Genomic DNA, 116,649 nt, shown 5'->3' with positions numbered 1-116,649 from the left:
TGGAGCATAAGGTGGCAGAATGTGTACTGTAATGAAATCCAGTTTTCCAGTTAAAGGTAAAAGGTTAAAGGTCAGTAGCATATGGAGCACTTGAATCTTAGCAGTTTGCTTGATTCAGGTGTGTCAGTGTGTTACATTTTTGATCATCCTAATTATTCAATGTTTATATGTGAATTTCATTGATTATCATCCACTTCCAGTCATATATAATGAGTACATTTTGGGAGAATACCTTCAAAGATGTTGAGGATGAAGGAATGTTTGTCACAAATGTTCACATGTATGGAATTAAAGCCACAACAACCTCCAGCTTGATGAGGAACACGATCTTAAAATGTCATTGATCAGCAAAGCAATTAAAGAAGTCAACTATCCGGTCTTGGTCTATATGCGTGGTTGTGATAACTGTGTAAAACCTGTTTTAGCCCAGTCTGTATTTATAACGACAACATTTAACTTCCAACCACTATGCACTATGCATATAGTGCTGTCAGTTGTGCATTGGCATAGTCTAGGCCTACATGTACTCAGTATGACTGAGGAAAAATTAAATTGAGAAACTAAAAAGATGAGAGCATTGTATTGAGTAATGAAATAAAATAGAATAGAGTTTTAAATAGTTATAGATGCAGTGGAAACTATCTGCATACTACTAAAAGGAATATAACTCCAATGTTAGTCCAATTACAGCACACATTTACCTAACCCTAACCCTTGAACTAATTTGCTAGTATTTTTACTATATATATATATATAAATAATAAATAATCCTCAATGTAAATATATATTTACAAAGTTCCAAATGACTCTCAATCAGTGTTTTTAAACAAACTAACTATAACTTAAAGAGTAGCCTATAGCATCAAAACAAAGACAAAGAATAACAGTTGATTGGAAGTGAATAGCACAGTAAATGCATATTGATTCAGTACAGTGAAAATAGAAGATTCAATAATTCAGTAAATGTTATTTTTAGACTTAAAAATTTTTGAATAATAAAAAAAAAAAAATCAAGTGCTTTCATAGAGAAAACAACACACGTCCCAAAGAATCTAACGTTACAAGCTTGGGCCGAAGAAGACTGACAACAGCAGAAATATGAGGAAGAACAGAAATATGCTGCTTGAAATGAGTGGCTTTTTTTGGTCATGTGCACTAAAAACAAAACAAAGGATATCCATCGCTAGGTGGAGCTATAAGGTAAAGTGTGGCCTTTGCGATAGAGAGGCGCAAAGCGGCGGCGCTCCAGCTCGACTCTAGCCCAGCCCCCCACACGACTAACCGGCCTGGCTCAACTCAACAAGGGGAGGGAAGCACTGCTGCTGCCGAAGCTCTTGCTGCTGATATTTTACCTACATCGCAATAAAAAAACAGTCCCTGGACAGTTTTCTCGGCGTCTTTTTGGGATGTGGCTGCTGGACTTGCTAGGTCGTTAGGAAGCGGTTTAGTAACGGTCGCCGATAGTGCTAGCTAAAGATAGCCAGGCACAAAGGCGTAAGCCGTAATGTTAGCTAACGTTAACTAGCTTGCTAACAACAACCGGCGAGGACGAGCACATCCCTGCGCAGCCAGACCCGGGTCACTCTCCAGACGCGCTCCGCGGGACATTTTGTGGTAGCTATTATCTATAGCATAGACCAAGTGCTTGTAATAGCAACATTACTCATAACTATGATAAATCAAACAACATTTGTCTATAGCTGGGCAGCTGGCTGCATGTTTTCCAGCTAGCAACAGCAGGGCATCGGTCTGATTCAGGGATGGTGGTGGTAGCAAAATAGGCTAACGTTACTCACTGAGTGTGAAGTGAGTGCAAGTGAGGAAACACTTCAACCAAGTGGGAGTTCTCGGTTTTGTTTATGTTAATTATAACTCCGGGGGTGGACAACGCGACAAATCTGATACCCCGTGACTACAACTGAACTGAAATCGGAAATATATCTGATTGCGGGGATTAATTTTTGTGTCTCTAACTGGATTTCGGCCTCCTATTTTGGATCGTCGTGGGAACAGAAGTGTTTCGACATTGAGCGTGTTTTCGGCCTCATTCAGCAGTGATTTCCCTCTTCCTCTCCCTCAACCCCCGCAGCAACCTTCCCCTGCTTCACCCTCCGATGCGGAGATTTGAGTAGCACCGGCAACCAAATCCCCCACGGCGGCCGGACATGCTGAAGTGTATCCCCTTGTGGCGCTGTAACCGCCACGTCGAGTCGGTGGACAAGCGACATTGCAATTTACAGACCGTCCCCGACGAGATATTCCGCTACAGTCGCAGCCTGGAAGAGCTTCTCCTCGATGCCAACCAGCTCAAAGAATTGCCTAAGGTATGCAGGGTTGAAAGCCCACAACATGTCTCCACTGTGTCCATCACGAATGCTTCTTATTCCTATGACTGCTGGTGACAATATGTGGGTGTTCAATGAATGGTGATAGGCTGGGTTTATTTTCACTCTTGTTGGGCGCAAGTGATTTACTGTCTGTAAACATTTCAGTTTCACATTGCACTCGCCTCTACTTGCACATGGCTTGTCTTTACCTCTTTGAAAAGCAAAGGTCACTGACAGGTGACATGAGCAGTAAAATGGCATGCAATGCATCTGCCCGGTTCCTTCCTTGAAAAACGTGTGTGTTGCAACTGTTATTATGCAAGCTCTTTTTTTTAATGCTGTTTTTACACATAGATTGACAAGGAATTCCAAGGGTGTTGAGCTTTTAGTTAAGTAGAATGAAGGAAAAGAGAGTCTGGAGAAAAGTGGTCTGGTGTGATGGATGCTTTCTAGTTGAGAGGCATGCAGAGGATTCTCCTGCTGCAGAGGGGGCGTGCTGCATGTTCAGAGGGACGCAACCGGGCCAAAAGAGTTGGCATGGCATGCACCATGTTGCCTGTAGTAATGGCAGAAGTGGCCAGTGGGATTGGACACGGAGTGGGAAGGCATGCGTGGAATGAGTTGTCACACTGCCCCCACCCACTCTCCTACTATTTGGAATATGACAAAAGCTCTGTTTGCATGCCCAAAGGGATTATTTCAAGGGGAGCAGGATCGCCATTTGTCCTTTTTCCTCCGGCTCCCCAGAACAGTGGAGTGAAACACTCACTTGACTTTCCCCTCATTATACGGTTCTGGTCATTGTTCTGTCTTGGGACAAGGCGCTGGGCTGCGGTTGTGATGGAGCTGGGAGTTCATATGAATGCACTGTTCAGAAAAAGACAGTGACAGTCTCTCAGACTTCATGGCCTAGCTTAGTGGTGAAAGGGACAAGTAGCACATTCACTAATGAAGATTGTTAACAAGTCAGGGTCAACAGAGGTTGAAGTTTTGGCATAGCACTCCAATGTTACCTTCTGAGAGTCATAAACAATGGAACTTTTTCATGTTTGTCTTTTGATACACACGGTGCAGTATTGCAGTAATCATTTTTTCAATTAGCCACATTATTTTCAGCACACCATATTCAGTGGTTTGGGAGTACGGCTCATACTCAAAACAAACCACAAACAATATTTATTACTTTAGAGAACCCAAGCTAACGAAGCCCTGATACTCAAAAGTCAACCAGAATAGCTTCATGTTGTAGAACAATCCTAATTTTCATTGACTTGTAGTGTTAGAGTGTTACGCATAAGAGCACTTATATTATATCAACCCCCCCTGTTGACTTGATAAAAGATGGCCTTGTGCATGATGGCTCAGGGGACAGACTTGGCTTCAGGCTTCAATTTTTTGGCACAGATGGATGGAGAGATGGTGAGGAGGGGGTTGTTGGGAGAAGAGCAACTCAACAAAACACATAGACATGCAGTTGTTGAATAGGCTATTTAATCCGTCCTCAGTGTAGTTAGTGGGATGGTTTGTTTTTTCCTAGCACAAAAACTGGGGCCTGCCTGGCTGCAGACTGACAGTGCATTACCTCCACCTAGTTCACCCGAGTCAGATATCCACACTGTACCTGGTGCCGGGCCCCTGAAAGGCTGAATGAAGGACACACTCAAACACTCGGGCATAGGCCGCTAACCGACACAGACAGTCCCTCTATGTGGTACTGGCTTTAACCAGGAGACATAAATGCGTGTTGACATACCGGCTCGAGTGCTTGTCTGTGAATGCGTTGCGTGCAGACACAAAGCATATGGGCCCTCTCAGGTCCTCAGTACCACGAGGGCTTCAGAGAGGGAACACTGTGAGAGGAGAGGTCAGACCCATACAGGGTTGAGAACAGGGGCAGTGAGTGTATGAGGAATGGTGCTACCGTAATTAATCTACAAATGTGTGAGGGTCTGAATGCCTTTATATACATTTTCCGTGCTCCTTCCCTGTCACAGTTAGACCTGTGCGCATATAAGCATGAGTTAAGTCTGTGGACTTTCTTGTAAGTCTTGGGTAATTTTTAGATTGAGTTTCACATCCATTTTCGCTCATCAGTTCAGCTTGTTTTTCTTTCATGATCCAGCCTATCGTGACAAGCTGTATGGACGAATCATGGCACGGGTGTTGCTGCACCACCATGTACAGCATATGCCACAGAGAATAATCGGCTCAGAGGCAACACCTTCTCAAAGTGTCGCTCCTTTATGGGCTGTAGGGTGTCACGGGGACACAGTCACAGGCATACAGACCAGTCAAACGAGGTTGGTTTAGCTCTTGTAAATGTACATTATTCAGTGTAATAGCATTATGAAACCAATAAAATAAACATGGACATGTTCAAAATAGGGCCATTGAAAGATTTTAAATGCAAGGAACAGGTAGCATAACCCTTGGTGAACTTAAAGCATTTATTAGGAGTGTGGATGATGAATCTGTATGGATTTTGGCAATGGTTTGATTAAATTGTTCCAGGACTGTGTCACTGTTTCTTCTCGCTCTATCTCCCCTTCTCCCCCCTCTTCTCTATCTCTCTTCCTCTTACTTTTTCTGATGTCTGTTATTACAGAATGTGTTTTTCTGACTAAATGTGCTGCACTCTTTCCGAAGAAAACATCCACAATCTCAATGGGACTGAGCTGGATAAATCAAGGCTAAATAAATAATAAATAAAAAGGCTATCATGACGTGTAGTGCTCGTCAGCGTGGTGTTGGGGGAGGGTGGGTGCTAGATCGTCTTGGTAGGGGTTTAACATTGTGAACAGATGGAGATTTAGATGTCCTGACAGTTTCTTAAGTTTGCTGTGACTCACCCCCTCTCCACTGCCCACCTGGCAATCTTAGATTATGCTTGCTGTAGTAATGACGTCTCTGCCACCTTCAGATCATTCTTAGGTTTGTATGATCGAAAACGAGAGTCTGTGCAGGACTAGTCTTTACTATTTTTGCTTGGCTCAGGACCTGGCTGTTAGTATAATCACTGCCTAGATGAGATCTTGTATTAATTAGGCCAGTTGTCAAAATGTGTGACTTATCTCTATGGAATGAGTCTAGAGAACCTGTTAAGAGAGCAACTGGTCAGGAATTCCCCTCACACCCTTATAGCCTGAGCTCTTGAGCCACTGCTCTATTGTCTCATGGTACAACTCCTAATCTCAGATGGTCCTTAATGGGTCATTTGTTTTGTTGTTAAGGAGGTTTCTTTTGTGAGTTTTGTGTGAAGTAGCCATGCCAATAATTGAAATACTGCAGCAGGAATGGAGAAAGCATTTCTTACATCCCTATTTTATTCCTCATGTGAAGTGAAGCTTTTACCCAACTCGTTCTGTAAATGACTGAAGGATTGCTCATGATGGTCTGGTTTAAAAACCGCATGCCTCATCATCCATATTCCCTCTCATTGTTACAAAAAGAGTGTTTTATGTTTTCAGTAGGGGAGGTTGCAGGCAGCACAGTGCTTTAAATTGCTTAGTGCTGCTCAGACAACCTAGTCTTGCCTCAAAGATCGGGTTGAGGAAGAGGGAATTATCTTTTTTGCCATCCTAAAGTCCCATGACAGGTTACAAAGTAGTCCATTCACCCGGTCTGACTGCCCCCTCTCATATCCAATATCATGGCTCTTTGTGTTTCCTCTGTGTGCTTTGCAACGGCCCCGACAAGGCTTACATTAAGGCTGAAAACACATCGTTACTCAAATGGTCATTTTTCAGGATTGATAGAGGTCAGTCACACCTGCTGAAAAGAACAGGAGAGGGTCCCTTTTTGGAGGATCCAGGTCACCTGCAGCTATATATAGTAGTACACTTGCCAAAACAACACCTGTAAAGCAGGTACATAGCCTAGTATATAGGCCTGTACTCATTCTTCTCATGGCTTTTCCATTGTTCAAATAGGGAACAAATCCCTGGTGGGTGTGTCTCCACTGGATGTATGAAGCATTGTCTACTCTGCAAAACAGGTTTTATGCATGTCGCTCCCAGTATTATTACCTAATAGGACCTTCCAGGTAGACTTGGTATCCTACACTACTGATTTACTGCCTCAGCACTCGCTACAGGCCAAAATCTGAAGAGCTCAGCATCTAGTGATTGGGCTGTTGGGATATCTGTCACTGCTGTCAGTGAATGTGTCTCTGAGTGACTGATCGTTCTTTGCGATGCCATGAGGTTCCCAGCTTATGTTTTTATCCTTGGTTGAACAGCCTGCTAATTGGAAACCAGGTTTTGTGTTAAATTGGAAAAGTAGCTGTTTAGATATTTTGTAGTTTAAAAGAAGAGGAAGTATGAGTGCATGATAAATAGGAAGTATGAGTGCGCAATCTGTTTAATCCTCAGCTGTCACCAGTCCCCTCTGTGTGTGTTAGCGGGTCTGTGGCCCAGGGGCAGATTAGGGCTTCACCCGGCCGTGAAAACGCTCCTTAGCCCCCCACTTTTGACCCTCTCTCATACAGGCCAGTGCGTTTCAGAGAATGCTTCCTCTGGGATCTGCTTTTCTGCCATTTGGGTCTCTTTTGGAGCACATAAATGCACTGATAAAAATCTGAGTGCTTTTCTCTCAAGTCTCTTGTGTATGTTCAGCCTTGGGTCAAATGAAACTTTAAATTTAGGCCCCCTTCACTCAGCTCTTGCTGAATGCCCTATTATTGGAACCATTGTTTCGGAAAAGTGGAACTGGTCTTTTTTTGTTTTAATTTTGTGCAGCTTTGTTTCGCAAGTCATTATTATTATCTTAGAGGGAAGATTGGGAAATGGCTCAGTCTGATCCAGTATGAATGGTGCTCCGCTCATCTATCTTTACTAATGGAGGTGTGAGAATTCTTGTTAATATTTCAGGAGCTTCCGCCTGGCTGGGCTTTGCAGCCAAAAGTTCAACGTTAACTTAGAGAAGTTTTGTTTAATAATCTAGGACATGTACTCTGTGTCCTTAAATGTGCTATTGAGGTTTGCAAGACACCCCCCCCCCCCTCCAGACAGTAAACTCTACAGGAGAGCCCAGGTCTCTCTTCCCCAGCGACTGGCTGAACTAGGCTAGGACCAGTGATAAATTACACCTGCCACTGGCCCCTCTGCGGTTAACCACATTCGTTCCTCTGGCTCTTTCTCTCTCTTCCGCTCTCCTCTTTCCTGCTTTGGTATGGCAGCATTCGCAATGTCTAAATTATTATACAATAAAACATCATTTGTTATATGAATGTTGGATTTGTTTTTTCTTGTCTTAGGCCAGACTATAAGATTTCCTCTGTCTCTCAGTGTAATTGACCCTCCCCCCACCCTGAGCTGCACAGGCCACATCCATAAGAAAAAAACAAAAGAAGAGGTTTTGTCATTAGGCCCCCATACAGGACTGTGCTGAATCACAGCGCCTGGAAAGTGAGAGGGATCCAGAGCAGATGAGGCCGTGAAGAAATAGCAGTGTGAGAGATTTGAGGTTCTTTTTGATGCAAGAGCACATTCAGCAGGTTTCTTTGTCTGAGCTGATGACCAGCTGGTCTCACATCCTGCCCCACCCCCCTCTGGCGATGAGGAGGGTTAAAGGGAGGTGTGTGTGGGGGGGATTTTATTCCGGAGATGGATTAACAGGAGAAGGGGGGCTCTGGCACCCACACTGGAGGAAGTGATCCTGGGTCTCTGTGAGCAGAGCAGGGAGCAGCGCTGAGCTCCACTGATCCCCAATCCTCTGGGACTCTGATGCACGGGTCATCCATCCATGAACACAGGAGGTTGGGCTGACAGAGTGTCAGGTGCGAAAGAAGCAGTCAGAGAAATGGTCACAGAGCTAACAGCCGGCCCCTGGGGAGACACCAGCAGTCTGTAGATGGATCTTCTCCTTCACTCTGTCTGACATGGAAGCACATGCAAACACACGCAGATACACCGTCTCCCCTTCCCTTCTTTCACTTTGAGAAGGTCATGTGTTCTGCCTGGGAAATAGTGACGATGCTGCCATCAACAGCAGCAGACTAACTGTTTAAGGGCAATGCCAAGCCTAACACTGATCTTTACACTCATGCCGCGGTGTCTCACCACTCTCCCATGCACTCTGGCCTCGGTCGCCAGCCTCAAAGGTAAACAAGGAGGCCAGTGAATAATTGATGGCTGCGGTGGTGGCAGCTGTTTGCGATAGGGGAGAGTCTGCGGCTGTGCTGCATGCACTGCTGGAGCGCTGCGATAGGACGGGAGTTCTGTTTGCTTCAAGCATTAAGTACACATAGACAAGATGTGCAATGTGACGCCATTTTCTCTGTCCAGCTTTATTTATGTCTCATAATTCATCCTCTCTCTCTAGCCAGAACAGGTAAAGGGAACAGGCCTGTCTGTATCAGGTGGCTGGGGGTGGCACACTTAAATCCCTATTACAAAACACACATAAACAACATGCAACACAGGAAGGAAACTTTGTTTTTTTTTATCAAATGGCCACAGTTGCTGGTGGATTCCAAAGTTTAGCTTTCGCTGTTTTACCAGCCAAATAATTTTTTCCCCAAGGGTGCCAAGAAGCAAATTCAGCTCAGTCAGTGAGGGATGAGACACTTAGCTTATCTAGATCTGTGAGTTATCAGACATCATCACAGTTTACAGCAGTTGAGAAAAGAATTTTCTACAGATCATGTCTGTCCTTTATTGGGCGGCCGTGGTAATAAAAAGAAGTAAAAGTTCTGTTACTGTGAAAAATTAACTTTAATTACGAATCTCCACACCTTAGCTGCAAACCTTTACACTCCCACAACTGTCTTGTATTCATTGAGAACTATACTTCATCGCCACAAATGAACAGTGGTACTGCACAGAATCTCTAGTTGTTTGAGTAGAAAAGGATCTCCAAACAATAGTTGCTACCTGTCAAAGTGACTGGTAAAGCAGACTAACTTTTCAACTACTTGTAATTTACTAGCTGGTGGCAATTTCCCATCCTGCAAGCATGACAGTGTGAGGTCATCATGTGCCAGTTGTTTTATCCTGCTCAAGTAAACAGTTTTTCTGAGGCATTTGCACATGTTGACAGGTTATGCTGAAGCCACAGACTCAAAAGAAGAGACTGCTGCCAGTGAACCTGTGAGGTTGGAAGTGGTTAAATTCAGCAGTGACATTTCTTTGGGATAGGATGCTGGTTCTGGACCTTTTCATCTTCCAGGAGCTCAGGAACTACACTCGTGGTCACACAAATGGCCCTTTGAGGCCAATCTGTGAGGGCGCTGATATCCCTGTGGGGGAATAGGTCGCCCAGGATGGCACTAAAACCAACCACAAACAAATGCTGCCCTTTATCTGCTGGCCACACACAGTCATTGAAGGCCTCTATCTCTCACTCTGAAACCTGACACCTCTGCATCCTCAGGCTTGTGTGCTCTGCTGCTCTAGTGGCTCTAGATTTCAGGATACCAGCATGAGTCTCTGTCCTGTTATCATCTGCTCTCTTATCGCCATCCTACTTGTTATATACAATGCTAGATTCTTCCTGGATTTTACAAAAACAAGCGGTGTTCTACCACTTAACATTTCCTATTTGAATGCGTATTCAGCCGCAGTAGTAGAAAGTGAAATTTAACCGCTTAGTAATCAGTTCATCCGTACAACAGCTACCAGAACAAAGCGACTCTGGTTTTATATAGTGGTCCAGAACGAGAGGCCAGTTTTAGAATGACTTCTTTCTGTCTGGGCCTGTCCCAGTGGCAGAGCTGCTACGGGACACACACAAAGCGCTGGTTTGTTTTCCTGTGGGGCCGCTCAGTCAGTCAGCGTCTAGGTTTGGGCCGGGCTGATTTGTTGACGCCCGTGTTTTTCTTGTTGATTCCTTTTTGTTGGGAGCGTCTCTGCTAGCAGGAAGTGGGAATAATCAAGTGAGCCGTGGAATGCACTGTTTTTGTGAGTCCATCTCCACACTGGGCGCTGTTTGCAGAGCACAGGGGAACGCAAGCCCAAGCATAAAAACAGGAGCTTTGTGTGCGACAAAAATCGCCATATGTTTCATTGTTACTTTGTCACAACTCATGAGCTGCCGTTTACTCCAGCAGGCCCCTCCTAGTACAGCAATGTTTCTAATTTGGTTCCCTGCTCCTCCCTCTCTCCCGCATACACACTCATACACACACGCTCTCTTAACTCTCTTAACTCATAGGGTATCTGATAAGTGACAGAAAGCACCTTGTTTCTCTGTAATCCCTACAAGCTGTGGCACCAACCTGTGAAGCAATGTGGAGCCCTGAGTCAAGATAAAGTGCAATAATACACTGGCTGCAGCAGTGTTTACTACTATGATGACAGTGTCTACACCACTTTAATGCTCTTTACTTGACTCTCTATCTCACTGCCAGCCATCTACAGGGCTCCAGAGTGTAACCATTTGGTTGCATTTTGCAACTCTTTTTCCACTAGAGACACAGAATTTTTTCCCCACCCAGCCAAGTCTCTGAAATTTTGTTTCGTAATTTTCCCTAAGAAAAATACTATTTCTGATAAAGGGTAGTCTATTTCTGAATAGCAGAGCTGTTTTAGCTCCATTGAGAACTGCTGTGTGTGACCTGAATGGACACCAAGTAAAACTGTTATAATAATCTATATCAGCCAAGACTTTAAAAGATTTAAAAAGCATCATAATCAGCCACAGATGATATGGAGAGCTTGGCTTTGGATATGTTGAGAAATGTTTCCTGAAACTGAGAGAGCTGTGCAGGTATTTGTCCAATCATCCAGTCCATTACTGAATCAGTTTCTGATTTGGTGTGTGCACATATTGATCTGCTGATTACAAACAAATGTACTATGCAGTAACAGGGCCCTATATCAGAGGTCAGTGTTGTGAGACTCCTGTACACTAATGTTGTGAGATCATTGATCACTAATGTAAAACAGTCAATTATTCAAATTTACAGTTGCCCCATTGCATACTTTTCTTCCCTATTAATTACACTATTGTAGAGATTTGCCCTACCATTAGCCAGTGTCAGCTGGTTTGTTTGTGTGTGAAATAGGTATTCAGGTCTGTCATAGGGTAGGCTCTGCTTTGGTTGTCTGGGATAGGCTTTCTGGTTAAAAGGAAATGCAAATTCACTTGTGAGATAGTTTTAAAATCTTCAGCACTGACTAATGGCAAACCAAAATCTGGTGTGAATAGATTTGCCTAATATTGCCTTCTTTACCTATTATCTACGTACGTTTATCCAATCGATACAGCACAGTGACATTCTAGGCATGAAAGTATTAATTTCAACCGGCAACTTACAATACACAACATATGAATTGCTGTGTGAAGCAGTCTCCAGTCTAAAATATTGGTGCTGCAGGTGCCACCAACTAAAAATGTTAGTGCCTCCCATGGAAAAAGTCTGGAACCCTGATCTGGTTCTGGGACCATCCTTTTTAAGCAGTCAGTCATATCCCGTTCAGATGTGAGGCACTTCTAGAATTCAACAATGCCAAATGGTCTTGGTTGGCTGATTGGTCAGTGAGCAAACACAATAGAGAGCAGGTTGAATGTGTTGGTTGTGGTTGTGCCACATGACCAATTTTGGCCTTCTAATAGAGGTGCTGATGGGTGAACGTTCTGTGTGTGTGTGAGAGAGAGAGAGTGGATGAGAGAGGTCAATAGAAAGCACAGCGGGGGTCTTTGGAGACAACGAAAGCAGTGTGCACGCATGTATGTGTCATGCACATGCCACTGATGAATAACATGCGGTGACAAACGAGGCAGTAACAGGTCTGTAGATGAGGCCTTGTTCTCTTGTTGTCACACAAGGAGACGGCACTCATGCATGTCCAATATGGGCCTTTGTGTGTGTGTGTGTGTGTGTGTGTGTGCATGTCAGCGGGCCTGTCAGCAGGCCCCCAAGCACATCTTTTCATCTTCAGTGCAGCAAGAATGCTATGATTGTCTGCTCATTTTTTTGTGAATATGTTTTGGTCCCAGCAGTTAACCCTTTCCTGTGCTGTTTCTCCTGTTGGTGTCTTAGAGTTGAACTTGACACGTAAAATAGTTGAACTCGGTCAGAAAAGGACAGCCAAAGCTGACGTTTGATTCAGCAAGTGTTGATTGCAAGGGCATTGTGTTTAGTAAAAGGTCAGTTATTTTAGCAATTGCGGCAATTCCCAATGCAACACTTAATGTTCATTCTTTTTGTTTTCCTCTCCCACCAGTCAGCTTTCTAATTATATTTTTTCCAACACGGTTTCGTGAGAGATCAGTTAAATTTCCCAAAACAATATTTAGGCTGCTAGAGCTTTAGAGAGAATCTAAAGCCTTTGAGCTTATGAGAGCGCTCCACTGTGCTTTGTAGTCTTGAATAACAAAGTGCTTGAATTATTTTACTCCAGTTTTGATACATTTAATATGATAAGTGGTGTTTCAAGCAATTTTGACCGAACTTTCCTTAATAATGGTTTGTTAAAGACTCAAACATTTGGGAAAATGTGACAGCCTTGGTCTGTCGTGTGTAATTAACTCGGCATAGTTTTGTTTGCACTGCAGCACGTGACATCCGAGGAAATGCAGGCATGCCTGGAATCTCCAGGAGTTCGCCCTGCCCTCTGGAAGCCGCCCTCTCTCTCTCACACACACTCACACTCACACACACACTCACACAGACTTGCACTTACTCACTCACATTCCTGTTGGTAAAGCCCACACGCAGAACCTATACTTACACAAACAGAGAAGCATGCATGCATCCACTTAGACGCACCTTTCTTCAGAGTTGAATTTTCCATCTAATCAAACTTGACCTCGGTCTCCCCTTGTTTAAAATGAACCTGCTCTCATTCTAATAGTATTTTAATTAAGCCAGCCCGTGTTCTCCGGGGGGCTTTAACACAAATGGGAGTGCTGGTTAAGGAGCCAAGCTGGAAGAATGTAGGAGACACTTTGATAGCACTGTTCAAAGAGCTGCATGTTTAAAGGGCCTGTTTGATAATTAGCTGCCTTTTTTTTTGTTTTTGTTTTTGTTTTTTTGTCCGTTGAGACCCCAGGTGTGATTAGGCGAACCAACTGAAATACCTTGCACCTTGACTGACACAATGGCAACACAAAGTGTAGAGTGAGAAGGGCACACAAAATTGCAATATTCTATGGTGTGTTTACAGATTAGGAAAGAGAGTTTCAATTAGTGTCTACTAAAATAGAAGGAGGAGTGCACCCTCTTCTTGAAACTGTTTTGAATTACCGAGACCTGTCCTCGCTATCATCATCTCTTCTCTGTCCACTCTTCTTGCTTTTCCTCTTCCCTCTCCTGTCCTCTTCATCCTCTTTGTCCTCTTGTCTTTATTTGCCCTGGAGGGAGAGGTCGGTTGGATTGGATCAGGGTGGATGCTGGGAGACAAGGAGCTAAGGCCAGGATGCATTCAATGCACTGAATGCATTACCCTCTGACGGAAGTTCATGTCAAATGAGAGAATCCGTTACTGCTGCGTCATTGTGTTGCAGATGCATTGAGTTGTGATGAAGGTGATGCATGTGTGTACTTGTATATAATGCATGTGTAGACTAAAACGCATGCTGTTATAATGAAAACATCTAGTGAATCAGAATTGCAAGTTGTAATACTACAATCGATAGCCATTTCTAATCAGTTTCATCGTAATACGTACGAGCCGACGAGATCCTAACGCAGAACTGAACACAAATGCATTGCCGATTAAGTGTGATCCTAATTTAAGGAGCCCTGGCAGCCTCTGCAGCTACCTGCCCTAACCTGCCAAAACCATCAGCGCTGTGTGTATCTGTCAATGACTTGGCTGATACTTCTGAACTCTTGCTTTACCCCATCGCCTCACATACCCTCTGCTGGCTGTTGTGATACTTTGGTACGCCCAGAGACATCAGCTAAGCTTCTCACCATTTCTTACCAGGGAATGTCAGAGGAACAATGTTTACCTTTCTTTTTTATTTTCCTAATATCCATAACTGACCAAGCTAGATGATAAGCTAGATCCCACTTGACATGAATCACTTCTTCTACATAGTAATTTTGTGCGGGCAGGCAGTCGTCCGTTGCAGGCCGCAGGAGGAATGCGGCGATAGGCTGCAGAGGTGGCGTAGTTGCAGGCCAGTCAGGCCAGGGAACAGTGTGTGCGGCAGTCGCTGCAGCTCAGCAGCACAGGGATGTGTCAGGTGAGGTCAAAGACAAGCCAGTGAGAGTATATACCATGTTTGGTTGGACTCGGTATCACCTCATGTGTGGACAGTTCATTGCACTACACATGAAACCTGACATGCTGACAAAGGCACTAACCGAACTATCTGTGCTCCAGAGTCGAGTGCGACTCGGGTGTGCATCGGATTCCCCCATCGTTCGTGGCATTTAATGGAGTGTATTTTTAGAGCTGCTGTCACAAACCAGGTTGCATGACATCGCGCATGTAGAAAAAAAGTGCTTCAGACAGCCTTGGAGGGATAGCTGGGATCAGTATGTGCTTGCCTCTCTCTTCCTGCGGGCTTAGGGCTGGTGTTTTGGTCGTCCCTGCCGTTGATCCTCTCTGGAGTCGTGTGGAGACGACTCTGTAATTATGCTGTCTCCATGACATATTAATGGGGTTTGGCTTGTAATCCTGAGTAACGGCATCTGTGTTGTCTTCTGTGTTGCATTTAACATAAGTGTATACTCTGCTAAGTGTTGAGCACTCGCCTGCCCATGATTTAAAAGAATGGATCCACAACACAGAAAATGAAGATCAGCGATACAGAAAGCCAGATTATATTCATTGTAATGGCTCTGCCATTTGTGATGATGATACAATGCAGATGTTCACATAGTGGGCGTATTTTATTCTTAAGCAGATAATGTATCTCCACAGAGCGAGGCTTAGTTTAAAGGAACACTTTGCCGATTTTCAACCATATCTCTATCTATCTGAAATCGGGATATAGTGTGAAAAACAACAACAGGTTTTTTTAATGTTCTCTGTGTCTCTGGGGCGCAGCTTCAAAATCTGTTGTACTTCCGCGAACTAGTGACGTCATTGGTTCTCGGAAGAACGACAGATTTTGAAGCTGCGCCGGCTCGCATGGCTGTTATTCGAACTACAGATTGTACTTACTCATTTTTGTATGCCCGCATCCACGGACAGTCGGATCGAGAGCAGGCAAAACTGAGTTTCTGCCGGCAAATGAACGGGGAGCTCTCGGTGCAGGCAACATGGAGGGAAGGTAAACATTGTTCATTTGCATATACTACCGACATTGTAATGATACAAAGCTGGTTGAAAATCTGCAAAGTGTTCCTTTAAGTTTTCAGTTCATAGTCAGTCAAGCGTCACTGTGGAGGTTTCTGCACCCTGGCTTCCTCGTTGAACAAACGCTGGTCTCCAGGGTGATGGTTCTCCCAGGGCCAGTGGTTTGCCTGATGCGGGGGTGCGTTTATCCAGGGTTGTCAGGGAGAGACACCAAACGGGCTGGTGCTTCCCTGTCACTGCAGACCTGCCTCCTTGTAAGCGCAGAGGCCCTAGCCACTGCCTTTCCAAATCTGATTGCAACACAGAAACCTAGGCCTCTGCCCCAGCCAAAACCTATCCCAGAGGAGCAGAGGGAGACTAGACCTGCTTGTCTCAAAGCCACACTTTGTCCTTGGGCTTTGAAAAAGCTGCAGCAGCAAGGCAGGCACACTTTATGGCAGCACCTAAAGTGGAACAGTGTTTTTCCACAGGGGTTAGAATTCTAGATCAGTGAACTACATAGAGGTGACTTTGTGCTACTCTTGTGGAGAGCTTATTGAAATTAGTGCTGTAGATCCAGCCAGGCTTAGGTGGTTTTCTGAAGATCTTTACTTTCTCACAATCTCAACAGGCCCCATAAATTGAGAAGCTTCCTATATTAAATAACATGATGGCGTGCAGCTCTCCATGTCCTTGGCTTAGGAATTAAAGACAAGCTACATACTGTACATTAAGTAGGTTAACTGAATTAAGTGTATTCTGTTGCCATTTGGTTGCGTGCATGTTAAGTAATTTTCCTCTTACTTTGACCTTTTGACTTATTAAACAGTAAGAGAAAACAAACTCCCTATTTAATCCAGATTTGTAGGCACTAGGCAGAACTGACAGATGTTTGTCAGCTCATGTCCATGCAGCACTCGACTGTCAATCCCATTTGATAGGGTTTCTTTCATGCCAGTCCCATGATTGCGGTCTGAAATTATTTGGGAGTGTCTGGCATCTGTTGATGAGCCCCATTATGAGCTGTTCTGTTGTTGTGTGTTAATTTGTCATGAGACTGTTTAATTTAGGATTGCTAATTCATGAGTGACTGTGGAACATAACTTAAAGTAAATAGCCCAAGCAAATGAATAAATGTGACCACTGGATTACAATGGGAGCATCAAAAACCTTACATTGCTACTTCATACAAATAGTCCAAAGTGTATCATTGTTGCCTGTTAATCCAATGTTGACAAGTCAAGACACCTTCACAGAGACATGATATGAATCTAAAACCCCAGCTGGCAATGTAGGTCAAGATTCACTTTCTCTGGGGTGAACAGAAGGGGCTGTTTGAATCTGTCCTGCCTCTGGCATGTCATGCTGTGATAGCAGCACCAGCCTGGGCATTTTTACATAACCACGCCTAGTGTTTTTTAAAAGGCAATATGATATGGCCTATGTGCTTTCATCAGAATAGAGGAAACCGCTTTCCTGGCACACTTCGTGTTACATATATCATAGTCACAATTAGGAATTGCAACGGTCCTGAATTGGACATCTTAGATTTTTTTCAAACTTTTATCTATCTAAGGAAAAGTTGCCTGAACACGCATGCTCTTTTTCAGCAGTGCCCTGCTTCACCCATTTTCACACATTTCACACTTGGGAGCTACCCAGTAAAACCAGCTGGTTTGTCACAGAGCAGCACCACTGGAGGAATTGGGTTTTGCCTTGCCTTGTTCAAGGACACCTCAACAGTAGTTGATAAGGGAGAAGTTAGTGCTTCTCATTCAACCCTAGGCTACCACTTCCCTTTTTAAAAGTGTTGTTGCTGTGGATCCAGTGTTTCCCACACGTTGTCTGTTTATTTTGGCAGCGCTGGGAGTGGGGGGTTACTAACTACTTGTTATTGATGTTTCATTTAGTGAGCCCAGAAACTCAATATTTTTTCAGGCACTGAAATCTCTCAGTCTAGTATAAGCTAATGGCATTGCAACACTATTACAGTTCTGTGTGATTGTCGAGGCTACGTTTCAAACTGTCTCTCCACTCAGTCTGTCAGCAGAGACAATCCATGACTTGAAGCAGCACAGATGCGCTGCGTCATAGGTGCAATGAATTATGGTCACTGTAGTTCACTAACATGCTTTCCCAGCGTGGCAGCATTGAATCTTGATTGTTTGAAAACTACGTGCTTCATGAATCACAGCACCTGAAATGAATCCAAAACAAAAATGGACTTGGTGGGCTGTTAATTTACCTGGACAGGTCACCCAAATATTAACATTGTATGGGAAACACTGAGATGATGTGAGAAGCCAGGGGACGTCACAGCTGTCCTTTTCACGTCCATTTCAACAGTCACAGAACATTCCTGAGGGAGTGAGACATAGAGAGAGAGAGAGAGAGACCTGTGTGAATCCTGCTGAAAGAGGAAGAATGCTGAGGCCGTTGCTGCAAAACCACTGACGCTCAGCCACATGATCCTGTGAGGGAGGCCGCAACCTGGACACACACAATGAGCCAATTGTACCAAGGCTGCTAATGCACACACAACACACACACACACACACACTTGGCCAGTAACCTTTCTACGTGTGTAATACTCAACATAGACCACAAGTGACAATTTGCATGAAGATGCTCTCCATTTGTGTAAATTGACAAGTGACAAGTACTGATAACATTTTTCATCCACTTGACTGTAATCCACTGTGACTTGTTACAGAACATGAGTAGAAAGAATCTTGAAGTACAGTAAATCAGATTCTACTTTGGGGCTGACCCTCATCTGCTGTCTTGATATGAAAGCATGATGGCAACTTCAGGACTATTACAACCCTCCAATTCTAACTGTAACCATGCCCAGCACCACAGTGAGCACTGTCTTTATTTTGTTGTGGGTCTGTGCATCCATGTCCAGTCTTCCACAGAGCCTGTCAGATTCCTCTGTGCAGAGTCGAGCGGTTACAGAGCCAAAGTGCTCTTCTTAATGGTGCTACTCTTTTTGATCACAGTATGTGTTGACAGAGTACTGTCCAGACAGGAAAGGACTTGCATTAAACAGCCTGGGCTGTGCAGTGCCAGCGGGCCTGGTTGCAGCGATGGTACCCTGCAGCACCGCTACAATGCAGGACAAACAGGGAGCAGGCAGCAGGCAGGCAGGCAGGCGGACGCATACCGGATCCAGCCCATCCAGGAAAGAGCCAAACGTCCTCTGTGGACTATAAACAATAGGGCTTCTGGCTTTGTGTCATGTTTGTGGGAACACAGAAAGAGAATGAGAGAGTGTGTGACGAAGTCAGGGAGAGGGGTGGAGGTAGGGGGGGGCTCCCCGTCCGCAGTTTTTGATCTCCCTGTATACTCATTCATTCCTGCTGTGTGAGAGCATAGTTGGAGAATCACAGGTCATTAGTTGAACTAAAGTGCAAGGTCTGAATGGGACTGGACCACCACCAGGTTGAAAACAGTTTTGATGGGCCAGCAGTGGGACAGGATGCCCCCAACAATGCAATCTAGCTGGTCCATTGATGGTAATCGGCAAATATGTGTTGCACACAAAACATAGTATTAGGAATGTCCCTACGCTTGTGTTCATTTTGTTGTCATGGTTTGCTTAGTTACTCTCCCAGACAACTGCATGTTAATTTACATGCAGTGTTAGTGTGTGTGATGCCACACCCTTTTGGGCTGAGGCCTTCAGATTTGTCTCATCGGTAGAGGAACTGCCCAACATGGCCGTTCCCTCTAGCAGTCACTGGCAGATTCATGGAGAACACATGGAGAACACAAGCATGCAGAAGGCAGGCGCAAGAGCTCCTGAAACATCAAGTTCAAGACCGCCAACCTGGCTGCTGCTTTGAATTTGGTTTGGAATGCAAATCTGCTCTTGGACTCATATTGCTAGCTCTTAGTCTTCTGTGTGTGTGTGTGTGTGTGTGTGTGTTAACTAAGGTGTGGACGTGGTGTCCCAGACCTGGCTGTATGAGCTTCTCTCTGTTACGGTGACGGTTTTAGTAACCAAAGCAGTGATTAGCCCCCCAATACAGCAACACTGGAGGGATTACGTGTCTATTTTTAAAATGCTGACTGGAAATCGCTTTACCGCACCAAGCAATTGCCATTCTCGGTCACAGACGTTTTGGTTGTGCCACATCCACTCTTTGTCATGCTCTCAATGTTAAATGAAAGCATCAAGAGACGGGAACTAAACAGCATGTTCTGCATTATTTAGTTCTCTCTAGGGTTGTCGCAATTCCAAAATTTTTGGACCTTGATACAATACCAGTAAAAATGTCAATATTCTATACTATTTTCAATACCACGGCAAAAAAATAAATAACACACCATAGGCACACAAAATAGGATAGCATTTTTTTAATGAACTATAACTATTGCTCTTCTTTATGATAACAAAACTTTAACAGCTAAATAACAGCTTTGAAAATAGTTTCAACGTAATTTGAGACAGTGAAAAAGAATATAGAACATATATTAAAGGTAGAAGTACAACAAAAGTGCTATCAACTCTGTATTCCTCTTTAAAATCACTGTCAGGGTGAGGAAATGGCTCAGAATAGGCGCAGAAACACACTTTGCTGGAGAGCCCCGAGTGTCTGTGTATGCAGCAATATCCATTAGTGTAAGTTATACAGTTTTTAATTTCTTTGCAATTGCAAGATTCTTTGAAAGGGGTAGTAGCTTATCAATGTGATCCTCTGTCAGCCTTGACCTGCTGGTCTGCTGGTCGCGGAGGCTTCGCCGCACATGCCATCACGCCTGACAAAATTATCCAACGTGACGCTAAAGACAGCACAGCATCTTAAAACAGAGTGTGAATGGAAAGAGCGAGTGAGAGGTGAGAGGCAAGAGGCGGGACTGCTCAATGTGTGCTCTCCCCCTCCCTCTCTTTGTGTACGTCTGTGCCTGTGTGTTTCTGAGCATGCTGCTGAACACAGGCTCTTGTTTCCATTCATTTTTTCCTGCCGTTCAGTTTGACAAGTCAACTTGTGGTCCCGTTTTGCGCGAAATATCCTGGCTGGTATCGAATGTTTGGTGCATTGGATGTTGATATAGTTGCAAAAGTCCAGAATCAATGCTTATTGAAAGATCAATAGTTTTGACAGCCCTAGTTCTGTTCCTGCTCTACTGTAAACATCACAGCCGTGCCTCTGCTTGACCTGGAAGAGCTCCACTAGGGCTAAACCCTGGGCACATGTCAGAGGTCAGAGAGCTTTTGATAGGATTGCTAAACCTCGACGTGTCAGAAGCATCAGGCTCGCTGCTCAGTTTCTGCGAGTGAGCCACATGGTAGGAAATCAACGTCAGCCACCAGTTCAATGGTTGTAACTTGGTTATGGCTGTTTAGTTTACCTTCTTTACCAGAAACGTTGTCAGGAAACCAACCAGGACTTTTTTCTATTCTAAAAATCAAAAAACTAGTACATTTTGGAATCCACCAGCCGCTGTGGTCGGTGGATAACAAACTTAGTTTCCTGGTCAGCCAGTAGGAGCGGTCCGTCTCCCAGTCTGGCCGGTAAGCCAAACATGTTGTCTGCCATGTTGTGGAATAGCACAAGCTTAGTGGCTACATGTGTTCTTTTTCTCATGGGGATGTTGTACATCTATATGGTACCAAGCTCCTATGTTAGGTTTAGCCTGTCACAAACTCTCGAAGATACCATTCCTCTCCTTTGTCATGTGCTTCGGCTGCAATTGATGTGCCTGATTTGTGAGTTGGACCAAGTTAGACAAATGTGGACCCATTTGTATTTTATATAAATGTTGTACGATAAGACTCATGGATATGGCTAGCTTCAGATGTGTGTGAGTAGAGCTTAGTTTAGCTTAGTTTTTGAGTGGTTCAGGTTTCAAGTTATGTCTCTGGGTAATAAAGGCTTACATGAATTCAGTTCTGAGTTGTGCGTGTGTCTTGGAGGTACTTTGCAGCTTTGTGTATTTGTCAGCGGAGGAGCCTCTGAGCCAGAGCATGACATCTCCACCTGTTCTGTCTCAATCTGCCTGCCTCAACCCCCTGGAATCAGTCAACACCAGCAGACATTACAGTACTATTGGGTTACTATTTACTTAACCATATACGCTGACATCCTAGACAACTGGCTAATAGGAATCTATGAGCTGATCTTTGTACCTTAGCCTGCAAATTTGCATTAATACAGACAGGATCCATTAAAAATCATAGCATTGGCTATGAATGGAAATGAAAAACTTAGCAGCATCCGCAAAAGGCACAGTGGGAAAAGCCTCTGTTGCCGTTCTTTGGAAAGCATAGCTAACAATGTTGACTTTAGAAAAGCATTTGTCATGTAGTAGCTTAGTAGAACCAGGGTATTGGACTGTACTTAGAGTAGGCAATTTGAGGCGTTTCCTCTGTGTATGGTGGGCTACACTGTCATTGTTTCAGTCTGTTTGCCATTCCTGAGTAGAGGGTCCCTCTTTTCCTGAGGAGCCTATGTTTTCCTCAACGACAGCCCTTAAAGCATCCGCTCCTTTTACCCAGATAAGGATCCTGCAAGGCAGCGAGTGTAAGAGTACACACACAAAAACACAGTCTCACACACACACACACACACACACACACACACACACACATATATTGTTTGTCTTAGATGCACAGCCCCGGGTGGGCAAACCCCTCAGCTCGGACCATCCCTTCATTCCTCACTCCGTCTTTTCTGACTCATCTTCACCAAAGAAAGCAAGGCAGTGCAGACATCACAGTGAAGCATGAGATCTCCAGAGGGCAGACAGAGCAGAGAGAGTGTGCTATTTATGCATGCATTTTTATAGCCATTAGTTGGCTTTAGGCGCTACATGTGTGCATGTGTTTGCCTTTCCTTACAGCCTGGCTGTGACTGTATATTGAATCATAGTCCACGCTCTGATGTGAATGCGGCAGTGTGAATGTAATGTGATCCTGGAGGTAGACAGGAGGGCACAGCAGGATAAAGGGGGGGCTCTGGTTGAGGGCTGGCAGCAGCATAGGGCAGGACACTACCCTGCAAAGCCTACTGTTTTATTAAAGACTGCACAGGCATCAGAACATGCACAAGCACACACACACATGCATAGGGAAAAAACAGTCTGTTCTATTCTCACATTGAGCACGGGGCCTTGCTAGTTGATGAGGCCAAATAGGGAATAGAGATGCTGCTGCTGCTATATAGCTGAGGGCTATGAGTTTGTTACTAGATAGCATCTGATTGTGGAAACACAATAGACTCATCTGCGATATGCAGATGGTACGGCATGTTCTGTAAATGGACAGTACACAGTGCACTCTCTCTCTCTTCCCCTCTCCCTTTCTCTCTTGCTCTTTCTCTCTGAGCTCGAACAATAAGATTCGCTATGTAAACAACACAAATGGGCCAACGTAGAGCCGAGCCAAAAACAATTACCAGCACTCCTGTCTCCTTGCCCCTAGCGAGCTGTTGTGTGTTTGTATTGGTGTGGGAGAACTGCGTTAAGTAGGAAACGGTGCCGGGAGGAGGAGTGGACAGTGAGTCGAGAGAAAGGTATGAAGAATGCAGAGTCAGCATGGCAGACAGCAGGCCGGTGTGGGAGTGTGCTTTTATGTAGCAACCTCTTGCTACTCAGCTGGTCTTTCCCTGAGAGTTAGCATCCTTTTTAGAGCTTGAATGTGTTGTTTTTTTTTATGCTTGCAGCGCAGCATGGTGAGTGGTAGTCAACTGGAGGATCAGGGTTCCTGTGTCTGCAAGCGTCTGCCCTGCGGAAGTGTCCTTGAGCAAGACACTGAATCACTACCATCTTCATGGGTGCTGGTCTGTAGCTGACGATGCACTTTATGTGGAGGGAGGAAAGCAAAAAGAGAATTTCCCTATGGAGATCAAAATAATCACACTATTATTACTGGTGTTATTATTCTAGATGGGTTTTCCAAGCTATCGATTATATGTAAATTTATGTTTTCGATTTATTTCAGGAGCTGTGATGCACTGAGCTGGCATTCAAACTTGGCATCTCTTATCGGTGTAGTTTAGACAAAACAGTTTTAATGCTGTCAAGCACTGAAAGGGAACTGCAACAACCATAACTCATTGCACCAATGACACAACACGTGGTATTAGTCCAGTGAGTGCTCCTTTGAATTGCGCCAACACAAACTGAATGGAGAGACAAAGGTTGAAACATAGCCCAATGGTGGACTTGATGTTATATGTTGAGGACGTAATCTAGTTGTAATCAGCTGTATGAGTTTAATAGTTAGTAATGTTGCAATAGTAAGTTGGGCAATGCTAGCCTTACTAGCTTATAGTTAATAGATTAAGAGACTTGAGTGCCTGAACGAAGACAAGATACTGAGCTTGTGAAATGTGAGGTAGTCAGACAGTCGGACAGTTGGACAGTCGGACAGCTAACACTAGACGAGCTCAGTGCTGCAGTAGAGGTGAAATTCCCTAGAATATCAGGCACGTTGATATGTGGGATCAGCTCTTGCCAGGGCAACTCTACAGAGCCAATGACCTTGTTGTGTGTATTTTCTCTGTTCATAAACCCACCAGAGCAGTGCCTGAGTTTACTCCCTATCCATTACAGTAGAAAATCCTTTACCTAGACCCATTGGGAATAGAATGGAGATAGTTTGAGAGAATGAGGTGTCCTAAATAGGCATTTAGGACACCTAGGGCACTTTCAACTGGCCTGGGTCCAAGCCCCCATGGACAGTAGGCATCTGCCCTGCTGAAGTGTCCGTGAGCAAGACATTGAATCCCTGTAGCTGACTTTGCACCCTGACTCTAAAGTCAAAAGGGAATTTCTACCCCAGGGATCAATAGAGTATCACAAAATATATTAATACAAAGCTTTATTATGTGTGTACAGTACATGCAGACACTTCTGGCTTGTACTGTTTACAGTTGCTCTTGTCAACATTACAAGGAAATCCTTCCTCATTATGCAAATTTGTTATTTACTGTAACTAGGGCAGAATTGGTACCTAAATGTGTCAAGGAACTATGCTTTTTCTTACTTGGTTATCTACAGCTTTTATTTTTTGCTGTCAGAGCAGAGCTTGGCGCCTGCTGTAGGTCCAAAGTGCTTCTGTTGTACTGTAGACCCAGATACTGTATGTCTGGCCTGACTTATGGCTGTGTTTGCTCTCGGTGCAGATCAAAGTGACGGCCGGGACAGGTGGAAGTAGATGGGAGTCAGTCAGGCTGTCAGTCAAACGGGCTTTACCACGCCCTGCTCACTGTGTGGCCTGTTCAGCCTAGGGGCTTGGAGTCGGATAAGGGTAGTCATGGATGAAAGTGCCACTTAAGTGAAACACACACACACACACACATACGCACAAAGTGTTGTTATGAGGGCACACAAAAACACATGGCAGACGTACACACACACACATGCAGGCACACACATCTTTCCGTGTTTATGTGCCCTGTAGTTTGTGTGTGAACATGCATCTGTGAAGTTAACAGAATTTGCTGTGCTATCCTAAATGAAACACACATGACACACTATAAGTGAAATTCAGCAGCGTGTTGCTGGTTTGCCTTTGGATTTGGTTGTTCTTTTCTCTCTCTCACGCTCACGCTCACACACACACACACACACACACACAAACACCCCTGAGCTGCAAGCCACACAGGGAGACTGAGTGGGAGAGGTTGGGTGAGGGCAGAGGAAGTGGAATGGCATTCATGTAGGTTTAGTACAGTAGTGGGTGGGTGGGTGGGTGGGTGGTTGGATGCGTGTGGGTTTTGTGGTTAGGCCAGGCAGACTGTTCCACTCCACACTCAAAACGGTTCACAGTGGTCTGAATCATTTGCTGTATATATTTGGCTTTGATGAAGTTATAAATGACATAATTCATTTGTCGGAGAGAGTCTGTTGAGTGAGACGGGGCTGAAAAACCCCATTAGCGGAGCAAAGTGTCCAGAGGACTGTGGGAATCCATTGTCTACCCTCCATTCTTCATTAATAATCCCCCATCAATCCCTTTCTCTCTGCTCTCTCCTCTTTACCACGCACACACTCTTTTTTTCTCCTCTGTGCTATTCTCCCCACTTTTCTATCCTTCTTAGTCATTCCTGCCTTTTGTTCTCCCTTGCCTCTTGCCTCTTTCAAGTCTTCATCCCACCATTTCCAGCCCTCTCTCCCCTCTCTCTTCTCTGCGGTGCCCTTTCGGACAATGGAGGAATCCCCTGGCTGGGCCGGAGGGAGGCGGGGGAAGCGAGCGCGGGCCTCTGACTGACAGCCCTGTATGGGGCCGGCTGCTTGGCCTTTGTCCTTCTGCCAAGGAAAATGGAGGGAACCCAGAGAGGTGGAGTAGTGGAGAGAGAGCGAGGGAAGGAGGAGGGGAGGAAGACGGGTAGGGGAGTCATTCATGTGCAGAACTTTTGGACTTTGGGTTTCAAACGCTGTGGGGCGGGGGGGAGGGGATGCTTTAGCCAAGCAGCAGAGCAGCTTCGGCCCATGTTGCTCCATTACTGTTGGCCTCTAAATGACTGATGATGTGTTCCTGCTGGTGCCTGTGCTTTTAACTTCACATAGCTTTGCGCTGAAGACATTAAAATGAGGGAGGGGAAGAGGACTGTTTCTTTATGGTGGTGACCTGTGGAGCATCTCTGTTATAGAGGTTTCTCGTGTATTTGGTGCCTCCAGTCCACAGCTGACTCAATGCACTGCTGTACCGAGTTTATACCACAACACTGACTGCAGCTATCTATAGAAATGAGTGTGCAGTAATGAGGTTTGCTATTCAAGTGACCGGCCAAGTTACTCAGTCAACCAAATCCTCTCAGCTTTTTCTTTCCCGGACACTGAAAGAGGCCAGGCCATCACAAAAGCATGTGCTCTCCCCTCCCCTCCCTTTCCCTCGGTTTGAGCCCCTCACCCCATTTGTGTGTGTGTAGTTTGTGTGCATTGTGAGGGCGTTGATATTGGGAAGAGCCGGGACATAAGGAGCATGCTAGCGGGTAGTTTTGGCACGAGATTGGGGGCCGGGAATGTGTGAATAGGGATTTCTCTTCCAGAGGAAAGGACAGAGGAAAAGACAGAAAAATGAGGGAAATCGAGGAACTAGAGGAGAGGTTTAATACTATATAATTTGACTTCCTCTTTGTGGCAAACTTGGAGAAGAGCGTACAGTGGGTCCATTGATCAAATGCCTGTGTAGCAAGCTGAGACTTGACCCCCTGTTCAAGAGATTGGTGCAGCCTTCTCATCTTTTGTTCCACTTGCTTGATGACATTGTTTCTGCACTCATTATGCCAGCTACTCCTCTGCTATCAAAAATAACATTGTTAAGGCTTTGTATGGACTTGCCTCTTTACTTTTGTTTTTCAGACAAAGGATCTGACTTTAGGTTAATGATTTAGGACAAACATGGAGTTGACTGTCTGAGGTTTCTCCACGGTCTCCTGCGCACTAGAGTTGCATGTTGAGTGTGTGCAAGTTTGGATATAGTTTGTGTGTGTGTGTGTGTGGGTGAGTCTGTTCTGTCTGTAGTCTAATGGCATGATTGGAGGGAAGTCGTAAGCTAAATGGAGTCACTTGACTGGAACACTGAAGCCTCTGTGTACATCAGGCTTCAGCTCACTGCACCTACAGTAAAACGTTACTCATACAGAGAACACACAACACACTCACATATGTGAGCACACACACATACTCACTGCATTAGCTTTGCCTCTGGGATAGCTGTAGTCACATTCTAATTGGTTTCCCTGGAGTGACAAGAGGTCCACAAACACAAACATCCCTCTCTCTGAATTTACAGTCTCTTCCAGCACACATAAACACACTCATAAACACATGCTTAAACAAACATGAACCCCTGCTCATACACATAAACACACAAATATGCACATTAACATACCACCACCCCCCAACACACACACACACACTCTCACTCACACACGATGAGTCCTACCACAGTAGCTAAAGTGTTCTAGGCCACCCTAACCAAAGTAAAACTAATCCTTTGTAAACAGTGGTGTGTGTGTGTATACACACGTGTATGCGTGTGCTGACTTCCACCTACAGTACAGGATCTCCTGTCCTGTGACTTATGTTCATCCTGAAAATGCACACGCAACACACACACATACTAGGGCTGAACGATTTTGAAAAAATATATAATTGCGATTATTTTGACTGATATTGCAATTGCGATATGATTTGCGATATTAGAGGGAATGATAATTTTTACATCATTATTCTCATTTTCATTGAAAAACGTATTCAAATGATTATGGTGTGATTTTTTGCGGGGATCTGTACCAAACAAAGATGTTTTCTTAAGTCTGTAGAATATGATGTGTAGGCCAGGACATCTCTGCAGCACGACAATATTTAATTTAAAATGGTATTTTGACACACATTTTGCCTTTAACAAATATTGTGCCTCCTGCGATTTGAAAATTGCAGTAGGCCATATTGCGATTTCGATAAAATTTTGATTAATTGTTCAGCCCTAACACATACACACAAACACACAGCCTAAGGCACATTAACACACACACTCCGTTACAGAGTGGAGTGTAAGCCAAGTAGGACGATGCAGATAAGACAGCATAGCGTTATGACAGTCACTGTAGCGCAACGTATCTCTCTCTGTCTCTGTTGCCCTCTTTTTCACACACACACACACACACACACACACACACACAGCCCTCTGTCACAGGCTGCTCATGGGTGACCAGGTTTCACCCACTGTATCTTAATGGCTGACATCTGAAATACTTCTGTGCACACTAGCTTGAGTAGGCCACATCGTGGACGTTATGCAGACCCAGTCCAGGCCCGTGTGAAATCTTATTATAGTACAACAGAATCTGTGCAGCTGCTTCAGTACTCGCTGCTCATAGTTGTCTTAACCATCAGTAAGGTAGAGTAGCTTCTCTTTTTTCCTTGTACTAAAGTAAAGTACCTTTTTATTTAACCAATCACATACATATTCATTTAATAGCGGCCAGAGTTGTTTTTAGAAGGCAGCAAACTGATCAAACACATGCTGGCTACTTGCCAAAATGGCTAGTGCATTTGACTGACTTGCTGACCACAGCTAGCACTTTGCTGGTGGCTAGTGTTGATTTCAAGTCTTGATTCTTGACTGCTTGTTTTACCTATTGTTGACAGCAAATGTTTTAAAAAGCAGGCCAAGGCAAATCTGACTTTTGAATTGGCTCAAAGACTTTTGAATTGACTCATCCGCCTTCTCTAGGCAAGGGCGACGCTGGAATATAGTGTCCTAGTGTCCTAGTTTGCGAGTGGGCTCTGGTGATTTGTAGGCTATATAATATAAGTGCTCTGAGACCCCACACTGCCCTCTACTGACACTATATTCGTTTTCCCGCCTTCCCCCCTCACTCCTTTCCATTCCACTGTACTTTATCCTCCCCTCCTTTACCTTCACTCCCTTCCCTAACCAAACAACTCTTGCAAAGGCCCTGTTAAAACGTCCCACTCGCAAAGTTGTAAAGGAAATGTAGCACGCCGGTTCTCACCAATGTGTCGGCTCACCCCACAAATGGCTGCACACACACAAGCACATTGCTGTTAGGCTGTTATTGGGACGTAAAGGCTCTCTGAGTGACAGAGCGGACTGCTGTGGGTCGGTAACAGAATGAAGAGGGGGTGGCAGAACACTAAATCCCACTGCTCCCACTTGTTGTTATTCCAATCGACCCATTGACCCGTGCTGCTTAGCTGTAGCACTGTTGTTTCACTGTTGTTTAATTTGAAACTCCGTCTGTTAGAGGGAATCGGCACGGACTTCAGATTCAGTTTTGATTGCTGGAATCGCAATTCACAATTCTCAATGCATTGAAATTTTTTGGTTCAGTTTGATGGACTGTGATTCCAGTATTTTTCCACAGTTTTGACTGTTTGACACCTCAAAGAACATATTTATTACATCCTTGAGAGTTAGTGCCATTATTTCTTGAAAACAATGTTAATAGTAAAAAATATTATTTTGTGAATTCTAAAAATAACCTCCTTAAAGTGTCAATATTTGATTGAAAGAGTTGTCTTCCATCTGAAAGTGTTTCAGAAGGATACATTTAAGAGGAATTTAGGATTAAATTGTTAAGACTTTTTACACAAATCTCTTCAACCAACCCCTGGTGTTTCTAGTTATAGGGCTGGAGTAGAGCTGGTTTGAGACCTGGGTACTGTGATGTTGGATTAGGCCTGTGTCAAGGTTGGTTCATAGAGAAACACCAGAGAGCATGTCTGTGAGCGGCAAGTCTGGAGTGAATGGCCGTCTTTGTGAGTGTTCATAATCGGTCGTTCACAGACCTGATTGCATTACAGTCCAGCCTCCCTCCCATCACTGACCGGCCTCTGGACAGTCTCGAGAGAGGAGAGGAACGCAGCGACACGAAAGCTTTTATTGGATGATTGGTTTGGCCTGGATGGAAGAATCCCCTGAACACACTGGCTTCATATACTTTGGTATTAGAATGGTCGAATCCAGCCTCCCTGTGGAAATTAATTTTGAGTCTAGGCTGTACTGCAGTTGTGCTTTGTCAGCAGCTAACCAAGAACTTGAAGACTGCCCCACCAGCATATGTAGACGATTAAAATAGGGTTTTGAAGTGTGTATCTGTATCTGCAGCATACTTGTACCTTCTTGTGTGTGTGTGTGTGTGTGTGTGTGTGTCCAAGCATCCTCGCCCCAGGAGGCTCCCCCTGTACTGGTGTCACCTGTTCTGCCAGTGAGGCTGCCTCTCCTGCTGGGGGCCGTTTCCCATCTGGGCCTGGCCCGGTCACATGGTCCCCCTCAGCTCCTGTTTCCTGTTCCTGCCATCTGATACCTGTCACCTGCTAGCCAGTGAGCCAGCGTACTCTTTGTCTCTCTCCATCTCTTCTCTCCTCCCATCCTTCTCCCTCTGTTTCACTCTCCATCAGAGTGGGAAACTAACACCAGTCACCAGCCAAATGCAGGGTAAATTTGGCTGTCACTGGTAAGGTTCTCTACACCCATCCACTCTGTCAGGAAACCCTGCCGTTGTCAAGTTGGCCAGTAAAATACTGGAAGTGGCTGATGAATTTTGGGAATGCACCAACCGCTGTAGTCAGTGGACCAAAAAAATAATTTCAAGCCCTTCTCTTTCTCCCACTGCCAGCTGCTAGACCGACACTTGGTGCACCCCACTCCCCATCCAAACACAATACACATAACTAGTTAAGAACAGGAAATATCTGTCACTAAGAAACAGAGCGGAGCTGAGCTGCAGCATTCTTCCCTCTGGCAGCGTAATTGTAGAGCTGTCTCCTAGCTTGTCGTTTTGAGTGTGAAGATGTGTGTGTGTGTACAGGCTTTCCACTGCTGTCAGGCGGGGGGACATTACAGTATACACAGAAGACGGTCTTGTTTTATCTGCTTTGCTAAGTGTTTATACAGCTCCCTGGAGACCGGAGTGTAACAGCGGTACATTTTTGTTACCATGTTCTCGATAAGGAAGAAGCCGCCTGGAAATTTTCTGGATTTTCCAGTTAATTATATCAATCTCTGGGGTTATTGACACACAAGGGTTGTCTTCAACAGAGGGCCTTCCAGACAGTCTGGGGTTTAAGTTGAATTAAGGTTCAGGCTCCAAGCTCTCAGACTTGTGTGCGCCCTACGCTCAGAAAGCATCCCTGAATAATGAATTCCAACAGATTCCTGTCCCAGAAAGCCCAGGTCGGCATGTTCCTGTAGAGTCTGCCATCCTTAGTGTCTGAGAAGCTGACTGGCAGTTGACAGGACAGACAGTGGATCCTCTGTGGGCCGTACAACCAGGGTCTGATTGAGGAGTTAATAACTGCATAGTTTTGGACTGCTACTCTTGTTGTTCCCTGTTCCCCGCCAGCCTGTCTTGTCTGTCCATCTGAGCAGCAGAGGATACACACACACACAAACACAACTACACACACACACACACGGCTCGGCTGGGGGAGGAATGTTTCTGAACGCAATCCCGTCCAACAACCAGGCTCTTGTGAAAGCACTTGGCACGGCCACAGCCGCAGCACTCTGCTCTCCTCTCCTCTCCTATCGAAAGCCACTTTGTTTGGCTGGTGTTGCCATGGTGAGGAGGAGTTTTTGGGAATATGGAGGTGGAATGTTTTCAAAACTGGTTCTGGAGACGAGCCCCTAGCGAATATACAGGGCGTTTTGTGTGTGTAGTTTGTAGTTGCGGTTAAGGCACTTTAACGTTCTATGGCAGGAATGTCCTTCTCGATTTTTAGAAAACTGATACACTTGGAGAGATTTAGACTAATCTTAGAGAAAGTGTATGTGTCTAAGCCTGCGGTCACACTTGCCACTTTAACGATTCTTAAGATTGGATTTTATGAGATCACATTGCTGTATGTCCACATTTGGCCTGGAAATGGCTGTTAAGCTTCTCCTGTGGCGTTATTGAATTCCAGTTGCAGTGCCAGCCTGACCACTTCCATATCTGATTTTGAAGATCTGATAGCAAAACAGGCAAAATCCGATTTTTGTGCGTCCAGACCTGCCACTTAACGCTTCCTGGCATGATGGGATGATAGAAGTCGCATTGAAACGACACGTGAAAGCGTAACCTAAGAAAGCATTTTTATGTTCTGCCCTGATCAACGCGGTGTTGTCTGTCTCCACAGCCTTTCTTCAGACTACTGAACCTCCGGAAGCTTGGCCTGAGCGACAATGAGATCCAGAGACTCCCTCCTGAGGTGGCCAACTTCATGCAGCTGGTGGAACTGGACATCTCCAGAAATGGTAAACACACACATACAAAACAAAACACATACACACATGCAAAAACACAGGTGGTGTGTGGTCCACACTGCAGTTTGTGTCAATTGATATACTATCCCATCATCAGTGCAAGACAGCTGGCATGCCCGGCCATTAACACATACTTATTTTAATTACATGTTGTAAAATAACATTCTCTTTTGTCTATCTTGCCTCTAAAACACATTTTGGAGACAGGAGCATAGCCAAATCAGTTGGAGAATAACCACACTAGCAGCAGTCAGCAGACAAAAAATTAGGTTGTATTCCTTGCCAAGGCATCCAGTCTACGCCAAGTAACAAAAAAACACCCATCCATGAATCTTCATGCCATTGAAATATGCCCTTATAAACAAGCAGAGAAAATTCCCATAAACCAGCCAGAAGTCAATGCCCGATTCTGTCCTCGATCATACATATCACGCAGATTTCAAATGAAACTCGCTGTATTGCTTTCTGCAACTCAGCAGCTGTAACACATACACAAATAGTTTGCCCTCTCAATGTCCTTGTGTGGCGCGCATAGATATCATATATACTGGTACCCAGTGACAGGAAGGGCCTATATGGTAGATAGGAGACATCTGTCCTGCTACAGACTGCATCAAGTGCTGTGAGAACAGTGTGCTCTGGCCTATAAGGGCCTTCCCATCTGTCTGCCTGTCTGCTTGCTCCTGCTGCAGGACAGCACTGAGCCAGATAAGCACAGGCCTCTTGGCTCAGTAGGGATTTCTTAACCTGCACATGCAGGGTTCAGCGCTAAGCGTTTTTTCCACTTTCCTGGTCGTGCCAGTATTTCAGAGTTCTACTTCCCCCTAGTATATTTTCCCTAGGCCAGGCAGGTAAAAAATGTATGAAAATAAACATATTTTCATACATTTTAAGTAATTTAGTACCCGCCGCCATGTCCACTCCACACAACTCTATGACTAATTTTGAGGGGGGAGTCCAATCTGATTGGTCAGAAAAAGCACAACAGAGAGGAGAGTGGCAGACCAGAGAGGCAAAAATAACAGAACTGAGAAATGGTAGCATCTAAACCTGTGTGTGCCAGTTTGTTGGAGACAAAGATAAAAGCACTTTTATAAACTTGGTTTCATCTATTTATCTATCTATCTGTCTATGTATGTCTATCACAAATGGGTTTCCTCATTTTTTTCCCTCCATTTTACCCTTGCTTGATTTATGCCTTAGATGAAGATGATGATGATGGTTGTTGTTGTTGTTGTGGTTATTATTAATATTAGTGGGCCTAGACCTGTAATAAAATTTTGTCTACCATACTTAAGAAAACCAGCCTAATTGACTGAAGCACTTAGATAACAGCTGGATTGTTTTTTAGATGCAGATATGACCATGTTGCTTTGACATGGGATCCCAGGGACTTAATAGAACAAGAGCGATAAATATTTGATTACACTATAAATGTAGCATACTGGAGAAATGGAGCATGTGAAGTTACTACAGTTTCTTTGAGTCTGTCCTCCCCTAGCACACCCTCCTATCTCTCCCTCTCTCTCTTTGACCTTCATTTCTCTCACTTCCCTGCTCCTGGCCATCTGGTTGTGATTACGAGGGAACCTGAAATGATTTGCTCTATAGAATGTGACCCCCCACCCCCACCCCACCCCCACCCCCACCCCCACCCCTCTCCATCTCTGTATCCATGGTGCTGACTCGTGTCTCTCCCCCCCACCTCCACCCCCCCACCTCCTCTCTTCTCCTGCAGACATTCCTGAGATCCCCGAGAGCATTAAGTTTTGCAGGGCTTTGGAGATCGCAGACTTCAGCGGAAACCCCCTCTCCAGGTGAGTGGATTGGAACGGCCCATCTCTCCACTCAGCATCAGTCTAAGAAAATGTTGGGCTTGTCCACATGAGGACACTAGAGGAGATAGAGGCGGGGGGGAGAGATGCAGCACTACTTCGCTAAATTTCACAAAGCATGATAAATATCATTTGTGTGCTCTAATTACTCTGCTCTCCTTTTTATAACGTGCAGTGAATTGTGTTGGAAAGACCGTGTGCATGTATATGTGTGTATATACTGTATGTTTGAACATGTGGGTGGTATATTCTGATTTGTAACTGCAGTGTTTGAAAACGCTCCCTAGCTGAGATGAGATTATGTACAGCACATGAACAAATGCCTGGAGGAGAGCAAGCTTTGTGTGACTGTGCTGCTTCCTGACCAGACGTGGCTCTGTATTAAATGGAAGTGTCACGCTAAGCTAACAAGAGCACCGCTTTTTCCCTATTTAACGTCCTCCTATAGAATAGCGCTGGAACTGTTGGCAGTAGCGTTGATGCTGAATACTTCTACAGATGGAAATTTCTGATCCCATGCTTTGTGTAACGGACCCCTAAGAGCTTTCCTCCGCTCTTTTTCCTCATCCTTCTCCCTTCTCTCTTTCTGCCTCAGATTGCCGGATGGTTTCACTCAACTCCGAGCGCTCGCTCACTTGGCGCTCAACGACGTGTCATTGCAGACGTTGCCCAACGACATCGGAAAGTACGTACACAAGCACATCAGCTCATACAGTACTGAAACATAGTAGGGGTTCGCAATTAAGTGTCTAATCATATCTTGCAATTGTAGTTTCTTCAGTTATAATGGTATTTAATGGTATTATTTGGAGATAGTGATGTTTTTTCATTGTTTACATCTCCAGCTCCAATTTTAGCATCTCTCCACTGGACTGTCATTCAATATGATTCAACATGACAGTGATGTCAGTTACTCAATAAGAGAGCATACGATTTGCTCACTCAAAATAAAAACATTTTAATCAGAAAAAATGAATGCGTCGACTGCAATATCTCTTTAACTGTAGATTAGAAAAATAGCGTAACTGCATTTGTGTAGGCTGTATTTGCAACATTTAGACATGGCTGCACGTTGACATCTGGGAGCTGTTTGATATTTTCGGGAATGTTGATGAACAGACACACATCACACATGTCTGTTAATGCATGTCTATTTGATAATATGAACTATGTTCTTTTTCATTTTTCTTTTGACCAGACAGTATGTTTTTGTTATATAATGCATTGAAATAAAATTTATAAAATCGTGATGGTACAGAATTTCTATTCATTATAATGATTGTTGTCTAAATTAAAAGAATATACCTCATTGAGTATTTTCGTCATTTAAGTTTAAAAAACGATTGGGATTGTAATTTTAGTCACACTTGTGCAGCCCTACAACATAGCCTTTAAACCAAAACATCCCAGTTGTCCATGCTGTCAAACTGAAGGTCTCCCACTCAGTTAGATCCATGATACATGAGTAGACCAAGGAGCGTAATTCTGTTGCCCAGTGGGGTCTGAGGCAGCCGGGCTCTGGGCTCTGGGCCACTGCTGTGCTCAGACAGATGGAGGAGCCCCTCACCATGCCAAGGCAGCCCAGACAAACAGACCTGCCATCTGACTAACCAACCTGCCTGTCCTCCCCCCATCTCTTCCTCCCCCTCCCTCCTCCTCCCCTCTTTTTCTTCACTGTCTTCCTCTTCCCTGCCACTCCTCCGCTTGTAGTCTGGCCAACCTGGTGACGTTGGAGCTCAGGGAGAACCTGCTGAAGTCTCTGCCCACGTAAGTGTCCCCTCCTTCAGGCACACATGAGCCGGGCTCGGCCTCTCGTCGAATTCCCCACTATCTCCATCAAAAAGTGCAAGTGACAGTATGATATGACGACGATCGCTCAAAACATGAAAGAATTCTCACAGTTAGCATACTGGGTGCCGTTGCTATTTGCAGATCAACAGCATGTCTGATCATGAGCAAACAGCCTAAGCCTCTAGCTAGAACCTCCCTGATCTCTGAACACAGCGGTTACGGGAGAGAGAAAGAATCAGGACCGCTTGCCAGCACTAGTCGTTAACTTTAGCAGCGCGGGGTTTGAAAACATTCCTCCCATATGTTAGTACATGTGAATGACTGGTATGTGTTTATCGTATGCAAAGCTACGCTCACATTGTTCTTTCCGGGCGCATATTTGTGTGATTGACTGTCTGTGTGCTGTTCTGTGTGTATATTCAGGTCACTCTCTTTCCTGGTGAAACTGGAACAGCTGGACCTGGGCAGCAATGAACTGGAAGTTTTGGTAAGCCCAAACAACTTTTACCACACAATATAGATAACACTCTCTCCTCCAGTGTTCAGGCCGCACAAAAACACACACTCTCTTGTTTATGCTCTGCCACAAAAAGACATACTTCACGTTTGTGCTGCCAGTGCTGCACACACACACACACACACACACACACACACACAACCACGTTTCACAAATATCCTTGTCTCATTCCCACCACAAAACTTAGGATCCAAACCGCATATTTACCCCACAAACACAACAGAGCCGGTCTGTCAGACCTGGGGCCCTGCATGTACTGCACCCTAGAGTGAGTGCTGGTTTTAGCCTGGGAACGCCCACCTGTCTCAATAGGACAGGGTAAACAATGCCTGGTGACCTGACAAGGGCGGAGGCTGAGCAAACAGTTGACATCATGCTGAAACCTTGCCTGCCTGTCTGCCTGTCATATGCCAACGCTCCACTGACATTCTCCTTAATGTCATTTATCACTCAGAATTCAAATTTGAGCGCATTTTCAAAGACTCTGTTGTTCCTAAAGTTTTGCCAGTGTTGCAAACAAATACATGTTTATTGAATTGATTTTGGAGCTTCCACAAAAGCTTAAGGGACAACAGATTCACACAAAGAGCAGAGCGGCATTTAAAGGTCTTATTCAACTGTTAACTGCAGTCAAAATGATGGAAAATCAGATGATTCAATTTAAATTCAAAACTGAAAATGACAATCCTGCAAGAGTCATACTGAAGACTGCGACTCCAAGGTTCAAAAACTAGAAAAGGCCCAGTTCTACCAAGTGCTGACATGAAACTGATGTGAATGACTGATGCTTATAACCATCCATTTCATCTCGACATACAAGCCTGAGTCAGAGCGAGTCTGTGTTTAGGGCGTATGATTTGTGTTTATGTTTTCTGCGGCCTCAGCCTCTCTTAACGAATCCCAAATGGCGCATGTTTAAGTGCAGTGGATGGTGTGTGTTTGCCTCCACTCACTATTGCGTGCATCGTTGGAAAACACACAGTCCCCCCGGCTTTGTATCACAAACATGAGCAAAAATAACAAACTTGCCCTTTCTCTCTCTCTCTCTCTTTGCGCTCCCTCCTCTTCCTCCCTCTGCTTCATCCCTTCTCTCCCAGCCGGACACCCTGGGTGCCCTCCCCAACCTGAGGGAGCTGTGGCTGGACCGCAACCAGCTGTCCTCATTACCACCAGTGAGTACAGCTTCTTGATCTTCTCCTCATTCTGCCTAGTTTCAAGATAGTGACAGTGATAGTGGAAAATTCCCATGAAACTGCATTGTAAACAAGTGGATTTATCGTCCGCTGGCAGAATTTCTCACTTGTTTTCAGAAAAAAATACCATTTTAATACTGAGGATGTGACTAAATAAGCGTAGGATGAGACCTGGTACGATGTGTTTCAAGATAGTGACACTTTTTCTAGAAAATTCCTATGAAACTGCATTGTAAACAAGTGGAATTATCGTCCGCTGACAGACTTTTTTACTTGTTTCAAGAAATACGACTTTAATACTGAGGATGCGACTAAATGAGGCTAGGATGACACTTGGTAAGGTGGACATTTTTTGCAGTGAGGGTGATATTTGAATAGCATCCATGTGGCTCATCATTAATGCTTGTTGGTGTGTGTGTGTGTGTGTGTGTGTGTAGGAGCTGGGGAACCTCCGGAGGCTGGTGTGTCTGGATGTGTCAGAGAATCGTCTAGAGGAGCTTCCCTCAGAGCTGAACGGCCTCCTGGCTCTCACTGACCTGCTGCTCACACAGAACCTGCTGGAGATCGTCCCAGACAGCATAGGTGACAAATACAAGCGGGAGGAGAGAGAAAAGTTGTCTTACACTCAATAGCTAACTTCCCATCCAAGTATTTCAATTCAAAATTATGATGTATCGAATTACAAAAGCTGGATTGAAACAGCGAATTCAGCAAACAATAACGCAATGTTTCTGTGGCCAGTTGAGGCTGGAATGTTTTTGGGTGATAAAGAAATTATGTGATTAATGGCAATGGACACACATTTGTTAAATAGATAATGATAAAGTGATGTTTATCATCATCTGTCCACCATCACCTCCCAGACATGTCATACGTTCTGTCACTCCTGTTTCTGTGTTTTTGGACAGTATGAAATAAGGCCAACATTAGCTAACAACTTGCCCAATACTAATCAATTCTTGAAAAGCTCCTTCCATTTTCACATTGTTGTGTTTTTATTTGAGAGTTGATGAAGAGCAGCTGATGAAGACTTACCTAATTCCTATTTCACTTTTTGCAAAATTTCAAATGTTTGCTTAAATTCCCTTTACAGTTGGATGGGAACATAGTTAATCTAAATGGAATTTATTGTCCTATTATATTGAGGCCCGACCACCTGACTAGTGTTTCATTGTGTGAATAAAGTGTGTTTTTTAGGTACTTTCCAAAGTTTGCCATCTCATTAGGCTGCACTGTTGATTAAGTAGATCCTGAGCAGACCAAGTGTGTATTGGTGGCACTGGATAGTGTTCTGCTAAACTAGAACAACACTGCCCTCTACTGGGGAAACGATGCCAGTGAGCAGCAGCATAGGCATAAACAGTTGCTCTTTATCTGTTGCTCCTAGGTGAAGACTGTATGGTGTGTTACCTTTGCTAGTGTCTGGCTTGGTGCTGTGGTTTTTAATGGTATTGTGTTTTGTGTCCAGGCTGTCTGAAACAGCTGTCCATCCTGAAGGTGGACCAGAACAGGCTGACCCACCTGACTGATTCTATAGGAGAGTGTGAAAACCTGACAGAACTCGTCCTGACAGAGAACCTTTTACAGGTAGGGAGCTGTGAACCACTTACAACAGCCATATAATGAACCTATGGGAATTAATGCATTACCATTAACATAAAAGTCCCATTAACAACTATTAAGGTCCATTATCGATTTCCCCCTTCATTCATGCCGTGGCTTCTGTCTCCCTCTCTCAAAGTCACTGCCTCGCTCCCTGGGCAAGCTGAAGAAGCTGACCAACCTGAATGTAGACCGCAACCGGTTGGGCAGCGTGCCCAACGAGCTGGGCGGCTGTGCCAGCCTCAATGTTCTCTCATTGAGAGACAACCGGCTGGGCAAACTGCCTGCTGAGCTCGCAGATGCCACTGAGCTCCATGTGCTGGACGTGGCTGGAAACAGGTAACCTCACTAAACACCCTGAACTGTTAATGCACTGCAGCTTCTCAGACTTAAGGTCAAAGCCTTAAAGGGAAAGCTTAGACTAAAATAGAATTTGTGTATTACCAGTGTCCTGCAGAGACATTGTACCTCCAATTTAGCCTTTTTAATGTAATTGAGAGTGAACATTGTCACCTATGTGCAGAAATATTTTCATAACTCTGGCGCCAAGCCATTGAAAATGTATTGTAAAATGTCAAAAATGCATCAGTGTCAATGGGTAATTCAGACAGATTTTGATAATTCCTGAACCAGGTTTCTCCATTATCATGACATTGTTATTCCTGTGAACATACACATTTACCAGTAAGCAGGATCTGATGTTAGGAGTACCTAGAAATGTTTACTAATGACATCACACTATGGAGTCTCTGTTCTCTGAACTCTAATTCTAGGGGAGAGGGTTTTGTGATCATTAATTTAACCATTCACGATCATAGGAATAGCATGTAAATTCTGTTTTACTATATATATTTTTTTTAATCTTTTACCTTCACTGAATAAGCAAGGTTATCTCTCATCTCACCTCACCTCGTCTCCTCTTTTGTCATTCCTCCCCATGTCCAGATTACAAAACCTGCCTTTTGCCCTGGCTAACCTCAACCTGAAGGCCATGTGGCTGGCAGAGAACCAGTCTCAGCCCATGCTCAAGTTCCAGACAGAGGATGATGAGCGGACAGGGGAGAAGGTGTTGACCTGCTACCTGCTGCCTCAGCAACCTTCCCCCAGCCTGGGTGAGAAGCACTTTTTCATAGCAGCATGAGTTTTTCATTGTTTTTCTTGGGGCATCAAGGACATTTCAGCCCTCTTTACCTGTGGGCTGTCCAGTTTCATCACGGTTTATAGCACTAATTTTCTTTTTTTGAGCAATATCTGCCTAATAAAAGAATGTAAAAATTATATTATTTTGAAAATTTAACTATGAATATTCACAATTTTCACACAACTCACTCCAACTCCCTCTTCCCATCTACTTCGTCTACTATACTTTTACTGCTCAACTTAAGATCTTAAGAAAAATCTCCTTTGTTTATTTTTAGGATCTATACTATTTGAAATGTCTACCATACCTTCCAATGGGTAGGACTTTTCAGTAACAAGTAACAAGTAACAACTCCGTCTGACATGGATGATGGCTGATATTTGCAGTTTTACGACGTGTTTTGAAATTGTTTTTAGCTAGCTACCACAAATGTGTCGTGGGACTGAAGCTGTCTATCCAAAGGTATTTCTACTGCTATCACAGCACATTTTGACACCCTCCTCTCCTCCACACTCTCCCTCTTTTTCCACAGAGAACTTGCTACAGAACAGTGTGGATGACAGCTGGACAGACAGCAACCTGAACAGAGTGTCAGTCATCCAGTTCCAGGAAGAGACCAAGGCTGAGGAGGAGGATGACGAGGCCGCCGCAGAGCGCAGGGTGAGGAAACACAACCACGCAGTGTCAGTTTGTGTTCTTTTCGTGTCGTCTTGTTTAGATGTTGTTCCATGTTTTGCCCTGCTACTTTAAAGCTGTAAGGGATATCGATGCTTTTGAAGTCGTTCAAAAGCGTCGATACACCATTATTGTGCTTTGTTTGAGCTACTGAATTGATGTTTTGATCTTGATTGAAGTTTTTTCTGGTTTTCTTTGCCTCAGGGCCTTCAGCGCAGAGCCACACCCCACCCCAGTGAGCTGAAGGTGATGAAGAAGGTGATTGAGGAGAGGAGGAATGAAGCCTACACATCCAAACCTGACGGAGATGCAGAGTCCCCCGACCCACAGGTACAGTACATACAGCGTACTGTATTAGCCGTCATTTGGATGTCCAGTTCTGTCTTATAAATCGAGTTAACTGGTAAAACAGTGAGATCGTATGGTGAATCTGGGGAATCACCTGACACTGGCCAGTAGACAAAAAGCTTCTTTCCCGCCCCGTTTGTCACACTATTAAGCATAGAATGAAACAGAAATGGGATTCCAGTGCTGCGTAATCAACCATTGGTCCTGATTTACTCAAGCTGATGTTGTTGGCTACAGGAGAAGCGGCTCAGTGACCTTTCCAATCAGAGCCATGACTCCCAGGCCTCCAACAGCACGGTGTCGGCCAACTCCCACGAGGAGAGACGGGGTTTGACTGCCACCACGCAGGGGGATGACCTAGTGGACGGCCACTCCCCCCAGGAGGAGGAGGAGCTGGATGAGATGGAGGTGGAGTACATTGAGGTGAATATTCAAAGCATCTTATCCCTAAAAGTATGATTTCCCCTACAGTGTCTCTGATTTTTAATAAGAAAGAAATATGTATATGTTTGGCTACTATTTGTATTCTCCCTCCCCCTCTGTTTATTTAACTACCCTCCCTTCCCCAGCCCACTGTGCACTTTGCGGAGGAGCCCATCATCCGTGGCGGGGATGAGGAGGACGAGGATGACGGGGAGGACGGCGAGAGGAGCGAGGAGGAAGACGAGCGGCCGGCTTTCCCCACGGAGAAGCAGCGTCTGATCAGGAAGGACACGCCGCACTACAAGAAGCACTTCAAGATCACCAAGCTGCCCAAGCCCGAGGCCGTGGCCGCGCTACTGCAGGGCTTCAGTCCTGACGGCCTCAACCCCCCGACCCAGGCCGCTGAGGACGAACAGGAGGACGAGGAAGACGAATGTAATGTCACCCCTCAGCACCATCACAGAATGGAGGCGCCAGAGCTGGAAGACAGCCGGCACCTCCAGGTCAACTCCAGTCAAGTCAAGGTAAAGGAGAAAGCCCGGGGCGGGGAGGATGCAGTTCAGGGATGTGGGAGTAGCTGAGTAGAAGATGTTACATATCAAACATTAGGATATCTTCATTTGCCTAGGTTGTATTTGTGCACAGATAAGTCAAAAACTAGTTTAATGACATAAGTTCATATACACTCCGCTGGTTCAGTGACAATAGGGCCTCTCATTCACTGCATCATTATACCACACATATAGTAGTTTTACATTGGTCTTCCTAGTTGCATTTCATAAAAACTTATGTCACGGGTGCATCATACACCCAGTCAGTTTGTTTAGGATATTTTATCCTTCAAATTCTCTGTCCATGCTATTAGAATATATTTGCAATGGCTTGCTCATTGCCTCTATGCAAACACCTAATCTGCATAGAAGCCCCTTACCACCTTGCAACTTGCATTCAGTTTGGAGTGGGCTGCTAGCACTTGATTGAGAAGGATATGCCGTTGCATGCAGGGTCATTGTGCAAATAAACACGCCTGCCCCTGTGCTAGAAATTGAGGGGGATGTTTTCTCAGGAGTTGACTTTGTGGTTTTACTCTGCTACACACTCACCAATAGACTCGTCTCAGAATAGCTCAATCAAAGCTTGGCTTTCTCCCTGCTCTGTCCCGTGCAAGGACGAGATGTCCTCCGCCAAAGGCCTACAGACACTCAGTTGTCATCATTGACTGTCCTCTTCATGAACCCTACACCACTTGGGTCACATTAGATATGATACAGTAACAACAAAGAGACATTGTGAGAAATGGCAATATGCTAAAAAAGATTCTCATACTTGGAGATAGATCAAAGAAATGTTGTGTTTTGCTGATTAGTGGTGGGATCCAGATAGCCTCTTGCCCTTTCTTAATGTACTGTTAACATGCCAGATATGAATTCTGCGTTTTATGTCAAATGACGATGCCTTACCCTCCCAAGCAGCTGACTTCTAGCCCAGCTCCTCTTGCGCCACCACCTGCCCATTTCAGTTCTACGCTTCTCACCATATCATTTGCTCCTAAATTTAATTGGTTAATAATGAACTTTTCACACACCTGCTTTCATAACTTTGTGCGTGTGTGTTGCGTGTGTATGTATTGAGTGAGTGAAGTCTGCTGAGATATTGTTGTTTATGAGAATGAATCTCCTCATTGATCACCAGTAATCAACAAGCCTCAATGAGATCTTTTTGATTTGTCATGCTAATTGTCTTTTTTTTTTTTTTTAACATTGTGATCAAATCTCAATCCCTGGTCCTACATCAGCCGGGACCCATCAAATCTGCTACTTTATATTTACTGAATGAGATTTGTGTTTGTGTGTATGGGTGTGTGTCTGTCTGTGTGACGGCCCTCAGACCAACCAGAACGTTTATTGGCAGAGTTGGAATGCGGAGATCCAAAGACCCTTATTTTTATATGATATGATATGATAATGATGCAGGTCTATTCTTGTTTGTGACTTTGGAATTATTTCAAGATGATAGAATATCAGATAGAAGATTCTTCATGGTTCTTACAAATCTAATTCAAAAAGACACATTTTTTTCTGTTATTGTACTGATTTTCTTTAATTTTTTTTTTCTGTTACTGATTTTCAGAGAGTTATCTTGTAAAAATCCTTTGGCGTATCATAGGCTGAAAGTGTTACATGCGTCTCAAATAACTTTTCAGGATGAACGGCTCATTCGGTCTTTTGGTACAGTTTAACAAACATGACAAGTAGGCCTGCTGTCCATTTAAATCAGAGCTTGCTACTGCCGGAGAGCTGGTTCTGCGGTGTTAAGGCTGGGTTTACTCTGGTATGGGAGCCTTTGCTTTCTTTCGTCCACTCCTCTCTACACTGTGTGGTTTGCACTGTGGCTGAGCTCCTGGGTCTTGTCTTTCCACCTCTGCCTGTATTTGCTTCTGGTGGCTGGGGAGTGAATGTGGGATGGGCTCTGCTTCAAGGTGGTCCACCCCAGTGGACGCACGCGGAAGTCACACAACCCGCAAGCAGACAGTGGAGTGTTTGGTTTTGGTTGGTGAGGTAAATTGAAAGTGCGAGTGAGTGCGTTTTTTTTTTTTTTGTTTTCTTTTCATTTATTTTGTTTTGTTTGTATTTTTGTGTATGCGTGTGTGCATATTTTTATTTTTGGCCTCACTAATCCGCATGCCTCTCGCTGGTTCCTGTCCTAACAGGGGGTGTCATTTGATCAAGTCAATAATCTGCTGATTGAACCTGCTCGAATTGAGGAGGAAGAGGTCTGTACCTACTCTTTCCCATCCAATCTGTCTCTCCCTCTCTGTCTCTGTCTGTCACTCACCCACTCATTCACCCACCGGCATTCAGAGGGGGGAAACAACCCACAGAAATCAATGATTAATCCAAGCCAATCACTAGGGAAGCCCTCACCATAACTCATTTATGACATGGCCAGTGTGGTAGAGCCTGGATGCGGTAATGCAGTAGGGTTTTTTCCTGTGGACATTCAAACACCATTACATCTCTGATAGTAAACTCCTGACAAATGCACTGATAGACAACCGTATTGTCAGCTTCCAATGCATCCTGGGAAAGGTTGAAATGGTCGTTCTCATGGGATTCCCATTTGATCATCACTTGTTCTGGAGGCAAATATACAAGGTCCCCACGGGTCCTTGAAATCCTTGAAAGTTTGTGAATTTGAGAAAAAAAAATCAAGGCCTTGAATGTTTTTGAAAATAGACATAAATAGACATGGGTCATTGAAAGTGCTTGAATTTATATATTTGTGTTAGAGAAGGCAAGAGACCACATAATCTGCCATCACTGTAACACAGTTGAGAAGTGTTCACACATTCAAGCCTCTCTCTCTTTTTAATTGTTGTCTGTGAGCTTCTGTAAAGCCTGCTAGTTCTCATTATAAAAATTATCAGTGTTGTAACAGTAATTAACCTTGATTCGTGTCTCAAACTATGCCGTGGGTCCTTGAATTTGAGGAAATTGGGCCTGGAAAGTCCTTGAAAAGTCTTTGAATTTGATGTTTAAGAAGGTGTGTGAACCCTGAATATAATATACAGCTAATTTCAAATAGGGTTAGAGCTAGTTAACCTACTCAACATGCCCTGCAGGCTACGTTTCAGACTTTGCCTTCCTATTCAGTGCGTGCACGACTCGGAAGGAGCACCACCTGTTGGACCAACACCACATGCTGCATCCTAGGTGGTGTTGTTCACTAACATGCTTTCAGTGCTTGGCTGCATTAAATCTTAATCGTTTTCAAGCTGCATTGACGAGAAACGCCAGGTTATGAACCGCAGCTTTGTGCACAGCACCCGAAGTAACTCTAAAACAAAAAATGATGGTGAATTTATTGGAAACTCTGACATTCCCAAGGAATCATTTCCCTGGATGCCCACAAATGTGATGTCCTCAAGTCAAGCCACACCTGTAAAATGTTCTCCATTATCTTGAGCAGCATAAACAAAACGATTGTGTGCCTCTTAGTCACCCTCCCAGGGTGTTTTTTTTTTTTATTTCTCTGAAATGCTGGCACTGCATGAAATGTGCAGTTTGATTAATGTCCAGGAAAACAATTGCTCAACAGAGCTGCAGCTTTGGCTGTAGACCGGATTGTAGAAGTCCCAGCCCAACTTCAGGTTCTACCACACTATGCCTTCTCCTACTTTTCCTCTGCTTCTCTTTCTTTGCTCCTTTTCATCCCCTGTCCACGCTGTGTTGCCCTGGAGTGAATGGGCTGGATGCGCTGTGATGATGAAAGTCTGCAGCACCATCTTCTTTCAGGTTTTTCTGGGCATGCAGGTATACAGAGATGGTTTGTAAAACTCAGCTGCCAAGCAGAGGAAGAGCGTTGAAAGAACACCCGAGGAAGAAGTTCACTTCTCAAAAGTTCAGCTTACACCCGCATTGAACGTACATGGTTGTTACGGCTTAACTGGACAAAAGATAACAATCTATGTTGTATTACATAGGTTTACTGTTTTACAGAAATGGTTTTATCATCTTGAAATGTGTTATTTTCCAACACCTCAGCTGTTTTTTCACTCTCAGCACTCGGCACACAGCTGTAGTTAAATCAGTTTCTATAAATCACAGAAAAAGCCCAGGGTCTTGCATACCTAAAGATATGTAATGTAGATAAAAAAAAATGGTGTGTTTGCAATATTATGTGTATTCTTGAATACACTGACTGCTATGCTATTTGGCATTGGTGAAGAAGACTTGGCATTAATATTTCAGTTGATTTAAGTTTGTTATATGGTATGGTAGAACATTTTTACATTTTAGAAAATGTAGCTCAGTTTGAGTTAATGAACAGTTCAACACCAGCGGTCTTAAAGTATGATATTCAATGGATTTATAATCTGAATAGCCACATATTATATTCAGTGGATTTATAATCTGAATAGCCACATATTAGTGTTGAAGGTAGGGCAGGGAACAAAATGTGTTGTCCACTGGCCACAGAGTCGCTGATTGATTCCAAAACTGAGAAGTCACTTTATTCTTCAGAATAAAATTTGAACTTTGAATGATTGCTGGTTACCTGCTAAAGTGGCAGGTCACCAAAGTGGTAAACAAACTCATGAGCAGCAGCCAAAGTTTACCAGCACTTTGCTTGTGGCTGGAGTTAATTTCCCACCCTCATATTAAGATATAAGGATTTTTCCATCTCATGGCAAATTCATGCCCATTGCTTAACTTAATGTATCATGGGCTATTATGTACATGCTCATGTACAAAATCATCAGTGTTTCTAAATACTGAATTGGAAAGAAAACACAATTTGGTAGCACATGCCAGATTATTAATCGGGCAGTTCTGTGTATGAGCTCGCAGAAGGTTTGCATTGTGTCCTTTTAATGTTAGATCTTGTATGAAGACATTTGCATTTATGTCTACTGTGTGTTCGCTCACAAAATATATGGAAATGTGCCAATGAAAACATACAGTCTCATTACAAAGAACGGCAGTGTGTCTACACCACTACAGAGACTCCGCAGCCTTCACTCCACATCCAGGACACAGCACACCCTTCTCTCCTTCCACTTACCTTCCACCTGTCCCTCATCTCCTCCACTCTCCCCCATTCTGCATGGCTTGCACGTATTCAGCATACACACATTCACTCTCAGTTCGTTGTGACTTGTTATGCAGTCTTTACATCCCTGTTGTGACATAGTCTTATGTTTAAGTCCCTTCCCACCATACATGCACAATACACGTATGTTTCCAGTATGAGACTAGCCTCTGTGTGTCCGATTTAAAAGGACTTTTGACAGTATTTGTTTATTCACTTTATGTCTTTGGTCTAATGCCAATTAAGTGGTTTATAATAGATGAGAAATGATTCGGCACTCACTTTGTTTTTGTTTGGCCCTGCTGCTTTGAATGTACTTTTCTGAAATGCCTTAAAAGTAAAATCCAGTCAAGACATAAAAAAAATCATCCAACTTCCACTTGAATTGAGATTAGACTTGAGACCAAGTCAAAGTGTCTGTCACATCCGTCTGTCCATCTGTTGATATGACCACAGTCTCATGCTGCTCTGCCCAGATTGGCGCCACCCTCTGGCAGAAAGAGGGAGCTCACCCACAACTTAAAACTAGTGAAGTCTAAGATGTCAAAATAAATGGAACTTTGCATCCACATATAGCAATCAACTTAATGATTTCAAATAAATAAATGTAATAATATTAAAGATAACCGTCTAAAGTAATTGGGATGTTGTGGGCTCCTCTCCCTCCCAATCTGTCTTGAGTTAAGCAGTGTTTTAGTGGGGTTTCGCCACTAGTTGTGCTGACTCCCCCCTCCTCAACTTGCAGCACACCCTGACCATCCTCCGACAGACAGGCGGCCTGGGTATCAGCATCGCTGGAGGGAAAGGATCCACGCCTTACAAGGGGGATGACGAGGTAAGATTGATTCTGTGCTTAGTCTGCCTACTAGCTTCAGGAAATCAATCACATAGATCAGACAACTTCATTTTTCCATTTCATTGTGTCTGCAGGGAATCTTCATCTCCAGGGTGTCTGAGGATGGTCCTGCAGCCAGAGCCGGGGTCAAAGTAGGAGACAAACTCCTAGAGGTAAAGTCCTGTGTGAACACATCCAGCACTGTGACGGTGAACAGATGTGACCATTCTGTTACTCAATCCTGTCTCTTTGTCTGTGTCTCTCAATGCAAGGAGGTAGCATGCCAGATAATAATAATACACTTTATTTATATAGCACCCTTCGTACATAAAATGCAGCTCAAATTGCTTTACAATAAATGGAGGACAAGACAAATTAAGGTATAATACAGAGTGAGAGAATAACATGTATTTGAAACATTACACGGTTTAGAAATCATGTAAAACATAAGAGTTAAAATATAGTGAGACAGAAATAGAAAATTAGCAGATTACAAAATGAACATCAGTCGTGTGTGTGGGAGTTTGAGTTTTTAAGGTGTCTTCAGTTACTCTTTCCTCTGTTTTGTAGTGAGACGTTTCATTAAAGAACATCAAAAGTCAAAATCTGTCTCTCTCTCGTCTCTGTCTGTCTCAGGTGAACGGAGTGGACCTCCACGGAGCGGAGCATCACACAGCAGTGGAGGCTCTCCGTAGCTCTGGGGCTACCGTCTCCATGACGGTGCTGCGCGAGCGCATGGTGGAGCCGGAGAACGCCATCACCACCACGCCGCTACGGCCCGAGGACGACTACTTCCCCCGGGAGAGACGCAGCAGCGGCCTGCCCTTCTGCATGGAGGCCAGTCCCAGCGGGCCCCGGCAGCGGCTCTCCACCTGCCTGGTCCGCAACGACAAGGGACTGGGCTTCAGCATCGCTGGGGGGAAGGGCTCCACGGCGTACCGCACAGGAGATACGGTGAGACACACAAGCACACCCCTCTCTCACTAAGCATAGACTCGGGGTGACGTAGGGAGTAGAGAGACCGCTCCTCGCCTGGAGGACCGGCGATCAAGCCCCTTTGTCGACAAGCATCCGCCCTGCTGAAGTTTCCTTGAGCAAGGCACTGAATCCCTGCCAGCTGAAGACCCTGAGCTCCTAACCTCCTTGTGAGAGGGGAAAGCGGAAGGAGAATTTCCCCATGGGCATCAATAAAGAAAAATTACAATATTATCAGTGTATGGTAAAGATTTAGCATTGCTAGGGCATGAATAGAAGGTGGGGCTTCAGTCACCACACTGTTACATATTTAATTGGCTCCCTCCCAGTGAAACACCTTGATGTGTATTATGGTGTCAGGTGTTTCCTCTTCTAAAGGCATTGACCTGAGACAACAGACTATATATATGTTCAGAATGTAAAAAGCTTTCTATCAACTGTGCAAAGCTGGCAACTGCATCCAACAAAATTCTGTAGTTGTTTATGGCGGTTAATTCAAGGAGGGAAATGATATTTATGTCCTAATGATCTGAAGCTACAAATATAGGCTACCATACAAGAATCGGATGCCGTGTTTGTGACAACTGTGGCGTGAGATTTGGGAAGTTGGTCCACAAAGTGTTTACAGTGGCCATCTCAGCCTCAGGGATCTGTCTCTTTCACGGCATCTATTCTGGCCCCAGCGTTTACAGCCGTCACCAAGGAGACGGAGATATGAATAGCGAGCCTTGACACTCGATAGGTCCACTGTAATTGGAATGGGAAGAAGCGGAGGAGGGGGTGAGGTGTATATTTGGGCCTGTGCAAAACTGCCTTCAAACTCATGCAGCTCGAGGAGCCAACAAAGAGGAAAGGACTCATAAACTGATAAATGATTTAGGCGTGTCTGTAAGTCTAGCCTCTGTTTTTAAAATATTTCTAAAGTGGATGCAGTGACTCTCAGTTATTGCTTGGTTGTTACTTGTTACTGTAGACTTTGTTCCTGCATGTTTACATGACATTCTGTTTTAGTGAGCGGGACCAAGAGTTCAGCGGATTTTCATTTAGTTAAACAAATTGTGCAATTTCTCTAAGCAAAGGGACAATAAGTCCCAAAGGTCATGTTTTTAATAAGCTGCTTGTGCCATAGCTTCCTGATTTGTCTTGATTTTATTATGGCGTTAATTGGTCATAATATGTTTAATATATTTGTTTTTTGAAGTAGGCTACATCATAATAAATTGGTGGGCTTTGGGGTTTGCTAATCTCAGAACTACCTCTGTGAACCCTGACAGCAGTAATGAATAAAGGGGTTCTATATTTGGTTTGGCTGTCTCAGATCGTCACCATGGGATGTCCCGTACTGACCCTCTTTATCAACAGGCTGTGAGTTAGCACAATGATTCATCATGGCATTGCAGCCTGTTGCACCAGACTCTTTGCCACCAACCCTGTCTGGTTTGGTACAGAGGCAGAGGTCAGAAAAGATTTACGGAATAATGGATAACCCTTCCCTTTAATTAAGCCCATTTTTATTACAGTAAATTGGTAACATCTCATTTAACTGTAGTTCTTACTCTAAAACAGCCTGAAAGTGTACATATTATGTTAAAACTTTAAGCTAAGTGATGCAACGCAAACCAAAGTATGTGTTTTATCCACAGATGGACATTAAAGTTGACAACATGTAAACATGTCTCCTCATGTTTTTAGGGAATCTACATCTCTCGCATCGCAGAGGGCGGGGCAGCCCACAGAGACAGCACACTGCATGTCGGCGACAGGGTGATCACTGTGAGTACTATCCATCCCTTCCACATCTCCATCTCGGCATTACATAACTCTCTTCCTCTTCCTGCTTCAGTTCAGGCCCGTCTGAAGTAAGGCCAGCAGTTTCTATATCTTTGATAACTGTGATCAAAACAGTGTTTCCTATACAGTGTTTTTGTAGATGTGCGAGTAATTTTGCTTCAGAGACTCAGGTTTTCTCCTGTGCCCATTCCAGGATTAAGTGCTTGAGAATGGCTCTTAATTGAATATTTCTATCCTGATGTATGGACAATTGCGCTGTAATTGCGATTATGATTCTTATTTTGGGCTGGCGACAAGGCCAGATGATGTATTTTCATTACATTTACATTTTTTTTTTACCACTACATCTTAAATAATGTAAAGGAAACACTGCAGAGTGTCTTTGTCTCCAACTTTGTTTCACTGTTGCCATCTTTGCTGTATGGTAGAGGAGTTTTAATCTTCCCATAGCAAAAGGTGCCCATAACACCGCTCTGATCCCTCAAGTTAAGTTTGGCCCTGTCTAAGATAGGTCCGACTAACTTGGGTTGGGTTCCATGCTAACCAGATGCAGAAAATTGCCTCATCAGACTAGAACTTTGCTCTCATCAAATCCATGCACCGAGACACGATACTAATCTAGTCCTCATACTAAATCTAACCTAACCGCCTGTAGCTCTTTTGGAACGATTTAGCTGATATGTGGTACTGCTAAGGGGTTCCTGCATGAGTGTCTTTTCTCGCTCTCTGCTAATCGCACTCCACGCTTGGCTTTGCTTCCCCCATTCTGTCAGCATATTGATAACTCTTGAGTTGCATGTCTCTCCAGTCACACCCATGCAATCTTTATTTAATCATTGTTCAAGAAGAGACCCTTGTTTTCGAACTGAAATCATTTTGAGAAGTCCAGAGAACCCTCCCTCCCCCGGTATGTTGAATGTGAAACTGTGCCCCTACCATGTCTTTCAACAGCTCCTCCTAGCTGGTAGTTACTCTGCTGTTGGGATCATAACCGTTTCTCTCTCTCTCTCGCAAACCCTGCTTTCCGGGAATCATAGAATGGCTTCCTGAATGATCCTCTCTGCTTTCTTTCTGGGTTTACTCTTCCCCTTCCTCTGGCTGTTTTTAGTTCTTTTTCCTCTCTCTCTCTCTATTTCTCTCTATTTCTCTCTCTCACGCTCTCTCCCTCTGCATGCTCACTAATGCATTAAGTGCATCTCCTTGCCTGCTTGGTGGTGGGTGTGGTGTTTGGGTGGTGTGGGCGGAGCCTGTGGCCCCGCTGACATGGTAAACGCATGCATTACCATAGCAGCAGCCGCGGCAGCGTATCAGCCGATGGTAAGAGCTGGTACTGTCAGGTCAGCGCTGACCTCTGTTTGTCACTTCGGACCAGATGATGGTGCCTCTCTGAAAGACACCTCCCTCATTCAATTCAGGACCGTGAGGACTAATCTAAAAACTGTTAACAAAACTAATGTAGTCTGCCACAAACGCTGAAATATTTTGTCATATGACACAAAGCAGCAGTCGACTAAGAACTTCCCTACTTGCCTTTGCTGACTTAAGATCAGACTCTTTGGCCACAATACATGCTGCCACTTGTGTTTTAAGTAAGCAAAGGCAAGAAGGGGTGTTCACAAAATGTTACACTGGTTAGGATGAGAAGATAGGACCACAAGCATTGATAAGCTGATTATTTGTTAGGAGTTTTAAGAGTATGTTGGAATAAAACAGCTCAAGCTTGCCCCTAGCCTTCCCCTCCCTCAGGGAAGCTCTGCCAGCTTGCATTGCCTGCGGCAGCCCTCTGTTCCCCCCCCGCTGCCTTTCTCTTCTCTGTGCCTGTTCCTGTTGCTCTGTATAGGTGCTGGGTCCTTTCTCAAATAACAGTACTCACTTTGGTGCACTCACAACGTAGGTGTTCACAACATCTCAATGAATTAATACTAATACCATGAGGGGAATCAAGATGTATTTTAGATGCAATGTAGATGTTTTAAAATGGTGATGAGGATTTTGAATCTGATGAGAGTCAACTGTTACGGCAACATGTGCCAGTTCCACCATGCATTTGTTCCTTGATATCCATCGTGCCCATGTGCCGATGGCTAGTGCTGCCCATTGTCTTTGGGAGCGTCTCGGTGGGCTGACTCCCTACCTGGTTGGTTTTACTGTCGATCCAGATCAATGGTGTAGACATGACAGAGGCCAGGCATGACCAGGCAGTAGCGCTCCTTACCGGCACCTCCCCCACCATCGCCCTCCTGGTGGAGCGAGACCAGGCCGCGCCGGGCGGCTCCCCGGGCCTATCCCGGGCCCGAGCCCACTCCCCCCCACCCCCAGAACCCTCCGATTCTCCGGACCAGGAGGACCCCACGGACGAGCACCTCTCCCCGCATGGGAACCACCTGAGCCGGCTGGAGGACGAGTACCCCATCGAGGTGAGAGCCCTAAGGAGAGGGAGAAGGAAAGCGGTGTGTTGATTGGCCGGTTAGTTTTAGTAGACCATGCTGTAGAAGCCTAAATGCAACATTCAGCATTAATGTTTGTTCATTTGGCCCCCCCTCCTTATCCTTAATGCTGTCCAGCTCCAGAGAAGATGGTGCACGGTATGAAGGCTTTGTTGAGCTCTTTACTGATAGTGCACTGTAGAGTGTGGACTGGTGATATCAGCTGTGTCATTCCCAAACGTGAATAATGCAAAGATATTGCTGTTTGTTCCATCAATAGGTGCTTAGACCTGTTAACAGTATCATGTGTGTGCAGTAGAAATAGGTTGGTTTGTGTTTATTAGACTCAGATGTAGATAGATGAAGACTTGACTTGTCGGTTTTATCCGGCTGTCTGTAGAAGAATGTACTTTTAAACTAATGCTTACTTGATTCCCTTTTGTTACACTTAGCCATAAAGGATGTTTAGAGTCTTTTTCCCCAACAACTCCTCTACCTCCTACCCTAACAGGAAGTGACCTTGATGAAGTCAGGTGGCCCTCTAGGCCTGAGCATTGTGGGAGGCAGTGACCATGCCAGTCACCCATTTGGTATCAATGAACCCGGGGTGTTCATCTCAAAGGTACAAATTTGAAAGAGCTTTTAGTTGGCCATTTCTTTGTTTTATTATTTCTGTCTTTGTTGTGCCTTTGCTACTGTTATGTTGTGTGTTCACTCCCCATGCCCCATCTCATCAGGTGATTCCTCACGGCCTGGCATGTCAAAGCGGACTGCGTGTCGGGGACCGAATATTAGAGGTGAACACCATCGACCTGCGTCACGCCACACACCAGGAAGCTGTGCGCGCCCTGCTTGCCAACAAGCAGGAGATCCGGATGTTAGTACGCAGGGACCCTTCACCGCCTGGCATGCAGGTGAGTCAGCCCACACAGACAAATATGTGTTAGCACACACACAAGTACAAGCACATATGCACTCCTTGCTGTGCCTGATGGGCTGTGTATGTATCGCCGCAGGAAATTGTCATCCAGAAGCAGCAAGGGGAGAAGCTTGGCATCAGTATCCGTGGAGGGGCCAAGGGTCATGCTGGAAACCCCTTCGACCCCACAGACGAGGGCATCTTCATCTCTAAGGTACTGGAACTGCATCACAGCTCTGCTATCACAGCTCTGAACTTCCCAAATTCAATGTTGCACAGTTGGAGGCTTAACGAGTGCAATTAAAAGAATTGGAGCCCAAGGAGAAGCTCCTTTTTAGCTAGCAGCACCAAGCAGCTACTTGGATGATACACTGGTTGTTGATGTGTATCCTCATTTGAATCTCTTTACTGTCTGTGAAGAAAGGATTTTTAAGAGCGATTCAAAAGATGACATGAACAGGATATTCTAAGGCTTAAGGCTTGGACAACAAAGTTCTCGTCGCCTTTGGTAAACACAAGCAGCCTTAGTCATTAGTCTGACACCCTTCATCAAGTCTCTCTTACCATACTTTGGTTACTCTACTCTACAAATAGGTGAGTTCGAGCGGCGCGGCTGCGAGAGACGGCCGTCTGCAGGTCGGCATGCGCATCCTGGAGGTGAGCAACCACAGCCTGCTGGGCATGACGCACACGGAGGCGGTGCGTGTGCTTCGCGCCGTGGGAGACACCCTGGTCATGCTGGTGTGTGACGGCTTCGACCCGCAGAACGCGGCTGCTGTGGAGGTGAGACAGCATGGGGAGTCGTTTTGGGGCGGAATGTGTTTAGCATTCATAGAGACAACAGAAGGGGAGAGTTACTACATAAAACTGTGTTTAACATGGTTATGGACCGGATGTTTTATATATAGAAATTGTATGACTTCAATCAATCTCTGCATCAATGTCTGCATATGTAGGGGTCTATCCCAAAATGCCATATATCCATTTTGTTAAATCAATTTCTCTAGAATACAGATGATTCAGTCTATAAAAGTTCATTTTGTCATTTTCTGAACCCTAATGTTAGCCACTGTGTTTTAAAAAGTGCTGCTTCAATTTTGTAATTTAAATTTTGTACCATCAACAGTTTTTTAAGAGGACATATCCCTTGTTTCAACATGTGGATATCCCATTTTTAAGCAAAACTCTGCATGTATGCTTGTGTCCCTTCCCAGTCGTCCCCTGGCATCATTGCCAACCCGTTTGCGACAGGAATCGTCCGTAAGAACAGCATGGAGAGCATCTCGTCCATAGACAGAGACCTGAGCCCAGAGGAGATGGAGATCATACAGAAGGTACAACACTGATAATACACAATCAATTCTACGGGTGCAGTTTAAGGTCAGGTATATTGCCATTCGCTGCAGAAACTGGGTGATTCAGTGATACACTAGGACAGAATCATGTAATTTTGGAGAAATCTGTGTTGTATTACCCTTTTATGATGAGCTTTATGGCAAAATTAATTAGATAGCCCGCACTCTGTCTCTTCTGTTTTTTATTTTTCTTTCTTTGTTGGCACGGACGTTTCGGCTATAAAGCCTTCCTCAGCGTTATTTAGTATTCCAGATTCTGTGTGTCACACTTTATCTGTAGACTGGGAAAATGTCTGTTTACGATGATACCCGAGTTTGTTTAGGAAGATGCTCAACAGCAACTAAATGTGTCTTGTAATCCCATGTGTGTTAGGGTTAGATCCCAGTCCCTTATCTGCTGCCGTTGTCTCTTATTTGTATACTTCTGATTCATGCATACAGTGCCTAATCACCCCGTTTTATTCGTGTTAGTGTATTAACACTTTTTGCAGTGCACTGTGAATAGGGGTATTACAGAATGCACTGTTTAGACGGCGCAGTCCTAAGAGCCCTGCAGAAGTGAAATCCAGCGTGCACTCGTACACCAGGCAGTACGGTAGAAGTCAAACAAGCGTCACCCAACACGAGGCAAGGGTGCGGTACATCCACATACCAGGAAGTCGCTCGTGATTTTCTAACTGTAGTGGCCAAGTCAACGCATGAATCAAATATTTTGTTCAGCAATTCTCTTAGTTATTCTGTTAGTCCGTGCTACCACAGCACTTTGGTGTTAACAGGTGGAGTTTTTAACGTCAACATAGTTTCCGTCACTCTAATCATGCACACCCACCCCCACCCCACCCCACCCCACCACTCCCCTCCACCCGAGCACTAGAAAGCGCTATCGCACTTGTTTATTTAAGCCAGATTTGCTGTTGGGAGGCTGCCGGTGCTAAAATGGATGTAGGGGCCTATTGATTTATTCAGTCAGAGTTCTGTGGTTCCTCCACACACTTGGATCCAAGCAATTTTCATTGTTTTTGAGTTGTTTTTCAGTCATAATGACCTTTATCAGAGCACACATCAGTAAAATTTGATCAGAAATCTCAGTAAGAAATATGAAAAGTTGCTCAGGAATTTTCTCTTTTGGACTTTATTGTACCTGCAGTGCCTTAGCAAAGTTTTTACAGGGTGAGCAGTAGTTATTCAGTGGAGTTGTACGGCTCTTACATCTCACTCTCCTAAACCTCCCTTCTCCAGGAGTCTGAGATGGTGAGAGAGACGTCGCAGTGGGAGCGAGAAGAGATGGAGAAAGTGGTGAGTTGAATTAAAAATCTGTTACTGCTTCGGGAAAGCCAGGGGCAAAATTGTATCTGTCAGATCACTAGCTAGATGTATTTCTGGGCTGGAGAATAGATTTTTTTTGGTCCATCCTAGTTTAGATATAAGCCAAGTTTGAGTCTTGCACCGTACTGCAGGGTGGAGCTTTAGTGCCAGACGCTCAGCTCTGTCTGTTATTGGGTGAATGAAGCTTCTCCTCCGCGCCTTGTGTTGGCGTCGTGTTCGACGACACTGTTCCAGCAATGTCCCACCTTGCATGCTTTTTCTGCTCCTATAGCAAATGAGTACTTTCTAATGTGTGCGGGTTCTATCCTTTCTTTCCCCTCTCTTTTCTCTCCTCTACTTTCGGTGTGTTTGGATTCGCCATACAAAATCATCCAATCATCCCATCTCCATACCATCTTTTTCTCCATTTCATCCCCTTTAACGCTCATTTATTCCACTGTAAATCCTCCACCTTCTCTTTCTCATTTCACCCCTCATGCTCATTACTGTGTGGCTGTGTGTGGTCGGGTGTCTTCCCCTCTGTGCTCTCCTCCTCCTCCCCCTCCCTTTCTTGGTGAAGGAGCGTATGCGCTTGGAGCGTGAGGAGGCAACTCGCCTGCTAGAAGAGGAGACTGAGGTGAGACACTCCTCAACGGCAGGTCCTCAGCCAAACAGTCCCCCCTGTCTGTGCTGAAGGCGGGTCTGACCACAAATACCGTAACACCGCCTCCACAGGATTTTTACCGTGCTACTCATCCCTGCTTTGTTTAGGGAAATCTTTCCATTGTTGGGAGCATCCATGCACAGTACTGTTGAGTGAGGATTATCTCCCCTTGTTTTCTTAACTGAATCAGTCTTCAGACATGTTCAAACTGGCTTAGTTTTACTGGGGAAGGTCCTCAGTGAAAAAGATCTTCCACACACCTAAATCTACGCAATTTACATTTATTATGACTGGGTAAGGTCCTGTCATTGTAGTTCTTACCAACAGCATCTGTAATTTGAATCCAATATGAATCTGCCACATCCAGAATTTTTTGCAAATCTATAAAGTAAAATCCAGAACAAATTACCTACTGTTTTTCATTAATCTCCATCTGACAATAGCAATTTAGTTCGAACCGACATCTCCTAACTGTAATAACGCATTATATACTTGGCGGCCAACACATTCTCCAACCAGTGTGTGCATACAAGTGTAAGTGTGGATCATGGCGTTGTACATCTTGGCCATGAGCAGTGATCTGAATCTGAATCTCAGAGGTCCTTTAACCCGTAGGAATGGTTCTCTGCAATTCCACACATAGCCTCCCCCTGTAAAACTAATTAACTCTGAGTAGATGTTCACTGTATAAGACACCTCAGCTTTGTCCCTCGCTCACCTCAGTTTTTCTTTATTTCCCTTTAGAGCATTGGCACCGGGCCTCTAAAACTTGACTATAAAACCCTGGCTGCACTGCCCACCACCAGTCTACAGAAGGTCAACAGGGTAAGTCTCACCTTGTGTCAGTAATTGAACCTACAGTATGTTCTAGTGTCAGAACCTGAGTTCTACTGTCTGCAGGCAGTGGTAGAAGAATTACAAGTTCTGATGCTAAATCAGGCTGTGAATCATGTTTGTTCTACTCATTAAGGCATTTGAACAAGAAGGCATCTTTACAACTCTTTAGGGGTTGTTTTCTCTGAGCCGAGTTGTAAAATGCCTGTATTTTTTCCCGGGGCTATGTTGGAAATGGCCTTCATGGCTTAGAATAGATCTCTCCTTGGAATCCACTGTGTTTATCCCCCGGGAAACGTCAGTGACCCAGAGCGACCAGTTGCCCCTCAAGGGGCAGGAATGTAAACCTCCCTCCATGTGCATAACCCCAATTCCCACATTCCTGACCAATAACCTCGGGCTCACTGTCTACCAAAGGCTAAGCCCATACAACAGATCAACACACTGTGATGTAACCGCTCACCAACGGTTAACAAGGGCAGCAAAAAAATGGATTGAAGGAATAACGTGATGACCAATCCCTCCCTGAGAAAAGAATGAGATGGACCAAGAATAAAAGAATGGACATCTAAAGGCCATGGAGGAATAGTTTGCAGAAGTGTGTGAAGACCGAGCTCATCCTGGGAAAAGAATGGAAGATGAGTCAAGAATAAAAGAATGGAAATGTAATGGCCGTGTGGAAAGAACAGAAGAAGTGCATAATACAGTACAAAGAACGGTGGAAATGAAAATGAGCATGCCCTGGTCCAAAGGGCAGGCGCTGGTCTGGCTCTCCAGTCCCAAAGCTGATAAAGAGAGGTGTGAATGTGGGAGAGGTGGAGGGATGGGAGCTGGGGGAGGGGAACAGCTGGCTACTATCAACCCAGCCGGGCCTATACTCGGCGATATTTTAAACCCTTGATCTGTCCCGGAATTGGATGGAGTCTGTCAAGTGGGTGGGGTGCAAGACGGGGAGGGAGACTGTCCACCCACCACCAAAAGTGTTTTCGGTGTGTGTGCCCGGAGTCCCTGGAAGAGTAAGTTGTGAGCGGACATACTGCACATCCAGTCCTGCCAACATCCTACAGTGAGTATCAAGATGCTGGACGAGGGACGGTTGACTGCTTTTGTTTTTGTTTCTTTTCCCTCTCCTTTTTTTTTTTTTCATGTTTCTCTCTTGTTTCTGTCATTCATTCCCGTCTTTCATTTGCTCTTAACTCTTTGTTTTGATTCAAGTGTGTGTGTTTGGTATAGTTGACGCGTTGAAGTTGAGAAATTTCTGGCGTGATTTTGACTCTGTTTGAGACACATCGAGGCTTTTTAAGGTTCATGACACGGAGGTGATCGTCCGTTCTGTCTGTGAAACGTCAGCGAATACTCAAATACACGTCTTTCAACTATATATCTAGTGTTGAAATGACGAATCACGGTTCCATTGTTAATATTTTGGTGACATTAACTAATTCCACTACTGTATGCCATATGTTTAAACGTCCAATAGACAGCTATCAACAGTTGCAGTTAGTGTGTGTTGTAGATCTCTGAGCCTTTAGACTTTCTAGGAGAACTTAACCTATATATCACATGCAGCTGTTCATGCTCTGTGCGTTAGAGCTGGAATTCGGCTGCTCCAGCACACTTGTCCTGCTCAGGCTGTCTCACAAAGGCCCTTTGAGACCAGTTTTATTCTCACTAAAGGTTCAGCTGAACACCAGAGACAGTTGGTTGATTTTTTTTGATGTTAAATAAAACCCAAGGCAGAGTGTATTTTCAGCCATTTTTCTGGATTTAACTCGTTATAGTGATTCTGACGCTTGTGATAAGGCATGAGAAAGCGGCACAAATTAAGCAACAAGCCATGAGAGGCAAGCGTTTACAGGGATTTTTAGAACAGCTGAGAGGAGTTTTTAGGCATGACATGATGCAGAGATGCGTTTTAGGTTAGGTGCTAGTGTAGTCATAGTTATATTTTAGTTATGCGGTCACAGGTGTGTGTCACTGGGTATTTTACATCTTCAAACCTAACTCAGCCAATCAAAACGGATGACTGGAACTATCCGTTTTAAAAGCAGGAGGCGTATAACTTGTTTACTTGTTTAGTTCCCGGCTCGTTCGGGCCGCAGCTCTTCCCGGCTCGGACAGTCAGCGTGTTGGCATGCTGGCGAGTTGGCAGGCTCCCCTTCTTCTCGGACACCAGCGCAAACCCAGCTGTCCCCCCGCAGTCTGCGCCGGTGCCAAAAGGGCACCGGTTCACATTCCATCCCACTGACCCTCATCGCACGGCCCGCCACTTATAGTCAGCTTGTCGAGAACCACATTACAGCGTGTCACAATGCTTGTATTCTTAGTCGCGCTATTTTGATTGTCACCAGACACGTCAAGGCCATGTCTAAAAGTTTCCGGAGTTGTTTGTATGGTTAGTGGCGTGGATTGGTTTTTGAAACAGTTCAGGTATTTGTCAGGTCTTGGGTATTTAAAAGCATGGCATTTTTAAAGTTACAGTTATAGAAGCGGTTTCTCTCCCAATTAGTTATATAGGTTGTGTTAAACATTGCGTAGTTTCTACTAGGGCTGGACGATATGGTTGAAATCAATATCATGATAATCATAAGGATTTTTCTCGATATCAATATATATCACGATATGGTTCATGTATGCAAAATCACGTTAAATAATCAAATGAATGTTCATCTCATTGAATCGAATAGTAATGTTATGTGTGATGTCAAACAAAACTGAAATTTTCAAATAATATTCCTACCATACCTCATTTTATCAGAGTTTTTAAGTAAAATTTGCTTGTCATCATCAATTTAGACAGCAGAAATGTGTGTCACGATATTAAAATATCTTCATATCATCACGATAATATTGAATTATCGTCCAGCCCTAGTTTCTACCTTCATGTAGCCTACATCAGCAGCCTCAGCTGTTAAGTACAGTGGGGGTAGAAGGTGCGTTGGAGCCCGAATGTCTCGCTCCTCTGATAATATGGGTTATTTAAGGCGGGGGCCCAGAGCCTGGGCTGTGGTAATGTGACCATTACTCTGGTAGCACAGATAGCCCAGTAATGGGTCTGGAATGATGGGCTGAGAAACTTATCTAAAGGGCTCCAGCAAAGATTGAATGAACTGTATCATGTGAGTAACTCTCTTCTTGGCAGCTTAGAGGCTTGTGTGTCAGAGAAGTGTGTCAGTCTGTTTATAGAAGTGCATACAGTTGGACATTAAGATGTGGGGATTTCCTGTTCCTGACATGTTTTGTCATTGTCATGTGAACTTATTTCAGATAGATTTTTACGTTTGTTTGGTTTGTGATGGATCACTTTGTGCCAGATTAATTTACTTCCCAGATGTAAAACATTGTCTTGAGATCTATTAAAAAGAATGCAGTATTTATTTTAAGACAGACAAGACGTTTCATCGCACTAAGATAAAACGCACCAGCCTTTGTAGATCTATTTTAAGTTTCCTCACTTAATCTACTTGTTATGCTCACTCTCCTCTGGTCTGTGTCTCAAACTCTCAGCTCTTATCATGTTACCTTCCCACTAGCATTAAAGTCCTTCGTGTGAGTAATTCCAGCTGCTTTGTTGCCTACCCTTACCATTTTAATCTCACTGTCTGTCCAACTGTGCAGCTCTTTTTTCCCCTCTGTATGTCTGTATTCTGTTATTATTTCATTTTCCTATATCTCTCCTCTCCCTCCTTGCTGTCTCTCCTTCCTTTGCCTCTGTTCAGTTCTCTCCCTCTGTAAGTCCGACTGCTCCCATGGAGCCCCCCCTGCAGGCCCAGTGCGGAGCCCCATTAGAGCCCCTGGGCTTTGGCCTAGGCCACCCCGCAAATTCCCTCTACCACATGGACCCCCAGTCCTGCCCCAGCATGAACCCAGAGAGCGAGCATCTCCACGGCTCCCAGCTCTCCACCGCTCAAACAGCCGGCTCAGCAACACCGGTTAGTTCAACGTCAACATCTATAACCGGTGAAGACGAAGAAGAGGAATGCCTGGTGGACTCTCAACCTATCTGCTTCAGTGAGAATCCCTTCCTGGTGGCCAATCGCAGAGGAAAGGGCCTTCCTGCTGGAGAGAAAATCCTATCTGGGCCTCCTGTAGGCTACGGGAGGCCGGGCCAGCTGCAGCCCTGGCTGTACAGCAAGGCAAGGGGCCTGCCTGTGTGTGGTTTGGAGGCAGCATGGTGTGTGACTATGCACTGGTTTTGCTCTTTGCTCACTTGTGTCGCTGGAACCCAACTACAGTAGCCAAGAGATCATACAGTATGCCTCAACAGTGTGTGGAAACATTGTTTTAATCATGTTAATATGACGCCAAGAAAGCTCTTTCACTTACAGCGCCTTACAATAAGAAGAGTGCAGACATTTTTAATTTGGATGGCCCCAATGGGAATCAAATCTCTGAACTTGTCATTGTTAGTGCCATCGTCTACCCATTGATTGCACAGGAGCATTTGTGCTGTTAGGTAGAAGTTTTCTCACAGCAGGAGGGTTCATGGGGGAAAAAAAATAAGTATTTTTCTCTAGGGAAGTGTGTGTTAAGGTTGTGTGTATTTAATCCCAGTGTAACAACCCATTGAAATGGGGCATGTGGGACTTTGAGTTGGGAGGATTTCTTTGCTATGAGCACAGAGCTTTGAGCACCTCGTGTGGCATTTGTGCACATAGTTAGGACCAGCAGGAATGTCTGTCCCAACAGCTGTGAGGGGGGGTCATGAGTCTCGAAGGAACACGACCTGTAGACACACAGAAAAGTGCATGTTTATCAGCAAGAGCTTGCTTGTTGGACTATTTACTGGGAAAGATGCTTTTACATTAGGACTAACCATTGAATCTGTCGTTTTGCCGTTTCTATGCATCGCCCTTACTACACTGGTGTTTCCGTGCAATAAGTTAAAGTAAGAGCAGCTTTTAAGTGTGTTTTGGGTTTTTGTTTTCCAGGGGCCTTCCTCCGATCTCACGAGGACAGACAGCCCAATCAGGGATGCCCCCTACTCTCCCACTATCCAGCCGGTGAGTCCACCTGCAACACTCGGCGCTCCTCTCTTACATTCATCGTCTGCTTCCATGCCATCTCTTCACTTTTTTGTTCTCCTTTTCCATGAGTCTGTCCTAGTTCTAGAGGATGTATAGAGGTATTTTACGGTCGACCCTTTTGACCCTTCCTCCCTCCCTTAGCCCAGCCACCACTCTTCCAACAGCTCCATGTGTGCAGGCAGGGAGACCCGCTTCGTAAGTGGGTCTTGTGGCCCTCTCTGCTCTGGCCTGGATTTTTTTTTTAGCATACGTGTTCACTGCTCTCAGCCCTTTATCTGTTATTACAACATGGTGATTCTAACCAGCCCAGCTATCGTGTCTGCCACAGTTCTGCCAGTCTGAAAAGCATGTGACCGCTCCTCCATGGCCAGCTGATTACTGATGCTTCGCCTCATGCAGTGTTAGACTGGGTGTGTGTTGGAGATGCAGATTATGTGACTGATTGTACTTCTGTCTCTACTGACCAGCTATGGCTTATTTGAATTAGATTGGGAACAGGCAGCTTTGCTCAATGAAAAATGTAAATTTGCTTGTTTTAATGGGTGTAATTTTATATCACTAGCTAAATCTAATAATAAACAATATAAGAGGTGACAGTTTGACAAAATATAAAGAAAAAGGTCCACAATTTGGTTTGGATTTTGTGATCAAATTAGCTCAAGCCATACCAGCTATTCATTTTTTGTGTTATTACATTATTTGAGAATGTCTTTACTCTGCCCAGCATCATCCTACAGAGGCTCCCAGAGTTTAAGTTGAGGGACTGTGTGTCTGTTGAAACTCAAGCAGTAGGCGTGTCAGGTCATGTGAGACGTCATGCCAATCCATGCATTCTTGTATATTTTCTTTCAGGCGAGCATTCATTACACCTCCACTCCCACTGCTGCTAAGGAGAACAATTCATCATCAGTGAGTGCTGTTCAGAACATAATATTTATTTTTACTAGGGTTAGACCGATACGGTTTGCCAGTATTGGCCTTTTATTAAATATTGATTATTGGCTAGTGGTGTGGTCCACTGCAGATATGATGGAATTTCCTCCCTGACAACAGCTATATAAAAACAGTTTATCTTAATTTAATTTTCTTTGCATGTTTAAAGGTAGTAAGAGTTTGTGTCACAGAGGCTTTTCCACCATGCCTGGAATAAAATTCTGGAGGGAAACACTGAATACTTCTATTTTTTTGGCATAAAAATGTAAAATGAATATCAGCTATCGGTAGCTTCAGTACAAAAGTATCTGTATCAGGCTTCAAAAACCCATATCGGTCGAACCCTAATTTGGAGTCAAATAATCTGAATGTAAGTTCATGCTGAGCTGCATTTCCACCATTGGCTTCATTCATTTTCAGTTATCACTCACTCTAAAGTTCTGTATTCCTGTTCATTATTTTAACTTCCGTCTGTTCTCCCTCCAGACGAGGCCGGGCGCCATCCAGCCGCTCGGGCGCGTGCGGCCGAGCGCCTCCCCCGCCACTCCGGACGGCCACAGTCCCAACCCCTTCCAGCATGGCCCCTCCCCCATCAACTCCCAGACCTCTGTAAGACCCCTCACCACCACGTAGGGCCGCGCTCGCCCCGCTCTCAGCCCTGTGCTGCCTACTGTGACCGCACAGTCTCAAAACACCGAAGTGGTGTCTCACAGCAGTACAGCAGAGTTACAGATACTTAAGGCATAAGAATGATTTTGTTTCTAAATGAAGCTAGAACCAAAGACTTGGAAGACTTGTATTTGAATGCACAGGGGAACTGGGTCTGTGCGAGTCGACCCGGTGAGACTGCTACTGTCAGTGCAACCCCCAGGCAAACCAGGAGGTTATTGGTGTTGTAACCGCACAGGGAAACAGAGCATCCAACCCCGAGTCTGAGCTCCTGAATCAGACCAACATAATTCCACATAAACTGGGGTTTTCTGGAATGCTTCACTCATTCCTTGTATTGGCAAGCAGCATAACCCCAAGCTAGTAAATAATGAAGAAGCTATTGATTTCATCCCATGTCTTCCTCAGTGTTTCACCAAGGTGCTCGCACAGAAAAATCTGTCATGGCTTTGAACACAGCAGCGGCACCGCCTCACTCTCCGAGCCCTACTGTCTGTCTTTCTCTGGCACATCCCCCTCTCCCACATGAAACCAGCTGCCATGGTGTTCACCTGTTCTCCTCCACTGTCTTCTTCAACTTTGCTGGTTTTTCTCATAGTCTACCCTCTCCTACTTGTCTCTGTCTGTCTGTCTGTCTGTCTGTCCTCTCCACCTCCTCTTCTTCCCCTTCCCCTTGGTTCCCTACCATACGAACCCCACCCGCCCCACCCCGCCCTCCTCTCCTGTTGCCTCCATCCCCCCCCCCCTCCTGCAGCCTCGCGCCCCCTCCCCCACCTCGCCCGATGAGTTCCCCATGAATATCAAGCAGGCATACAAGGCGTTTGCCGCCGTGCCTCACTCGCTGGCAGTGCTGGAGCCGCCACAGGTAGGCCGCGCCGCCCGGACTCCCCCGGGTCACAACAACAAAGCATGCTGTGCTGATTGGTTGGTCGCCCCCCACCCCACCCCCCCCCCACCCCTTCCTGACTGGAGCAGGCTGTCCTATCAGAGCCTGCGCCTGGTCGGGGGGCCCGTGACGTGCTGTGGCGTGTGGAATGCGTTCATCGTTGGTTTTGTACTACAGTGCCATCGGCTTTCACATTGGTGTTTTTCCATTTGCCCATCCGTGTGTGGTTCCTGTACTGATGTTCAGTCCCCTTTTATATTTTATATCCCAGCTCCTAATCAGCCTGCCTGCTCTCTTCCTCTGTGTTCGTGCTGAGTCTGAGGTTCCTTTGTTGTGCTAATGCTCTGCCCCTTCCTTCCTCTGTCCAACAGGATCTGTATGGTGTGAGGAACAATGTTCATCCCAAGCAGCCTTCTCCAGAGGTGAGTGGCTCGTATGAAAGTACTGACCCAAATATTTGAAGCACATCAGCATGCACACAGTTGTCTGTCTGTAGTATTTAAGGACACGTAAATAGTGAAACTGCAGCAGACCATTAAACAGTTCGAAAACACTGTATTGAAACCCTCTTGTCAAGAAATGTTAATAATCTATATTTACTTAAAGAATTGCTCAGTTACCCGCTGGCCCGCAGTCATGTAATGTTAGTCTGACAGCCTGGTGACACCCTATGTGGCCTTTTCAGCCTGAGTTGATCAACGAGGTGTTTGATGATGGGGTAGGAGGTCATGAGGGAGCTGGCAAGGGTCTGACTGGCAATGTCTCCCCCCGGCCCTCCCTCTCCTCTGACCGCCGGGAGTATTTGAGCCTGGCAGCGGTGCCTCGCCTCTCCAGGCCTTCCCTGGAACTGCAGGTACCCACTGCCTCCACCACGGCTAGAGCAGCCCTATCCTTCATTCGGGCTGTGGTTCTGCAAGGCTTGAGCGGTGGTGGTGTCCCTATTCCCCTAGAGTGGGAGACAACCGTGCTACATTTGTCAGAAATGGGACTGCCAATGATCTGACTTTGAATCAGCTTATGGTGTTGGGTTCTGATTTGATTGCTGATTTTATTTTTTTTTGGTCTTTTTCCTACTTGCAATACTTTCCTCTGGCATCTCTCACATTTTCCTTCACACTTTTGGCAAATGGCTCAGCAGAAATGTAAATGGCAATTTTAAAAATGAGTATTTTAACAATCAGCATTGGTCTTCTTTGTCTTGAAGTCTGGCTGACCTTTCTTCGCTGCATCATCTGTAAATGTTAACAGTTGTCATCATGCGTACTATTTTACTACTACTAGATCTAATGCTAAAATCTCTTCTATTATAACCTTTATCCCTTCCTATTATAAGCTTTATTTCTCTCACTACCCTGCAGACTCCCTCTCCCAGTGGAAAGGACAGTCCAGAGCAGCGCTCTTTCAGGGACAGACAGAAGTACTTTGAGATCGACGTGAAGCAGCAGACGCCGGACAAGCCCAAACCTCGCGTCTCACTCGTTGGAGAGGATGACCTCAAGAAAATGAGGGAGGAAGAAGGTCAGTTTCCCTCACATATAACAAAGAAAGGTCTCTGACTCGACTCACCTGCCCTGTAGATTTACCAGCCTGTCTCTATTCACCTCAACCCAGAGAGGAAGTTTGAGCAGCGGGCGCGCGAGTACCTGCTGGATGAGGACGAGGAAGACGAGGAGGAGGACCTGGCGAAGCAGGTGGCGGAGATGAAGGCCACCGGCAAGGTGCTGCTGGACGGAGTGGAGTACAAGGTGGAGCCGGTGTCCACTCCGTCTCGACACTGCTCCACACCACCAAGCTACAACGTTACACCACCTAGCTACTGTGGCAGCTCAGGGTAAGAACGCACATGAATGAATATTTAAAGCTACAATTTTTGCCTTGAGGCAGGAAGCCCCAAAACGTCCCAAACATAATTGTATAGCCAATTTCAGGCAAACGTGGGGGTTTAGGCGTGTACACACAGGGTCACAGAGACAGACTATTAATGTATAATGTATGTTATTTATTTTATTTTTATGTCAAAAAGCTATATATTGTAGCTTTTAAATTTCATCATGTTTTTTCATTCCTTCAGCTGATTCATCTACCTTCTTTTTATCTGTGTAGGCCGTCCTCAGTAGATGGAAAAGGAGACTCCCAGAGGAATTCACTGGAGGAAGGCTTCAGGTTGGAGCAGCGGCCCAACTCTATGACCGGGTAATTAAACGTGCAATATTGCGTCTTTGTATATCTGAGTCTTGCTGTGTTTCTTGTAGCATATAACACTACTGCTTTAATGTCTCGTCAGTCTGATCCCGGCGTATCCTGGGGAGTCGGCAGCTCCCATCCGTACGGCCAAAGCAGAGCGCAGACACCAGGAGAGGTTGCGCATGCAGAGCCCAGAGTTGGCTGTTGCCCCCGACAAGGACCTGTCGCCTGCTGAGAAACGAGCTCTGGAGGCTGAGAAGAGAGCCATGTGGAGAGCAGCACGGTAAACACAGTCATACTGACTTGGAGGATAAAATAGCTAATGTTGTCAGGTCTCTTTCTTTGGTTTTACCCTGCAACTTATCAGTTCTGTATTTCCTTTCAAGTTTCCTTAAAAATATTACTTCATACCTTTTCTCCCCAGCTTATACTTCTAGCACTTTTCTATCATACATGAGGATTCTAGGGACAGGAGAGTATTTGTTATCAGTAGGGTTGTGTATCTCTACTTCTTCGATTCAATACACAATATGGAATCAATGATTCAATGCACCTAAGATGCATTTTAAGCAGACACCAATTCAATACAATTTGATTCAGTCCTGTCTCGATGCAATGCAAAGCAGTGTGATATGATGCAAGTCAGTATAGTCCAGTAACAGTTCTATTTTACCTCTACTATAGTTTGGCCACTGGTTGCGAGAAGGAATCTCTGGGCATAAATAACTAAATCCAGTTATCCAGCCTCAGTATCGATTTGATGCCTTTTTCATAGCTAGCACTACCGCTAGCTCCAGGTGAAGAGGGACAAGCAGAGACTCTCTCTCCCACAGCGAGTCCATGGCGTCTCTTAGAATGGGTCACAAGTTAGACGTGCTACATGTATATTTCACTGCTGCTCAACCTTGTTTTGCATATTGCCACACTTTTATCAAGTTTTCCATGCTATAAACCCCGAAGTGGGTCCACACTTGCAATTTATAGATATTTGGCGCGTCCTATATTTGCTCGCCGTTTATTTTTGACAAAACAATGGGCAAGGGAGCACTGAAGGGAGGGGGGGAAAGTTTTCTTGAGCGAGGGGCGGGAGGGACACGTGGCGTCGACCTTCACTGGGCTGACAACACTGGCAGAGACAAGCATATGGACTCAGAGGGAGACGAGTACATACAAGGAGTAAATGACATTATTGCGTGCTAAAATAATTTAAAAAAAGATTCACCTGTCATATTGGGCTTTTCTGACAGAGAGAAGCCTGCATCGATTTAGCTGCGATTCCCTCCCAACCTTTGCCCGATACAAGCTGTTTGAATCGCAGTGCAGCCGTATCTTAGACATTATCAATTATGAAGGTGCTGTCTCCTTGCACACCTCAATATTGGTTTCTTGTAATTTTGGTGGTTGAGGAATTGAAGCTTGATTCTGCTGTTGCACTCATAATTTGCTCTGGATAGGAACATCAGCTATCATGCCCAAAATGTAAAGTGCACTTTACTTTTCCTTGCTGTTTCAAAGCTGTGGCGTATGTCAGTGGTAGAGGGTAAATGACCCTGAACTTCTGGCACAGATTTCCTGACTCACAGTTTGTCATCCCGGTCAGTAACACGGTTCAGTCGTGTCCCAGCAGTTCTACATCCAGTCGTCCCAAACACAAGTTCACTGTTGATTCAGTGTTGTGAGAACACCAGCCTGTGTTTGCAGTTGGTCCGTCTCCTCTCTCTTACTGTTTTCATGTCTGGTAAACTGACCTCATTGACTATCTCCTATTTGTGTCAGTGTTTTACCTTCCATTCTCTGCTTTTCTTCTCTTTTTCTATGTGTGTGCCCTGCCCGTATCTTCCTATCCTTCCTTCCTTCCTTCTGTTTTCCTTCTTCACCCTGGTATACTTCTCTTTCTCCTCGTCCCATTCCCTCCTCCTCTCCCCCTCCTCCTCCCTGGCCGTGCGGGGCGCAGGCCCTATGGTCTAGAGGAGGATGTTAGGCAGTATGAGCAGGACCTGGCTAAGAGGCTGTACCAGGCCCGGGTGAGGGCATCTCAGGGCTCGGCCGAGGGCCCCGAGCCCCCCAACGCCTCCTCTACTTCCTCCTCTGCTGCCTCCCAGCTCAGGTCTGCTCCTCGGCCCCAGCTACCAGGGCCAGACGCACGGCATTGTGGGGGTGTGCCGGGGTGCTGTGGGGTGCTTTGGCGTTATGGGCATTTTGCTTAGGGGTAGAAGTTTTCAAAGGTCCGAGCAAGCGCTCACAGCGACGCTGTGACAGTGCTTCAACTGCCTTTTTTAGTGCTGTCTTGCTTCTGCACGTCTTGGCTGTATCCATTGCTAGCTTCCTCTGGTTCCCCCTCTCTATTCTCTGTCTTGTCACCCCCACCCCCCGACCCCCACCCTTCTTTTCCACCACTCTCTCTTTTCATTTCTGCCTTGCTGTTCTCTTGATTTACATACACCATTATTTGTACTAACACACAGCCCACAGTAAAGTCGTAAGTTGAGGGTAAGCCTACTAGCGGTAGGTAGTCCTTATCCTGGAATGCATCCCTCTTTTATTGTGCAGTTGATTTGGTTGAGTGTAACACAGCAAACCAGGACAAGGAGCACCCAAATACTGTTTCTGGTAGTTATCAGCACTATGACAATACCCACGTATGGTAGTGTGCGCCTCTGCCAGTGTCTCTCTCTCTTTATCTTTCTCTCATTCCTCCGTTTTCCTCTTTAATTTACCCGTCTGATTATGTCTCTCTCTCCTGTAGAATGAAGTCTCTGGAGCAGGATGCACTGAAAGCTCAGATGGTCATTGCCAAGTCTCGGGAAGGGAAGAAGCGCGGCACGCTCGACCAGCTGGCAGAGTCGCCCTCACCAGCCCCGACACCCTCTCCCACCCCCATGGAAGGTGGGTCACCCCTCCATACTAACTAAACTCTAATCTCTTTTTGCTCAAATCCATGTCTGCATCAAGATCAATTTCTTTATATTTATTATACTTGATAATTAAAGCGACTTCGATACTAAAACAAAGATGACACTGTCAGCTTTCAAATCTATGGCTAATCGGTTCATCAGTATAGGCTGTTTTCTCACTTCACACTTTGTTTTTCTCTGACAGAGCTCAGTCCTCGAGGAGTAACCTCACCTGGCAGGCTGGTAAGTTCTATACCCCCGTCTTGTTAAATTTTAAAGTTTTCACAAATTATTGATGTTTCCACTGGCCTTGTCGTCAGGGTGAAAATAGGTCAGTATTCTCCTTCTGAATGGACCTGGAGAGCTTCAATTGTCGCAAAGTAACTTTGACTTTCCCCTTAATTTAAGGAGCTTTACCTCATGAAAGACGACATTTACAGCGGTCCATTTACAAGCAGGGAAAGGAGAAAGAAAAGTAGATTGGCTTCAAAACACATTGACATTAATCCACCATCTTGCTCATTATCACTCTAGCCAATCTGAGCTGAGAACATACTGCTCTCCCTCCATATGCCACATTAGCCTTTCTGCCTCCTACCTCTCCCTTTTCCATTTCCTCATCCCTTTCCCTCTTCTTTATCCCTTCCCCTCTCCTCCTCCCTCTCTCCACCCTGCTCTCCTCCTTTCTGCACTCTGTCCTACTCCTTTTCTCTCTCTCTCTCCCTCCCCATCCCCCCCCCCCCCCCCGTCCCTCTACCTCTGCTCATTCCTGTTTGCTATCCTTCTAGTCCCTGTCGTCAAAGAAGTTTGACTACCGACAGTTTGCTGCCATTCCTTCTTCCAAACCCGTATACGACATCCAGGTATTGGCTGCATGCTGAGCTCCCGGGCCCCAGCCGCCTCCCCCTCCCCTGGCTTTCCCTGCTGCCTCTCCCCTCTAGTTTCTCTGTTAATCAAGAGGCGTCAGTGCAACTGCAGTCTAGGTTTTGGCTCGGTGATTGATCAGTACCTCCTGCTCTCTACTGCGGGGGCGTGGCTCACTAACTCCCATTTGTACAGTGAAGAGAGATTCATGCTCTCAATAATGACGCACCAAATCAGCCCTGGGTTGTCTGATTTCTTGTTTTTCCACAAGAATACGCTTCACTCTCCCTCCCCCTAGTCTCCCACTCACCACTCACAAACCTCCAAGCATCTCTAGCAGTAACCATTCATATCCATCTGCCTCTCAGCTATCTAATCAATCACAAACAAGTCAACATTAACACTCACCAGTCGCAGACAGTTATTTGATCCCACTAACCAAAATTGGTTCCGGGGGCAAAATGGGCACAAACTCTGCATCTCATCCACGCTCACATTCACTTCCACCAGCTGCCTTGTTCCACGCATGGGCTGTTTATCAGGCAGAGGAGTAACACAGCCTCCATTTTAAGATTTCCTCTCATGCTCTGGCTTCTGACACATCGATCCGCACCGAAGGTCTCCTCCTGCATTCTGTCACTTAACCAATAAAGCTCAAGCTATACTGGAAGCTTTGTGGTGCTTAAAAGCTTATTAGGGCCGTAGTTTTGTGCAGGGCAGTTTGGATTAGTTGGCGTCTTCCTGCTCTGTGTGGGCGAAGAGACCAGAGGGGAAGCAGGGGAATCCTTGAGTGATGCTGGAGCGAGCAAAGCTTGTGTTGAAGTGGTTGTGGTTTCTGGTCAAGTATCTGTGGTTGTCTGTATCACTGTCAGTCTGGGCTCCTCTGAGTTTGGGATCATATGTGGTTTCCTAACTGTTGACCCCAGTTTGCCTACATTGTGTTGCATTGTCGGCCTCCTTTTGGTGGGTTTAATTTACTCGATCTTGCTACATGTGAGTGTGTTTGCACTGTGTTTTAGATTCCCACAAATTAACGTGACTATGTGTTTGAAAGCTGTGTGTTGGTGTCAGGGGGGCAACTATGACTCATTTCACATATTCTTGTTAAGCTTGCATAGTAATGCAAAACAAACAGCTTTGTCAGAGATTACCAGGAAATGTCAAAATTTAAATCTAACCAAATAACACATACCAGTGTTGCTATACAGCAGCATCACTGTACAGATGGACAGCAACGTAACAACCTGCTGCCTGGTTTTCTTTTCTGTGTCGGTGACTGTTGGCGCTGTACTTCTGCTCTGTTTGCCTTCTCTTTGTGGATGTGCCTACACTATACAGCGAGCCCCGGAACTGATGATCTAACTTAACCACCCTCTCCTTTAACATGCCAATCTCTCCCGGGGAAATAGTCATGTAGAGGCACTGGCTCTCGTGGTTCTGGCAGATCGGGAGCTTCAGCGCTGCCTCCTAAACCGGCAGTGAGAGGTTGGCACAGTGCCTCGCTCTCTCCCTCGCTGCCAGCCCCACTGCTCACACGGTGACGGCTTCCCAGGGGACACGGGGTACAAACACACCCGCTGCTCCTCGCTTACTCACTCTCTGTTCCTCTCTTCCAGTCCCCCGACACAATCGACGACATGCAGTTCATCGACGACGGTTCCAGCAACCCAGGTGAGTGCCGGAGCTGATGTGACTTAAGTTTGAATGAAAATGGGCTTTGTGGAAGCGTAAGTGAAAAATGTGAGTGGGTTAACCAACAATGTACATATTACCCCGGTTTCTTCTGCCCCTTTGATTCAGGTGACTACCTGGGATAAGCAGCTCCTATTGGTAGGATTCGCACACTGCGTGCGTGTGTTTGTGTGCTTGTGGGTGTGTGTGCGCCTCTCTAGGCCGAGTGTGTGAGCAGTGTATGTATGTTTGTGCGCTTGTGTGCCTGCATGCACCAGTAGGCTTATTTTTATGTGGGTTACGTGTGTGCGTGCGTTTCTACTCTAACCCTGCTAGTTCTGTGTAAACTGTAGCATAGTCGTGGGACGATGCTGTTACAGAAATCGGACTTGCCTTGAGAAGGGTGTCTCTACCTGGGTGTGCTTCGCCTGCCGCTGTTCCACAGGTGTCGCTGGTCAGACCAAAGTGGAAGAGACCTTTGATTGGTGTGTCTAACTAATCCTCCTAACGCTAACCAAGACCCAGACTGTGCATGAAGACAGTGGAAGGGTTGAATAAGACAAATGATTACAGAGAGTTAGAAGTGATTCAATGTAGTTCTTGAAGTCACTGAGATGGAATTGACTCCTCCTCTGAATTTGAACACTGAGTCCATTGAAGTGGCCTTATTCACCTTTTAGTCATTCATTGCTACAATATTCTGTTTTAGACGTGATGGTTTCCTGCTGCTGGTCTGGACGTGGGGCTTCTCTCGCAGGTTCAAGCATCTCTTAATGGACCCAGCCGCTCTCTCACCTGCCGCACAGGAATTTTCTCTCCCAATTTCTCTCCGTGCAACTTCTTCCTCTCCACAGCAGGTGTCGGGGGGGGGGGGGGGGGGAGCGAATGTCGGCGATAGAAGCTAAACCGCAGCAGTTTCTGAATCTGTCCCGTCTGTCTCGTTGCCGCACAGTTCCCGCCGCGAGCCCCGAGGCCGAGGTTCCCGCCGCGCCGCCCGCCACCTCGGCGCTGGAGGAGATGGCGCTCTACAGCAACAAACGCAAGCTGAGGCAGGGCCGCCGCAGCCTGGAAACCGCCGTGCCCACATAACACCTCACACACCGCGAGGAGAAATCTGAACACGTGACACAAAACACACACACACACACACACTTAAACATGCACTCTGGAATACGTCGACAAACACACACGTGCATCCAGGAGTCACAATACACTACACACAGTGTCAGTAGATTGAGAGCATTGTTCTCCCATATGTAACCACTGCAGAGACTATGAAGCTGATAATCGCCACACACACACACACTTATAGTCATATCCTGCGTGCCAGTCTTGCCTTTACAGTCTGCGGATGAGTTGGCACAGATATCGCCCAACAATCCCCTTAAGGGCAAGAAAAGGAGCTAGTGTGGTTAGCTAGCATTACTACTTAAAGACCATTCTCCTTTCTTTTTTTGGTTCTACACTCAGTTTGCCTATTAGAAGCTGAATTATGTCAACAGGAGGTGACTGATGTTTTTATTTTTGCGCCTCCACTGATTTTGCTGTTTTAAAAAAAAAAATACAAAAAGAGAGAGAGAAAATGTACTGGAAGAGAAAAAAGAGATGAGTCATAGCTGTACTAACTTTTCGAATGATATTTTTTGAGGCTTTCAGTGAATAGATTGTAAAATGTCAGGGTTTTTTGAGACTTTTTGCGCGGGGGAGGAGTGTATATATATTGAGTGAGGAGGGAACATCCTGCTACCTTCACAGTCGCAAATGTGCAGAGCATTTTAAAAAGAACACTACATATCGTTATTGCACTGCCACTGATCAGCTTTTTAAGAAATTCTATCTTAAGTAATTTATTGTTTTTAGCATTTTACTCAAATTGAAGGCCTTTCTATTTTACACTGTTGTAAAAAACCCCTGTCCTTTTTAGCACAAAGGATGTTCGAAGCGTATCACTATTTATCATTATGAATGAATTTATCGAGAATCAAGACTTCAAAGCTTTGAATGAATGAATCGCATATCACTTTCTATCATATCATATTCTACTTTGTATACACTTTTGAAATCCCTATCATGTATTACCAGAGTTTTTGGGAGACAAGCATATTTACAAATTAGACAGCTTGAGCAAAGCCTAGCTGATATCTCCGTGTGTAGAACAAACACGTCGCATCCACATGTATTGAGGAATACTCAACAGAGCACCTACAGCTTCTCTAGTCCAGATTTATTGAATTCTGTTACATTCCCTTTGTAGAGAATACGACTACACTGGAGATAGCAGCATTGAGCAGACAGTTTCACAGATATTCATTATTTAATTCAGGAATAATTGTAATGGATCAAAACTTCAGACAATTTTGGGAACATGCATTTTCAGCACCATTTATTTACGGTACTTTCCCTGCCCTTTTTAGGGTTGTTGTTTTGTTTTTTTTAATCAATGTGAATCTCACTCATTTCTATCTTTTCATATCTGGAAGTATTCCAGAATGACATGTGAAGGTAGCAGGTGTTGCTTTTTTTTTTTTTTTTTTTCTTTTTTTTTTTTTAAATCTGTCTTTTGGTTAATTTAAATCTGATGCCACTGAAAAATCCTTTATTATTGTGTGAATAATGTACAAATACTGAAAGGAAAGCAAACTTTGGGTTTGAAACTGAGCCAGTCTTGGCCTAGACCAAGCAAGTGTCTGGACTGCTAACGCATCTGGGTTTGGACAGGCTTGGTACCGGGAAGCTCTCTGCATGTATATTGGTTTAGAAATGGGAGAGCCTTCGAGAGGCAGAACCGCTCTGTAATCCCTCTCAAGACATCTGTCTCATTCAGTCACTCACTTCACCGCTTGACTCGCTGTCAGTTTCTGTATCTGACGGGTATTTCGCAGAATCACAACATAGTAGCATATGTGTTAATTTAACGTAGGGTCTACTAATCATAGCTTTCCATGTTGCTCTCACTGACTGAAATTCAGTTTGGTTGATAACATTTGCGAATGGCTGATATCTTTTTCTTTTTTTTTTTTTTTTAACTTACAGTAGGTAAATCTTTTTCCAGACAAGTGGGATTCACTACATTTGTTAATGCAGTGTTTCAACTTTTTGTGTTATTCTTTTGTCTTGAGTTCTCTTTGGGGGCTATTACTTCCAAATAGGTTGGAGGGAAAGGGTCAGAGGTCCTAGGGTCAAGGGTTAGAGCTCATACAAGACTGTAACTAGTGAATTTGTACAACCAAAGAAGTCTATTTTGTGGTTCAGGAATAATAAATTTTACTTTTCATTTAACAAGCTGATTCATTGCATAGTGTCTTTTGTGCTAATGTTCATTCTGCCACTCAGTAGGAAATTACAATACACAGAAAATGCTTATGTAAATTCAGAATCTGATTCAATGGTATGAAAACAAAGAGGCATTTTTTTTGCGTCCTCATTCTGATCCAGGCACAGGGAATGGTTGTGTGCAATTAAAGGAAAAATCCACCCTAAAACACTTTCACACTGTTAAAAATAACACTATTGGTGCTGTACCTTATATTTCTGGGTCCATTTTATTGTTTGGTGCGGCATTTTTTCTTCTTCTCATGGATAACTGATCAAATGAAGACGACGTGACGTTGGTTTTCTCGATTGGAAAACCTCTCCGCTATCACTATTGGTCTCTCCACCTATATGTAAAAACCTACAGCTCGAATGCTCAGGCCCATTCTCTGAGGATTGTTGAAAGGCATTCTGGGAAATGTAGGAAACCACCAACTGAAGTAGAAGTGGATGAGGAAGGTTGTGGGAAAGTGGGTACAGCATAAATTACATTTTACCACTTCATCAAAAAAACATCATAGGTTGATGATACGCAAGAGTGTCCGAGGGTGGAATTTTCCTTTAAGCTTTCGCCAGGATGTCTTAGTTGTTGAACCGTTCATTTCACATACACCTCTCTTAGGTAATGGGGAGAATTGGAGGGAGTTTTTTCCGTCCGGACCCCCTGGAGGAGCTCCTCTGCACAGGAGTCAGGGATAAGGCTCTGCTGCTCCTCTGTAGGGATAGAAGACAAAAGATTTATGTGTTATTATATCTGGAGTTTATTATGGATTGTTTGGTATCTTCCTGGGAGGAGATGGGTAACTAACTGGTTGGCCAGGTGGGAAGACATGACCGGGACATTTGAGTCGGGACCTTTCCAACTATTCCTGGATCATCCACTTACATGGTATTACACAAAATAAAAAACCTTCACTCATTAGAAGTAAACTTGATACCCACCCGTTTCAGAATCTTGTGGCGGGCGTTATAGAAGGAGACGGCGCTGGGGCTGTCGACAAGAAGCTCGTACTGCAGCCGCTCAAAAAGCTCCTGGTCATCCTCTTCCTAAGAACACCAGAGAATCAGGAACACAATTTACTCACAAACTTTTCCAGTAAACCTCAAACAATCAACAGTGATTTATTGCCCCTTGGCTTCCACTGCACCTCAGTATAATCCCTGTCAGCTGAGTGGGACTTGCTGCCAAAATACATAAAGCCTGCACACAAGCATCTGTGGAGACCTTTGCTTTTCTTTTAAGATTTTCCTTCATTTCCAGTGTCGGCTTTTGGGGAAACCATCCAGATGCATTTTTACCCTCGACATGGGAGATATTGTTTTGTGAACAGTCCTTACGCACATCCCACTTCTTTGGTGCGGAGCCAAACTGTGTGTATCACAGGCATCTGGTTTGTAGAGTAATGGCTCGCAGCTCTTGTTGAATGCTCCCAACAAATGTATTTAGTTACATAGACAATGTTTCGATCCCAATGGGACCTTCGTCAGGTAAACCAGAACATTGGCAGGGTGACTACACATATACCCACACCCATGTAGGTTTACCTGACGAAGGTCCCATTGGGATCGAAACGTTGTCTATGTAACTAAATAAATTTGTTGGGAGCATGCAGCAAGAGATGTTGTTTTGTGCCCAAAATAATGACTACACTCCCATTAGTGAAAGTGTGAGGCAGACTCACTTGTGTTAGTGTCTTGTCCATAGTTATGATCCCAGACTGCATTGGGCCTCCTGTTCTTAGCATGGCCAGCACCTCCTCAGGCAACAGGAAAGACTCCTTATACCAATTCTCAAACTCTGGGACACACAAGGGACAATTGTGAGTAAACTTGACTTCTTTCCAAGTGGCCACCTATGTTTTTGCTATTAAAAGACGTAAACTGTAAGGAATGCAGTGGTTGCAAAGCGTTGGTGCTGACCGGTCAGCAGGCGCACCCTGCACTGGTCCACCAGGTGCTGGCAGTAGTTGAGCTCGGCCTTGGTGCTGCGCAGCTCCTCGTATCGCTGCCGGTACCGGGCCTTCAGCTGTCTGAGGTGCAGCACCAGAGTGACTTCTGGCTCATCCAGCACCGGCTCCCCCTCCATGCTCACAAACTGACCTTCACACACAAACAGACAGGGGCAAATTTATTACAATGGCCTTATAATTCTCATCTTTTATAGGTCTGCTCCTCATTATTAGGGGGATTCTTTTTAGGGCATTTTCTGTTTTATTAGACAATATACAGTAGAGCGAGACAGGATTTATAGGAGAGAGGGAATGCAATAAAGGTCATGAGTCCGATTTAAATCCATGGCGTCAAAGGCTCATGTGTCTTGTTCCACTGACACTTGTGAGTGTGTCAATTTATCAACAAACTGACAAATTACACACTCTCTGCCGCAGGTATAATTCTGATGATTATAATTCCCTAAAATGCTTTTTGTTTGATTGCCACGATCCAATCAGTCTTAACGGGAGCAGGGCAACCAAGTCAAAGCATCTGCCGCTCTCCTGCAGTATCTTCTTGCTGACACATGCATGCTGCGTGTTAAATACCCTGGCTCGCTCTCACGTCCTTGTACTGCTGTATGGAGGCGGTGCTGCGGTCGATCTCTCTCTTGGCGGCGTTGACCTCCTCGGTGAGCCGTCGCAGGCGGGCGCGGCGCTCCAGCAGCACGGCCTTGTTCTCCTTCAGGATGCGGTTGATCGCGCTGCCTTGCCCCGCCTTAAAATCCTCAAAGGCTTCCGCTTTAGGTGGGGGGGAGCTGGGTTGCGGGTTGGGGGGGTAAAACACAACACGGTATCCATTTGAGTTCGAGGACTAGCAAAGATATATGAACATAACGTTGAATAGACGAGGCTATATTTACATGTCACACATACTCTGTGCTGGTGGGTTCTTTGCTCGGAGGCTGTGACTCCTGTGTGTCCTGGCTCTGGGTGTCTGGTTCCTGGGCCTCCTGCTCCTTCTCAGGTGTCTGGACACAGTTCAGCTTGGATTTGGATGCACTCTCCACTGGTTTGCCTGGCACTGGGCTCCCCGCACCCGGTTTCTTACCCTGGCTGCAGAATCACATAGAGAGTGTCATAAGGATAACTATACTAAAGAGTTTTTTAGTCTCCTGTAGGGTTACACCGATATATCAGTATATATGGTCCTTTTATTTATTTATTCATTTAATTGTTCATTTAAGGCCTAATGTATCCCAGAGGTTCCCCTACCATTAAATAGGTGAGGTGGGTCACCCTGTTTTAAAGAGCTGCTAACCCACCTTAAAAATATTCATTACTATGGGTTTCAGTGGAGAGTTTTAGTGACACATGATGGTCTAAGAGACTTTTCCAAGAATAAAATTCCTTGGGAAACCGTGACTATTTGTATTTTGTGTTATGAAAATGGTCAAATGTAACATGTTGAATGTGACTAAAAATATCTGTACTAGCCTTCAAAAACCCATATCAGTTAAACTCTAGTCTCCAGCCCGTCACTCACCTTACTGTGATCGTTTCCCTGGGCTTCTTGGTCTTGGTCTTGCCAGGACCGGCGTGTCTCTGTGACGGAGCGGCCGCGCCCGCCCCGAAGCCACCGTCCTCCACTTCCCCCACGCTGCCTTTGGAATCCCACTCCTGAAGAGTTTATGGAGCAGCGTCCAGTCAAACCTCAATCACAAATAATCCCTTCACTAAACACAAATCTAAAATAAGCACACCTGATACTAAAAGAACAGTAGAATAAAATTGCTGATGTCTTTGATGTGGAATGTGGAATGTGGAAGCAGGTCCCCTTATCCATGAATCAAACGTTGACGGACCTTGATTGCAGCTGAGTTAGCGTTTTGGTCTTTCTCCACCAAGTCGTAGGTCTGACACAGCTCAGCCTTCACTTTCTGCTCCTGCTCCCTACTCACCACACACACACACACACACACAAAAATCACTTACTATTAATAGATCATGAGCTTTGCTCCAAAATGAGACATCCACCATCTGAAAAAGTTAAATCTACCCTGAAAAAACCTAAAAAGCACAAAATTGAAACAAATGATTGCAGTTAAGTTAAGTCTTTCAGTATGAAGTGAATAATCAACTTCAGGTAATGTTTTTTTTTTATTTTCCAAAAGTGGATATATATAGTGGGGGTTTTTTCTCATGACATCAAGTTCAGTAAACAATACTCACTGCACAGCAGACTTGAACTGGGCAAACACCTCTTGCAGCTGCCTGATGCTGATAATCTGAGAAAGAGATGTAAGGGCATCAAAAGACAAGACGGTGCCAAGTCAGATTTTGGTATATCAGAGAAAATATTGACAGTTGTGTCTGTTTCCTCGTTATGTTCTCACACTGATTTCCTTCAGGCTTCCCTCCAGGTACCTCTGAACCTGGCTGTGGATCTCGGCCACCTGGGCCTCAGACAGCGGCTCATACATGGTGCGCGGCCGGTCCGCCTGGTGAAGGAAGCACAAGGGGCATTTATAATTCAAATATGAACCAGCTGAAATGTGTTCTTTCTTCGACATTGTAAAAATACGCAGACGAAAGCACAAAGATCTTGTACTTCAACACACTGAGATACATCTTTCACCCAGTGTTTAATTCAAAATAATTGCTATCATATATTTTAACATAATTTGATAATTTTTTAAGCTTAATAATGGATGATGTGAATATCACGTCAGCACCTTTGAAACATAACTCTGCTGATTTAAAAGTGCTGATTTGAGAAACTTGCTCTGTTGCATTGTTAAAACAATGTAACAAGTTTTAGGCAAGAAACATGGTCAAACACAATAAACCAATATTAAAACATAATCAAATATGTCTCACGCTTTTCCCTGCCAGGCTCGACTCACCAGAGTGTTGTAGATGGACAGCTCCTCTTTCAGCATCTGGACCTCCTTCTGAAGTTTCTTGATCTGAACCTGATCACAACAATCAATCACATGTGAACCCTCTGCCGTCTGATCACTGACACATAATACAACACAATGCAAACTCTAAGCACAGGAAGAAATATTCAGGCCCAAATTAGCTTGTGTCATATAGATCTATGGATTATGTCAGATCATGGGAACTCACTGCAGGGTCTGTGTGCTCGTTAACAGCAGGATCAGTCCGGACGCACTTCATTCTGCTGGCAAAACGCAGAGTAGACAGCTGCAAAGAGCAGATTAATGATCACAACACTAGCATCCATAGCTGAATTGACACAAATTACAGTAAGAAAGAGGCAGCTTGCTCTTTATGTCATGTATTTCAGTGCTTACTGTTTCTTCTATCTGCGCAGCCTCACCATAGATGTTGGCCACAAGCACAGTGTTGCAGTTCCCGCCTACAGGGAAAACGCAAATAGTCATGATGTGAGAAAGGAAGACCGTGTTTTATCGCACATTTCTAAAAGTGTATTATTAACACAGAGCTCAGGACCGCTGTGCCATTTCGACAAGCGTTGTTGTCAGGCCTGGCGGTCTCACCCAGTGAGTCTTTGAGGGAATGTGTGAGCTTGGTCTGTCTGAAGGGAACGTGGTCTCTGCGGCGGTCTGCCAGAGCCAGGATGGCCTGCTCCAGGAACGACAAGGACTTGTTGATGTACATGGCTTCCTTTAACACCTGGCCCTCTGACTGGAGCACACACAGCAAGAGAACAGGAAGAGATAGTTAAGTTATTTAAAACACAAAAGTGAGGTGACATGACAAAACATGGAGAAAAGAGAAACGTTTCAATTGTGTGTAAATTAGATAAAAATACCTCCCAAAGGTATATTCCTTTATCAGGATCCCTTTAGATCCCCAAATTCAACAGCAGCTATTATTTTAGCCAGCCAAATTTCTTTTTACAACAGAATGGATGGTGCTAATTTCACACATTGCCAAAGGGTCCAACATCTTTTGCAAGTGGCAAGTAGTTCATACCTGTTGGGCTGTGCAGAAGCAGTCACTGTACAGAGTAAAATGAAGGCAAATATTCAAAAACTCACTCCAGTCTTTCCCAGTCTCTCTGACCCAGCCAGATCCACCAGATTCAGCTTGGAGGTGATGTACTTGGCGTCAGACAGAGTCCGGGAGCGTGACTATGATTGAGGGAAACCGTTTCTTACACTTAAAAGAATGGCTAAAAAAAATGGAAGTGCACCAAGAGTACAGCAAACCCTTAAAAATTGGCAGATAGTGGAGTAAACCATAGAAGTAATAAGGTCCTATACCTCAATATGCACAGTGAAGATACAGTGGGACCTGGAGGAGTTCTTGTTCAGGGCGTGAGCTCCGATGATGCGATTCATCTCGCCCTGAGTAACGGCAGAACATTACTATAAGAGACACAAAGCTCTCACCTTTAAAGGAATAAGAGATAGTTACTCATTCACTTTTTGGGGTGACCTATTACCTGTTAATAGTGCATTTTTCCTATAAATTTGAGATTTGCAGCTGTAAACCACAAACCTCAAACAGCAGGTTCAGGGCCTCCTCCTCACTGTGGACTGGGTGCAGAGACAGACCTCTGATGAACACTCCTCCGCCCGGTTCCTCCATCACCACCATGCCCCGTGGAGGCAGGTCGGGGGCGCCCCGCACCGACGACAGCAGGTCAACCAGGGTCTCGTTGTAGATCTCCAGGTAGGACAGGTGCACAGAGAAGGCGTGCTCAGATCTCTTCTCCACCTCCTGGAACACCTGAAGACCACATGGGAAAGGCCAGAAGACAGTCTCCACACTCACTACGCCACCCTGAGGCATAGCATAAAGGAGAATTGGTAAAAATGACCTTTGACCTTTGGAGAAGGTGTGAGTTACCTCCTGAAGGGCCCGGGGAATGATGCCTCTTTGCTTGTATGATTCTGTGGATCCTGTCATGGTGTAGGTCTTTCCAGAACCTGTCTGCCCAAAGCACATCACAGTACCTGACAGAAACACAACAAATGATGATGATGACAACGATATATCGCCCATATGTCAACTTGTCGGCAAATAAGAAAAACAGCCTTGTTTTCAGATTGACCACAATGCATTTTTGTGTTTATCCAGTGGGTTTTGAAAGGGTTTCATAAGCCCAAGGATGGTAGAATTCCCTCAACCTATAGAAGACCATGTAATCCTTCAGTTAAAACATGAAAATCACCAAAATTAGAGTTTCAAGTTTTTCACACAACAACAATATGCCATTTGGTGGACACCAATATCACAATTTGGGTCCAGTGGGAATCAAGGCCCTTTCCCTGCAATAATTGGCTGGTCTTAGCTAGGTTGACCTCAGGTACTCTACTCTGTACTGTAGGTTTTATACAGATGGACAGATTTACCATTATAACCCTCCAGTGCTCCCAGTACAACCCGTCGGCCCACTCGGGCGTACACCTCCTCCTGGGAGATGTCATGCAGGACGCCGTCCAGCCGGAAAGACCAGGAGCTCAGCTGGTTCTTCACTGCCAGCTTCCTGACATCTCTCTTCTGATAGATATTAACTGTCTGAGGAACAGGACACAAAAATACGTTTAAAGTGTACATTATCAAACTCAGGCATTATCTTTGCATCAATATACCAAAATGAAAGTAATGCATAAATAGAAATGTTGCTGTAAATTACTCTGCTGTTTAGTTGTGCTGTGATAAGCTACAGGACTGAAAATTGAATATATTCTGAATATTTGACATGCATATTTTCACAAGTTCTTTCACTCATTTGACAAATCCCTTACTGTCACAAGTGGGCCAGATTAAAAGAAAGATGGTAATGGAGGCAATTTATATTGTCTGGCTGAAGCAGCAAATACTGTCTCACCTTAATGTGAGAGATACACTCAAGTAAGTCAAGTTACAAGGCTGTAAAACAGGCTAACCTGGATAAGGATGTATTCATTTTCAGAGTAAGATTATGTAATGTAGAGTAAACCCATCTAAACTCAGTTTACCCACCTTTTGTTTTGCAGAATAGAGTTTACCCATCTTTTTAAAATATAGCCTATTTTTAAGATTCAGCAAGGCATAACAAGAAGTTTTCTCAAGTCTTTTCATGTTCAAAAATGTTAATTATAAGCTGATGAATATAAGGTACAAGCAGTGTGGTTGTTGCTCACAGTAGCAGCAATGCACCATATCATCAGTAGTTTGAACACGTATAAATAAGCTGATGAATAAAGCCTCAAATGTCTTTGGCAATAGCTTGGTGAGATAAGTCGGGGCTTGTCATCTACAAGATTGCTGGTTTGAATGCCAGCTCTCTCACTCTTAAGTGTTTCTGTGTTATTCTTGTCAGTAGTGTGAATACTTATAGAAATAAGATGATGAATGCCAGCATATGAAAACACAGTAATAGCTCAGCAGGATAAACAGCTGTTATATCCATCACTGCCTGACAGTCTGTGTGTTGGTTCAATCCCTGATGCTGGAGAAGTGTTATTGCTAAAACCAGTCTGCAATGTCTTTAACATGACTGGTAAAGACGGTGGCTTACAGAGCAGAGATACTGGCTCCTATAGGCCGCTCCAAAGAAATACAGAGCATGTACATACTGGCAGTTCCAACGAAATACATGACAACAGATGGGCTGCTGTCAGGAACGACATACTACAGGCAGTCACACAGACACAGATACTATGCGTAATTGACACAATATATGGAGAGACTAATGCCGAATTTAAGACGTTACTCAACATTGGTACTGATTATAGAGTTAAGTTTGAGAAACTCTAAATAAGGGTATGCTTTTTTACCAATATGGTTGTTTGTTGCTCCAGCTACTGGCAGTGGAGAGGGAATGGAACCAGCCACCCCATGTCCGAAGACGTATCCGGGGTCTGTGTTGACGACGCCGTCACACCACCAGGTCCCCTTCGCACTCACAGTGCTGGCTTTCAAAATTCACTGACTGACTCAGGCTCAAAGCCACAACCTCTAAAGGACAGCGTAGCTGCACAGCGCTTCGAGCCACTGGGTCACACTGCTTTTTGTCAGAGCTTTTCAATCTTTATTCGGGGATGTTGGCTTTCAAAATTGGTGCTCTTGCTCCGGCTTGAACCCACAACCTCAAAACTTTCAAGTTGCCATCTAACTCTACCAGCCATGGGGTCTTCCTGATGTAGAGCAGTTTTTCTCCAAGCATTTCAATACTATAATAATAATAAATAATCAATTTACTCTGTATGTTGGCTTTCAAAATCTTACTCAGGCTTGACTCCTTAACCTCATAACTTCTGTGCAGCTGTCCAGCGCTGTGAGCCACGAGGGCACAGTGCTTTGCTGCATTTTCTTTCTCTGAGATTTTCATTCTTTGCTCAGGATGTTGGTTTTCAAAAGTTACTTGCAACCAAAGAGTGGAAAGTGGGCCTAACCTCTGAACCCAGAATGTCAAAATGTGCTGACAGCTGCCCAGCACTTTGAGCCACCGGGTCATATCGTTGCTGAGCTTGTTTTCTGAGAGCTTTTGATACCAGCCAGCATCCTCTAGATGCTGGCTGGTATCAAAGGCAAGACCTTGGTAACTTTGTATATCTACTTATCTCAGTCGGCTCAGCTTCTGAACTTGTTCACTGAAAGTCTCTGTATAGTGGCTCTCAAAAAAAGAAAATAATTTAAGGTTAGAACTGGGGTTGTGAACTACAGTTTCAAAGGGCTCTTGAAATAGTTTATTCCTCTGACCTACTGATTGAAACTCTAGCTTAGCTTGTCTGAGATCATTTCAGTTTCCTCTTACTGCTGGATCTCAAACCAAACATCCACTCCAGGGGATTGAAACACACAATCTGCTGACCTCTGACTAGTTGCTGATCCTGTTAAGCCAGGCATCCACAGGTTAAGGTAACATAGCCTGTACTGAGACATGCTGTGATAAACTACACCTGTCTTCTCTTGAGAGCCTTCCAGGCTTTCGTCTGATTGTCCAGAGATGGATTCCAGAGACAGAGTAAAAATGCACCTATATAGCCTACATAGAGAAGATCAGATCCATAAATACATCCAATCCAGTTAATTAAACAACTATGAGCTCTATTAATTTATTGTGATGTTTGCTATCAACCTAAAATGAATAATGCTGTGAAATAAAAGATTATTGATAAGTCTGATATAGCTGTCAATATTCCTTTTGGCACCAGTGATGGACCCAGACATTCTCTGAAATTAAAGTTGGGGATTAAGTAGCCTATTCATTTTTTCGTCTGCATGCACAGTTTGAACAACACTAAATTGGGAGTCTTCAAATTTCAATACAGAAAAATAAATGTAAAGGTAATGCAGGCCACTCAAGATAGGCCTATCATAAATCAATGTTGATTCAGTGTTGCCTTTTCAACGCTGAAAAAGCAAACAATTATCCACACTAAGTCAATGTTAACTCGTAAGAGGGGCTCCGTAGTTTTCACTTGGCAACCCGTGTGAGCTTCGAGTCTGGGCAGGAGGGGGCGGGGGGAGACAACTCTCTCCAATATTTTGAATTTGGACTGCAGTACCCATTTTAAACACTGGGTGTCACTGTTACATATAGGTCCTTTAACTTTGAATTTTTCACCTAAACCAAAACGACGATTCTGATATAACGTTAGGCTACTTAACAATATATTAAACATTGAATCACTAACACCTTCCTATCTGGTTATAGCTATGGACTGTTAGTTATAGCCCTATACATCATAATTAATGTAAAGTTTCAGAATAAAACACTGACACAACTGAGTAGTAACGTTATAACTTCTTTAGTGAACTTAAAGGGTAACTTAGGTATTTTTCAACCTGGACCCTATTTTCCCATCTTTTTGTGTCTAAGTGACTAAAGGGGACAACAATTTTTGAAATTGGTCCAGTACTGAGCGAGATCACATCGCCTGCAGCCGCGAAACGAGCTGCAATGTAATCCGACGGGGCAAATCGCACCGTCAATGTACGTCCACTAAAAGTGCTTGTTTTTGCCACTGACAGGCTCAGATTGTTATTATAAGTGTCTGACAACATTATGGAAAGTACCCTACAGAGAAATGAAACGTTTTTCTTTACCTTTCGCTTGATCCGGTCTGTGTGTAACTAAGTCTTGCGAGAGTTGAGTTGTTGCAGGAAGTTACACACAGACCGGATCAAGCGAAAGGTAAAGAAAAACGGAGATTATTTCTGAAACGCTCGTGTGGACGGAGATCGTTTTCGTTTTAAAACGAAAACGATCTCCGTCCACACGAGCGTTTCACAAATAATCTCCGTCCATACTAACACGCCTGAAAACGCATATCACATGACCATTCACGTACACTGGGCACTGCGGTTGGTTGCTTAGTTGCAGAAAATACTGCGGAGGAAGAACAGCAATGGCGAAAAGTACGACCAGAGATTTCTTTGCTTGGACCGACAACGAGGTGGAACTGTTACTGAAAGTAACACACGAGTATAAGGCGGTCAAGGCGGACGTTGTGACTGATAAGACCCAATCAGGAAGCGAACGTGGTTGTCTACGTCATCGTTTTCAAAAGTCTCCGTTTCCGCCCGTCTAGACTAAAACGCAATCCTGGAATTTTCGAACTAAAATGGGGTCAGCAGCGTTTTCAAAAGTCTCCGTTTTAGGGGTCCGAAAACGCCGGAGTAGTGTGGACGCTAGGCGTAAACGTAGCAAAAGTTATGCGTTTTAAAACGAAAACGTATTAGTGTGGATGTGGCCTTAGTGCATGCATGCACTCTTTGCTTCTCCACTGCTGTTGTCGTGTCGTGTGCACTCAAACAACGCGGCGCGCACCCTGACTACCGGCGCCAATCCGACACATGCATGCATGCAGTGATGGCTGAACGAAAGAGGAGCATCATGTGGAGCTATTTTACAGCTGTCAATGAAAACGTTGCGAACTGCGATGTATGTAGGAAGGCTGTTCGCTACTGTGGCAACACCACCAATTTGTTTAAACACATGAAAAACCACGAGAAAGAGAACTCTGAGCTGCAACAGAAAAGAAGGGAGGAGGAGAGAAATGCCTCAGACAGACCCCCGACACAGAGACAGAGTTCACTGGCAGAGTCTTTTCAGAGAGGCAAGGAATATCCAGGTATATTTAGTAGTGAAATTAATATTTTAGTCAAATCGGATCTTCAGCATTGGTTAATGTTACATTTTCCAACTGTAATTGGTCACCATTAGCTGTTACTTTAGCAGACTGATTAAATATAGACTATATTCAGACATTCAAATAATATATTCAGCCCATTGAAACTTGTTATCTAAATTAATTATTTTAATGGAATTGAAAAAAATATACCTCAAACCTGAAATATGAAAATGGCTGAATATAATAACCTTTTTGTGTAACTGTGAAAGGTAGGCTATAGGATTCCTATATTTAGACTACATGTAGTCTATCATAGGCTATAGACCTAATTATTTTGTTATTTCACCTAGGTGATTCCCCAAGAGCTCTGGATATTACAAGAAGCCTTGCAGAAATGATTGTAAAGGACCTTCAACCTCTCTCTGTGGTTGAAGATGAGGGTTTTAGGAATTTTGTTAAGACACTTGATCCACGCTACAAGATTCCAAGTAGGAAAAGTTTAATGGAAGGGAAAGTAGCAGCAATGTATGAAGAATGCCGCTCAAAAGTGAAAAAATCTCTGGATGGTGCAAACAGTGTTGTACTCACATCAGACATGTGGACATGTCTGAAGAGCCACAGAGGCTTATTTAACTGTCTCATGCCATGTTATTGATGAGAACTGGCAAATGCAAGCATATGTCCTAGAAACCTGTAGTTTTGCAGGACAACACAGCGCTGACAACATTTGCTCAGAATTAAAAAGAATCACTGATGAATGGGGCATAACTGATAAAGTTCAGGCTGTAGTCACAGATAATGGTGCCAATATGGTTGCTGCAGTGTGCAAAGCAGGTTGGGCGCATTATCCATGTTTTGCACACACTTTAAATTTAGTGGTAAAAGACTCCATTAAGGCTCTTCCTGATTTACTTCACATCCAGCAGAGATGCAGTGCTATAGTAGCTTTCTTTCACCACAGCACAAGAGCAGCAGAGAGGCTCAAAGAAATTCAGAAACAGCTGAAGTTTCCAGAACACAAACTGATACAATCAGTTGAAACAAGGTGGAACTCTGTGTTCTATATGTTGGAGAGACTATGTGAGCAGAAGGAAGCTGTTACCACAGTCCTCAGTCTTCTTGGAAAGAGCTCACTGTGCTTAAGTGAGGAAGATTGGTCCATGATCAGTCTCTCCATTGATGCCCTGAGACCCTTTGAAGAAGTAACAAGAGAGATATCAACTGAAAAACATGTTTCAGTTTCAAAAGTGATTCCCCTCGTGTCACTACTTCTGAGAGCAACTGCATCTTATGAGCGCAAAGGTAGCAAGCTAGCTGCTGAGCTGTCAGTGCAATGCCAACGTCATTTCAAAGGTATTGAAACCTTTTATGGTCTCGCTGTCAGCACCTTCCTGGACACAAGATTTAAAAACCTTGGGTTCCGCGACATAGCAAATGTTGAACCCATGAAAGGGCGACTCATCACTGAAATGCAGTTAGTGAACCAGACCTCAGCCACTTCAGTGTCAGTTCCTGAACCTACCTCAAGCTCTGTCTCAAGCTCTGTCTCAAGCTCTGTCTCAAGCTCTGCCTCAAGCTCTGTCTCAAGCTCTGCCTCAAGCTCTGTCTCAAGCTCTGTCTCAAGCTCTGTCTCAAGCTCTGTCTCAAGCTCTGCCTCAAGCTCTGCCTCAAGCTCTGTCTCAAGCTCTGTCTCAAGCTCTGCCTCAAGCTCTGTCTCAAGCTCTGTCTCAAGCTCTGTCTCAAGCTCTGTCTCAAGCTCTGTCTCAAGCTCTGTCTCAGCAATGGCTCCTGCGACTACCTCAAGCTTCCCTGCAGGGGCTGCTGCATCCCCACCTGCAGCAAAAGGTGGGATATGGGCAGAGTTTGACACTCAAGTGCTTGCATCCCAGCAGCGTCGCACGACTGGCACTGATGTCTTAATTGAAATGCGCCGGTTCTCAGAAGAGAAGGTAATTCCACGGGATCAAGGCCCACTACTTTGGTGGAAAAAGAATGAGCAAACATTCCCCTCTCTAAGCAAGCTTGCCAAGAAATACCTGGGAGTCACTGCGTCATCTATACCTGCAGAAAGGATTTTTTCGAAGGCAGGACAGTTAGTAAGCCAGAGAAGAAGTGCAATGAAAGGGAAAAATGTAAACATGTTATTGTTTCTGAACAAAAACCTCTAACTCAGTGGTTCTCAACAGGGGGGCCGGGGCCCAAAAGGGGGCCTCAGGGAATATTTCCTTGGACACGGGAGGGCCTTGGGGGTAAAAAGGTTGAGAACCATTGCTCTAACTGAAGGAAATAAGAATGGTTGAGGGTAGTTTGTGCTTTTGTTTAGTTATTCGCACTTTGCTTATTTATAAAAGTTGTGAAAGTTTCTCAACAACATTGTTCGCCCACAAATAATTGTGCGCACTTTGTTTATTCAAAAAACTTTTTTTCATGTTTGCACATTCAATTTACAATAATAAAAAAAATATTTTTGTTATTTGCCTTTAAAAACTGTCCTGTGTTTTAACATGCATATGATTAAGTAATTAACAGTGGAAAGCAAAAAAAACTGGCTTCATTCATTTATGTAGCACTTTTTTACAAAGTGCTACATAAATGAATGAAGACAATTTTTTTTTTGCTTTGCTTGCTACATACATGCTTCAGTTGGGAATCAAACCCGGGTCTCACAGGTGGCAGGTAGAAATTCTACCACTCGCCTTACAATGATTGCTAACATTTGGCAAATAATTTAATGGTCATGAAAATGTATTCAGATTTAGCCAAGTGATGATGCATTCACCTCATAAATCATGACACACTGCTGTCCCCTACATGAAAGTACATAAGCCGCTTTTAATAATAAAAAAGTATCGGTATCGGTATCGATATCGGCGATTCTGGCCCTGTATTACTTGGTATGGGATCGAAACTTCTTGCGGTATCGCCCACCAAAAACAAGTTGAATCCTTGTCGCCAGTGTAAAGTTTCAGAATAAAACACTGACACAACTAAGTAGTAACGTTATAACTTCTTTAGTGAACTTAATCGACTCTAGTAGATTTAATACATGTTGCTTTCCCCGGGGCTCAAACACAGTACCACCGAGGAAACAAGGGCGTCCATACCACAACAAAACCAAGAGCCCCCCCCCCCCCCCCCACCCCCCCCCCCCCCCCCCGGACAAAATGAAACACCATCAAATTACAACATAAACATCACATGTGTTATGAGCCATAAACATTACAATTAATAGTATCGAAGTGATGTAGCTAAGCTATAGCTATATGTAAGTAATGTAGCCTATTTGACTTTTTTGAAGATATAGTGATAAGTTAACTGTTATCACCTACTGGAGGCCACAGTTTAAAGTTACCCACCGTTTTATTCCCCACTAACGTTACGCTACTTCACTTAGTAATATGTTGTCAAGTGGCTTCCAAAGTCCATTTAACACCTACTTGTCCATCTGGAAGACATTCAATAAGACGTTGAGCGAAGTTTGCCGTTGGCCTGATCCGGACAAACACGCCTACTTCGCTGCTGTGAGCCTTCATATCTCCCCAGTTTGAAACACGACAAAAACACGGCAAAACAAAGCCAACCGCTTCACAACCGCTGTGAAATTGTTCGAAAATATGACTTGAACTATTGTTGTAAGGTTTGGGAATAAAAAAGCGACATTACAACTTCATTTATCAGTCTTTAAGCGGGATGTGCCATCCATCTCTCCCGTTCACCTTCATGTTTACATTCAGCGTCATGGCAACGAGCGGGAGCGAGGCTGTAGAGCGCGCGCCCAGAGTCAGTTGAACTTCGTTATCAGACTAGAAGAAGTGATGCAGAAAAACACAGTCCAAAATCTAACAGACTCCACCCACATGTGACAGTATAAAGCAGGTGTGTGTGCGGATAGGATGGTGATTTGTGTTGAAGATGAGAGGGATCATACTGCTGTGTTTGTTGGGCCTTACTCTAGCAGCGTCCGAGGTTATGGTAAGATTTCACCCAAATTTATGATAGCCAACTAAAAAGGATCTCAACTATTGCTATTGGTTGGTGGTTTTCAAATGTTATTCCTGAGAAGTCAGACTTAGACATTTCTTTTGCCTTTCTAATTGCCATATGGTACATATTCAATAGGACACATGTTAAGACTAACAGCTCAGATTAGTGTTAAACATAAGAAGAACCAGACTTCTGATTTTTGTACAATCAACTCTGATTTGAACCAAGGACTAGAAGCACATTTTATTGAATTCTATCCAATGATGGATGAACAAGCCAGAGACAAGGCCTACAGCATGTATCATACTGCTCCAGTTTCTATGAAACAAGTTCATGTATTGATCAATTTGCTGCTTTATTTGATCAGCAGGAGTTCTCTGGGTTTAATATTTTAATATTTAAGGTAAAATATTTTTTTTAAATTAATCTTATTGAGCGTCTTTTACTTTCAGTGGCCACCGGGAAGCAGGTTGCCACTTGAAAATGGGACTGGGTCTAACCCATTAAATGCCACAGACATGTAGGTGGACTTTCTGGAAGCATGTATATTTACCAACGACTAAGAGTTGGATGTCTGGATGCCAAACCATGGCAGGAGTCAAATGTTCTGGTTAATGGTCTCACCTCCTTTGGACAGTTTGATTAGTTCAGATGAAACTTGAAATGATCCCTGTGGGCAAATTGGGCCATTGCAGCAGTAGAGAATAGGATATATATATATATATGTATATATATATATAGGACTAGAGCAAATATTGAAGGTATATTCATAATATTGAGGATAATTCAACAAATAATTGCAAAAAATATCAGAGTCCAATACACCATATGTCTGATGGTACATATTCAATAAGACTCATGTTAAGACTAACAGCTCTGATAAGTGTTAAACATAAGAAGAACCAGACTTTTGATTTTCAGTTTTGTACAATCAACTCTGACTTTAACCAAGGACTAGAAGCACATTTTATTGAATTCTATCCAGTGGTGGATAAACAAGCTAGAGACAAGGCCTACAGTATGTATCATACTGCTCCAGTTTCTATGAAACAAGTTCATGTATTGATCATTTTGCTGCTTTATTTGATAAGTGGTGTGTCAATGTCCTTTTAGGAACAGGGTAAACAAATGCCCAAAAGGGAACTGGGCAATGATACACTATTATGTCCTTTGGTCAGCAGGAGTTCTCTGGGTTTAATACTTTAATATTTAAGGTTAAATCATTTTTTAAATTAACCTTACTGAGCGTCTTTTACTTTCAGTGGCCACCGGGAAGCAGGTCGCCACTTGAAAATGGGACTGGGTCATTAATTGCCACAGATGATGTAGGTGGACTTTCTGGAAGCATGTTACTATAATGTTATATTTACCAACGACTAAGAGTTGGATGTTTGGATGCCAAACCATGGCAGGAGTCAAATGTTCTGGTTAATGGTCTCACCTCCTTTGGACAGTTTGATTAGTTCAGATGAAACTTGAAATGATTCCTCTGTGGGCAAATTGGGCCATTGCAGCAGTAGAGAATAGGATATATACTGTATATAGGACTAGAGCAAATATTGAAGGTATATTCATAATATTGAGGATAATTCAACAAATAATTGCAAAAATTATCAGAGTCCAATACAACATGTGTCTGATGGTACATATTCAATAAGACTCATGTTAGGACTAACAGCTCTGATAAGTGTTAAACATAAGAAGAACCAGACTTTTGATTTCCAGTTTTGTACAATCAACTCTGACTTTAACCAAGGACTAGAAGCACATTTTATTGAATTCTATCCAGTGGTGGATAAACAAGCCAGAGGCAAGACCTACAGTATGTATCATACTGCTCCAGTTTCTATGAAACAAGTTCATGTATTGATCATTTTGCTGCTTTATATGATAAGCAGTGTGTCAATGTCCTTTTAGGAACAGGGTAAACAAATGCCCAAAAGGGAACTGGGCAATGATACACTATTATGTCCTTTGATCAGCAGGAGTTCTCTGGGTTTAATACTTTAATATTTAACGTTAAATCCTTTTTTAAATGAATCTTACTTACTGAGTGTTATGCCTTTTACTTTCAGATGGCAGAGGGAACCAAGGTGCCACCAAAAACCACAGAAGATGTAGGTGGACTTTCTGGAAGCATGTTACTATTAACATGCTTCCAGAAAATGTTATATTTACCAACGACTAAGAGTTGGATGTTTGGATGCCAAACCATGGCAGGAGTCAAATGTTCTCGTTAATGGTTAACCTCCTATGGACAGTGATTAGTTCAGAGGAAACTTGAAATGATCCCTGTGGGCAAATTGGGCCATTGCAGCAGTAGAGAATAGAATATACATATATATATAGGACTAGAGCAAATATTGAAGGTATATTCATGATATTGAAGATAATTCAACAAATAATTACAAAAAATATCAGAATACAACATGTGACACCTACCTATGATTGATAGCACATAACTAAAACAGCACTCTTAAAAAATACCTTTTTCAATACAATTTAGGACAACACACATTTAACTCTTCAACGCGTTACTATCAGCATGTTGTGTCAGTGTGTGTTGTTATGGTGTGTTGGAAAGTAACACACTCATGTGTTGTCCCTGAACTTTTTGAGAGTGAAATTATGCTACTTTTTAAAGGCTATTAGGTAATTAGTCATTGGAGACAAAATTATAACAATTTTATAGACAAGATCTTGTGTAGCTATTTCAGACGCACTGAAGAATGAACTTCAGATGTTTTTATTTCCCCAAAAGGCATATATTGATTTTAGGATGCAAACTCTTCAAATTCTCATTAATACCCAGTCATCAGTGTAATAAATTCTTGATTTATTTTTCTCTCAGTGGCAACACGGTTACTATCACAGTCTTGGAAATGAGGGAGGGTTTGAACCAACAGAAGCACCGGGTAAGAAATTGTTCAGCACACTCCGCAATTTAATGGATGGTTGTTCACTCCCATCGATTTTGAAAGTTCAACAACCTTTACTCTGGATAATAACCTAGAAAACTGATTGGTGTTACTAATAATCTCAGCAATATGTGTGTGTGTGTGAGCGTGTGTGTGTGTTTAAGAGACAGAGTGAGAGAGGGTGTGGCAATTATTAATGAATATTTTTTATTTTGCTGTGTATCTTTATGCCCTCAATGTTGTTCATCTTGTCTTTTCCAGTGATGCTAAACGAGACACAGAGAACAAACACAACAGAGCAGCTGAACTCCACTGTTAATAATGCAGACAACTCCTAATGGACCAAGAGAAGTGTCATCAGGATGAAAGCCAAACATAAGATGAATCATCCTGATGTAACTCTGTCTCCGGGGCGCCCCAGTGGTTCACCGAGTAGAGAGCATACCATAAGGCTCAGTCCTTCCCGCAGCGACCCGGGTTTGGATCCGGCCCACGGTCCTTTGCTGCGTGTCCCTCTCTCTACTATACCATCCTGTCTCTCTCTAACTATCTCCCTGTCAAATAAAGCATGAAAATGCCAAAAAAAAAAGTGACTCTGTCTCCTTCAAATAAATAAATGCATGATTTTATGTATTGAGTGAGAAAATCATCATTTAATTGCTCATTTATGTGTTTGTTTGGTTTGAGGCCAATTGCTGAGAGACACTCCTTTGTTATATTTTCCCCCAAAAAATAAGGAAGTTCACTTTGAATGTATCAAACATGACAATTACAATATTTATCACATGTAATGGCCAATTTAAATGTTGCTCCAAAATGATTTATCCTCCATTTGAAAAAAAGCAACACCTACTCTGACAAAATTATTTATATCACAACATTTATATAAGTGATGGTACTTTTTTTTTTTTTTGCTTGACAAAAGGATAACACTTCTACAGACTGGCTAAAAATAGCTATATGGTGTTTTGGAAATAGACACTTAAAAAAATCTTGTCACTTTCGACAAAAATTCAGACGAGACATCATTCACAAGGATCACTTTATTTTCTTTGTGTTAGGCTGTTCTCTTTTCATTAGACATGTTAACTACTTCCACCCACAGTGTTCTGGCAGGGTCAGCGTTCCCTGACATCTTTTATGGCGAGGACAGAAACATGAAACATAAATCCAGTTCTTCCCCTATCAAAACACAACTATGGTTGTAAAAACCTATTTGATTATAACTGGGTAAACCAAACCATTGTCTTGTAAGTCGATAGTGGTCTGTTGGTTCGATGGCAATATGTAATTACAGAAGAGTAGATGCTTTAACTCTCACGAACTGAAATTATTACTACCTGTTCTAAAAAAGTTGCAATATGGGCTGAGACAATGTTTGCCTACGAGGAAAAGCCTTGATGAAAAATAAATTGTTAACACTGGGGGGGATTAGAAATGAACTTTAATTATGCTTTTGCCGATGTCTAAGAAACCAAAATAAAATGAGGGTAGCAAAATCAAACAGTGGATATGAAGGACAGTTAGTAGTTGTAATTATCAGGCAAACTACAACAGCACTACATTCTTGAACAGAAGTTTTTTCTTTTTCTTCACAAAGTGGTGAGATCCAGAGGCAGGCAACAGCCCATGAGACGACAAGCAAGGTTCTCTCCAGATGACAAAGCAGTTTCTCTCTTTAACAGTAAGGCCATTTTAAATAGTAATTCTAAATGAGGACCACAACCTTTTACTCCTTTATCTTTGCAGAGTGTCATCATCATTAAGGAAGGGTTTTCTGAGAGCTTTTGATACCCAGCCAGCATCTAGAGGATAGCCCTATACATCATAATTAATAGTATCGAAGTGATGTAGCTAAGCTATATATGTAAGTAATGTGCTGCAAGTAATTTTACTTTTTTGAAGATATAGTGATAAGTTAACTGTTATTGCCTACTGGAGGCCACAGTTTAAAGTTCCCACTGTTTTATTCCCCACTAATGTTACGCTACTTCACTTAGTAATATGTTGTCAAGTGGCTTCCAAAGTCCATTTAACACCTACTTGTCCATCTGGAGGACTGTAGTATCTTCACATATTCACTAATATATGCCACAGACACAATCTTCCGTTATGCCAACTTCATTAGCAATGTAACATGAGGGACATTGTCATCATGGCCTACTGGCTTCGAACCAAGCTCTATCTGACTGACTAAAGCAGGGGTCGGCAACCTTTACTATCAAAAGAGCCATTTTTGGCCAAAAAAATAAATAAAAATCTGTCTGGAGCCGCAAAACATATTTGAGCCTTATAATGAAGGTAACACAGCCTATTAAGTCTAAATTAGCCTATCAACATTACTAATAGGTCTAAATGAGCATTCATTAATATGTTTTTGGCTAGTGTTTATTTCTTTGGCTTTTAAACAGTTCACAACAGCCTCACAAATGTCCTCTCCCTGTGTTTGGCCTTTCAGCGGTATCAACTCAATGATTTCTTCCTGCGGCCCATCAGAGTTCACATACCTGCATAGCGCTGTCTGCTCAATATCGTTCACATCGCTTGACTCATCGCAGGTAATTGAGTATGCTGGAGCTGAATTGATGTCCTCGATGTGCTGACTGGTGATGTTTGTTGCCATTTTTATGGCCCTGTCTTTGACGGTCTTTGCGGAGAGGGGCATATCTTTAATTTTCTGAACTATCTCAGTTTTGTTTTTGAACTCTGAGAATAGATACTCTGATATTTTAATGAACGATTCTTTCATGTATTCACCGTCCGTGAACGGCTTTCCACGCCTTACTATCTTCTGAGCTGCCACAAAACTAGCAGCAGTAGTGTAGTTTGGAGATTTGATCCAATTCTTAAAAGTACATTTGCTCTGCTCTGCTTTCCGCAGCAGTTCCAAAATCGCTCTCTTTCTCTCATCCCCAGCCAGATACTTTTCAGCAAATGCAGTGTGCTTGTTCTGGAAATGTCTTTCAATATTATTTTTTTGTTGTTTGCTGATTTCTCGCCGCAGATCAAGCATACCGGTAAGCCAGCAGCATGGGCGGTGAAAGCAAATGAATCTGTCCACGCACTATTAAATTCTCTATTTTCCTCCGAGACTTTTCTTTCTTTGGATTTGGAATCCATAGCTAGCCTAGCTAGAGAAACTCAAGACTAGCCACCGCTATTGAGGTTCAGCAAAATTTAGAGATTAGGGCCGTAGACGTAGGCTATGACGCACATTTTAGTTGACTGAAATGTTAAAACATTTTTTTTTATTCGGTGTATAGGCTACACATTTTTACAATTGGAGAATGGAAGAATCACTTTAGGCCTACAACAATGATAAATGAAAATTAAAATGTTAAAAAATAACCGTTATTCATTTCCATATATTTTTTTGTCAAAGCCACAGGGAGCCACTGGAGAGGGGCTAAAGAGCTGCAGGTTGCCGATCCCTGAAGGCATGGTTATCTATTAGTACTTGAGTCCCCCTATAGGTCAAGGCATGTAATAGCACTTATACATTGGCTTCATAACATCCCTCCCTTCTTAACTTTTAACTGCTCTGTAGTTTACAAGTCAATCAGCAACAAAAACATACCAGTACTTTCTTTCCAAAACAGTAATTCCTACTTTCACATTTAGTTTAAAAAAGGAACATTTAAACTTCTATTCAGCTTGATTTACCTAGCTTCCTTTATGTAACCTTTACCAAAATAATGCAAAAACAAATTACAATAATATTATTTTCCCATAACATTTGACTTCTTTCTGTTACTTATTTTTTATTTTTTTTAAACATATATCAAAAACACTCATCTCCCACAGTTCTGTGTGTTTTTCCGTGTGTGGTAAGTGTGGGTGGACTACCACACTACCTAAGGAGATAAGGGCGCATTCTTGCCCATGAAGGTATCTCCTTTATGTTGAGAAGTCCTTCAAATGGCGTGGGGGTCTTCTGGTCCTTCACGATCGGCGCAACTCCTTGGTTGGTGAACCACCTGGTACTGTATCTTCAGGGGTCAAAACCGGCGTTGCACTGTCCTCTGTTTGGTGAGTACTTGTGTCCTCCGGTACTCCATTAGTGGGTGGACAGGGTTCCAGGTTGTCCTCCTCCTCTGTAGTATTGGGAGTTGGCGTCAGAAGATCCTTGTCCTGCCTGCTGAACAGTTGATCAACATGTCGCCTGACTACTCTTCCATTCCCCAGCAACACAGTATAGGAAACTGGTCCTGTAAGCTCCTGTACTGGTCCTGGTATCCATTTAGGTCCACATCCAAAGTTCTTAGTGTAGACAGAGTCACCTATCACAAAGTTGCGAGGTATGGCATGTCTGTCATGGTAGTTTTTCTGACTTGTTTGTTTTGACTCCACCTTTTGTTTCAAGTCTGGGTGAATCAGGTCAAGTGTACACCTCAGCCTCCTACCCATCATCATCTCAGCTGGTGACAATCCAGTGGTCGACTGTGGAGTGATGCGATAACTAAACAAAGCCCTATCCAACTTTGTCTCTACTGTATCACCTGTACTTTTCTTCATGAGCTCTTTAAAGGTCTGTACCGCCCTTTCAGCTAGACCGTTAGCTGAGGGGTGGTACGGTGCTGATGTGACGTGTGTGATCCCATTTCTAGACATAAACTCTTTCATGTGATCGCTGACAAAACACTGAGCAGTGTCTGACACTATCATCTCTGGGATACCATGTCTGCTGAAACTGTTCCTCAAACAATTTACTGTCACTGTAGAGGTAGAGGAGTTCACCGGAAACACATCCAACCACTTTGAATGTACGTCCACAATTACCAGGAACATTTTACCCATGAAGGGACCTGCATAGTCTATGTGGAGTCTTCTCCATGGCTTCTCTGGCCACTCCCATGGATGAAGTGGTGCACTCGCAGGTGCCTTCCTGTGTTCCTGACATGTGGTGCATGACTTTACTTTGCTCTCTATATCAGCATCCATGTGAGGCCACCACATGTAAACCTCTTGCCAGACCTTTCATGCGGCTCATCCCTGGGTGAGACTGGTGTAGTTCTTCCAGCATAGGAGCTCGTCCTCTCTCCGGTATTACAACACGGGCTCCCCACAACACACAGCCATCTTGCACACTCAGCTCACATTGTCTCTGTCGATAAGGAGTAAAGTCTGTGTCATGATTATCTGGCCATCCTCTCAGGATATACTCACGTACCCTTGAGAATATGGGGTCCTTTGTTGTCCATCTTTGTAGCTTGTATCATCGGCGGACCGTGGCTCTGGTCCATCATCAGCACTTGATCCTCTGGCGATGACCCAGCAGGACACTCTGGGAGTGGGAGGCGGCTAAGAGCATCAGCGTTGCCATTGTCTTTACCTGCTCTGTAAGTGATGACATACTCATATGCCCTCAACAGCACAGCCCATCTCATTATTCTCTGTGACACCATCTGTAGAACTGCTTTCATCTCATGCAGTAAACTTATCAATGGCTTATGATCTGTACAAATTACAAACTTTCTCCCATATAGATACTTATGAAAATGCTTAACTCCAAAAATAATAGCTAAACCTTCTTTATCCAATTGGAAATAGTTCTTTTCTGCAGCGGTAAGCGTTCGAGACACAAACCCTATTGGTTTTTCCTCTCCACCTGGCATGCGGTGGGCTAAAACAGCTCCAACCCCATATGGCGAAGCATCGCAGGCAAGTATCAGTTCCTTGTTTTCATCATAATGAACTAACACACTGCTTGACTGTAACAGTTCTTTGGACTTATTGAAAGCCTTCTCCTGCTCTGGCCCCCAAGCCCATGGTTCATCCTTCCTAAGCAGTTTGTGTAGCAGTGCCAATAAAGTTGATAGGTTTGGCAGGAACTTGTTGTAATAATTCAACAGTCCCAGATGTGCTTTAAGCTCGGTCACCTAAGTAGGTGCTGGAGCTTCCTGCACTGCTTTCACCTTTGCTGGTAGTGGATGAAGTCCCGTGGCATCCACTCGATGTCCTAGGAATGTCACTTCCTTCTCCATGAATTGGCATTTGCTCCGTTTTAAGCATAGCCCTGCATCCTCTAGTCGCTGTAAGACTAGCTCCAGTGTGTGGATGTGGTCCTCATCATCCTTTCCTGTCAGGAGTATATCGTGTAGATACACAGCCACCTTTTCAATTCCCTGCAGCACACCCTCCATAGTGCGCTGGAAAATGGCTGGACTGGAACTCACACCGAAAGGTAACCTTGTGTATGTGAATAGTCCCTTATGTGTATTCACTGTAACATATTTTCTTGATTCCTCATCAAGCACAATCTGTTGATAGGCATGGCTCATATCTAATTTACTGTACTTCTCTCCTCCAGCTAAGGATGCTATCATATCTTCAATTTTTGGAATGGGGTACTGCTCAAGTGTCTGACACTTTGTTTACCGTCAGTTTGTAGTCTCCACAGATTCTCGCTTCACTGTCTGGTTTTAAGACTGGAACAATGGGTGCAGCCCATTCTGAGAATTTCATCGGTTCTATGATTTTTTCATTTTCAAGTCTCTCTAACTCGCGCTCTACTTTTTTTTCATCGCAAAAGGTACTGATCTTGGCTTATAAAAGCATGGAGTGGCATCACTGGCAACATGCATCTTAGCAGTGAATCCTTTCAACATCCCGAGCTCATCCTTGAACACTGTTTCATGTCTTGAGAGCACGTCCTGTAGTGTATCCTCTCTGTCCTCTAACTTGTGTACTGCTTGCCAGTCTATTTTTAGAGCTTTAATCCAACCACGCCCAACTAAACTTGGTCCTGAGCCTTTGACTACCACTACTGGTAACACCTTAGAAATATCTTGGTGCTCCACTGTAAGTTTTGATGCACCTAGTACTTTTACCCTATGACCACCATATGTCCTTAGGTTTATCTTACACTTCACTAGTCTAGGCTTCTTTACATCCTTCCATAAATTGTGGAAAGCTCTCCTAGACATTATGGTCAGTCCACAACCGGTGTCTACCTTGTAGGTTACACTTCTTCCATTTACTTTAAGTTCTTTCCTGATAGGCTCTTCTCTGGGAATGATTATCTCTTCATGCATATTATACACAGTCATTTCACTACTATTCATTCTGTAAATAGTCAAAACTTCATTACTACTACTGTCATCCCCGTCATCTTGCATGAAATTTGCTCTCTTGTCATGTTTTTCACTCCCCCCTTTTGTCTTTTTATTACCTTTCATTTTCCCCATGTCAGCAGGTTTTGTTCTACAGGCTCTTTTGATGTGCCCCACCTTACCACAATTGTGACACTTCTCTCCTGCAAATCTGCATTCTTTGGCCAGGTGGTTCGTTCCACCACATCTGTAGCATTTTCCATTGCCGAACTGCCCCTTTGCGCGTGTATCAGTCATTTTGCACACCGAACCCGCTGCTCGGTTCCATTTAGCATTTTCCCTCACGCTGTTCAAGTCTTTAATATCCTAGCATCCTTAGCTGGAATAGAGAGGTACAGTAAATTAGATATGAGCCATGCCTATCAACAGATTGTGCTTGATGAGGAATCAAGAAAATATGTTACAGTGGATACGCATAAGGGAAGAGCAGTTTCAAATGTCAATCCATCCTCTGCCAGCAGCCTCCGCTGTATGAGGTCGTCATTTATCCCGCAGACTAATCTGTCTCGCAACATCACCGTCAGTGTATCCCCTAAATTGCAATCCTGTGCAAGCTTCCTCAGCTCTGCCACATATTCAATTACACTTTCGTCGGATCTTCTATTCCTAGTATTGAACTTCCATCGCTGAACTATCTCACTCGGTCTCGGGTCGAAATGGTTCTTTAGCAATCTCACCAGTTCATCATACGAACGGTCTCCAGGTCGCTCCGGACTCAGCAGGTTCCTAATCAGTGTGTAGGTTTGCGCGCCCATACAGCTCAGTAGCACGGCTCTTTTCTTTCCATCATCACCAATGTCGTTGGCCGCAAAAAAATGATGCAAGACCTCGCAGTACTCTTCCCAGGTCTGCGACTTGTTATCAAAAGGTGCCACCGATCCAACCGTAGCAGCCATGTGTCCTTATTTCTTTTTTATTTCTCGATAAAGAGAGCGCCCAGCTTCTCCTAGCTTGCAGCACAACGTCGATATCACACGTTCAACGTCAGCTTTAGCCTAGCTAGCTATACTTCACTCGTTAAGCTAACTAATTACACTTAAAACTCAAGCAACAGTCTCCCGAACATTCTTCCGATTTGTCCTCGTCGCCATATGTAGTATCTTCGCATATTCGCTAATATATGCCACAGACACAATCTTCCGTTATGCCAACTTTATTAGCAACATAACATGAGGGACATTGTCATCGTGGCCTACTGGCTTCGAACCAAGCTCTATCTGACTGTCTAAACTAAAGGCATGGTTATCTATTAGTACTTGAGTCCCCCTATAGGTCAAGGCATGTAATAGCACTTACACATTGGCTTCATAACAAAGACATTCAATAAGACGTTGAGCGAAGTTTGCCGTTGGCCTGATCCGGACAAACACGCCTACTTCGCTGCTGTGAGCCTTCATATCTCCCCAGTTTGAAACACGACAAAAACACGGCAAAACAAAGCCAACCACTTCACAACCGCTGTGAAATTGTTCGAAAATATGACTTGAACTATTGTTGTAAGGTTTGGGAATAAAAAAGCGACATTACAACTTCATGTATCAGTCTTTAAGCGGGATGTGCCATCCATCTCTCCCGTTCACCTTCATGTTTACATTCAGCGTCATGGCAACGAGCGGGAGCGAGGCTGTAGAGCGCGCGCCCAGAGTCAGTTGAACTTCGTTATCAGACTAGAAGAAGTGATGCAGAAAAACACAGTCCAAAATCTAACAGACTCCACCCACATGTGACAGTATAAAGCAGGTGTGTGTGCGGATAGGATGGTGATTTGTGTTGAAGATGAGAGGGATCATACTGCTGTGTTTGTTGGGCCTTACTCTAGCAGCGCCCGAGGTTATGGTAAGATTTCACCCAAATTTATGATAGCCTACTAAAAAGGATAATAACATCTCAACTATTGTTATTGTTTGGTGGTTTTCAAATGTTATTCCTGAGAAGTCAGACTTATGTATTGCTATATGGTACATATTCAATAGGACACATGTTAAGGCTAACAGCTCAGATTAGTGTTAAACATAAGAAGAACCAGACTTTTGATTTTTGTACAATCAACTCTGACTTGAACCAAGGACTAGAAGCACATTTTATTGAATTCTATCCAATGATGGATGAACAAGCCAGAGACAAGGCCTACAGCATGTATCATACTGCTCCAGTTTCTATGAAACAAGTTCATGTATTGATCATTTTGCTGCTTTATTTGATCAGCAGGAGTTCTCTGGGTTTAATACTTTGATATTTAAGGTTAAATCATTTTTTTTTAATTAATCTTATTGAGCGTCTTTTACTTTCAGTGGCCACCGGGAGTCACGTCGCCACTTGAAAATGGGACTGGGTCACCAACCACAGACGATGTAGGTGGACTTTCTGGAAGCACGTTACTATAATGTTATATTTACCAACGACTAAGAGTTGGATGTTTGGATGCCAAACCATGGCAGGAGTCAAATGTTCTGGTTAATGGTCTCACCTCCTATGGACAGTTTGATTAGTTCAGATGAAACTTGAAATGATTCCTCTGTGGGCAAATTGGGCCATTGCAGCAGTAGAGAATAGGATATATACTGTATATAGGACTAGAGCAAATATTGAAGGTATATTCATAATATTGAGGATAATTCAACAAATAATTGCAAAAATTATCAGTCCAATACAACATGTATCTGATGGTACATATTCAATAAGACTCATGTTAAGACTAACAGCTCTGATAAGTGTTAAACATAAGAAGAACCAGACTTTTGATTTCCAGTTTTGTACAATAAACTCTGACTTTAACCAAGGACTAGAAGCACATTTTATTGAATTCTATCCAGTGGTGGATAAACAAGCCAGAGGCAAGACCTACAGCATGTATCATACTGCTCCAGTTTCTATGAAACAAGTTCATGTATTGATCATTTTGCTGCTTTATTTGATAAGCAGTGTGTCAATGTCCTTTTAGGAACAGGGTAAACAAATGCCCAAAAGGGAACTGGGCAATGATACACTATTATGTCCTTTGATCAGCAGGAGTTCTCTGGGTTTAATATTTTAATATTTAAGGTTAAATCATTTTTTAAATTAATCTTACTTACTGAGTATTATGCCTTTTACTTTCAGATGGCAGAGGGAAACAAGGTGCAACCACAAATCACAGACGATGTAGGTGGACTTTCTGGAAGCATGTTACTATAATGTTATATTTACCAACAACTAAGAGTTGGATGTTTGGATGCCAAACCATGGCAGGAGTCAAATGTTCTGGTTAATGGTTAACCTCCTTTGGACAGTTTGATTAGTTCAGAGGAAACTTGAAATGATCCCTGTGGGCAAATTGGGCCATTGCAGCAGTAGAGAATAGGATATATATATAGGACTAGAGCAAATATTGAAGGTATATTCATGATATTGAAGATAATAACAAATAATTACAAAAAAATATCAGAATACAACATATGACACCTACCTATGATTGATAGCACATAACTAAAACAGCACTCTTAAAAAATACCTTTTTCAATACAATTTAGGACAACACACATTTAACTCTTCAACGCGTTACTATCAGCATGTTGTGTCAGTGTGTGTTGTTATGGTGTGTTGGAAAGTAACACACTCATGTGTTGTCCCTGAACTTTTTGAGAGTGAAGTTATGCTACTTTTTAAAGGCTATTAGGTAATTAGTCATTGGAGACAAAATTATAACAATTTTATAGACAGGATCTTGTGTAGCTATTTCAGACGCACTGAAGAATGAACTTCAGATGTTTTTATTTCCCCAAAAGGCATATATTGATTTTAGGACGCAAACTCTTCAAATTCTCATTAATACCCAGTCATCAATGTAATAAATTCTTGATTTATTTTTCTCTCAGTGGCATAGAGAAACTCTTGACAATGTGGGAGGGTTTGAACCAATGGAAGCACCGGGTAAGAAATTGTTCAGCACACTCCGCAATTTAATGGATGGTTGTTCACTCCCATCGATTTTGAAAGTTCAACAACCTTTACTCTGGATAATAACCTAGAAAACTGATTGGTGTTACTAATAATCTCAGCAATATGTGTGTGTGTGTGAGTGTGTGTGTGTGTTTAAGAGACAGAGTGAGAGAGGGTGTGGCAATTATTAATGAATATTTTTTATTTTGCTGTGTATCTTTATGCCCTCAATGTTGTTCATCTTGTCTTTTCCAGTGATGCTAAACGAGACACAGAGAACAAACACAACAGAGCAGCTGAACTCCACTGTTAATAATGCAGACAACTCCTAATGGACCAAGAGAAGTGTCATCAGGATGAAAGCCAAACATAAGATGAATCATCCTGATGTAAATCTGTCTCCTTCAAATAAATAAATGTATTATTTTATGTATTGAGTGAGAAAATCATCATTTAATTGCTCATTTATGTGTTTGTTTGGTTTGAGGCCAATTGCTGAGAGACACTCCTTTGTTATATTTTCCCCCAAAAAATAAGGAAGATTACTTTGAATGTATCAAACATGACAATTACAATATTTATCACATGTAATGGCCAATTTAAATGTTGCTCCAAAATGATTTATCCTCCATTTGAAAAAAAGTAAAGTAAAAAAGTTTTTTTTTTGCTTGACAAAAGGATAACTCTTCTACAGACTGGGTACTCTTCATTTTGGAGATATTGAATGATGAAGTGTGTATAATGCTTTCTTTCTAAAAAATAGCTATATGGTGTTTTGGAAACGGACACTTAAAAATATCTTGTCACTTTCGACAAAAATTCAGACGAGACATCATTCACAAGGATCACTTTATTTTCTTTGTGTTAGGCTGTTCTCTTTTCATTAGACATGTTAACTACTTCCACCCACAGTGTTCTGGCAGGGTCAGCGTTCCCTGACATCTTTTATGGCGAGGACAGAAACATGAAACATAAATCCAGTTCTTCTTCCCCTATCTAAACACAACTATGGTTGTAAAAACCCATTTGATTATAACTGGGTAAACCAAACCATTGTCTTGTGAGTCGATAGTGGTCTGTTGGTTCGATGGCAATATGTAATTACAGAAGAGTAGATGCTTTAACTCTCACGAACTGAAATTATTACTACCTGTTCTAAAAAAGTTGCAATAAGGGACAATATGTTTGCCTACGAGGAAAAGCCTTGATGAAAAATAAATCGTTAACACTGGGGCTGAAAAGTTCCACTTTACATAAAATTGTGTGTCTTAGTTAAAACTAATGCAATGCATCTGGGAAAAAGCTCAACAAATATGAATTTAAAGTGGTGTAACAAACACCAGTCTTTATGTGGCGTACTGCAGATTGTGCATTTCTTGACATTGTAACATCTGTGACCATCTGGTGTCAAACCACATTAAACCACTTGTTTCTTCACAGTGGACACACATAAGAGCAAATACATCGTCGAAATGTTGGCTGAATTTAACTGAATAATATTTGATAAAGTCAGTTACCAAAGGAATGATTTCAGATTAGAAATGAGCTTTAATTATGCTTTTGCCGATGTCTAAGAAACCAAAATAAAATGAGGGTAGCAAAATCAAACAGTGGATATGAAGGACAGTTAGTAGTTGTAATTATCAGGCAAACTACAACAGCACTACATTCTTGAACAGAAGTTTTTTTTTTTCTTCACAAAGTGGTGAGATCCAGAGGCAGGCAACAGCCCATGAGACGACAAGCAAGGTTCTCTCCAGATGACAAAGCAGTTTCTCTCTTTAACAGTAAGGCCACTTTAAATAGTAATTCTAAATGAGGACCACAACCTTTTACTCCTTGTCCACAGATCTTTGCAGAGTGTCATCATCATTAAGGAAAAAAACAAAGCTTGAAGTTTCTAAATGAAAGAGCCTGATGGCCAGCTTGTATGTGGGGGGGTTGGTGTTTGCCCCATTCACCACCACAGCGAAAAGCTCAGTCCACATGGTCACCACAGCTATGCTGCTGAGGTAGTCTCCCCCTCCCGTAACCCAATCCGCAACTCAAACACACCCCAAAATACCATGTGCGATTGGGTTATAACGATCTTGCAAAAAATATATATTTTAACAGAAGTTCGTAAAATCATCTTGCCTAAAGTCATCTTCGATCCTCTGTGGCTTTATCGAAGCAAGTTGAAGTCCAGAGAGAAGTTGCATCACACAACTGCTGCTCTGAGTACAATCCACAAAGGACAACTATGTTGTCATTTGTTGTTGCTGCAGTGTCGTACGTATGGGTGTATTTTGCTAATTCTTTTTTCAATTATTCCCTGTTGCAACAGCCCCTTCAGATGCAGTCCCTCAGTTTTGCCAACCAAGTGCTTGTGTATATAATGTATGTCATTCATCTATATGATGGGAGTGTCACTGTATGTGTTGTAGTGGTATTTCTATGTATGAATCTGAGTGTCTATGTGTCTGCGATGCAGTGTGTGTGGGTGTGTGTGTGTGCGTGCGTGTGTGTGAGAGAGAAAAAAATAACCAGTGTGGTGATGGTGGCAGCACGAGCTTTGTCAGGACTGCAGTCCACACAGCTGTGGTTCAGCTTCCTTCAGGGGGCTGGGCAGGACCGCGCTGGAGGGGCAGGGGGACGGAGGGGAACGGCTCTACTTATCCCCCAAGATTGCGTACTGGTTGTCAAGCTGCAAATGCTGCATAGAAGCGCCGCCTCCCTCCTCTCTACCACGGTTCTTGTGCTTCACCACCTCGAAGGTCTTCTCCATTTCTCTGTCCCTAAAAACACACACATATCGTTTGATTAACTCTGAAACATGACCCCCCTTTTCGGAATGCGTACCCCTTAAAACAAACTGTTGTCACTGAAGCTTCACTTACTTGCGTGTCTCCACATGCTTGGCAGTGGCCAGCAGAGAGGGGAACTGTGTGTCACTGAAAATCTCAGGAGGGCCTTGGGCGGGGCCTCGTTTGGTGGTGGTCAGCCGGGCCCCTGGGGGGCGATATACACCGCTGGGCTTGGCCTCAGGCACCTCCACTTCCTCTGTAGTCACCAAACCAACCAATTAGAGGAGCAAAAAATGATGATGCTGCCAACCAGGATAAGAAGTTATTTTTTTTCAGGGGGCATTTTTTAACCCCTTTTATCTGATTTTTGGGGCCATTTGTTCCTTTTGAGGGGCGATTTTATTTAACATAATACATAGTAATACATTTACATCTCATATTGGCAAAGAAACACGTCAAACGGTAACAATCAGATATTTTCTACTGCTTCAGGCTGTGTTCTCGGCTGTTTTCTGATTAAACAAACGCATACAAAAAACACTCAGTTTTCGTGACCCAAAATGCACTGGAATAATTGCCTTGTCACATGCTCCCACTAATCAGCTACGGTGGCCCACAGGGGACAGTAGTCAGTAGTGAACAAGGTACAATGGAGAAAAGGGTTTCTCCTAATTATGAGGAGCATTTTGCCCACTCATTTTTAATTTAACAGCCATTTTCTGAATTTTCAAGGGCATTTTTGCCCCCAGTCCTAATTAATTTCTGATTTCCCTGCAGACTAATAAATTGGAAAAGTCTTGAAAAAACAAACAAGGAGGATTAGAGCCAGTTTACTCACCCACAGGTGGGGGTGGGGCAGGAGCAGCGCCAGACTTGTTCCAGGGCCCAGACACTTTGTCTCCACTGACCAGGATGATCTCTCCATCTTCACCAACCTCCTCCTTCTCGTACTCTTCTTCCTCCCTCTCGTCACTGCAAACAACCAGAAACAGTCAAGCAGAGATGAACACACCTCGAGCAGCCGACAGCTCCTCGTGTACACAGGTTTAACTTCTTCTGCCTTCACCTTATCTGTAAAGCTTGGAGTCGAAGCCCGCTGTAGTCCACTTCCTTCTGCTCAAACTCTTTCCATTCCTCATCCTCCTGAACAAACAGAAAGCACACTTAGCCCATTACACTGTAATTATATGAATTCTCTTAAACAACTCATTGCACAGAAAAGTGATATGGGTAATGATTAATTGGTAAACTCAGTATTGAGGTTCTTCTTGGAAAACAGCTGCAGGCCAGTCCTTTTTTTCTCAAGAAAAGGTGACACGGACCAGGAATGTCTGCATGGTTGCATTTTCTACATGGCATGGCAACGTTGTCCCCAGTGTTTCAAGTTGTGTAACGTTATATTAGATGGTTTAGGAATGTCGTCCAATTCACAGGCATCCGTTATGTTGTCCCCATTCGCCACATGCCGGCACGGTAGTACGCTAACGCTGTCAACCATCGAAACTGATGACAATGGCGGCTCGGCCTGGTCAGAAAACCACGACTGAAGCAGAATGACAGCTTTTCCACGCAAACACACGCACAAGGCTAGCGTCAGTAGCTTGTAGATACACCACCCTGACCTTAGTTACACCACCGGATTATTTCACATCCTATGTTAAGAAACATAACTGCCTCTGTGGCTTCCGCAGATTGGGTTACTTAGAAAAGCACAAGTCGCAAGAGCTAATGTTAACGCTAGCCTATTTTGACGACAGTTAACTTAGTTCAGTCCGGCCGCCCAGGCAGGCCGGTCTCTGGAAAATACGTTGAGGCAAGTTACCGGACTACCGTTACCTTCTCAATCTGTGCATCCTGATTCTCATTTTTCGAAGACTTTTCCTTTTCCTTCTTGTTCTTTTTCATGGCAGCTGACGTGGGTCCAGCGGCCGATTCCTTGGTCTTTCCCTTTTCTTTCTTCTTCTTTTTATCCCTCTTGGCAAAGAAATCATCCAGGCTCTTCTCTGTTACATCCGCCATTTTCAAAGAGCAACGTCGCTGTAGCTAGTTAGCTAACCTAGCAATGACAAATCTGAATTTAGAGTGCGGACAGCTGTTAAAACGATTAGAAGATAGAGTGTCGCTTCGTATCCTAGCAGTTTAACTTCTCCAAAGACGGATAAAAACTGTCCCGCCTGTTTCCCTGTTTGCAACGTAACACTTGCTACCTGGCCCGGGTTGCTAGCTATCAACCATGCGATGCACGGGCTATTTGACAAATCTGTACCATCACCCGGAAGTACTTCCTATCCTGACCCGGAAATGAAAAGTGTAGAATGGATGTGCTGAACAACCAATCAACTTCACTGTGAAATTTCAGAAGCCACCCAGCCAACTAAACTTAAATAAATTATATTATTATTTAAACAAATATATATAACTGTTGTATTGTACATATTTTTTATTTTATATTTTATATTTAGTGCCCACTAAATAATTGCCATTATTTATTAGGGGTCCAAACACATAGTGCTGGAACCCTATTGTATTTGCTGGAATTCTTTCTTTCTTTCTCCTGGATGATTGAGGCTCAGGTCCAGCTCTCTCAGATGGGAGGGGTTGGAGCTCAGAGCTGAGGCCAGAGAAGCACAGCCTTCCTCTGTGAGCAGACAGCCTGCACGCACACACACACACACACACACACACACACAAAACAAGTTACGTTAAATATTTTTTAGTATACGACTGTAAAAATAGTTGTGACAATGCAGTCAAATTCTAGCAAAATATGCAACTGTCTCAAATGCAAACGGTTGACCCAGTGATTGACTCTGTGGCTTCATTTGGTTCAGTTTGACAGTTCTCCACTCAGTTTGTGACAGAATCCTTTCTGGTATTTTAGGTTTCAGCAACTGATGCTGCAAGGAAATAGTGAAATGTCTTAATGGACAAAAATTCACAAGGGCTACAAAATAGTCCAATTGAAGATAGACAGATTGAAGAATCCTGACCTGAGACAGGCTGTTTTGAGAGCACGGACCTTAGTTTGGAGAAATGTGTCAAAAATACAAGACAAAGACAAAAATGGAAGTGCATCTTACTTGAGAGTTTCCAGTCTACAGTGTGGACTCCCCAGTCCAGCAGAGAGCAGCTTCACTCCTGAATCCTGCAGTTCGTTGTTACTCAGGTCCAGCTCTCTCAGACTAGAGGACTGGGAGCTGAGAACTGAGGCCAGAGCTTCACAGCTTCTCTCTGACAGCTTACAGAAACTCAGCCTCAGTGGATATGAAAATATATGAAAATGTTATTCTCTTACATTTTAATGTCGATGTTGAATGTGTTTTTTCCTCTCAAATTACTATTACTAATAATGATACACTTTATTTTTATAAAAGCAGAAGTTACAGTGTACTTTGCATGGTGCTGCAGCTCACTGAGCTGAGTGTAGCACTAACAATGCCAGGGGTGCTGGTTTGACTGCCACTGCCGCTAAAAATGTATTCACACAATGGAAAAGCAATAAACTAAATATTAAAAGAACAGCTTATTAAGTATCAGGCTGCCAGAACCCAATATTTTTCTGATATTTTTATCAAACACTGCCGTAACCCCAGAGTCCTATTTGCTACCGATCATCTGCCCTTCACACAGTACCTCGTCGGATGTCTCCCCTATAACCTGTGAAGAATTTCTGTCTTTTTTTGTCAGTAAAGTTCTGACTATTAGATCACTCATCTAACCCTCCCCTGCACTAGACGTCTCTTTCACGCTGGTTAACACAGCTGTCCTAAATCACTTTGAACCCATTTCTCTCTTTAACCTAATACACACTGTTTCTCATATGACAACTACAACCTGCTCCCTCGATATCATGCCCTCTCGGCTCCTGAAACAAGTTTTGGACTCTGTAGGTCTCCTTATTATTAACAATTATCAGTAGTGCATCCTCTCCTTAAAAAGCCCAACCTTGACCCCACAGTTCCAAACAATTTTTGACCTATTTCTAAACTCCCATTTATATCCAAAGTCCTTGAAAAAGTTGTTCTCTCTCAGCTGCTCTCCCATTTGAACCATAATGACATCCTTGACGTTTTCCAATCTGGTTTCAGAGCTATGCATAGCACAGAATCTGCCTTACTGAAGGTGCTGAATGACCTACTGCTGTTTGTAGATTCAGGTGACTGCGCCATTTTGCTGCTCTTAGATCTTACTGCAGCCTTTGACATAGCAGATCATGTCTTTCTGCTTGACCTCCTCCAGCATGTGGTTGGTGTAAATGGCACAGCCCTTGACTGGTTTACTTCATACCTCAGAAACAGAACTTTTTCAGTAAACCTGGGCACTTCCTCATCCACCTCAGCCAGCATCTCCTGTGGGGTCCCTCAAGGCTTCATTCTAGGTCCTATCCTCTTCTCTCTATACATGCTTCCCCTTGGTCAAATCATTCACAAGTACAATGTTTCCTTCCATTGATATGCTGATGATACCCAGGTATACCTCCCTCTAAAACCCAATGATCAATGCTCCTTAAACAACCTCAGGGATTGTCTCGATGGCATCAAAAGTTGGATGGCGAGTAACTTCCTACAACTTAGCGAGAGTAAGTCAGAGTTAGTTATATTTGGTCCTTCAGCCTCTATCACAACCATAACTCAACTCATCCTGCGTGATGCACGGCAGCCAGTTTGCGCCAGAACGCTCACCACACATCAGCTATCTCAGTGGAGAGTAGAGGGCTGAAAGAGCCAATTAGGTAACGAGGGATGATTAGAAGTAGTTTTTTTGCTGTAAATAGTGCTAACAAATACAAGTACTTCAAAGCAATAAATGAAGAAAGGTCCAGTTGCTCATTAAGTCCATCAGGTGAGACAGTGCCCAGATCGAAGATCCATCTTGCCTCTGACTGCAAGAGGCAGCGATCAAAGTCAGCATCTCTTCTGGCAGGTGTGATGGACTCTATGGCCCAGAACCTGGTGTCGTGGTGGAGTGTCCATGTTGTAGGAAGTGAGCAGCAAGGGGGTAAGTTTGGTCCTATCTATTGATGGTGCTTTTGTGTTCTATGATACGACTGCAGAGGATGCGTATGGTTTTACCAATGTACAATTTGGGGCAGGGGCATTCTATGGCATTTATAACCCCTTTGACAAACAGCATCTGATGTGGTATAATAAAAAATCTGGTATAATTGAGGTTAATACTGCTTTGACATTTACTTTTTTGGTTTGAGAACAAGGTTTTTTAGTCTTTGTAGGTGAAATGTGTTGTGACGCTGGTCGCTCGCTCGTAGTACTGTCCTCCATCGATGGGCAGTTGAAAATGCCAGTAGGTGGGTAGGGGATTACTGTTGCAAAACAAAGCATGGACTGGAAAGTGAGTTTTGAAAGCCAGAATCTCAGCAGCTGGTCAAGTAATCGATGAGTCATTGATCAACAACCCTATCAACCCCCACAGATATATTATGGTCTGTTTGTGCTATGGGGCAGTAAAAACCTTATTTAAACCACCTTCACAGTCCAGTGAGGAGGCGTGTGCGGTCGGTGGGACGGTCCCATCTCCTGAGCTTGCCCTACGTTCTGCCAGAAGACTCCAGTGTGCTGGCCGGCCTGGGGCCAGCTCAGGTAGCTGCGTCTCTTCAGTGGTAGGGAGACAGCTGCTGGGCTGGGAGCTCCTCCAGAAACTCCAGGATCAACACTAATTAATAAAGTATTCTTCATTTATAACAATAAATTGTTAATTCATTCATTCGTTCATTCGTTCATTCATTCATTCATTCATATTAGTATTCTAATGTATTTATTATGTACACATTGTAACATAGTATGTTCTTAATAATAAGCAATAATGATGCAACTTAACTGGTTACAGCTGCAGTATTTCGGCTCTATAAGAGAAAAAGTGATACAGGTCACTGTGACACAATGTCCAACCATTTTCTAAATAAGTGTGAGTTGCCTGGCGTGTAAGTATTGCATTGCTAAAACTTTAATCTGAAGACTAAGGCAGAACAAGACCAGTTAGCTACAGGTAAGGTGGCTGACAGGAAGGCACATCAAGGAGTTAGGCCAGTTTTTCTTCATACCATTCACATCTATGGAAACACTATGAGACTGAAAAGTGGCACATCAGGCTCCTTCATCCAGGCTCCTAAAGAAAAATCATGACAGATGTGAAGTGTGTGAGATGGTGGTCATTGTGACACAACAGTACACACTACTGTGCAGACTAGACAAACTTGTTTTTAAGTTTGCAGTTTGCATTACAGTTATATTGCTTGTGTATTCAATTGTATACATTAGGCCTGCTACTATTAGTGACACCTGCTGGGTGGGTTTTTACAGTTCCTCTTTTCTGAACCATCCTAGCAACCACCTAGTACACCCTAGCAACCAACCACATAAAATCACCCTATCAACCACTTCTAACCATCTAGCAACCGCTTTATGCCCTAGAGGCCATCAAGTAACAACTACTGCGTCTTATCCCGTACTGTACAGCTAGCCCACGCATTTTCTCCAGGAATGTCGCTTTCTAGTAGATATTGTACTTTGTGGGCTTTGTCAAAGGCATCTTGTAACCTATAAATCTAATTTGTAAAAAGTGACACTTAACATTTGAAATGTATCAACTGTCGTATTATTGTATGCTATTATTATTGTTATCATCATCATAATTATTATTATTATTATTATTATTAGTAGTATCAATAGGTTTAATGATCGGCACACATATTACTGCTGCTTTTAATGTGGTCACGTTTATACATTTTTATAGTTTCTTTTCAAATAAGCTATACTATGTCTCAAGGTAAAAACATTGTGCTTCATGGTTTTATTTTTGGCCAAATATAGATAATTTAAAAGGGTTTGTCCTGAATGAATTTTAAACAAATTCTCACCGGAGCTTGGCCAAGTGAAATACTAGAAACCTAACTGTCTGGAAGCTTTTAAGCAGCTGTTTAGGTGCATGGATTTTGTGCATGGATTTTGAAAACGTAAATCCAGCCACTCAGACATCTAATTTTGACAGAGTATAATCTTGATTAAATACCTTCATATTCAGGAA

General features: G+C 43.8%; 3 protein-coding genes across 6 annotated transcripts; 1 reads left to right on the top strand and 2 right to left on the bottom strand.

Annotated features, from left to right (window-relative positions):
• Window positions 1–1,322: 1,322 nt before the first annotated feature.
• On the top strand, window positions 1,323–76,870 carry scrib (scribble planar cell polarity protein). Of its 3 annotated transcripts, XM_071921461.2 has the most exons (44): window positions 1,323–2,324; window positions 32,108–32,225; window positions 33,973–34,051; window positions 34,665–34,754; window positions 35,780–35,836; window positions 36,284–36,347; window positions 37,475–37,549; window positions 38,008–38,152; window positions 39,039–39,157; window positions 39,312–39,511; window positions 40,118–40,284; window positions 40,846–40,973; window positions 41,193–41,318; window positions 41,574–41,759; window positions 41,906–42,283; window positions 44,470–44,532; window positions 48,097–48,186; window positions 48,282–48,359; window positions 48,823–49,140; window positions 50,854–50,934; window positions 53,112–53,369; window positions 53,890–54,000; window positions 54,116–54,292; window positions 54,395–54,511; window positions 54,892–55,080; window positions 55,512–55,631; window positions 56,892–56,948; window positions 57,538–57,594; window positions 58,366–58,446; window positions 63,387–63,458; window positions 64,335–64,391; window positions 64,902–65,024; window positions 66,342–66,392; window positions 66,656–66,823; window positions 67,329–67,488; window positions 67,582–67,801; window positions 68,074–68,163; window positions 68,255–68,437; window positions 70,901–71,040; window positions 71,254–71,291; window positions 71,837–71,911; window positions 73,529–73,583; window positions 73,713–73,742; window positions 74,536–74,670. In XM_071921461.2, the coding sequence occupies exons 1-43, from the start codon at window positions 2,166–2,168 to the stop codon at window positions 73,727–73,729; spliced, it is 5,337 nt and encodes a 1,778-aa protein (XP_071777562.1). In that variant the 5' UTR covers window positions 1,323–2,165; the 3' UTR covers window positions 73,730–73,742; window positions 74,536–74,670. The 3 variants fall into 3 exon arrangements, with proteins under 3 accessions (XP_071777562.1, XP_078147570.1, XP_071777563.1); XM_078291444.1 differs by lacking the exon at window positions 73,713–73,742 and having other exon boundaries at window positions 74,536–76,870; XM_071921462.2 differs by lacking the exon at window positions 71,837–71,911.
• A 643-nt stretch (window positions 76,871–77,513) lies between these two features.
• On the bottom strand, window positions 77,514–92,423 carry kif9 (kinesin family member 9). Its single transcript, XM_071921518.2, has 20 exons — window positions 92,328–92,423; window positions 84,178–84,343; window positions 83,672–83,778; window positions 83,321–83,551; window positions 83,083–83,166; window positions 82,858–82,950; window positions 82,354–82,501; window positions 82,147–82,211; window positions 81,959–82,036; window positions 81,733–81,801; window positions 81,223–81,327; window positions 81,059–81,114; window positions 80,692–80,779; window positions 80,373–80,506; window positions 79,763–79,942; window positions 79,436–79,644; window positions 78,816–78,995; window positions 78,578–78,693; window positions 77,827–77,942; window positions 77,514–77,601 (listed from the first exon to the last, which is right to left on the bottom strand). Exons 1-20 carry the CDS (start codon window positions 92,421–92,423, stop codon window positions 77,514–77,516), a joined length of 2,409 nt encoding a protein of 802 aa, XP_071777619.2.
• A 15,234-nt stretch (window positions 92,424–107,657) lies between these two features.
• Window positions 107,658–111,855, bottom strand: cdv3 (carnitine deficiency-associated gene expressed in ventricle 3). 2 transcript variants are annotated; one of them, XM_071915051.2, is made up of 5 exons: window positions 111,445–111,855; window positions 110,675–110,751; window positions 110,447–110,580; window positions 109,702–109,864; window positions 107,658–109,599 (listed from the first exon to the last, which is right to left on the bottom strand). In XM_071915051.2, exons 1-5 carry the CDS (start codon window positions 111,625–111,627, stop codon window positions 109,473–109,475), a joined length of 684 nt encoding a protein of 227 aa, XP_071771152.1. In that variant the 5' UTR covers window positions 111,628–111,855; the 3' UTR covers window positions 107,658–109,472. The 2 variants fall into 2 exon arrangements, with proteins under 2 accessions (XP_071771152.1, XP_071771153.1); XM_071915052.2 differs by having other exon boundaries at window positions 110,675–110,748.
• Window positions 111,856–116,649: the final 4,794 nt, after the last annotated feature.

This window comes from Centroberyx gerrardi, chromosome 22 (genome assembly GCF_048128805.1).
Source record: "Centroberyx gerrardi isolate f3 chromosome 22, fCenGer3.hap1.cur.20231027, whole genome shotgun sequence".
NCBI classification, from domain to species: domain Eukaryota; kingdom Metazoa; phylum Chordata; class Actinopteri; order Beryciformes; family Berycidae; genus Centroberyx; species Centroberyx gerrardi.
The sequence above is the reverse complement of the archived record's forward strand: the minus strand, read 5'-3'. Positions and strand labels throughout refer to the sequence as shown.

Coding starts and splice junctions, on each gene's coding strand:
- scrib (XM_078291444.1), top strand. CDS start 2,166: ATGCTGAAGTGTATCCCCTTGTGGCGCTGTAACCGCCACGTCGAGTCG. Junction 67,802..68,073: donor AGCTACTGTGGCAGCTCAGG/GTAAGAACGCAC, acceptor TTATCTGTGTAG/GCCGTCCTCAGTAGATGGAA. Junction 68,164..68,254: donor CGGCCCAACTCTATGACCGG/GTAATTAAACGT, acceptor ATGTCTCGTCAG/TCTGATCCCGGCGTATCCTG.
- kif9 (XM_071921518.2), bottom strand. CDS start 92,423: ATGAAGGCTCACAGCAGCGAAGTAGGCGTGTTTGTCCGGATCAGGCCA. Junction 79,943..80,372: donor AGGGAAACGATCACAGTAAG/GTGAGTGACGGG, acceptor GTGATTCTGCAG/CCAGGGTAAGAAACCGGGTG. Junction 78,996..79,435: donor GGACGTGAGAGCGAGCCAGG/GTATTTAACACG, acceptor TTGTGTGTGAAG/GTCAGTTTGTGAGCATGGAG.
- cdv3 (XM_071915051.2), bottom strand. CDS start 111,627: ATGGCGGATGTAACAGAGAAGAGCCTGGATGATTTCTTTGCCAAGAGG. Junction 110,752..111,444: donor AGGATGCACAGATTGAGAAG/GTAACGGTAGTC, acceptor CTGTTTGTTCAG/GAGGATGAGGAATGGAAAGA. Junction 110,581..110,674: donor CTCCAAGCTTTACAGATAAG/GTGAAGGCAGAA, acceptor GGTTGTTTGCAG/TGACGAGAGGGAGGAAGAAG.